Genomic DNA, 138575 nt, shown 5'->3' with positions numbered 1-138575 from the left:
GTCTAGCGTGTAAGGGTTGCCGTGCCGTGCCAGCACAGTGAACGGCCCGATGAAGCGCGGAGCAAGCTTGCTTGCTCCGAAGTCCGAAACTGCATGTTTAGGCAGGTTTTGAGTAGCTAACAAAACTAATGAACCAACTTTGAATTCATTTGTGTTGCCTCTGCCCACATTGTCTGCGTTCAGCTTCTGTTGATCAACAGAAGCTGCTATTGCATCTTGGACAAACCGAATCACGGCTTGTCTTTTGGTAAGAAAGTTGATTGTATCTGAGCTGAAGTCATTCAGCTCGCTCTCCGCTCGAGGCCCGGCCTCTGCGTGGTTCTTCGCGGTGTCTGCGCCCTGCGCAGACCCGTGGTCTTTGTCCTTGTTGATGGGGGAGTCTGCGCCCTGCGCAGACTCATGTGGTTTATCCATTGTTGCAGCTGACACTGTGCAAGTGTCAGCGGTTTTCTGCGGCTGCTGTATTGCAGTCGCAGATCCTCCCCCACTTAAAGTGGGAACCATCACTCCGAGTAAATTCGGTAGACGTGGATGCCGCATGGCATTCACGTAGAACGGTGTATGCCCGGTCGAGGCATGCACTGAGTTGTTGTCTCTGCCATCGATAAGCATTCGCTCCAGTATTGGAACGAGTGAGCGTAGCTCTTCAAAATGTCGACGAGCACGCGATTCACGCGCTCGGTTTGGCCGTCCGTCTGCGGATGATCCGCAGTCGACATTGAAAGCTGGCTCCCAAGAAGTGTGATCACTTCTTGCCACAGGTGCGCTGTGAAGTGCTGGTCTCTGTCCGACACGATGTCGGTCGGCATGCCATGGTGTTTGAACACCATGTCGACGAACAGACGGACCGTCTGCTTCGCGGTCACTTCTGCCGGCACCGCAGTAAGATGTACCATCTTGCTGAAGCGATCGACGAAGACCACAACACCGGTATTCCCTCCGCTGTCCGGGGGAAGACCAAAGATGAAGTCCAAATACATGGACTTCCAACACTCCGACGGAGTCGGTAGTGATTGTAAAGGAGCCTGCGCGAATGGCGCAGGCTTTACGCGTTGGCATACCTCGCAAGCACGGATGTACTTGCGCACCCACTTGTACTGGTGGTGCCAGTAGAAGTCGCGCGTGAGAAGAACGTATGTCTTCTCACGTCGGAGATGTCCCGCAGTTGGGGCGTTGTGATATTCGTACATGATCCTGAGTCGCAGGTCATGGTCATTCGGCACGACAACGCGGTCCGCGTTGTCGTCGACTGCATTATAAAGCGGTATTCCGTCGTGCACTCGAAAACGGTGTGCACGCGCACGAAGGTGCTTGGGCAGCTTCTGACGAGCCTTGTCAGAAGGTGCTGTGCCATAGGCCAGCAAGCGTTTCGTGTCCGCGTCGTGCGCGTACGCGGCCTTCACGTCGTTCAGCAAAGACGATGTGGGTTTGCTCGATCGCATGGCGTCAATGGCATTGACGCCAGCAGCTTCTGCGTCGTCCGGCCGACGTGATAACGCGTCGGCCACTACATTCAATCTTCCGGGTATGTATTCGACCCGGAAGTTGTACTCCTCAAAGAATGAGAGCCATCTCGCCATTCTTTGTGATATGTGTGGTGACTTCACTGTAGTGCGCAGTGATGCATGGTCGGTGTAGGCCACAAACCGTCTACTTCCAAGCAAATACACTCGGAACTTTGCGAGTGCGTATTTCATGGCAAGGAGTTCCTTGTCATGCACCGGATAGTTGCGCTCAGCTGGCTTCAGCTGACGCGATTGGTAATAGACGACACGATCACGGCCCTCGTGATCGTGCTGCATCAGCGCACATCCATCGCGAAATGGATGCGTCACACACTACGTGAAATGGGCGATCTTGGTTAGCCACTGCCAAGATCGGCGCCTCAGTCAAGCCCCGCTTGACTGCATCGAATGCCTTTTGGCAATCAGTTGTCCGATTCCACACAGCTTCCTTCTTAAGAAGCTGTGACAGCGGGCGAATCTTGCCCGCGTAATCCTCCACGTACTTGCACAAGTACGTGGCCAACCCAAGGAACTGCATCAGTTCCTTGACACTTGAAGGCGTTGGCCATTCATTGATCACTCTGACCTTTTCCGGGTCAAGGCGAGCACCATTTTCCCTTACGAGACACCCGAGGACGGGTATCTCGCTTGCCCCGAAGATACACTTCTTCAGGTTCGCGTAGAGCTTATGCTTTCGCATAAGCTCAAGTAGCTTCCGGAGATGCACCCTGTGCATCTCTACGTCGGTCTTCCCGCCCACAGCTCGGCTGTGGATGAACACATCATCGAAGTAGCTCGGTGCGAAGTCGCGCACCGAGCGCAACAAGTGCGTCACGCACCTGTTGAAAGTCGCAGGGGCGTTCTTGAGCCCCTGTGGCATTACTAGCCATTCCCAGAGCATGCCGCTTGGCGTGCTCACTGCCGTGAGAGGGATATCGCTCTCACGCATTAGGATCTGATAGAATCCACCTCGCAAGTCGAGAGCACTGTAAACCGTGCTCCCGACCATCGAATCGATGATAGCATCTTTTCGCGGTATCGGCGTCTGCGCCGGTACCGTCGCATCGTTCAGCTTGTTATACGCATGAACGATGCGCCATCCGCCCTGTGGCCTTTTTACACTGAACGTCGGGGCACTGTGCGGGGACCTCGACTACCGCACTTGTCCTGCTTTGCGACGACTTTCAAAGAAGTCGTCGATCGCTTTCACTTGCTCTCGCGGCAGTGGCCACTGCCGCGTAGCACAGTACTTCGTGCCCGGCACGAGATCAATCTCGTGCTGAATGCCCTTATCCTGCGGAAGCTCCGCAGGAATCTCTTCCGGGGGTACGTCTTTGTACTCCCTCCATAATTCGTAATAGGGACTCGACTTCAGCGAGTCCCAACCTTGTTCCTCGAAGCGCTCTCGCTTCGTCTTCGCACTGAGAGTGTCTTCACTCTCAGTGGTACTTCCCATGAAGAGCTGTCTCAGCTCTTCGCTCTCACTCTCCGTTCTTTCGCTGTTCGAAAGAACGCAGACCTGCTCGATGCGTCCATCGTGCAAGTAGCGCGTGAAGCGCTTCCAGCTCATGGCTGGAAGCGAAGTCAACTCCGACGCCGTTGTCGGAGGACTAGCGAGTCCCATTTCGCGATACTGGAATCCCGTATCGGTGCGCGTCAAGACGCTTAGCGTCTCGACGTCCGGCGTCACCGCCTCAGTCTGCCCAGCAGACGGTTCTCGTAGCGTCTCGGTCCCGGACCGAGACTTGCGCAGCGTTCTCGGCATGCGCCGTCTTCTTGTTGTGCGGAGCCCGGCTCCGCACAGTTGTTCTTCTGGTCCAGGCCCGGCCGTGGACAGTTGTTCGCCGGCGGACCCTGTCCGCGGGCGCGCGGTATCAAGCCTGGCTTGATCGCATGGCGCTTCGTCGTGCAGCCCGGCTGCACGACAGCATGCAATTGCGTCAATGCGGTACGTTTGCAACCGTCCGCACTGTTTGCAGCGTCAACTCCCGGAGTTGACACGCCTTCGTCACCTCGACGCCATTCATTGGCGGAGCCGCTCATGACCGAGGGTGCGTCGGCTCCCGGAGCCGACGCGTCGTTGTCGACCTGACCTCTTCGGGTCAGGGACTGTGCCTTACACGCTTGAATGTGGGTGTTGGTTCCCGGAACCAACACATCCTTTTCTTCCGACGTCGGCAGCATTGCCGACGTGGGTTTCACTTGTGCGCGCCCTCGCGCACTCCCTGGGCATTCCGGGACAGCAGCATTAAGCGCTGTCTCGACTGGTAAGCCACGCCCACCTGCTGGTGCGTGCGCTGCGGTAACAGGGCCATCGCTCTCTGTTCCGCTGTCGCGGCCGAAGCGCACGCTCGTGCGCTTCTTCCAGTCAATTACCGGATCATGCCGTGGCTTGCACGGCATGCCCATTACCACGTCGAATTTATCGTCCAGGTCCAGGACGATAAAGTGTTCGACAAACACCCGTTGATTGTACGAGAAGCGCACATTCACGACGCGCTTCTCGGTCTTCGCGATGACACCCATTGCCAGTCGTACTTCCAGAAGACTTCGAGGTACATTTACCTCCTCGAAGTCAAGTCTCGGCAGGCTCCGTAGTCGAACAAAGTTGTTCGACGCGCCTGAATCTACCAAAGCTCGAAGAGAGTCACTCACTCTCTTCGAGTAAACCTTCAAGATGACTAGGTTCGGCCTGTCATCTAGCTTCTTGCAGCGAGAGCTAGTCTCACTGGGGGCTGCAGTCCTCAGTGTCGCGTGCTCGATGCCGGCACGCGTGACTGCATTACCAGTAGGGCGCCCCGCGCCTACTGGATGTTCGCGTTTTTTTGCTGGTCCGCGGCGATGCCTAGCATCGCCACGACGGCCACCTCCATGGGGCATGGGAGCTGTGCACTCCCTGGCAAAGTGACCGATCATGCATTATCTCCCTGTTGCTGGTAATCAGCAGTCGTTGCGTTCGAGAGGTCCATTGGTTCTGGACCTCCCGTCCTCGCCTCCGGGCGCGGTTGCGGCCTCGGTACGTTTACATGGAATTTAGCCTGCCGCAGGCTAAACTCTTCTTGCATGGCAAGAGTGATTGCAGCTTCGAGAGTACTCGGGTACTCTCGGAAGAGATAGGTCTTCACAGGCCCATCTCTAAGCCCCTTCATGAACGTGACGACGTTAGTCGCCTCGTCAATTGGATCTGTCACGATATTTGATCATGCACGCTGCGCGTAAGCACGGACGTCATGCTTACCCTGCTGTAGGGCGAGGAATTCCGCCCTCGACCGGAACTCGTTCTGCGGGGGCTCAAACGCTTGTCTGAACTTCTCTTTGAATATCTGGTACGTGCTAAAGCACGTAGGATCAGAGATGCGGCGTCCATACGCCCAACACCTTTCACGTCCGCCAAGGCATGGCATGGAGAAAACGACCTTCGACAGCGGGTCGACGATGCGTCGAGCCGCTATGGCTGTGTCGAATTCGACAAGCCACCGGAGGAGAGGCTCGCCCTCTCTTCCCACGTAATTGCTCACGCTCAATTTCAATGATCGAGCACGCGGTGTCGTCCCTGGCGACGCCGTCACTGAGGAAGCAGCATCACGCTGCTCCTTCATGATGAATCCTAGAGCAACACCATGTTGCTCCGTCGGCGATAGCGTACGCAGCATCGTAGCTAAAGCCGCTTCTCCAATGACTGTTGACAGTCGTTGGAGGGCTTCCCACTCTGGGTCAGACAGGTGGGGGCAGTCAGCGCGTGCAACATGCGTTGCAGGCGTGTTGGAGCTCTCCATGGGCACCTCCGTGCTCATGTGGTTCTCGGCTCCGCGTTCGTACACCGCGTACGAACGTCAAGCAGTCGGTCGTTGGACGAACTACAAAGTGCTACCAGGTGTAGTGGGTCTAACTTGACTCACTACTTTAGCTTACACGTAGCGCTACGTGTATGAGGAAGCGTAAGTACTTAGTAATAACTTGCGTTAATTATACTTGAGTCCACAAGTATAATATAAATCAAATAAAGACTCAAGTGACTTAGGTTAGGTAAAATGAGAACTGTATTGTTTGTAAATTGATCTGCCTCCTAAATCTGCTAAAACTGTTTATCATCTATGTAATGGGTTTGACAGCGGCTGGCTGTCAGAGCTTCGCCAGTATGCACGTCTCTAATTGGTAGAAAGATGCTGCTTTCTACCAATAGGATCTTTGGGTAGGTGTGGACCACTCATTGTGGTGGCCCACTTCAATGTATCCATTGGTGTGACTTACACCAAGGTGAGGAAGTATCTAAAACTTTTAACAGATATTTTATCTGTTAAAATCACAAGTGGCTTGTAGCCACTTGTGCGTGTAACCCCGTTACACCTACGCATGGGTCAGAGCCTCTGAAAGCTGAAAGACAGGTACAATAACTTTGGAGATGGTTCAGACCAACTTTGTGGGAGAATTATATCAGGACTACCGTTTAATTCTGAGCGTTTTGGTGTTCTACCTTGTCAGCCTTAACTGTAGGCCGTCAGTTTCGAAGTGAGGGGGACTGCAGTGGCGGTGCCACGCGTCCTCCTCCTCCTCTTACATCCCTCGGCAGGTTGTGTGTGGTGCACACAAGTAAGTGACCTGTACTTTTCCTATTGGCTAATTTAAGAATATATTTAGACCCAATTAGAGTGCATCATATCTTCCTATCATAACGACATCATAACACTCCCACTAAAAGTTCTGGCACATCTCAGATCGCATCTTGTGTTCACCACACGGATTTCCATCCTTTCTTAAGACGGCTGTTAGCCGATCGTTTGTTTACCTAAGATTAGTTAATTTACTTGATTTCTTAGGTCACATGGCATTACAGCTTCCTCTTTCATGCTTTTATTTACAGATTTCCCGAATTTACTAGGACGGCTGGGATCTGCATCGTAACTTACCCATTAGAAATAAATTTCTAATACTTTTCTCACAGAGCCAGAAAAACATATTTTTGGCTCATATGATCGTTCACTATATGACAATATTTCGGCATATCACAAGATGTGATTACAGCCAAAACATACGTCAATTCTGAAAATTATAATTCTGAAACCCCACTTTTCATATGACTTCCTTGATTTCTTATGACTTCTGTCTATTACTTAATTGCTTCTGGGGCTCGCATTGGCCTCCTTGTTGGCCTTTCGAGCTCTCCACTCTCCTCACTTTCAATTTTGCTTTAAGGTTTCGGTTCGACTTTGCGCCTATGGCCGCAATTAAACCTTCGGGGGCTAGGACAAACATGGTTAAAAAGCCCAGGAGCAATCCTGTGGCACCACCATCCAGAGGCCGAGGCGCGCGCGTGGCACAGTTCCTATTCGCCGCATAACCTCGGCTGCGGTCAACGGTGGCTCTGGCTGTGCTTGGACCAATTCATATTGGTTCGTCCTAGTCTAGTCTTTAACCAAAAACTTTAGCATTTGAGAGTCTTAATAATACGATAACGTTGCGTCTTATTGTTTAGTCTTATCGCATAAGTCTTTGTCCTTTACTTGTCCTTGGCTCAAAAGTATCTTTGCACTTCAACTTGAAGCCGGCTGGCTTGAACTTGACCACATGGTGGATCTTAAAGACATACTAGCGAAAGATCGCAGACCCAATGGTTTCTCACAATCAAGTGATACCAAAAAGATCGCAAGTCACGAGTTACCCATGCTATGTTGCCGTGGTAAGGGTAGGCTTAGGTCCTTAACCCCCATGAGGTTCCTCAGCTTCTCAAATTGAGTTTGAGGCAGTGCCTTGGTGAGGGCATCTGCAACCATATCATTTGTACTGCAGTATGTTACTACTATTCTTCCATCGTCATGTACTTCTCTCGCATAAAGCCCTTTAATATCAATATGTTTTGTGGAAGCATGGTTAGCTGGGTCCTTTATTATACTAATTGCTCCTTTATTGTCACACCAGCATACTATCGGTTGTTTTTGCTTAAAGCCCAGTTCCTCCAGTAGGTACCACAACCATTCGCTCTCTTTTATTCCCTCACTTGCTGCTATTAATTCAGCTTGTGTTGTGTGGAGACTGACTGTATCTTGCCTCGAACTTTTCCATGTAATACAGGCATCGGCCATAATACTCACATACCCAGTCACTGACTTTCGATTCTCATTAGCATTCGCGAAGCTCGCGTCTGTGTATAGCTCATATAATACTTCTTTACTTTTTCCGTCGAATATGAGACCATACGTCGACGTTCCTTTCAGATACTTTAGTACTCTCTGTGCTGCCCTGTAGTGAGTTTTGTTATAAAAGGACAGGAACTTACTTAGTTCTCTGACTGCGTTTGCAATATCAGGGCGCGTACCACGGACTAGATACATCAAAGACCCCACAAGTCCCCTATAATCAAATGGCTGAGCTGCTATTTGCTCTGGACTCATACTAAATTCCTTGTCGAGGACTATACTTTTGGCTTGAGGTGTTGGCTCTGCTACACTCTCAGTCATATTAAACTTCTGTAGTAAGTCCATAATATACTTGTGTTGGGACATACTGAGAATTTTGTTTTTCCTATCTCTTTTTATCTCCATTTTGAGGAGGTAGTGGATCTCGCCTAGATCTTTCATAGTAAATCGTGAGGCAAGTTTGGCTTTCACCTTATTCATAAGTATCATATTACTTGCAGCGATAGTAATATCATCTACGTATACGCATATGAGTACTATGTGTTTCTCTCCTTTTACATCCCACTTTTGCCGGTACAAACAGTACTCCTTTTTGCACCGGGAAAACCCTAATTGAAGTAAGAACTTATTGAGAAGCGCATACCAGATGCGTGGTGCCTGTTTGAGTCCATAAAGGCTCTTCTTTAGCTTACACACTGTTGAAGCGTTCCCATGCCGAAATCCGTGAGGTTGTTGCATAAATATATCCTCAAATAAGGTCCCATTGAGGAATGCAGTAGACACATCCATTTGATAGACATACAAGTCCTGTATAGTTGCTATGGCTAAGAACAATCTCAGCGACTCATACTGAGCCACTGGAGAGAAGATCTCATCATAGTCAATCCCATATATTTGTGTATTACCTCTGACGACAAGTCGTGCCTTAAAACGATCAATTGTACCGTCAGGGTTGTATTTTACGTCAAAAACCCAATGACAGCCGAGTACCTTTCGGCCTTTAGGTAGCGGGACGAGCTCCCAAGTTCCATTTTTAACTAGTGCCCGGTACTCAACTAATAATGCCTCCTCCCACTGTTTGGCATGAGGTCCCTGCCTTGCCTCTTTGAGTGATCTCGGAATTGGTATTAGTTTAATGCTCCGCGTGACCGTGTTAATTGCCACCACGTAGTCTTTTAGCCGAGAATTAGCCGTCCGTTTCGACGAGGCCGTGAAATTGGGGGTACGCCTTCATTAGCCCCCACATCTCCCACTGTCTTCGTACTCATTGAGGGCAATGGCGACTCCTCTGTTCGTCTGTGCTTTGTTGGAGCGTGTGCACTCGCATCCCGTGTCCTCTTACCTAACCCACACACCTCGTTAATGGTTTCTTGACTGACCTCAACGGTTCCCGGTGGAAACGACTTGGCGATTAGGCCTGCAGTAGATGTGACGTCAAACCTGACGTCTCGGGCTATGAAGTATTTATTCTCTTTCACATCAAGGAGTCGGTATCCTTTGTAGTTGTCAGAGAGCCCGAGTAGTTTACACTCGACTGCTCTATCGCTAAGCTTTTGGTTAGCTCGTTTAGATTTTGGAATATGAGCGTAGCAGGTACTACCCCATATTCTCAAGCTTAACCCACTAGGCTTTTTCCCATATAGCGCTTCATACGGTGTTTTACCCTTTAATCTGACTGTTGGTACTCGATGGACTACGGAGGTCATATACATCAACGCCTCTGGCCACCACTTTGCAGCCATACCAGATCCTACCAAGGCACACCTAACGTTACCCATAACGGTCTGATGTGCTCGTTCGGCTGAGCCATTTTCTTCTTGGGATTCAACATTTGACTGTTGGAATATCAGGCCCTTCTTAGTACAGTACTTTTTCACAACTGTATTGAGAAATTCTGTACCACCATCCGTCCTTATCCTTTTGACGGTATATGGAAGTTGCTTTTCTAGTTGTGTAATGAGAGTTGTTAATTACGCTCCCACCTCCTTTAGTGATTTCATCACAAAATACCATTTATAGGCAGTGGCGTCGTCCACAACGGCCAGGGCATACTTAAAACCTGCTGTGCCATATAAACCAAGGGGTTTTATCTTTCCTAATGAGTCCATATGAAGTGTATGCAGTGGTTCAGTTGCTTTTGCCCCTATCATGTTTCGGTATGACATCCGACGAGATTTAGCCAGTGCACATGTGCGACAAAAGAAGGCTATCTTTGCCATGTCATTTCGTTCGAGATAGGGCGCACCGTCAATTACTGCACTGGACAAGATGCTCATCAACCGGTCCTTTCCAACATGACCTAGTCGCAAGTGCCATTCTTTCATTGCGTTATGAATGAACTTGGGATTAATACTTTTAGCCGATAGTACTTTAGTACTATCTCCCATTCTTTTACTGGGGAGGTAGTACACCTCGTCTATTGCTACTGCAGCAAATACGAACCGTTTATTCTTATCCAGAAAATATAGGTACTCCCCGCTCTTATCCTGAATGTGCCAATATCCCTGCGTTGCAAGGTAATATGCACTTAACAAATTGCTACTACACTCCTTATCAAAGGCAACATTCTTTATTGAGATATCACTGTAATACCCTTTTGGTTTGAGTATATTAAATCTCACCGTGCCTTGTAGCGTACTCAATGAGGTGCCCCGGTTTCCATACTCAAATGTGTGAGGTTGGCCTCGTCCAAGACTACTGAACCAGTGTCGACTTGGGCTTACGGCGTGTCCTGCGCCAGTATCGACAACCCACAGATCATCAGTTACCTCTAATTCCTTTAACATAGATAAGTACCTTCCATAATGCTTCCTTACCTCAGCATCGATGTCCATTGGGTTGAACACCTTGTCCTCGGTTTCTTCGCCTTCACTCACCGGAACATTCTCTTCAAACGCAAATTCGTCGGCGTCCTCAATCGCCTTTGCCAGTTGTTGGTCGTAGGCGTGGGCTTCCGCCGTCGTCATCTCCGAGCCCTTTTCGCTGGCTGCTTTCTTCTTTGGAGTGGGTCCCCTCTTCACCGCCATCAAACGTTTCTTCTTCGCACTCGGAGCAGCCCGGATGTTCGAGCGGAACAACGCTCCACCCGGTCTCTTCGGATCGCGATCTTTCGCCATAATCAGGCAGTCCTTCTTACGATGACCGTCCTCAAAGCAGTAGAAGCAGCTGCCAGGCTCAGCACTCGTCGCTTCAACTTGGTTGCGCTTCTTCCCCGTGAATTTCTTCACCACATTGATCATGACGGGACGCTTCTTTTCCGTGAGCATGTTGATTTCCTTCTTGGAGCGATCACCAAAGACGCGTCGCAAGCTTATTTCGACATTTTCGATGGAAAACCATTCCGCCGTCATGCTGATGGAGCTTCCCCAAAACTCGCTGGGCAGCTGAGCCAGCACCTCCATGCACAGCCAGTGTTCCGTCACAATCTCCTTGCCAACCAATCCCGTCATCTTCCGGTTCATGTCGTTGCGGAGCTGCTTCAACTGGGCGAATAGGGTCCCCAAGTCACTCCAGTTCGAGTCGATAATCCGATCCCACTTTCGGCGTAGCTCGATTACACCTCCAGCGTCCCCAACCCCATACGTCTTCTCCAGCAGCTTCCAGATGTCGCAGGGCCTCATCCTGGACACCGGGTTTGGAAGTCCCGAGAGGAACATGTTGGTTACCGATTGGTTGAGCAGGTTCAGCATGGCCGAGTTAGCCCTAGTCCAATGCTGGCGGCGCCAACGCAACTCCTTTGCCTCCTCCCTTGTGGTGGCTTGACCGACCGTAATGATCGGTTCTTCGGGATGTCCATCCAGGAAGTCGACCATCAACACAGAGGCGGGGCTTTCGTCCTTTTCCAAAAGCCCGCGCTCGTAGATTTGGTCCTGTTCCTTAATGTAGGTAAGGAACTTGTCCTTCCACATGGTGTACTCCCCCTCCTTGTTCCCCATGAACTTCTCCAGCCCAAGAGTTGGAGCGCCCCCATTGCGACCAGAGCTCATAGTGCGTGGAGATTGAGCACGTATCTGAAATGTCAGCCTTAGCTGTAGGCCGTCAGTTTCGAAGTGAGGGTGACTGCAGTGGCGGTGCCACGCGTCCTCCTCCTCCTCTTACATCCCTCGGCAGGTTGTGTGTGGTGCACACAAGTAGGTGACCTGTACTTTTCCTATTGGCTAATTTAATAATATATTTAGACCCAATTAGAGTGCATCATATCTTCCTATCATAACGACATCATAACATACCTCCTCATTTCCCTCCTGAGTTGCTGGCCAAGATGTCAATGGCGTACTGGAAAGAAAATGTGAGCGGCTATTCCAACTATCCATGCGGTGTTCAGTCAGCTTTCCCGTTTCTTCTTGCATCAATTATTCACCATGAGCCGTATCTTCGTGACACACTGTGCTCTCAACACCCCATTTTTACTGCACGCGTGTTTTCAGCAAACCGACTGCTTGATCAACAGCGTGGTGCTGTTACTTTAGCGATTGGTACATCACCAGTATGTGGGCTGAAGGCGACTGGAATTCCGGCACACCTTGCTGTTGCTAAGCAAGTAAACGATTTGCGAGACGAAGTTGCGAGCCTGAACTCCGAGATTGATGACCTCAAGAATGTAAAGTTAGAGAAGTTATTGGATGAAGTAGCTGAGAAGGTTTGCATTGCGTTGCGGCAGCATTTTGTCATTAAAGGGGTGTCGCCTGTTTCATTTAGCAATCTCGATCAAAGAATCAACGAACTTCGAGCCTCCATTATTAATGGGTTTCGTACAGATCAGCAAGAGAATCGCAGTATCCCATCCAGCGCATCGGTTGAATATCAACCAGAGCGGCGAACTTGGTCGTGGGAGGATGGAAAAATCTGTCATGCTGTTCCAAACGGATGGGAATTTCCAGCAAGAGCAAACGTAAAAACAGTATGGAATCTTTGGCTTTGTCGGCGACAAAGATACCCAGATTCGTCCGTATAGGCTATTAAACAAGCAGCACGATATTATGTCGGCGCATCGAATGATGCATTCAAGAGTTAGTAAAGTAATGAAGTACATGGAGCAACTCGCTGCAGAAGTTTTCGTACTGCCTCCGGGAATTACCAGTATTTCTGCTCTACATATCCCGACGGCTGACACAGTTTTTGACGTCGAGTTTGCAGCGATGCTGTCAAACCTATATGCAACTAGACCAAAGAGAGCAGAGGAGTTGTCGTGTGGTACGATATACAATCGGCTTTGCCGGTACCGAAAAAATAGCAGGGTACCCAGTATATTTCTAGTTACTATCTACCAATCAGGTAGCGTGACGCATCACGATATCAGTCAGACGTATCACAAACGCCGTCATTATACACGTTGCGAACAAATTACAATTAACTCGGCACTGTGCTTGTTAATCAAGGTATATACCACGAGGCTTGATATCCTCCCCTGTTGAGTTGCGACCTGAACTATGTGGTGAGCACGATAACCCCCAAGACTATAGACGCAAACAGAATATAGGCGATCGTGTCAAGTACAAGAAACCTCCCAATCTCCCGTATCGCCTCGATCACATCGAGTTTGCTCAGCTTGACGGGGTCGCCGGCCACAGCAACGCGAGCTCGGTTGATGTCGTCCTGCGTGACCTTGACATGGTTCTTCTTCAACATACCCGAAACTTTCGCAACTTCAGGGGTTTTGGCCAATCTCTCGATTGACTCCAGGTTCTTGCTCAATTTTTCGATGAAATTCGGATTGTTCTCCACCAAAGTGTCCAGCTTTTTGGCAAAGGGTATTCGCCCCACCTCCGCGACCAAGTCGGCATTCTTTCCGGAACGACCGAACTTGCTGCTGAGACCAGTACTCTTCCACAAGCGTTTGATTTTCGAGGCAACTGGCTCAGTTACTGAGAGGTTATCTCCCTAGGGTTAGGTGTAGCTGTACTTGAATGCACTATAGAATGGGGACGGCGTCCCTCCCTGCAGGCAGCTCTTCGGTGATAGCAAAAAATAGTCCATATCGTAAATTGTGTTTGGGGTGCCACGGAACCACCAGGGTTGCAAGTTGAGCTCGAAGAGGACGGTAACGCAACGCTAGATCGCTGTCGCGAGGCAAGGCCTGCCGACACGACCCGCGCATACGCGCCTAAGGAAGCTGTTTCTAATTTTCTAGAGCCTGCACTGTCGTATAATTTTAAGTTCTCAAGGCAGAAAAAAAATCAACAAAAGCAATGACATACCGAGCTCATTACGACGCTACCGTAAATATTTCTCTGCCCTCAGTATGCACTCAAAAGCTAAGACCCACGCTACCCGATGATCTGGATCCCGAATGGCTGAACTAGCTGGAGCAACAGAGTCACAGATTAGAAGGTTGGGGCGCTAGAATGCTGGCGCTGTGGAGGGATATTACCTGGCGGATTTGCCTCGGGACGCCATGCGCTCCCTTGCTGGGGTTCCCCCGGACCGCCGCTCATTCTTTTTAGATCGAGCTGCTCTTACACCTCATGATAGTCTGCAACGCGAAGCGTTTCCATTTAACTACATGACAACATAGGTAAAACAGTCAACACCGCACATATCAACTGGAGGATTTTTGGAATTGCTGCTGTACCTCTGGGTAGTCGTCCTACAAGATGATGTGCTGCTGCGTGAAGTGCATCCATCCCATAAGCTGTGGGCAAATCCTCCGTTTAACACGAACGCGAGCAATCCGTCTGTGCTGTCGAAGCACACCGAATACAGAGCAAGCTTACACTCAATGCGCTGAGCGACAGTCTCAAAGGCAATTCCTAGTTCACATTTAAAACCAATTTCAAAACCAGTTAGTTGTTCAATCCATGCTCAGCCCCCCTCCCCCTTGTTGTACGTACAGATTTGATTGCCGCTCTTTAGCACTGGCGCTGGCCCTGCTGCTCTGTTTCACCGCGCCGCCCTTCAGGCCATCACCCCCTCCGGCGTCGGCGCAGTCGTCGTCGGCGCGCTAGTCGTAGCAGCGCAGGCCCCTGCTGCTATGCTTCGCCGCGCCGCCCTTTAGGCCATCACTCTCTCTGGCGCCGGCGCGGTCGAGGTCTGCGCGCTGGTCGTGGCAGCGCTGGTCCCGCTGCTCTGCTCCGCCGCGCCACCCTTCAGGTTATCACTCCCTCGGGCGCCGGCGCGGTCGACGTCCGTGTGGTGCACCGCCCAGTGCGCTGGTGCCGCTGCGTTCTGTCAAATGGATTTTGTTTAAATGTTTGTTGTGCAAATGTGTTTTTTGTGTATTGAGTACGTGGATATGTGCTGTTATCCGGAAGTCCAAACTTCAGATAGTTGACATATCAGAGTGACGGGCGAGGGACGGGGTGGGGACGAGGTGGGGACCGCGTCTCCCTAAAATTTCCGATAATGAGGACATAAAGCCCCTGTCCTCACTCTCGATTAAGCCGCTCATACTGTCGTCGTTTAGGGACGACAACCCTCCGCGCTTGCCGTCATTTTTGCCCAAGAGGGGGCGGAGGCTGTTTGTCTGGGGGATTTCCTCAGCAGCAGCGGCAGCATTGACATTGACGAGAAGTATAGCCAGAAACAGAAGTAGTAGGTGGGTTGCTTGCATAGTTTCTTCTCGTTGGCTGTAGAGAGTTTTCCACTCTGTGGATGTGGACCCGATTCCGAAATGGACTTTACAGGATAGCGGCACGTCGGCAAAGGAAACTGCACGAGATTACGATTTGCCCACCGGGTTTAATGCACGGTGATATACGGTCTGGTCTCCGTAAACTTCAAAGGCGTGTCAGCGCTATGCATTTAGGGATTTCATAACTCGAAGTTGTGAGTTGACGTGAGATCAGAAGCTGCATGCCTAGCGATGGAGCCTGTGCGATGCATTATTCTACGTTGTCAACGCTGAAAGATCGGTAGAACTGGTTTGGTCGCTCAGTTCTCATTTAGATGTTTGCAGCAACAGCATTGACATTGACGAGAAGTATAGCCAGAAACAGAAGTAGTAGGTGGGTTGCTTGCATAGTTTCTTCTCGTTGGCTGTAGAGAGTTTTCCACTCTGTGGATGTGGACCCGATTCCGAAATGGACTTTACAGGATAGCGGCACGTCGGCAAAGGAAACTGCACGAGATTACGATTTGCCCACCGGGTTTAATGCACGGTGATATACGGTCTGGTCTCCGTAAACTTCAAAGGCGTGTCAGCGCTATGCATTTAGGGATTTCATAACTCGAAGTTGTGAGTTGACGTGAGATCAGAAGCTGCATGCCTAGCGATGGAGCCTGTGCGATGCATTATTCTACGTTGTCAACGCTGAAAGATCGGTAGAACTGGTTTGGTCGCTCAGTTCTCATTTAGATGTTTGCCAGCCGGTCAGATGTATCTGACAGTGTATTCGTAGGGGACTGGCTTCTGGTCACCCAGTACTGTACATGTATCGAGGGTTGGTCCAAGCACAGCAGGAAATTTTTCCATAACGCACAATGTGGATACAAATTAAAACGCTTAAGCATTGCGAAACGTAAAATGTGAATACTGTTCTCAACGACAGGACGATCTGAAGTAGGATGTGGCATAACGCAAAGCTGGATGGCTGCTACACCATGTGTACCCCATTAGATGAGTTGCCCAGCGACCATGCAGTGAATAGCTATGTATGCTCGTTTGCCCAGTATATATTGGCAGGTTGCATTGGACGCGAATTGAACACCTTGTCGCACTATGCAATGCGAAGCGGGCTGTTCATATTGTTGGAGCTATAATAGACATCTCCTTTCTGTACCCTGAAGCTTGTTATTTTTTTACGAGCAACGACTGCGAGCTCTCATTTCTCTACAAACCAATAGCCTACGTTAGCGTTTGTCTTCCTAACGCAACCGAATCAGGTATCAGAATCATGCGATAAATTCGTGGCTCGTTTTGGAAGATATAGCAGTCTGGCAACTTGTTTGCGAACTAGTGTACTTAGTGTTCGCACAAACACTGGCTGTATAGCAAACGCTAACGTTTGCAAACTGTCTGTTAGTGTATAGCGAAAAAACAGCAACATGTTAATGGAGTTAGGCGACTTTATTGTAAAGCTAGTGAAGGATATTGAACATGTTGGTGGCGTTAAACAATTTAATGATCCATTTCTGCTGCGCTTTATACGTGGTTGTGTAGAATATTTTCCTTGGGAACGGATTTCGATTGACGAAGTAATGACCTCGAGCAACAAATTCGTAGCTGATTTAGAGGTGATGAGTTGGTGCAAACGGACAGACACGTGTAGTGTGTGGTAAATTTTACAAACATGTCTACGGAGTAGTAGATACGTTTTTGATATTTACACTAATTGTACTCTGTAGACATGTTTGTGAAATTTATCATGCACTTACATGTACTTACTGAAAGCTCCAACACGCTAACAAACAGTGAAACGCTGCCGTTTGTTATACAGCTGCAAACACTATTGCACGCCGTTGTTGTTACATAGTTTGTAAGCGTTTAAACGTCGCCGACAAGCTCAAGTGCGTGAATAGTGCTTCTTGGTTTCGGCACCCAAACGTCTATCTCAACTAACTTCATAGGTGACGATCCAGGAGAAGACCAGCATCAGCCACTAAAATTCTCCAAGTGTTCTGCGAGGAGTACAGTATTGTTTTGCAAAGTAACAAGCCAGCCGTGCCAGCAGAAGAATTCTTCCCTCTTCGAAATTTGGATGAAAGTGACGTCTATCATTGCAGTACTTATAGTAATTAGTCTGGCTCAGACTAAAATTAAACATCGATTTTTTTTTTCAAACAACAAATTAGTCTGTCTTCAAAAGGGACAGACTAATTTTGAACATAGACTAATTTTGAATTCCGAGAGAGTCTGCTGGTGGTAAAGATTTATGTAGTTAAGACTGTCGCTTTCAGTGTTCTAGGTAGACATCAAACGATGGCTTCGTCGAGGATATGAATTCCTGCCCGCTTTATGCGGCATCTAGCTTCACTTTCGTCTTCGTTGATCGGCTCTTGTTCATCTGTTGTCTCTCGCCTCCCTCCTTCATTTTGCCTGCAACCTCTAGTGGGTACTTCTGGATGATCTATTGTAAGTTTGTTGCTGACCACGTTCCGTCAACACCAAGCGATAAGCCACGTCGCGTCATAGCGTTGCGTGCTTAATTCATGGAAATGGACGAGCCCAGGTCAGACAGACTAATTATGAATATTTGAGCCCAGACTAAATATGAACATTGATTTCTGTAGCACATGAATTAGTCTGGACCCGACTAATTTTGAAGACAGACTAACTTTACATGTAATTACTGTAGGCACTGTACTGAATTACCTATTGTACTAGCTGTATCCTGGCATCCAGATATCTGCGATACACAGCAGCAAACAATTTCCTTCTGTCTTTAAATCATAGTGCTACAAATCTTTATACGCCGATACGTTCCATCTCCGGGATTCGGGAAACACTACGACAAAAGAGAACCTGGGCCGCCACTTCGATATCCAGACGAGCTTTCTTCTCACGCATCAGCTGGCCGTAATTGGTGAAGGCCTCTTGGAACGGTGTGGACACGGCGCTTATACAGAGATACTTCTTGGCAAGTCGGGCAAGCGACGGGAACAATCGCTGGTACCGACTCCACCACTCAAGCGGGTCGTGCTCGGACTCATCCGTGGCGGGCAGAGATGGCGAGTCCAGATACTGCTGCACTTGGGTCTTGAGCTTGTCGAGCTCCGTAGCTGGTTCATCCAATGGGAAGAATTCGTGTAGAAGAGCAGCGGTCTTCTTGTTGGTGAGCGAAGCACTAGCTGCTGACGTGGACGAACCCTTACCATTCTGGTCCTGCTTCTTGTGCTCGTCGCTTTGGTCTTCTTCTGGTACCGGGTCATGTTGGCCGTGGCCATCGTCCCCACCGTCGTCCTTGTCACTCACACCAAGCAGCAAATACAATGACTCCACGAGTCCCTCCTTCTCCGACGGAGGAAGAAACGGCAATGACTTGAAGCGTGGGTCTAGGAGACACGATAAATACGGGGACGATGGAGCTTGGCCTGACGAGCAAAGATCCATGTTAAGGTTGGTGACGATTGTATGCCTCACGGTCGCGACCAGCGGGTCTGTCACCCACGTTCCAGCATCAGCCAAATGCTTTTTCAACGAGTGCAGAAGCGGATACACGATCGACAAGCCGGGATACGCAAGCGGGGACACATGAACCAGTCCCTCAATAGGTTCTAGTAGCCGCGCGAGCTGCTTCAGAGATGCCCACTCCTCAGGAGATAGTTCACAGCACACAAAACGGAGTTGCATCGGCCTGCGAGCTGGGTTCGTATCACTTTCCAACCCTGTTTTATAATGCAGCAGCATCAGCTCCAACTGCACAATTCGACACATCATTTGAGTCGTCGAGTTCCAGCGGTCGTCGAAATCGCAGATTACGGGCAGCGCCTCGCCAGTAGTGCCATTCGACGCGGAAGCTGGGGGTGCGGTAGCACCATTCTGGGAAGCAGACGTTCCATCTTCTGCTGTCACATCCGAGTTTTGGCCCTCCTTAACACCGTCCAATTCATCACCCATGGTACTGTTACCTCCCTCAGCAATACTCACACTAACTCCATCCGCCGTGGCCGCGATAGACGCTGTTTGAGCTGACGCTGCAGAGGCGGCAGAGGCTTCCTCGCCCATGCTACGCTGCAGAGCGAGGAAAATCTGGTATTCGGACGGGTTCTGGATGAAATAGGACACGTAGTTGCGGCAACGACGCGTAAGGTCTGCACACTCGCTCAAACCGCTGGACACTGCTCCCTCAAGCTCCTCCACAAAGCATCTTACAACTGCCAATCCGGGGTACTCGCTGTGAATTGCGTTTGCTTCAGCCTGTGCCTCCGCTTGAGCTTCGGCGGCTGTCCGAGGACTGTCTGTATCGTTTTCTTGTACGTTGTTAGTGGTAGGTGTATGCGGACGCATGGTGAGGGCTGCGACCTTAGACGATGGGATATCCCACTTGTCCATGACATCTCGCAGCAGCGCTATCGTGTTCACGCGTTCATCCAGCGGCAGCACGTACACCTCCAGCACACAGTCCCGGCGTCGGAAGCCGCGCGAGATCCAGTGGCCGCTCACCGTGAGCACATTCTGCCCGAACGCAGACGTCCAATTATTCAGCGACAGGCTCAGCACCTCCACGTCCGCCATGACCTCCTTCAGGATCTCTCGCTGCGAGTAGTACAGGTTGGCCAGCGCTAGCTTGATCGTGTCTTCGGACGGCAGCTTCGGCAACGAGCCGCCCATGCCGCCGCCGCCAAAGCCGAGCGCCCCGCCGTAGCCAAAGTTGAGGCCAGGCGTGGGCCACTCCGTGGAGCCTCCGAACAGCAGCATGCCCAGCTCCGCCCCCATGTGGGACACGTCCAGCGGCTCGTACTGCGCGATCAGGTACTTGAGCAGCCGGTGCGTGAGGATCTTCTGGTTGGCCGCGTTGTTCACGGCGCTCCCACTTGCACTGTTGCCGCTGATGCTGGAGCTGTGTCGCCGGCCACGCAGCAGCCCGCCGGCCGCCGTCGGCCCGGCCCCGGCCAGCGTGGAATAGTCGAAGAAGCGCTGGTCCAGGTCGATGGCCGCGTCGTTCAGCTCGAACCCCGCCGGGAACTGCAGCGCGCCCGACGTGGCCGCCCCGGCCGCGGGGCCGGCCAGCGTCACGAAGCCGGCCGGGTCGAACTCCGCGGCCAGCGCCGAGCTGGCCGCGGCCCCCAAGGCGGCGGCCTGGTCGGCCGGGTCCACGACGAGCTTCCTCCGCTTGGAGGCCGCGGCGCCGCCGCTGGCCGCGCGCCGGCGGGCCGTGCGCAGCTCCAGCAGCTGGTGCCTCTGCTTCCCGCCGAGCGGCTCGCCCGGGGACAGGCTGCCCAGCACGCCGGCCGTGTCCGGGGCCAAGAGCAGGCCGGCCGAGGCGGCGGCCACGGCCCCGCCCGCGGGCGACGCGAGGCTCTGCAGCTGCTGCTGCAGCGCGCGGCGCTGCAGGCCGCGCGGGTACTCGTAGTCGGCCGCGCACTTGCCGGGCGCGTACTTGTGGTGCTTCTTGCGCAGGTGGCGGTTCATGGTGCTCGTGCCGCCCGAGTAGGCGAAGCGCGTGGTCTGCGCGGGGCACAGCGTGCACACCACGAACTTGCCGCTGGCGTCCTTGACGAAGTAGTCCCAGATGAAGCTGGGCAGCACCATGGCCGGCTCGGCCTTGTCGCGGCCGCCGCGCCCGCGCCGCCGGCCGAGCCCCGCGGCCACGTCCTCCACGTGGTGCGGCCCGGCCTGCGCGGCGTCGTCGGCCGGCGACTTGGCCTCCTCGCCTTCGTCCACCACGGCGCCCGGTTCAAGGACCGGCATGAGCTCCATGTTGACCGCCTTTGGCTTGGAACTGTATGGCCGCGCGGTTCGCGGACCGCACGCAGGCCAACCCTGGCGATGAGGGCCGGCCATTGGGTGAAATGATGAAACTGCGAACCGGATTGGTGGAAAAGAGATCGTGCTGTCATTGCGGTACACAATGAAAGCCAACGTTAATTAAAGAAAAGTATCTTCTGAAAATGTACTGTAGAGCTCAAATTGAAATGTACTCACACCAATGTACTGTGGACTGTGTACTGCGTCCAAAAAGGGGCCGCGCACCCATGTGTGTTGACTCGAAAATTGTGAAAAACTTCTTATGGAGACAATTTGTTGGCGGCTCACTACTATTGCAGTTTTGTTGCTGAGGTTTAAGCTTAAAGAGCTTGATATCCACTATTTTGCTTCTGAACATAATGTTATATGCTTTCAGAAAACGCGAAGCTGTATTAAAGACAGATGACTACAGAGTGCAGAGCGCAATTTTCGCAGCTGAGCTCACGAGGCTCGACCGGAGCTATTTTGACTCTGACAAAAGGTGCGGAAGGTACGAGACACCGAGGGATACATGTACCACCACAAGCACAGCAAGCGTGCTATATGCAGCTTATTTGAGTAGACCGTCTATAGCATCGAAAGCTTGCAAGTCGCTGCGTAAGTCGGGATCATCGACCGCAGCAGCCCGAAGTTGCTTGAGTTTTGTCCTTAGAGCTTAACTTCATTTTTCTTCGGCATAACCGACACTTGTGCAACCTGAGGGCTCTTTGCCAGCCTTTCGATCAACTCCGGGTCCTTGGCAAAACTCGGATCTTTCTCCACGGCAGTTTCCAGCTTTTTCACAATGGGCATGTTCTCCACAGCCGCTATCATGTCGTCGGTCTTGCGCGCTTATTGGGAAAACCTTTGTTCTTCCTGAAAAAAAAAACTTTGAGTCTCGGCAATTGAGGAAATGAATCCTCTCATCTCGTTCTCCGCCTCCATTGCGCCATCGGTATTATCACTTGTGACATCGACGTGCTGCCCGTGAGTAAGCGTTATGGCCTGGAGATGCATGTGCTATACAGGGTACGTCGACGTTGCACTCTCAATACAATCGTGATGCTGACGTAGAGTAAACGTCACGATATAGTGTGACGAGTACAGCACAGTGAAGGGTATGGCAGTAAGACGTGTTGTTGTACTATAGCGCAGTAACAAGTACTCCCGTCGATAGATGAACTAACTACATTTCATGTATTACGTATCGAGGATTGGGGTGATGATGCAAGACAGCACGTAATGGAGCAGTAGGGAGCGCGGTGGCCGATTGAAGCTGGAGAGCTGACAGACGAAGGAGCAGTGAACGCTGCTTCTGTTGCTGGGATGGACGCTAGGACGGGGCCGGTCGTTAGCTGGCCGCTCTTTCCTGTAAGTGTGCGTGTCGTCTTGACGTGCCTAGAAGAATGAAACAGAGGACAACATGTTGGCCATGGGCTCCGCAGGCGTTTGGTTACCCGCATTGCGCCGGATGCGGCTCAGCGCCCGCAGAAGGCATACAGATGATCCGGTTTTACAACGCGGCGACGATTCGTCGCCGACGAATAAGCCGATTCTGGCTCATCCGCTAGTCGCCGCCGCGTCTGAAATTGCCCTTGGAGGAGCCCGTGCGTCGCTCATATAAATCATCGGCTCCTCCCTCAAAATATTGCGGGCGCGTCGCACGCAGCGACTTTCGTTTGCGCCCCACGCGCGTCAGTCAGCGAGGGCGGAAGTGCAAGCGAGTAGAGGCCACTGACGCGGGGCGGATCTCAGCGCCATGGAGCTGGAAGCAGTCCGCGCGCGTGGCGAGGGTGCAAGAAGAAGTCGCCGAGAGGCGGAGGGCTCTCGTGGCGCGCCTCGGCCTGTCCTCGCCTGGTGCGCCTTACGACCCACAAAAGGCTTCCAAAGCTTCGAATCGATCCCGTGAGTCACCTTTCGCCAGTTTGCAGCGAGTGGGACGGAGCCTTTGGGTCGCGCGGCCGAGCAACGCCACCTCATTCGCACCCTCACTTGCATCCAACGCGGCCCGCGTGGCGGAGCCCGTGAGCACGCGTGACCTGGTCCGGACGCTCGGTCGATCGTTCTCCGGGCTTTTGCATTGATCCTAGGCCGGGTAACACTGAGAGCGGTGGAAGTTCGCCATGATGGCACGGAGCCCGTGGTGACGTGAGGTGAAACAGTTGTTGATGTTGAACTCCCCATTTGCGCGGGGTATGCGTATATTTCGTTCATCTAACGTGCAGCGCGTTTGCTATCGGATATTATGGTACACTGCGTCACTCAAAGGACGACGCCACGAGTGGACATGGAGGACATGCAGCAGCCGGCTCTAGCAGTCGGCGCTGTCCATGCAGTCCAGCGGCAGCCGTGCGAAGGCGCGACCGGCCTCCGTGAGCTCGACGCTGCTGCTGCTGCCGTGGCTGAGCATGGTCATGGCCGCGGCGGCGGCCTCGTCGTCGGTGGCGGCGACCGAGCTACGACTGTTGCTGCGGCTGCGGCTGGACGGCGAGCGACCGGTCTTGGCCCGCTCCAGCGCGCGCTCCTGGCGGATGCGCTGGGCGTCCTCGCGCGAGATGGCCGACCAGTTGATGGCGTGCTTCTTGGACTTCATGAGGCGGTAGGGCCACACGATGCCGAGGCGCCGGCAGTTGCGCTTGATGGTGACGGTGGCCACGCCGAGCTGCTGCGCGGCCTCGCGCTGGGACATATGGAAGTACTTGGCCATCTCCTCGGTGGTGAAGTCGAAGACGACGCGGCTCTTGCGGGCCTTCTTGGAGGGGCTGGCCGCGGGCTGCGCGCGCCTTGGCGGCGCTCGTGGTGGGCGAGGCCAGGTGCGACGGCGACGCTGCGGCCGAGGCGGGCGCCGCGAAGGTGTGGATGGCCATGGGCGGCGGCGGCTGGAAGCGGAAGGCCGCCGGGCCGCAGTGCAGCGGGTGCGCGACGCTAAAGGTGCTGGGCGCCGCAGACAGAGGCACGCTGCTCATCATGTTGGGCAGATCGGGCGGAGGCGGCGGACTGGGCGGTGCTCGGCGAATTCGCGAATGACTCGTTCCGACCGCCGCGCATTTCGGCGGCCTCGGCCGGCCGAGTCCAGGCGCGCAGGCGGGGGCGAGCCGCGCTCCGGACGCATGGACTCCTCACTGATTAGCGCTGACACGAGCGGCGCTGGCGCCAACCGGCCACCGCGCGGAGCGGATACTTTTCTCGCTTCCGCGCCATCGCCTGTCTCGCGCGAAATCTTAGTCCGCAGACAAGGCCTCGCTGCGACTTGCCGGGCGCGTGCGGCCAGCGCGGCCCAGGCCGCCCGCGTTCTGGCGACAAATGAGCGGCACTTGACCCCTTGGAGGTTGGAATAAGAACGCCCGGATCGCTTGAACACGCACTTTTGCAGAGACCGGCCTACACCCCGAAACGCTGGCCCCACATGGCTGCGGCGGACCTTGCAAAGGCCAGCCCGCCAGCGGGTCTGAAGTAGGTGCCGATGACTCGGATACGCCGCCGCCCAAGCAGACAGACCGCCAGGCAGTGGGTACCGGGCTCACTCCGCGCCGCGACACATGGTTTGGCCGCTCGCGCGCAGCGTGGCTCGGCTGGCCGAGGTGGCCGCCGCGCGGCTCGATCTGGCCTCACGGGTGCTGCGACCGCTTCAACTTGCCGAGCTGCAGCCGAGCCGCTCGCTGTCGCTGCCGCCAGCTTGCCGGGCCTGCCTGCGTTCGTGTCTCTCGGCCGCAAACTCTGGGATACCCCAGTGGAGACCCACAATTTGGCTGCGTACAGCACCCTCTCGTGTCTCTCGTCTTCGCCGAAGCCGCGGCCGTTTCGGACGGCACGGGCGTCGCACGGTCGCGATCGGATAAGAGGGATGAGGTGCCACTGCAGTCGCCGCGGAGGACTATCCACTTCAAGGTCGGGTCAATAACCGGCAGCGTCGGGCTTTCGCGGCTGGTCGACGGGCGCGCGGATTCTCGCTGTCACCCTGTGGCCCTGGCGCGGGGATCAGAGGAAATCTGGTTTGGTCGCGTTGCTGCGGTTTCACCGTCACCGCTGGCGCCGGAGCCGCCAGCATGCGCCTGACAGGCAAAGGAACTGCAGTCTCGACTTCGCGGTTCAGCGCGCGCGGGAGCTCCGCTGCTTTTTGCAGCCCGGCAGCGCCTCGGTGTGTCTTACGCTTTCTGCCACCCGTGCGTAACTCCGCGGCGCGGCGAACCCCCAAAACAGATAGGGTGGGGCGAGTCTTGTGCTGGCATCTCTGCCAGGAAGAAGTGGGAAGTTTCTTGATCATTTGTTAGCCATGCGCCCAAGGTGAAAAATCGTTCGCGCTCGTAACTCTGCTGAACCCACCATGATTCGAGGTGATATGTACTTTGTGCCTGGTCTAGTAGCGCCACTACGTTCCTAGCATCCCGCTGGCCGTCCTAGCAGTCTAAGCTATCGACGAGAAATGTCCTCAAGTTGCGGATCTGCTTCACCACGAGCTCAACAATCCTGCATGAGGTTGCATGGGCGAAGGTGGCTCAGAACCATTCATGGCGAATCTCCGATGATACAGTCGTTAGATACGCCGTTGGCAGTGGATGCAATGCAAGAAGGTCATAAGGATCAGGCGCTACGAGGCAACCACAAGCAAATGGTTCATGTATAAGTGGCCGCCTTTCATATCGACAGCTAGTGGTCCCAGCACTTGTTTACCTTTGCGCAAGCTCTTACTAAACAAGGGATATCCACAGATATTAGCAGGCTGATGCTCGAAGGGAATGGCGCGCAACAGTACAAATGCGCTGGGTTCTTTCTCTGTCGGTGTGTGCAGCACTGTATTAATACATGTGCATGGTCCGCCCCACCGAATCCGAACATTGATCAAAATGGCACGGGCAATCATGCTGGACCGAATGAGCGGAGACAACCCGATGGGAATAAATGAACGGCTTGCTCGCTTCGTTGGCACACGCTGCTCGATTGAACATAGCTCTGGTATCACATGACCGGGACTTGACACTTCCTGAATAAGCTTTTCGGCGGCTGAAGTCCAGACATCTTCTGTCCACTCGTCCGAGACGCAGCGATGAGAGCAGCGTGCCGTGTGTCCCCTTCCAGCCAATTGGAGTGTCGCGTGCCTTACAGAGCTGCTTATCGCTTTCTCCATTGGCCATGTAGCGATGCAGTGTCAACTCGAAGCGTCCAGTTAATGCGTGGCTGTGTTGATAGTCACTTGATTAGTAGGTCCGACGGCGTCGGAGATTCACGTGCGTTCAGTGTTTTATGCTACATGTAGATTGTTGCGTTCTCTCTAACTTAGGTAGTGGCCAGCGCCTTAACTGATGCAGGAGTCCAGCTTTGTGGAGCTCGTCTCTAAATGGCATGGCTGAGTCGATTTAATTGATAAATCAAGCTGGGACAAAATAGCAGAAACACACGAGGGTGGCACACAAATTATCGGTATGCCACACAGATTTGTATGGCAACTCGACAGTGGCGAGGGATACAGACAACGACGGATAAATCCGGACTCACTGAATGACATCCTCCATACTATAGGGCAATCTCCGCTCCCGACACAAAAATCCGGAGAGTAAAAATTCTGCGACTGGATTGGTTGATAAACTAACCTATGGTGCAGAAAACGAAGTTGAAACCGTATGGAAAAGCAAAAAAAAAATCCGTCTTTTGAGACAGTTACCTTAGAGTACCTAGGAATTGTTTTTTTGATGCTGCGAATTATCGCCTTTGTTGGTATGGCGTTCCACAGAGCAATAGTGACATGAATAGCACGAAGGCGTTTTTCTTTTGACGTGCCTCCAGTAGCTTTAACACTATTTCTTAGCTTCGCTTTTTAGTGGCCCCATGACACCAGCACTAAGCGGTTGGCACAACGGTGAGCTGTTCGGTGGCAACCTCACACCTGGATATGCGTCATGCTGACCTCCCACACCTCGGCGCTGCTCGCTCGCTCTCTCTCCCCCCCCCAGCATGCTCCAGATGCCCCCACCACGTCCCCAAGACGGAGGCGCTTCTGCTGGTCCGTGCTCTAGTCCTACACGGGAACTGGGTGGCTCATGAGCATGGCCTTCCTGAACCCGGGGAACCTCGAGGCGGACCTGCAGAGCGGCACCTACACGCGCTACCAGCTGCTTTACTTGGTTCTAGTCAGCACGTCCTTGGGAGGGTGCTGGCCGCCCGCCTGGGGGCCACCACCGGCCGCCACTTGGCCCAGTTGTGCCGCTCCGTACCCTGTAGCCGTCACGTGCTCGACTCGCTTCATTGCGCAACTGACCTCAAATTACTGTGTCGGCAAAGGAGTTTAGCTTCACACCACTCATTATCTTTAACTTTCTGATTGGCTCTAAAATAATTCATTTAAGTATTTCATTGGATAAAAATGGGGTTAGATTTTGTATGGGGATCGAATGGGGATCTGTCTCACCCGGATTATAGTGTCGCCCGGATTTATCCGTCGTTGTCTGTAGGCCACGATGTTCACCCGTCCCGCCGCCAATTCTACGCCACTGCCGCCGACTTTCACTCACTTTAAGTGAGTGAGTGTCGGCGATTCGAAAGTAAGTCACTTTCGAATCGCCGGCGGACGTCAAGGACCACCCTCGGCGGCCTCGGGCGCGGCGTGCCACGGCTGGAGCGCGGTTGACTCCGCGGTGTCCGCTTCCGGCATGGAGGACTCGAACCCAGACTCGGACACACGCAATATTAGCGAATAGCTATCAAAAATACAACATTACTTACTTACTTTACTTATTAATAATAAACAAGGCTTGAAGCTTCTGTTAGAGCATCTCCACCGACCTACATATCTCCCGGCCACCCGGTATCCAGGCTCTCGATAGCGTACGTCCGCTATATTTAGCGGCCCTTCATTTCCGGCAGAGCGTTTGTGGCATTCCTGGGTTACCATAATGTGGCAGCTCTCGACAGCGATTTTTTTTGTTTAATGTCTTGGCTGTACATGTTTCATGCCTTACATGCTGTTGAGGTTGGTGCTTTTAACATGCCGTGGGTATTAAAATGGTGGAGACAAAGGACAGAGGCTTTATGTGCTTGTCGTTGAGAGCAATGCATACTTACTTTCCTTTTATTGTGATGTACTGAGGCTTTATGCGCTTGTCGTGGATGCTATTGAAATCGTACACTATCGACAGAGGCTGTGTGTTGCTTGTCGGCAGATCTTAGTTTTAGTTCAGCGACAGAGGCTTCTTGGATTTGTTTAATTTTTTGTTCTTCTTGGTTTGCTTGTCACGCTAGTTATCGGCAACGGCATCATATATTATAGTATTTTGTATTTGGTTTGCTTGCCGTTCATATTCATGTGAAATGTTATTTTGACAGAGGCATTGTGTAGCATGTCATGTAGTTCGCCAATTCATTTTCCTGAGTGTAGTGCTGAGATCAGAGGCTTCGTGTATGCGAGCTTGTCGTTCATTTTCAGGTAGCGGCAGTATAGATGGACAGGGGCATTGAGTAGCATGTCCACAACTATATTCGTGCTAAAGGCCTGTGACTTGCGGTGTCGTGCAAGTCTCTCGCGGGCGTGTTTTCATGGAAGCTCTCTTCGGTAGCTTTCACATGAAAAAGTGGATGCAGCGATATTATATCTCGCTAATACATGAGTACGAAAGGTTTGCCTTCCTTGTCAGGCGGTCTTACAGCTCATAGGAGCTCAGCCTGGGGCTGGCACAGCATGCTGCGCGTTTGGCGCGGAGGCCAGGGGACTTTCTATTGGTTCGTATGCATAGCGTGGCAGACGTCCTGCTCAACGTAGCGCAGCAGCACGGTGGCTGGCGCGGTGGACAACGTGGCCTCATAGCTCGGCAGTAGCCGGCTAGCAAGGTATGTGTGTGACTCGTGCGGAGCTGCAGCTCAGTGGCTGGCGCAAGGGGGGGCAGCATGGCCAAGTAGAGCAGCATGGCCTCGTGGCTGAAGTGAGTTGACACGTGGCAGCTTCGCGCGGGTCCTACTGTCAGCGAGCTGGCCGCGCGCCAGCCGTGGCACGCCGCGCCCCCCCACGCCCGAGTTCATGTCCTCCGTGCCGGGCGTGGGCGCCGCCGAGCCACCCGCGCGCACGCCGCGCCCCCATGTCCGAGTCCAGTATGGATACCCACAATGCGCGCAGACCGCCAAAAAGCACAAGGGGCAGTACCGAGTACCAATGGCGCGCGTAGCCAACCGTTTAACATCTCAAATGATTGGCCATCACCATAGGTGTACTGTAGTACAGTAGATGTGTGCCGACGGTGAGGACATAAATTTACAACATTCGGAACTTGCTGCGATGGAGCATCAATTGACATCTCGCGCGGTATCCGCGTGGAGCCAGGTAGGGACGCAATTGGAAGTGTCAACTGGACGCTTCGTCTTGATGTTTTCTTGTCCATTTACCAATGACGAAAGCTGCAGAAAGCACCACCGAGCGCACTGCGGTCTAATTGGCTAGAGGGTGCCGCGAGGCATGCGCGCGCGTTGCAGTATGAGTTCGGACAAGTTTATTCAGACCTTGTGTCAACCTTCATTATGGCGCGGCACATGTACCCCAGCACGCGTGCCATCAAAACAAGAGCACCACTTGCTCGGTACCTTCCGTCCATCGTGATGTCTCTGCTCATTCAGTCCAGCCTAGGGCGGACCATGCCCGTGTGCAGATCATTTGATGCAGTCATTTTTTTCATAGCCAGTAGGTGTCGTTCGCTGGTCAAGCGCGATTGGAATAACGAGCTAGCTACACACCATGTATGTAGATGCACATCTTCAGCTTGTGGTTTGTAACACAATGTAGTATTCAAATTCCGGACATCGTTCATCCGGCATATTATAACAGGCGATGGTGGGGAGCCCACCATTCTTATGCGAGGCAGCGGGGTACATCATGGTGATGTACCCCGCTGCCTCGTATACATGTACCGTACACGTAGTTCTAGTTTAAGGCGGCAGCAAAGCGACATGCACTGCAATAGGACAAGAGCGCTTTGATGGACAACGGGATCTTGAGAGAGAGAGAGAGAGAGATGTACGCCCTGGTTGTTTTTGCATTCAGAGCCAGACATTGGGCTAACGCGAGCCCGTAATCCAGGTGAGCGTACTGGGAATGGAACGAGTCGCCACGAAGTGAGATGAGGACCGGTCTTTTGTCATGGGCCGCGCTCTTGGGATACCAGCTCTGTGATGAGTCCTCTTGCGATCGACCTGGCCCCGACAAAAGATTTGCCATCCTAGCTAGCTAATGTGCACAGAGCATCCAATGCGCGTGGGTATCACTACTTATAATTTGTGGGCAGCGATTCGAGGACACTTCTACAGAAGAGCGCGGATCTAAAACCAGCTAACTCAGATGCCAGCACAAGACTCGCCCCACCCTATCTGTTTTGGGGGTTCGCCGCGCCGCGGAGTTACGCACGGGTGGCAGAAAGCGTAAGACACACGGAGGCGCTGCCGGGCTGCAACAAGCAGCGGAGCTCCCGCGCGCGCTGAACCGCGAAGTCGAGACTGCAGTTCCTTTGCCTGTCAGGCGCATGCTGGCGGCTCCGGCGCCAGCGGTGACGGTGAAACCGCAGCAACGCGACCAAACCAGATTTCCTCTGATCCCCGCGCCAGGGCCACAGGGTGACAGCGAGAATCCGCGCGCCCGTCGACCAGCCGCGAAAGCCCGACGCTGCCGGTTATTGACCCGACCTTGAAGTGGATAGTCCTCCGCGGCGACTGCAGTGGCACCTCATCCCTCTTATCCGATCGCGACCGTGCGACGCCCGTGCCGTCCGAAACGGCCGCGGCTTCGGCGAAGACGAGAGACACGAGAGGGTGCTGTACGCAGCCAAATTGTGGGTCTCCACTGGGGTATCCCAGAGTTTGCGGCCGAGAGACACGAACGCAGGCAGGCCCGGCAAGCTGGCGGCAGCGACAGCGAGCGGCTCGGCTGCAGCTCGGCAAGTTGAAGCGGTCGCAGCACCCGTGAGGCCAGATCGAGCCGCGCGGCGGCCACCTCGGCCAGCCGAGCCACGCTGCGCGCGAGCGGCCAAACCATGTGTCGCGGCGCGGAGTGAGCCCGGTACCCACTGCCTGGCGGTCTGTCTGCTTGGGCGGCGGCGTATCCGAGTCATCGGCACCTACTTCAGACCCGCTGGCGGGCTGGCCTTTGCAAGGTCCGCCGCAGCCATGTGGGGCCAGCGTTTCGGGGTGTAGGCCGGTCTCTGCAAAAGTGCGTGTTCAAGCGATCCGGGCGTTCTTATTCCAACCTCCAAGGGGTCAAGTGCCGCTCATTTGTCGCCAGAACGCGGCGGCCTGGGCCGCGCTGGGCCGCACGCGCCCGGCAAGTCGCAGCGAGGCCTTGTCTGCGGACTAAGATTTCGCGCGAGACAGGCGATGGCGCGGAAGCGAGAAAAGTATCCGCTCCGCGCGGTGGCCGGTTGGCGCCAGCGCCGCTCGTGTCAGCGCTAATCAGTGAGGAGTCCATGCGTCCGGAGCGCGGCTCGCCCCCGCCTGCGCGCCTGGACTCGGCCGGCCGAGGCCGCCGAAATGCGCGGCGGTCGGAACGAGTCATTCGCGAATTCGCCGAGCACCGCCCAGTCCGCCGCCTCCGCCCGATCTGCCCAACATGATGAGCAGCGTGCCTCTGTCTGCGGCGCCCAGCACCTTTAGCGTCGCGCACCCGCTGCACTGCGGCCCGGCGGCCTTCCGCTTCCAGCCGCCGCCGCCCATGGCCATCCACACCTTCGCGGCGCCCGCCTCGGCCGCAGCGTCGCCGTCGCACCTGGCCTCGCCCACCACGAGCGCCGCCAAGGCGCGCGCGCAGCCCGCGGCCAGCCCCTCCAAGAAGGCCCGCAAGAGCCGCGTCGTCTTCGACTTCACCACCGAGGAGATGGCCAAGTACTTCCATATGTCCCAGCGCGAGGCCGCGCAGCAGCTCGGCGTGGCCACCGTCACCATCAAGCGCAACTGCCGGCGCCTCGGCATCGTGTGGCCCTACCGCCTCATGAAGTCCAAGAAGCACGCCATCAACTGGTCGGCCATCTCGCGCGAGGACGCCCAGCGCATCCGCCAGGAGCGCGCGCTGGAGCGGGCCAAGACCGGTCGCTCGCCGTCCAGCCGCAGCCGCAGCAACAGTCGTAGCTCGGTCGCCGCCACCGACGACGAGGCCGCCGCCGCGGCCATGACCATGCTCAGCCACGGCAGCAGCAGCAGCGTCGAGCTCACGGAGGCCGGTCGCGCCTTCGCACGGCTGCCGCTGGACTGCATGGACAGCGCCGACTGCTAGAGCCGGCTGCTGCATGTCCTCCATGTCCACTCGTGGCGTCGTCCTTTGAGTGACGCAGTGTACCATAATATCCGATAGCAAACGCGCTGCACGTTAGATGAACGAAATATACGCATACCCCGCGCAAATGGGGGAGTTCAACATCAACAACTGTTTCACCTCACGTCACCACGGGCTCCGTGCCATCATGGCGAACTTCCACCGCTCTCAGTGTTACCCGGCCTAGGATCAATGCAAAAGCCCGGAGAACGATCGACCGAGCGTCCGGACCAGGTCACGCGTGCTCACGGGCTCCGCCACGCGGGCCGCGTTGGATGCAAGTGAGGGTGCGAATGAGGTGGCGTTGCTCGGCCGCGCGACCCAAAGGCTCCGTCCCACTCGCTGCAAACTGGCGAAAGGTGACTCACGGGATCGATTCGAAGCTTTGGAAGCCTTTTGTGGGTCGTAAGGCGCACCAGGCGAGGACAGGCCGAGGCGCGCCACGAGAGAGCCCTCCGCCTCTCGGCGACTTCTTCTTGCACCCTCGCCACGCGCGCGGACTGCTTCCAGCTCCATGGCGCTGAGATCCGCCCCGCGTCAGTGGCCTCTACTCGCTTGCACTTCCGCCCTCGCTGACTGACGCGCGTGGGGCGCAAACGAAAGTCGCTGCGTGCGACGCGCCCGCAATATTTTGAGGGAGGAGCCGATGATTTATATGAGCGACGCACGGGCTCCTCCAAGGGCAATTTCAGACGCGGCGGCGACTAGCGGATGAGCCAGGATCGGCTTATTCGTCGGCGACGAATCGTCGCCGCGTTGTAAAACCGGATCATCTGTATGCCTTCTGCGGGCGCTGAGCCGCATCCGGCGCAATGCGGGTAACCAAACGCCTGAGGAGCCCATGGCCAACATGTTGCCCTCTGTTTCATTCTTCTAGGCACGTCAAGACGACACGCACACTTACAGGAAAGAGCGGCCAGCTAACGACCGGCCCCGTCCTAGCGTCCATCCCAGCAACAGAAGCAGCGTTCACTGCTCCTTCGTCTGTCAGCTCTCCGGCTTCAATCGGCCACCGCGCTCCCTACTGCTCCATTACGTGCTTGATGCGCGCGACCCACTCATCGTAGTGCGCCTCCGTCACGGCCTGCAGCAGGATCCTACAGCAGGAAGTTCAACAGCAAAACAACCGAAAGTCAAGTCGCAGCGTTAGCACTCGCGATACTAACGAAAGAGCACCGAACAATAGATAGATTGACCCGTACCTGAGCTGTCTCCGCTTGTTGCCCTGGATGAAGACCTGGTACAGTCGGTCCAGAACAGCAGCACTGTCCTCCTCCGACTGACGCTCCTCGACAGACTTGAGCGGCAGCTTCGCCTGCAGATCCTCGACACACCACACCACGCGCTCGTACTCGCCACGTACAAGGTTATCCCACACGAGAGACGCTAGTTGCTCATCAATGCTATGCTTGGCGTCGCTGCCATCCTCGGACGGCGGTGGGTGAGAGTACGACGAATCGTCGAACTTCGGGTGCTCCCAGTCGCGCGCGACTCGTACCACGTGCTGTGCGAGCACCCATTCTTCTTGGTCAACACACTCCTTCAGCAGCTCAGCAGCGCTCTCCATTCGCAGAGGCAACGATGAACCTGAAGCTGTTGAGCACTCCTCTAAGATAAGTAAGAAATTAGCAGCCGTCCGCAGCTCGGATCGCTGCTGGCAAATCGCGAGTAGATCCATCGGGTCTCCTGCTGCAGGGAACAGCACCTTCAGTCGAGACGGCTCGCTCTTACGGGCTACGTGAGCTACAATCTCGCAGTATTCCGCGATATCAACCTCTGGCTGCTGCTCTCCGCCTCCGGGACGCAGCAACTGAATAGCTGTGTGTAATTTTTCCTCAGGGCACCGCTTTCCAAAGCACGCTTCAAGCATGGAGTGAAGGAAAAGCTCCTGTGTAGGTGTAGACAACGCGAACTGTTTGCGAACACCATCCAGCACCAAACGCGCCCACGGAAGCTGTTCGTTTTGTACGAGAAAGCACAAGAGCGTGTGGAAAATAGGCTGCACACGAGCAAACACGTCGTAGCAAGGGAGAAGCACACCGGAAGGCACATACACATCCTGTGAAACGCCCACCAGCAGTCCAAATGCTTGCTCAGCCCCAAGCACCTTAACATCGAAGTCGAAGCGCAACATGCCATCCTTCGCAGAAGGGTCATCAACCGACGTCACGCACCCACGCAGGTTGGTATAGCCGTCCTTGAGGGGCATTCTACCAGTACCTACGCCGACGCCAGTTCCATTGGATAGGAAGCCGTCCAACGCAATTCCGTACTCGCTAATAACTTGCTCGTACAACTCTGCGGTGGCAGGTGCTGTGCCAAATTCAATCTCGTACGTCTTCGCTCGCAAGGGGTCATGACAAGCCAAGAAGGTCTCCAGTCGACGACTATCCTGCTCGAAAGCCTTAGTGTGCGTCATGTAGACACCGTCCAACAACGGTAGCCATACCTTCATTCCTTCAGGACCGTACAAGCCGTAAATGAGTCGACACGGAGCTGGCCAAGAAGCACACGCCTGCGGTGTCACGAATAGTCTAGCCATAGTACTCACGTTGGAGCACAATAATCGCTGCGACCGATTCTCTGGATCCCAAATAATCACGTCACCTGCACTGTCCAGGAACGCAAACCGCGGCAGCACTTCTTCTGGTGTATACTGGTCGGGTACCTCGCCGCCCACGAGCATGTTCACGAAACTCGATAGCCAGCCTTCATCATCCTGCTCGTGTTCGCGCTCTGCCTGGTACTTCCGCTGTTGTTGTTCTCTCAGTTTTTCATCCTGAATGTGTAAGAATCGCGGGAGCACCGCAAAGTCCAAAATGCTGTTTCGTCGACACGTTCCAACGGGCTGAGACTCCATCACTCGTGACGGCAGATTGACTTGACGCTTAAGCTGAATTTCCATCCTGAGATCGTTTTGCTTGATGGTGCCCCCGTGTTTTATGTCAAAACACCACAGCTCACTCCTCGATACGCAAAACAGGTTCTTCTCCGCATTGTCGCTATCCATGATGAAGAAACAGTCGTCGGCGTCATCTCCGATGGTACGTCCGCCTAATACCGCTGTTCCTCGGCTGCGTGCTGCATTTTCGCCTTCACGTGCGAACACTAACCGTTCTAAAATGGACTCCTCATCCAGATGATTTCTAGGGTATGCCTGCAAATGCAGCGACTGGTGCTTTTCGCTAAATCGCGTAAAGTTCACCACAATAACATCTTCACCCACCCACAGTAATGAATATACGAACATGTCCTGCTCATCGTTGACGTTGCCAAACATTCGCCACTTTCCTGTCACAACATTCAGCAAGCAAAAGCCTTTCTGCCCAGCGACCGCCATGTGATTCCCGCTAGCGCTCAACGCCACAAGGCGGAGAGGACAGCATTTTTCGAATTCAGTTGGCACACTCCAGTTAACGCAAGAGGTCAAAGCACATGGATCATCAAGCGAGGGGGCAGCCACCAAGCGAACACTCTTGCTTTCCAGCAATGCCAAATGAGACGACTTCCCCCCAGAGAGGGGCACCGTTTTAGCGAAATCGAATTCTGCAAAAGCCATCGACGACCTCTTCCGCATCTTGACGAGCTCACGATGAGCATGCAGCTCCCTCAGCTTCTTCTGCTTAGCGAGGTAAATCTTCTGTGCAAGTACTGCGTTCCCATACTCGGTAATTACATTCAGGAAGTGGTTCGGGTTCCACACCGGAAACAGCGCAAACAACAATTTCACGTACTTGTGCTTTGCAACACGAGTCGACGTGCCCTGGATTGCCTCCCACCCGTCAAACTTTGCGCGCCGCTCGAACTCCATGAGAGGGGGGCGCTCCTCCAGATCACAGTCTCCACGCAGCGCCTGCATACGCAGCGCGTATTCGCGAATGCACAAGCTTTCATCTTCCAACATATGAATCCCGTGCGCATCCATAAACTCGGAAGCAGACAGCGCTTCGACGACCAGGGGAAACACCATATCCCACTTCAGACGCATGAACGTAAGCACCACTTCTTCATTGTCCGGAAGTTCCTTAATCACGCTCACAATCTGCTCGAAAGGCAGATTGACCACCTTCAAGTCGTCGTTGATACCCACAAGCAAGTCGCCGCCATGAATCTGGCCGCAAGCTTCGGCAGGGCCCACACCGCCATCACGTGCTCGCTTCGTGAAGCTCTTGTCGCTTCGAACCCAGGCACCGCAGCGACCGGGGGCGCCCGAGAGCGACAGACACAGGCCATCTTCCCCCTTCTGCACTCTCGCCTCCACCGTCTCGAACAAGTTCGCAGCCTCGGTTAGCTCCACATCATTCTCCTCCTCTACCTCTCTCAAGATTTCGTCCTCCGGCAGCTGGACGAGTTGAGTTGACTGCTCTCCGCGAGGCACCACAATCAGCGAGTTGCTCTCGTGCGTCCACAACAGCGCGTGCACACCGAACGCGCACACCTCCTTGATGTTGTGCTCGTCGATTTTCTCGGGCCGCTCCTGGTTGTGCTGCGGCAAGCTCGACATCAGTCGACACCCGTCGGTGGAGAACAGCGAGAACCCGCGCAGCTCGTAGCCCACGACGATGCTCCGGCCGTCGTGTGACCACGCCAGCGAGGTGACGGACCCGACATCTTCGGGCGTGTACCCCCACGCCACGAGGCTCAGCTCGCGAATGGGCTCGAGCGCGAGCGCCGACTGCGTCAGCGTCTCCTTGGCATTGCCATCTGTAACATTTTTTGCCTTTCCAGTCGGACCCGCTGTTTTCATTGACAACCGAAACAGCGAGACAGCGCCGTCCGACCACCCGAGCGCAAGCCTGGACCCGCTAGCGTCCAACTTGGTCGTGGTACAGCGACCATTATTGCCCGGCGCCGACGTAGCGGCATCGCCGTCCCTCTCCGTGTTGACCAGCGACAGCAGCTGGTCGATGCTCTTCTGCGCGGGGGACAGCAGCATGATGAAGCACTTGCCGCCTTCGAAGCTGGCCACGAGGTACAGCGACGCGATCTTGGCCGGCAGGTCGGCCGAGGCGCAGGTCAGGTCGTAGCAGCTCGGCGGCTCGGCGTCCTCGGGCACGGCCAGGTGCGTGCGCACGTCGATCTTCCAGATCTTGGTGGCGTCGTCGCCGGCGCTGAACCAGGACGACGAGGACGAGGAGGAGCCACCGCCGCCGTCGCCGTCCGCCGACGCGGCCACTTCCACGACGCTGATCATGCCGCTGGCCATGCCCACGAACAGGTACTTGCTGCCGGCCACGGCGCTCATGCAGGCGGCCGTGTCATCGTAATCCGTCTGCGACGCGCCCTGGTTGAGCGGGTAATCCTCCACGAACCTGGCGGCAAGTTGAAGTCCCCTGCCAGTTGCCGTTGCCGTTGCCGTTGCCGTTGCCGTTGCCTCCTGCTCCGGCTCGTTGAAGGACGGCTGGTCCAGCATGGCGTTGGCGTCGGCCGCAGGGTCCTCCTCTGCCGCGCCACTGTCGTGTGTCTCAGCGCGCTGCAGCAACGTGCTCAGCCCGTCGAAGGCGTAGAACTCGACGGATTGCGAATCCTGCTCCACGACGGCCAGGCGGTCCCCGGAGACCCACGCGGCCCACAGCTGTCGCGACGCGCCCTCTCGCAGGCGTCCGTCGGCGTCCTCCTGAGCGTCCTCCTGAGCGTCCTCCGCCTGCTGCTCGACCCACTGGCCGCCGCGACGGCAGCGCGCCAGCAGACGCCGCCCCGTGCCCGCCAGCCCCGGCGACGCGCTCCACAGCGCCACGCGCGACGACGTCACGCGCGCAAACACGCGCTGCGACGGGTGCATGGCCGCCGCCACGGCCTCCAGCCGCTCGCGTGCGCGCGCCACCGCGTAGGTGCGCGGAGGCCCGCTGCAGAAGAACATGGCGCCGCTCTGCTCTGCCTTGCTACACGTGGATCAAATGCCTGCACAAAGTGACGTCGGCGGCGGGTCGGTGATGGAACAGGGACGTTCGGTGGCTCGACTGCTGCCACCGACGGTAGCTGTGCATTTTGACCAATCACGGCGTGTAGGTTCGCATGATTGGTGGAAAGTAAAGCTCCGGTGGTGAGCGGCAGGCATTGCATACTTGGACCAAGACAAGCCGGATGCTGGGGCTCAGAGGACGCGTGCAGGCGGCCAAGCGGCCGCTGGGGCTCGCGCGCGCGTGGCTGTCGTCCAGCGCGGACGGCGCCGGCTCGGAGGCGGAGCAGGCCATGCACGCGGCGCTGCAGACGCGGCTGGAGGCCGTGCACGTCAAGGTCACGGACGTGTCGGGCGGCTGCGGCTCCATGTTCGACATCGAGGTGGCGTCGGCGCAGTTCGCGGGCCAGTCGCGTGTCAAGCAGCACCGCATGGTCAACGAGGTGGGCACCCATTGGCCGTTAATCGTCACGTGCTATTAATAACAGAGCTGTTGCTGTTGATGCTGCTGCTGCTGCTGCAGATTCTCAAGGAGGAGATCAAGGACATGCACGGACTCACCATCCGCACCATGACGCCCGAGCAGTTCCAGAGCAAGTAGACGCCCCGTAACTGGCTCAAATATATAGACACGAGTCAAGCGATTGATGCACGTGCAGGAGTGAGTGACGTCAAGGGGAGAGGAGGGACGTCGCCCCTCCCCAGTCTATGAGCTGGCGGCGTACTTGGCGATGCCCGCCTCGTTGATGATGCAGATGTGGTCCAGGTCGCGGAAGACCTCGTTGTAGTCGAGGCAGTAGCCGATGACGAACTTGTCGGGGATGTTGAAGCCCACGAAGTCGGCCTGGAAGCCGCAGCTCTCCGGGTTGCGCTTCTCCAGCAGGCTGGCCACGCGCACGGACGCGGGCGCGTACTCGCGCAGCATGGGCACGAGCTTGGCCATGGTCTTGCCCGTGTCGATGATGTCCTCGACCAGCAGCAGGTTCTTGCCCCGGAACTTGGCCAGGTCGGCGCCCGAGACTTGCACGTCGCCCGTGCTCTTGGTGCCCGCGTAGCTCTTGACGCGGATGAAGTCGAAGGTGAAGGGCACGTAGTCGCACTGGTTGTACTTGTGGAAGAGCCGCAGCTTGTCCACGAGCGAGTGGAAGAAGGCGCTGCCGCCCTTGAGCACGCACAGCAGGTGCACCGTCTCGCCCTCGTAGGCGTAGCGGATGTCCTGCGCCAGCTTCTCCACGCGGTCCTCGACCAGGCCCTTGGGGATGAGCACGGACTCGACCGAGTCCAGGTAGTGGTGCGGTATGAGGAACTGCGCCTTGTCGTACGTGGCGTCGTCCTCCAGGTAGACCACGCGCTTGGGGTCGTGGGCGGCCTGCATGGCAGCAAGTTAGCTGGGGTTACGTAGAGCAGAGCAGAGGTTGCGGTGGGGGGTCCTACCGCCATAGTGCTGCTGCTGAGTCCTAGTAAAGCTGGTCTATTGACTTGTGAGCCACTGGTCTGCATGGGTGTCTGAGCAAAAACGTGATGGAATGTACATATTTAACCTATGATCTGGAATGCGATTTAAGACGGTTTTAACCACTGCGACGCGCGGATACCCTCACCCTGTAATTTCTCTGAGCCCCGCCAAGCAACCCCCGCACCTCTCATGTCTGTCGCCCTCGTCGATTCGAAGTTCCCCAAAATCAAGTCCACGCCGAATCAAGTGGCGGCGTTCTACTTCAGACCGCTCCTGACCGAGGACGGTGACCCGACAGGCCTGCAAGGCGTGCGGCAAGACACGCAAGCATATGCCCAAAACGGGCTACACGAACCTTGTGTCGCTCGTGCGGTCCGACCACCCCAGGCTCGAGGCCGAAACGGGCACTTTGGTGACCTGGGTGCGCCAGAAGCCGTCTAACCGCTATGCGTGGTAGCTCCAAATCATAAAGGGAAATCTCCCGTTTTCCTTCGTCGAGATGGAGACGACGATACGGTAATAAGATTTTTTTCTATAGTTATGCAAATTTTGTCTAATTTTGTGTATATTTTTGAAAGGTACAAATCTGCCACTGGAGAATGTGACGAAGGCCGTCGAGAAGAACATCGGCAGAGCTGATATTGTTCACAAAGGTAAACGATGGGTTCTGGGACATGACGACTGTCGACGCGTCTAGAGCGCAAGATGCACCTTGCTTTAACTGATAGTTTACATATTTGGTGAGCAAGCTCACGTTATCTATTTCTTGTAATGCGGTAATGCCTAGCGCTACTTATTGATGCTTATCTACGAAATAGGTATAAATGATAACGATACAAAGATTGCTACTCATGCCCTCAGTCATAGCGATATACTCAGCTTCAGTGCTTGTTTGGGCGCTGATGCCCTGCTTGCGAGAGCAGTAGGAAATCACGTTACCGTCGAGGAAGGCGATGTAGCCTTGGAGTCGTCGGGTCGTTCGCGTAGTCGGAGTCGGTAAACACAGTAATCGAGACACTGTTTGCAAGAGATAGCGCAGCACTCGTTGACCTTCTTGGTACTGAGCCGCTGTATACCATAACAGGAACTTCCCGAGGTGGCGCCCTGCATGGGCGTGAGCCACACACCAGGTACTACAAGCCTCCAGCGAGATCACGATATAGTAGATCTACAGCACTGGAAGGCAGCTCCTTAGCTTTGGACTCGCTCGTTGGTTGCGATGTCCAGCAGCCGTATGAGTTGGCAAGGCCGAACTTCTTTAGTAGCTTGTCAATGTGGGGATCACTGGGCGTAAACAAATCGGTTACGCTCGCGGTCAATAGTAATCTCTATGCCCAGTAGATACTTCGCCTCGTCCAGCTTGCCATCGTGAACTTCGCTTCAAGCCGGACAACAACCTGATCGCACAACGCTGGTGGTCCCACCAGGAGGAGGTCGTCCACATACACCGTCAGCAGCATCTGCACCTCCTCGCAGTTGCGCATTGCGTTGAATCCATAGACGCTGTCAAGCCTCTTGAACCCCCAGCTGACGTGTGGGGTACTGTCGGTGCTTGGTTAAGCCCCTAAAGAGACGAGCTGGCATATCATAACGCTGCCTGGTGTTCCTTCATCAGACCCGCTAGATATCTCCATGAAGATCAGTTCCTCCAACCACCAGTAGAGAAACACAGTCTTAACATCGTACTGGCGAATATTCCATCTGCACTTTAATGCATACAGAATCACCGTTCGTATGATCTCGAAACAGATCACCGGCACGTAAGTCTCTGCGTAAACATCGCCTTCTTGCTGCCGGAAGCCGTGGATCACAAGACGGGCTACGAACCGCCTTATTCGACCATGCGCGTCGCGCTTGACCGTGTACTCCCACCTGTTCGTGATCGCACACTGTTCTTTTGCCTTTGCTTTCGCGACCAGCTTCTAGGTGCCGTGCTCACTTAGCGACGCCAGCTCTTCTTCCTTTGTGGTTTTCCACTTCATCCTCTGGTCGCTTTTCTTTGCTTGTTTGTACCGGAATCACTTCTGTCGAGTTTATGACGGACCCCACAACGTACTCCCGAAGATGGGCTGACTGCTTTCTCACTCGGCGAGTACTAGCCTCACGACGTGGTGTAACAGCAGGCATCTCCTTTGGAGGCTCGCAGTTTCCATCAAGGTCGCCTTGACCAACTCGCCGTTTGCTCCGGCTGGAGGACTGAGCAGTGTGCTCATCATTTCTCCACGTCTCACTGTACGGAACTGCGACTGGCTGTAGTGCTGGAGGATCCCGCACGCTTGTTCTCCCACTTGCTCATGGAGGGCGACCAAGTCAGGCTTAGTACTGGTCGGCTTTGGTTGCACAGGCGTCTCGGTGGATCTCCGGCTTCGGGGAAGATCCGCTCTTCGAGTGAGGTCACAATTTGGCGCAATCGGAATTTCGGTAGGTAGATCATAGGCTCCATGTTTTTAGGCGTTCAGCAGCAACTGTGGAACGTAAGCCTGGGCCACAGTGAAGCGCTCACGACAGAATACATTTCCACTTCGTCTCTGTAGCACACACACCAGTCTTCAAGTTCAGCAGTTTCTAGCACTTCGTGTTTGTTGAGTACCCCAGCAGCACGGCAAGTTCAACACGGATGCCAAGCTTGTCGCAGGTGGAAGTCTACTCTGCTGGTACATGTGCTTACACCACACAACCCCAGGTTCGCAGGCCCCGCAGCGAAGGCTTGGCGTTACATATCGCTTCGTGCGGAGATTTTCCCTGCCGCACATTCGTCGCAGCATGCACAGTGTATCCACAATGTGCAGCGCTGCCTCCCCGTGGCGTACAATACAGTACAAGGATAATCCCCCTTGCTCTCCACTACACTGGTCCGTTCTCCTCGGGGAATAGCCGTTGGTGTTTGGCACTGTGATTCCGAGCCGCCCACCGAAGCGAAGTAGCTGCTCGCTCAGAAACTCGCCACCTTGATCCGAGTGGAGGGTGACTACGATGAACCGGGTGTTAAGCCGCAGTATGAGATTCTCCAGTCTGGGAGCCGCATCGCGACGCTTGTTTTGAAGGAGGTAGAACCACTTGTAGCGTGTGTCCTTATCCGCCATGAGCCGGAGCGTTGTCTCGCCTGTGATCGTACCGAACACAGGTCTACAGAGAGCTTCTCAGGTGAGTTTCGACGTCGTTCGGGGCCCCGCTTGTAATGCATGAGCTTAAATTTCTCTGATAAACTCGGTACGCAGCAAGCGACTTCAGATTCACGTTAACACCAAAATCCACCTTACTTGGTGTAATCTCACGGATCATTTCATATTGACGTGGCCCAACCTGTTATGCGGCAGCCCCACTGCGTTCTTGCGCGCTTCAGCGGCAGCAACAAGCCGGAGAGATCTCTTCATTCGTAGTCGATAGAGCTTGTCAAACGATCAAAGCGCAGTTTGATAGAATCCTTAGTCAACCAGGCTGCTGAAATGCACCGTAAAGCTACAGGATTGCATGTAACCAAGGCTCATCAGGTTCATATGGGTATGGGGGAATACAGAACGTCGCCATGTCGACGAGGCTCCCTCTGACCCATCAGCTCGTTCATCTCACGCATTGTAACACTGACTCAGATATCCAGTGTTTCAGCGCATCTTCAATTTGCCGGAGTTACCACGCTGCACGTGGAGAACACGATAGATCGCCGCAGAGATTGACTTGAGAGCCACGGTCGAGCAGTCACTGTATTCATCGGGCGCTAATGCACGAGATGCACTGTCTTCGTGATTGCCAAGCACCATACTCACTATTCTCCTCGCGTGTCCGCCGACGATGGTGCTGGAGATGGCGGAAACGACAGTGAGTGCTGCGCCGATGCACAATCTGCAGACGCAGGCGGCTTTGACTCATGTTCAACTACTTGTTGTTTCTCAGCACGCTCCCCCAACACAGCACACATTTCATCAAGCGAGAATTCCAATTCAGGCTCGTCACATTGGTTAGCAGCACAACGTTCATCGCTGCAACGATCCCGGTGTTGCTTCGGAACCATAACCACACTACCAGAGAATGACTGCATGGGCTGTTTGCCTTGCTTATTGTTGCTGGAGCCGTGTTGCGCAGCACCACTGCATTCTTTGTCGCCCTTCCAGTGTCTGAGCTCTTCACACAACTTGCAGCGAGAGTTCTTCTTCTTTGCGGCCAAGCTGGAGGACTTCAAGCTTGAGGACGAAGCATTAGATGGTAAGAGCGCGCGGTTGCCATCGTATTTGCCGCCATGTAGCTTTGGCTTCTTGCCCTAGTTTTTCCGCCGTGTTGGATGGAGCTGACCTACTGAGGTTTACACTATTGAGGCCACGTCCCCCACCCGACGGTCCCTCATGCTGTTCCCGAGCACGGGCTCTCATCTCGGCGTTCACCATCCCTGCACGCGAGGCGTAGATCGTGAACACATCGGACTACATGCCGCGGCGAGTCACATCACCTTAATCTTGGGGTACGCCTTCATTGTGTTCGTCAGCATGAGACGCGCGACGCGGCAGTCGGCGATCGGGTCGTTGTTTTTCGACTAAATTGCGCTGCATGCGCAAGAGATCGCTGATATACTGTTAAACCTTTTCTTGGGCTGGAGCTTGCATACAAATTGCTAACACCATGTCGGTGTTCACGCCAGCGCCGCGACCGAAGTCTTGGTTGACGCGCTCCCACTGCAAGATCGGGTCAGCTTTGAACACGATGTCTTGTTAGCGAACCGGAGCCTCGCTAGATATTTCAGAAACAGGCAGTCCGCAGACGCACGTCCCTGCAGTTCTTTTGAGCGGGCGCCATCGCAGCGTCGTACGCTTCTTTTTTTTGCCTTGTACGAGCTGCTCCAGGCAAGACATGCCTAAGCCGGCTATGACCCGCATCCCCCACACTGGGGACTCGGACGGCTGAGAGAGCTTTTTGCCCACTTCGAACTTAGTGAGTGAGGACATTGCTGGTGGGTCCAGACCACCAAGGCTCGCAGCAGCTGCACGGTCAGAGTCAGGTCCGACGCTGAGCACTTGACCGTAGATCAAAGAGCGCACAGTCGGCACCGACAGCACGCGCTCATGACCCTAGTAGGTGTCTGGCTCCAAGGGTCGCCCAGAAGGAAATTTCGATACAGTTAGGAATGGGCGTTTGATAATCGCGGGACTGGTCAATGGCGAGAAAATCTCCGTCGTCGACATGGCAGCACTGCTTGTCTGAATGGATGTCGAGGTTGTTGTCGACGTAGGGTTTGGGTTCGTAACCGGAGAGGTGGTCGGCGCGTTCGACCTTGGCGTCTACATGGTGCTCACCAAACTTGCGTTGTGGTCGTACAGGTGGCGAGGGCTGAGGAACACTTCGTTACACCAGTGGTTGTAAGGCGCAGCTGTCACACTAACCCATGCGAAGACCCGAAGCTTGAGGGCGCAGTGGCGGGCACCCGTCGAACACTTCAGAGGAAGATTGGAAGTTGAAAAGTGATTGATTGAATCGTTAGTTTGGCGTCGGCTCATTGCCGCCGCACAACCAGTAGTTCTTGGCAACCTGGACACGCAAACAAGTATCCAGGTCCCATCCTAAAGTCTATCAATCTCAGATCCTAATTCTATCCTGATCTGCCAATGAGAATCTACTAATCCAAAACGTAGCTTGATCCAAATATGCGACTCGCGTCCCATAATCAAAAGTTCGGCTCGAAAACTTGATTCTTGCACATCTCAAGGATTTTTAGCCAGTGAGATCGCATGAAACTCCATGTTTATGCGTCCCATAATCATGATTATTCTTGATATTGACCAGTAGGATAGCATGTAACGAATATAAACCATGCAATGTTTTATTACGCTATACAGCGTAAACAGAAAGGTATGCATTAGCAATTGACGTGGGAGTCCTCTGCCATCTCATTGGCAGACGGACGTCCACGTCAAATGACCTCCCTTCCAAGAATCTCATTGGCAGACGGACGTCCACGTCACATGACCTCCCTTCCAAGAAGACCCCGCTATTTCGAAGCTGGCTTTGTCTTCTTCTTGGTTTCCCAGTACTTGTCAATGAGACCTGGAATCTGATTCAGGTTCTCTACTGGTTCCCACGTTGCTTCTTCGCGTGATTCACCAAGCCACCAAATCCGGTATTGGAGTTTCTTCTTTTTGTTACGATGACCAATGACTTCGCGCACAAGTTGACCTTCCGTACCGTCCTTCAAAATCACTTTGTTCATACTTTGGCTCCGTGATTCATCACTGCGATATGGCTTGAGCAATGAGGTGTAAAATACGGGATGCAACTTGAGACCCTTTGATAACTCCAGCTCGTATGAGTCACGATGAATTTGTTTCACAACCGAATAAGGTCCAATAAACCGCGGTGCGAGCTTTTTTGACTGTGCGAAGCCTTTATGACGAATGTCCAAGTTTCGTCCATCTAGGAGTACCATATCTCCAGGTTTGAAGTCTTGAGCAAGCCTGTTCTTGTCGTAGTAAGACTTCATACGAGTTTGTGCTTCACTCATTGCATCTTGTGCCATCTTCAAAATTGCATCTTGCTTGAGCAGAAAGTCTTGCGCCGATTTGTGCAACTGTTCAAATTCCGGGTCCCTAGCCACATCATCTGGCATATAGGGCACATAACCCAGACCAGCCTCAAACGGCGACATACCGATTGAGGAATGAACACGTCTATTGTACGCGAGTTCAGCGAGATGCAAATATTCATCCCAGTCATTTTGGAATGGGTTCACCACACCCCGAAGATAGTCTTCAATAAACCGATTAGTACGTTCGGTCTGACCATCAGTCTGTGGGCGAAGGCAGACGACAGATTGTGGGTCGTCTCCAAAATCTTGATCACTTCATGCCAGAACATGGACGTAAATTTGGAGTCTCTGTCAGAATCGATCGATTTCGGCACGCCATGGTCTTTCACATAATTGACCATGAATAGTGCAGCAGTCTCTTCTGCTGTCGCATTCGTATTGGTTGCGATGAACTTCGCACGCTTCGTCAACCGGTCCACAATAACCATAATGGCGTCTTTTCCGGTTTCCGTGCTCGGCAGTGCAATCATAAAGTCCATCGACACATCAACCCATCTACCTCCTGGAATCTCCAAAGGCTGTAGTAGTCCGGGCGGCTTCGTTTGGCGTGCCTTATTCCGCTGACAACGTTCACACGTGTTGACATAGCGTTGAATGTATTTCGACATCTTGGGCCAGTAATACTTTTTCTGGACACCCAAGTATGTCTTAAAGTATCCGGGGTGACGTGCCGTGACCACATCGTGGTTTTCACAAATAACACGGTTCTTCAGATCTTCATTATCCGGAATTACCAGTCGAGCATTTTCATCATCTCTCGTTTGGAAAAATAACAATCCATTCTTCACAGAGTAGCGTGGTACCTCTTTACCACTAGAAATACTCTGCAACAACTCCTGAACTCTCCGGTCGGTAGAGTACAGTTGTTTGGCCGAGTGCATCACAGTCCCACTTGGCATTTGGATACTAGTAACAATTTCACGGTTTCGAGCAGCTTCGACGAGATCACTGAGACTAACCTGAGCGGCTTTATGCTCAAAGAGTGGGTTTCGGGACATTGCATCCGACACTTGGTTACTTTCTCCTGGAATCCACTTGAACTGTGGTTGGAATTCAGCTAGCTCGTTAAATCAGCGCGCAACACGACGATTGGTTGTCTTTTGCGTCAATATAGTCTCGATGCTCTTGTGGTCTGTCTCCACGGTAAATGGGCGATCGAGAAGGTAAACTCTCCACACACGAAGGGCATGCATGATAGCCAGTAACTCCTGCTCACGAACAGGTTAGTTGAGTTCCGCTGGTTTCATTTTGCGTCCTGTGTATGCAATCGGATGCTCCAACCCTCCCTCGTTTTGAAACAAGACCCCCCTATGGCAAAATTCGAGGCATCCATACGAATACCGAACGGTTTGTCGAAATCAGGAAGTTGTAGTACAGGAGGGTTGGAGAGACGGCGTTTGAGTTCATGGAAGCATTCCAACTGATGCTCAGACAAGTGTAACATTTCCTTTGGGCGTAAACCCTTAGTACTTTCGTGCAGTGGGCCTGCAAATTGTGCGAAGTCGGCGCAAAAACGCGAGACGTAGACCGTCGTACCTAAGAAGCTTTCCATTTGTTTCTTGGTACGTGGAATCGGCCAGTCGCGGATTACGCGCACTTTGTCAGGGTCCATTCGAACACCATGACGACCCACAAAGTCACCGAGACAGGGGATTTCTTCGACGCAGAACTGACACTTCGACAATTTTACGTACAATTGCTGTTCTTGACACCGTTGAAGCACTCTGTCCAACGCGTCGACATGCACCTGCACGTCCTTGTCTTGCGTAAAAACGTAGATGTCGTCAAAATAGATGCGCATCACATAGCGCAAGTCACTGAACACTCGCTGTAACAGCCTGTTAAATGTGCCCGGACTACCGCTCAAACCCATCGGGGTTACAAGATACTCAAACAGCCCATCGGGCGTCGAAAAAGCAGTAAATGGAATATCAGCTTCACGAAGTTTAACCTGATAGTATCCCCACAAGAGGTCCATGCAGGAGAACCAGTAACTACCGCCCATCGCATCAAATGTGTCCTCCTTTCTCGGCATCGGTATCGCTGGCAAAATGGTGGCACTATTGAGTTGACGATAATCGTGCACAATGTGCCAACCCACGGGCTTCTTGACGCAGAACGTCGGAGCGCTGAATGCAGAGGTGCTAGGTCGAATAATACCTGCCTGCGCCATCTCTTTCGTCCAATCCTGGATCACCGTTCGCTGCTCCGGGCTTTGGCGCCATTGTTTCACCGAAATCGGTTGTGTTCCCGGCTGAAGTTGAATTTCGTGTTCAATCCCTTCGCGGACAGGGGGTGTGGTACTTGGCAGCTCAGTGCGAAACACAGTATCGCGATACTTGAGCAAGACTTCATCTGCGGGGTTGTTCACCAGTGCCTCCCATCCTTGTTGTTTAAAACGCTCAACCTTTTCTGAGTCGTGTGGATTGACAACAAACACAGCTTCGATATCCTTCTCTTTGCGGAGTTCCTTCAGAAATTGCTTCGTTGTGATCAGTTTCGTTTCACCGAACGCACCCTTGTGACCATGCCGACGGTAGTAATGGAAGATTTCGCGGTTCTGGTTTGCGTTCTTGAAACGACGGCCTCCGATTATACGCGTTCGAGGTCTGTTAGGTACCACCAATTGAAGAGCCTGGGGTTCCTCAGTCCTTGTACACGGGCGCAATAGTAAACGTTCCCAATCGATGTCCGGGTTATTCTCCCGAAGCCACTTCATTCTGAGAAGCACATCCTTATCCTCCGGGACAGGCATGACCGTAAACGTTTCACATGTCACCGGGAAATCCGGAATCTGCAACATCATTTCGACGGTACGTCTCGGTCTTTGCACTGTTTGGTTGTATCCTAGACGAACTGTCATCATGTCGTCAGGATGCTCCTTGATGTCCAGCTGAAGTCGTACAGCTAGATCTTCAGTGACACCGTTGAGGCTGCTTCCATTGTCGACGAATATTGAGACGTCAGTCGCTGCCTCCTCCTGATTGTAGGCTAAAGCTTTCACTTCCAAAATGGCGTAGAATGATCCGCCAACATAGTGATTGCTTTCTTTGGTGGACTTGCATTGCGGCTTGATATGACCGACTTGTCCACAATTATGACAAGTGGCTGACTTTCGCCAATCCTCTTTTGGTCCACTCTTCGGTGACAGCTTTCGCTCCGGCGGCTTGCTTGTATTGTTAGCCGCTGGTTTCACTGATGATGCCGCTTTCGAAGAAGGCTGGTGATTCGCCGTGGTCTTTGCCGAGAGTCCTCCATAGTGAGCAAACTCGAAATTCGTTGCAATCTCAATTACTTCATGCAAGAATCTTGGACTGAACTCCTTCACCTTTTTCGCTGTCTCCGGCCGAAATCCGTTCTGAAAGTAAAACCGCTTCTCCATCTCCGAAATCTCCAACTCGGATTGAGACATCAGATCCTGAAACGATGACACATATTCATGGATGGTCCCGTGTTGTTTCAGCTGAAACAACCGCTCACGTAGATTGTATTCAAAGTCTTTGGGACGAAAGCGTTCACGTAGCTTCGCCTGAAACAATTACCATGTTTTGGGAACTCCTGCCGCTTCACAATCTGACGAAAAAGCGCGATACCAGTTTAGCACAGATTTACCTAAACTGCTGGATATCATGGTCACAAAATCGGACGTATCGGCCTCCATCAATCCGCGCTTGTTAGCGTAATATTCCTCCATGGCAAAGATCCATAATTCCAAATCTTCACCGAATTTCCCTTCATACATGGGAGGATCCTTCTTCCGTCGTTCACCTTGCGATACCAGTAAGTGTTCAAAACGGTTATTGGCTTGCTGCATTTGCATCTGAAATTGCGTTTGCATCTGCGTCTGATACATTTGCTGCTGTTGCGTTAACCAGATCATTAACTGTTGCATTGACATTGCGTCAGGTGCAACGTTTGCCGTTTCGGCGGGTGGGACTTCGTGGCGAGCTTCCTGCGGCGTTGCCGCCTCCGTTTGAGCCGTCCGTGGCACTTGGCGTTGCCGCGGGTTAGGCGATTCACTCTCAGCTGCCCTACTCCTTGTCATAGTCATTAGGGGTAGGACAGATGGACTTTTCGGTGAGTGATCCGTAAAATACGGCGAAATAAAACGGAAAAGGAATTAAAAGTTCAAAAAGTGTTTTACAACTTAGTGTTGCTGCGGTTTCTGGCGAATAAGGCTGTTAAGCTTCGCAGCAAGGTTGTCTTGGCACTCCAAAAGGTTCATAAACGCCAGGTTAAGTTGGCGATCAACCTGGGCCTCGATGCTCTCGTCCTTGATCCAGAAAGTCTCTTTGCGAAACTTGCCCAAAACCCGCTTAGCCGTTTTGACCTGGCGGAGGAGGTCCACTTGAAGTTTAGCGAAACTCTCCGCCTCGGCTGGCGAGAAGAAAAGACTGGTGTCAATCGCCGTAACAGGTGGAGGAGCAGGAGTGGACGTCGATGATACTTTGACGTCACTCGCTTTCTGATGCTTCCTCTTACTGCTTTGGTTGTGACCCTTCTTGTAGCGGGCCATAGACCGACTCCAAAGATCGAAAAAGAGGCAAGGGACTACCACCGGGTAACCAAGGACCGTTATACTTCTACAAAGTTCCGCTTTCGCAGACACAATGCAGGCGCCCTGGTGCTAAACCGGCTTCTAGTGAAAGCCCAGCACACAGCGAAGGTTAGGTATTATCCGATCTAGGCGGAGGCAAAGCCCCTACGTGGTATTTCCACCGGCCACACGGAGTGATAATGTACCCACGTCTTCGAAGTGTGCTCCTCAAAAGATGCACGTTCGCAACCTAGAGCTTCCCACGATGTGGCTGGCTCCAATAGTCACAGGTATAACCCGCTTCCCACGATGTGGCCACGAGTAAACCTTTCTTGAACTTGAACCGAAGCTTGATACGGCAAGTGCTACTATGTCACACAAACCCATGCGAAGACCCGAAGCTTGAGGGCGCAGTGGCGGGCACCCGTCGAACACTTGAGAGGAAGAGTGGAAGTTGAAAAGTGATTGATTGAATCGTTAGTTTGGCGTCGGCTCATTGCCGCCGCACAACCAGTAGTTCTTGGCAACCTGGACACGCAAACAAGTATCCAGGTCCCATCCTAAAGTCTATCAATCTCAGATCCTAATTCTATCCTGATCTGCCAATGAGAATCTACTAATCCAAAACGTAGCTTGATCCAAATATGCGACTCGCGTCCCATAATCAAAAGTTCGGCTCGAAAACTTGATTCTTGCACATCTCAAGGATTTTTAGCCAGTGAGATCGCATGAAACTCCATGTTTATGCGTCCCATAATCATGATTATTCTTGATATTGACCAGTAGGATAGCATGTAACGAATATAAACCATGCAATGTTTTATTACGCTGTACAGCGTAAACAGAAAGGTATGCATTAGCAATTGACGTGGGAGTCCTCTGCCATCTCATTGGCAGACGGACGTCCACGTCACAGCAGCCCAGTGCGCACAGCGCAAGCTGCCTGTCTGCCTACCCTCGCAACTCATGCAATGTATTAGAACATTATGTATTGCTATGTGTGCTTAAAGGCACACGAAACTTACAGCTTACCAGTGAAGGCAGCGTCCCCCACGTGTCTCAGCAACGGCAGCGTCCGTTGCACCTCCACCCATCTTCACCAGTGCGTAGCCACTGCAGTCGAACCGGAGACCGGAGTAGTGTCCGTGGGTAGGCTGCTGTCCGGTGTGTTGGTGCTAGAAGTCGCCGAGAACAGCGGCAACGCTGAACTGATCTTCGCAGTGCAGAGCGTTGGGTCGTCACCCAAGATCCTGGACATAGCGGGTGAAACGCACCTGCTGCTTGCTCTCAGTGCTCCACAACCAGAGATTCCAGCACCTGACAACAGAACGGAAAGACAGCACGCGACCGAGGCGATGTTTGCTGCGGCTGCGAGAGGTCGCTGCCTCTCTCTGCCCCGCGCAGCAGTGGTCGCCAACCGCCAGTCGCAGCAGCAGCATCAGTAGCAGTAGTAGCTCAGCTGAGGCAACATCTACATGAATCGCGCCCAAGGCGTCAGGAAAGACTATTCGCGATTGATGGTGCCACACCGGGTACATTTCCAAATGGATACCCAATTTCTATTTGAAATAGATTCCTTTAAATCAGTAAAACACTTCCAGTCTTGTCTTATTAACTTTGTGATTTCTTTGTTAGCCCCACTAAAGTTAATGGACCTGGTAGTGTTTGTAAGGTCGGCTCTGTCGAATACGCGGTATGCGCACAACGCGGCTTAATGTGACAGCGAAACTAGGTCGTCTGCGACTTAGCTGGGAACACCTGTGATAAGAAGTGTTGTGTCTGGCATATGCAGTGTTTGCCATGTCAAGAGGGAAATCGTAAGCTTTGTATGTTGCTACGGGGTTTCGTGAAACTCATGTGAATATGATACTTAACTGCTTGCTTTTGCACTGTAGGCCATGGCGTCATCGGTGATAAAGTTATACAGACTAGAATGTGAAATCGGGACCACAGATACATCCGAATTTAGAAAGGAATTATGCGTGACAGGCACAACTTAATGTGTTTATATTGATTCTTATAACCGATACAAAGGTATTCGCTGTTATCCGCCTCGTTATCATGCACTGTGCTCGTCTCTGTTCTTTCCGAAGTTGTTATACTTAGGACAATCGATGGGCCAACGAGAACTCACAACGCCTGATAATATTTAGATAAAGAGCTATAGCTACCATTGGTAAGAAAAAAAAACTGAAGTGTGCAAGATTGCTGGTATCTGTAATCGGGTAGGCAATATCCTCCTTTGTTCGCCTTGTGCTTTTTTTTGCATGCGAGCAACTTCGGCATCGACGTCGCCAAGGTTTGCAAAATGCGCGAGATCGATACCGGGGTTGGTTGACATGCTTCCCTTCTTCAGCGAAGCAGTGTCTGACGTAGGCGCGTTAACGCCATGGGGGTCGGCGACTTCATGAGCACTCGTAAGCATACTCCCGCTCGTCACAGATTCTGTGGTGGAAGATAAGAGCAGCTTTCTTGATTAAGGTTTTGCACCACAGGTCTTGCGATCAGGTCATGAATTGGCAGCATTCGCCCTTATATAGCTTGGGGTTTGAGAATCGCACTAGCGTGACTATTTGCCTACGAGAGGGTAGGCCCGGTGAAGCGGCATCAGTATCTCAGATGATTCCCGTCATGAAATGGCCCCCGAACAATATACCGAGGGGGTATCTCCGGTCCCGACCGGACGCCGTCCTATAGGAAAATCCAGGCAAATCCAGGCGAGCCGACGCAGCTGATATACTTGATTTTGCAATTCGACGAGGTTTTATATAAATAGGTTTTTGTTTTTTGCATGCCATTTGCGAGCACAGCACAACACGGCCAAGACGTCACCCCTACGCTGCTGGGGATCAAATGCTTGGTATCGCGCAGCAGCACTCGAAGGCAGCAGTGCAAGGACATTTAGAAGTACGGGCTCAACTCGCAGGCGGGGTAGCCGCGAGCCTCGAGTCGCGTTGAGTCGAGTCAGAGTCTCAGCAGCTGATGGATGCCCCGTGCTACAGCGGTATCTGCAGTACGTCCTGGCGGTGGTGCTGGTCTTCTAGAAGAAGAACCGTGGGACCAGTGGAGCTTGGTGGCGCCATTTGCCGGCAGCCTCTCGCTGTTGCTAGTCAGCTTCAGTGTGCGAGGCCGACATCAAGGAGATCGCTCGCACCGGAGTGCTTAACAGTGGGTGCTTGCCTGTAGGCCACTGGATCATCCGAGAAGTACACCCGCCAACGTTCACGGACCTGGCTTGGACTGCGTCACTGTAACCGAGGGCTGGTTGTACACCGACCTGACGCGGCGCCGACGGACGCTTTCTTGCCACCAAGACGGCACTTCAACTAGCACGCGAGGCCACGAGAGTCCGAGTTCACGAACGTGTAGCCCACATAGCTGAACGTGAGCCTAATTCAAACAGAAAATTAACTCAATCGAATTCATATCAACTCGATCTATATAATGCAAGCAGACTACTGCGGTGTCATGTCTTCGTGGAGCCTTTGGTGGAGCAGAGCACGATACAGATCTGGCTTCGTCGCATTAAACCCGCTGCGGGTCCAGGTCGCCAGGTCATCTTCAATCTGTGTGGGCTGGTGGCTCGCAATTAAAGTTGAAATCCTGTCCATGTAGTACAAGAGATATATGCCGCAGTCAAGAGAATTCGACTGCTGCGGTTTTGTGTTGAACTCGCTAGTTATAGCTTCAAATGTTGCATCGGAATCGCCTGTCTTATCAGCCACATAGCGAGCAAAGAACCACTTGAATACTGCGAACACGTAGTCAGAACTGTGTGCTCCCTTTAACGAATCGACGTGATACAGTTTCCCCTGCTGCCAGCTTGACGTGTGCTCCGCAATGAGAAAACTCCAATGGTTTATGCCACAAATAGGAACTAGAACGTACTGATACGCAGACCAATCAAACATGCTCATCGACGACTTGATCAGAGCCTTTTTCTTTGACGGAGATCGAGCAGTATACGCCAGTTCAACTTGAGCGAACAGAGCGGTACCAACAGCACAAACGATGCCGGGCTTGTTTTCCATGTATCTGTAGATGAAGTAGTCGATGGCGTTACCAGTAGTTGCGTGTTGTTCAGAAGGCTGTCTGAATCGTCCGTGAAAACATGCAGAGTGTAGTTTGTCTGTGGGTCAGTATACACAACAAGAGGGACGTAGCTGGGGTAACGAGCCCTGAAAAAGCGTCGCGTTTTGTCACTTTGCACAGGTTTTGCAGCAATGGCTGCTGCGACTCCACCCTTGAGTATACTCTGACCCCTGACTTCGACAACGTCCACCATTTCCACGTCACTATCACTGCTGCTTCCCTTAGTTTTATCACGCTCACTTTTACTGACACCATTCGCTCCATCACCAATGCTTTCTTCACCGTCACTGCTTTCTCCACTACCGCCACCCAACGCACTGTCACCGTTCTTTTCACTCTCACGATCATCTCCACTGTTACTACCATCACTGTCATCAAAGTAGCGCACACGCGTGGATATATTGGTCATCAGGGCGGGTTCCGGTGTCAGCTTGGTGTCCAGATTTGGTCTTGGAGCGGGCTTGATACTCAGCACATTATCGTTAGCAGACTTACCCAGGTCATGATCGTTTTCTGCAGAAAGAACGCCATCATTGTACCCATCACCTTCTCCTACTAGATCACCGCTGGCACGCATTAATAGCTGCTCTGCAATCTCAGATACCCCCCCCCCCCCCACGCTCTGCGATCGTTTCGGTTTCTGCACCATCGGTAGACTTGTCAGTTTCCAAAGCCCTATTCAATTCTCGTGTCCCATTAACGCTGGAAGCGGCATCTTCCTCCATCGCAACCACATCGACGCCAGCACCGCCCCGATCTTTACCGTCCCCGCCTTCACTAGCTCTGTCCGCCACGCGCTTCGCATTGCGCTGCATGAACCGCGTGACCCAGTTCCGCCGATTGCTAGACTTTCTCGATTCGAATTCATCATGTCTGCTACAGAAGTCGAAAACTTCCGATTCGCGTACAGTCCTAGATGCGACTAAAAAAACTCCAATACTTCCCACTCAAATGGTGTGATCTTGCGTTTGCGGCCACCTCCTTTCTCCCGCATGCGATCACCAGGATCCTGAATCGTGTCTAACACGTTCCAGTACTTGTTCTTCCACCCAATCAGCGTCGGCTTCTTAATCGGTTGTTTGTCGCCAAGTTCTTTGCCGCGCGCCCTGAAGACCATTCTGGGTGGTCCCGCCATATCTTCAGCTTCGCGATGATGTCCCGGACAGACGTCTGTACCCCCATTTGCCTCCAAGCCCCCAATCTTGTTCCTGGCGAAAACTGGGCCGCTTGATTTCTGAACTGGCTTCTAGAATAATCTGACCAGTCAGGCTAATCTGTACAAGTGGTTACACAAAATAGACTGACCGGTCAGGCTATTGTAAAATAATCTGACCAGTCAGACTAATCTGTATAAGTAGTTACACAAAATAGACTGACCGGTCAGGCTATTGCTATCTGGGACCTGTGCATACTAAACACCGTGTGCAACGTGCGTGTATTGGTTTACAGTTCCTGTGGTATTGAGTAAGTCTGCAGTGTTGTGCTAAACGCCCAGTATGCACCCCGGCGGGTCTGTTCTTATCTGCCGCAGCCGTTCATACTCATACCAGATACCACTATCATCTTGTCAATTCAGGTAGTCTCTTCGTAAAGGCGTTCAATGACATGCCAGACTTGCTGCGTTCTAGCTCGAGCTTCTCTGCAGCGTTTTCACGGGTAATGCTATCACTAGCGGCTATAGCTGAGACTGCGTCATAATATCGCTTTCGACGTAGGTAGAATCTTGATTCGGTGAGGTTCTGCCGTCATTTAGTGCCTAGGCGCTTGTCGGCTTCAGCTATTGACATCTGACCTCCTATCCCGTCAGTATACTCTCGCCACAAATCTACCACAGTTCGCACAGATCTGCTCAATTTCACAGGTGTACTGCTAGTTTCGCCACAGCGCGCCACACTGCTAGACGGTTGAATATTAGTACAGATCTAAATATCCGAAGTATCACGACCCTCAATATCTTCCCAACGAACAACAAGTCGTTTTTTAGAGGTCTCTGATCGAGCCAACTCCAGCCGCCAATGCATCAATTTTTCCGCTCAATGCTTCAAAGTTTTCTTTCAGCACCGCTGCTAGCTGAGGTAAGAGATTCCAGAGTATGAAATTCAGGTGTAACCATTGAAGATGTTGTTGTTGTCACTTCCTTCCGAAACGAAGCATACTCCACTGAGCTGAACAGGGGATGTTTCCACAAGCGATGGTTCGGATACTTTTCTTGTAAGCTAACAGAGTCCTGCAGAAAAATAACCCGCATATGTCTGAGCATCTTGAGGAAAGCACCGGCGGCAATTTCAGTTTTGTCACTGGCAGCAATCAACTCCTCCGACTTTTCGACATCAGGAAACACAAGGCACTGTAGCTCATTGCTGGGAACGACACATGCACAGTGCAGCCAATACGATCCACCTTTCGTAGGGAACCCCGCCAAAGATCGCATTGCCTTTTTAGGCAACGACGTCAAGTAGCAGCCCTCCATGCGAGTTGCGTTCCATCTGCCAAGGCGGCGAGTCTGCTCTTCACTTGCTCCGTAAGTCTCGGCTAGCTTTGCCCCCGACCCACGATTTGCATGCGTCCAAACAGTTGAATCGATACCACAGGTGTCAAAGGCTCGTTTAATTCGATTCAGTTGTGTGTTGTACGGCATATCTTTAGTTGTGTTAGATCCATTAATTAGACGTATGTCATACCACTTTTTCCGACACAACACATCTGGAAAGGGCTCCAAATCGATCTGCCACCTCCAAAACGATGACATGCCACAGCATTAAGAGGGCATTTCAATTCCGTTTTGCATCGCAGTGCTGCACCATACTCGATCCTGCCGTGATGATTCGTCTTGCCACGATTCATTAGAATAACTAGAGGCGTGCACAGCTGAGGCTCTTCGTCCGGTAGCTCCAAACTTAACATGTCAGGTAGCTCGATAAACCGTCGCGTTTCTCCTCTCGCTAGCAACGAATGGCCAAGCAAAAATCTGCTCTGTCGCGAAGGGCATCTCCATCATTGTCCGACATCCAAAAGTCACTTAATTGATTCATATCCTCCACGTTGTAGCCGTCCAAAATGGTTGCCAGACCCCGATCTACATACCTCGTGCGCTTTCGCTCTGTTTCGTTCCGCTTTAAGGTGTCAAATAAATCATGATACGCTTTACCACGCGGGTGAGGATGTGAGTTAGTTTTCAAAGACTGCTGCAGTTTGTACATATCGATCACAGCTTTGGCATACGCTTCAATACTCGCTATGCCCAGTGGCAGCCCTTGACCATTTTCTCCTTCTTCCGTTTATTCCCACGAGGAATAATATATGTTTTGAGGAAAGTCACTAGCTTGCCTTCGTAAACCAAACAACCATCATCATAGTTTTTCATTACACACCATTGCTTGAACCCAGCTTGCTTAGGCGCATACTGCTTCGTTGTGTTTGACGGGCGCGATGCTGCATGCTCCAGCACAATGTCAGAAACAACATTCGTAATTTCCTGCGCGTTGGACACCGAGACTCGAATATGAGCATCCATGAGGTTGACTTGCTTGTTGCGCGTTGTTGGCGTCGAGCGAAAGTGGAGGGGGGGAGACAGTTGGAAGGGGGGAGAAAATGGGAAGGGGGGGATTTTGTTTGACAGGAGGGACTATCATTTGAACACGACGCCGATGCAAATACAGAGGGTATTTTGCACGGCTACGCTCAAATTCCTCACAGATCATTGGCCTGGTCGCCGGACTTGTCGGGAGATACCACACTGTAACTCATGCTTACGTGAAAGTCTGCATCTTTCTACAAAGTACAGTAGTAGTATGAAGTACTGTACAGCACGTGTGCACGTGCATCTAGCGTACTGTGAAGGCATGGCAGTTCTGCCATCTTCCCGCTCTAAGCTGGATGAGTAGACCAGGGATTTGATGGGATCAGCGCTTCACAATAAGCAGAATCCTGCGGGAATCGCTCCATCGGTATCAATTAGAAACTTGTTTTAGACGCAAGGATAAAGCGATACACTGCTCGGCATCCCTAGCACGCATTCCTCCAAATAAGCACCAGTGACTAGATACATATGTATACTGTATCCGCACGTACAAGGCAAATCGTGGCGGACCGCAGGAGAATAATCAGTGCGTAGACGCATGGATCTGATGATCGCTCATTGTTCGTGCCTTGCTAGTATAATAGCATTCGGGCAAAGTGAGCTGGATAGTCCACGCCTTGGCCCGAGCATTGGGCTGTGCTCAACACCAGTCGCTCATTAGCCAACTAACCAAGTAAGTACTAAGCGCGCCAATGAATGTGCTTTATATTGCTATCGCCTGGGTAGGTCTTTTGTCCTCCACCCAAGCCGAAGAGCTGGCCTGCGACAGCGTAGTCCCGCTTCCGGAGACGAAGGCCTCGACCACTGAATACTCGCTTGCCCTGACGTTTAAGCCCCAGCTTAGTATCAGCAGTGGCTGCCATCCATACCCGGCCGTTGACGCTAACGGCAACACCAACGCAGGCCTCTCCCTATTCAGCTTCAAAGGTTGTAAAGGGTCTCCTCTGGGCTCCCAAATATACGGCCGCGCGACAGCTTACGAAGACTCGTACGCTATCATGTACGCCTGGTATTTCCCGAGAGACCGCAAGGGCACTTTTGGCCACCGCCACGGCTGGGAGCACGCTATCGTGTGGATCGAGAGAACGGGCTCCGATAAGGCGAATATATCCTCCGTATCGGCATCGGTCTCTGACGGCAAGTATTTCACGATAACTCCTCCGGATGCCGACATGGTGGAAGTCACCAGCGTTAAGTTCCAGTACAAGGCGAAGACCTTCAGCCACTACGTGAACGTCACGACGAAGGCCGGCGACTTCCAAAATTTAGTCCTCTGGGACGACATGCCATCCGCAGCGCGCACGGCCCTGAACCTCAACGACTTTGGCAGCACCACGGTGCCTTTCAAAGAGGATACGTTTCTTGACAACCTGAAGGACGCCTACCCGTGGTAGCTGGGGGAGTTGTTGAAATGACAACGAAGACTTCGATAAATTTATAAACACATCTATTGGTTCCGAAATCGAAAGCATTTTTGGTACATGAGAATGTTGTAGTGGGGGTATTTTTAAATTCTACACTTCGGAGTTATAAGTGCTCCTGTCTTCATACGGATAACGCTAGCAGCTCCCCAGACCCCACGGTCAAATGACCCCGCAAGGGCAACAGCGCACAGTACGTGAAGGCTAATGTATGGTAAACCTTCGTTGGAAAGAGCATCACAGCGATCAGAGAACCTCAAACAGGCCCTAACAATACCCATACGGTGCACTACCCGATTCGAGAGGCGTCGCGAAGACCTCCACGTACTACAATCCAGCAGCCTCAGAATTGATACAACCTCACCGCAGAAAGTCTGCCATTTTGGAAACGCGAAAAGAAACACAAGTCAACGCAAATAAGATCCGCTCTTTTGTATCGAGTGGACTCGAACGCCTTCGCATATAACAGATTGGCCATCGCAGGCAGATCAGCTGACTTCAATATTCACTCCACCTTCACTCCAAGCAGCAACATGAGCTCCGCGGCACACGCCGCCTCTTCCTCCACATCTGCATCTGCTGCACACGCGAGCTTCGCGGAAGACGCGGCACTGATGAGCAGCAGCGACAGCGATCACGCCCTCGACTACGACCGCGAAGCGTCTGCACCTGGGAATGACAAGAGCGACGGCTACAGCAGCGATGGAGACGCGTCTACAGCGAGCGCGTCAGAAGCTGAGCGTTCCAGCCGCAGACGTCGCCGACAGCGCATCCACTTCGGCGTGGAGCAGCTGCAGGCGGTCTACCACCTCCCGCTCAAGATGGTGAGGCTGGCATGGTCGCTGAGTCGACGTTGGGCGGTGTTAGACACCCCCCGGAACTGCATGTTGTCGCGTCCCTTCTGTCTACTGCTCTGTCCCCCCCCCCCCCCCCCCCCCCCATGCCAGTTAATTGTGCCGGTGTTGACCCCGAGTTGTTCCAGGCGGCAGAACGACTCGGCATTTGCGAGGCCGCGCTCAAGCGCATCTGCAGACGCAACCACATCCGCAAGTGGCCGTACCGGCAGCTGTCGTCCGTGCGCCGACGCATCGCCGAGCTCAAAGACCAGCGAGTCGCTCTCTTCACCTCTCTGGTCGGAGGAGGGCGAATGTCTGACCATCACACCGACGCTGCTGCTGCTTCGCCAGAACAGCTCGATGTCAGACTGCGACAACTGGAAGACGAACAGGCCAACATCGTCCGCTCGGCCCACCGCCCGAAGAAGAGCAGCAACGGTCGTCAAAGCACCGCGACTTCATGGCTGCAGCGACCGGTGCCGGGCGAGGCGCTGACGATTCTGCTGCATGACTACGACAGGGCGGCCCAGCAACCTGCGCCGCTGGACTTGCGTCGGATCGACCGCGACTTCCCGCTGCTGTTGTTGGCCAACGTGTGCGAATCCGTTCGAGCCCTGCACTCCACATAACCAACTCTGTTTCCAAAAGCCACGCAAGACACGAAAGAAAGCGCTTCAACTAGGTATTTAATATCTAACGGTTAGTAACACGACAATCCTTATTGTCGTCCGCGTCTTGTGAGTCCACTGCAAATCTTGGTCGCACTTCTAGGTCACGGATTGTATCAAAAACTTGTACTTGCAACTAGCAATTCTCAGGTGGTCGTTACGTAGAAAAAGGTAACCTCACTGAGAAACGCAGGGAGCAATTCGCTAGAACTAAGTGTTTGTCCGACCCGGATTGAACCGCCATCCCGGACATCCGGACGAGCCAAACAAGCTTGTACTGGGATTTTTAACATGGACGGTTTTTGAAGCATGACACCGTCGTTATTTGTCGACCGAGGCCACTGTGGCCCACAGAATGACCTCGCGCTTCTTGTCGTTCTAGCATACTACATTTCACATCAAACAAGCTTGTCTAGCGATGTATGGGTCCCGGTTAATATTGCCACCAAATCCATCCTTCTCTGCATCACCAACAAAATAGTACCATAATTAGTACCGTCGACGCTAGGATCCAAGTCTGAAAAGCAACAGCAACGCACCATGAAACTACACCTTCTCAACTTCATAATGAGTGCGAGTCGGCTGAAGTTGGGTGAGTATTGACACCAGGAGCGTTCCTAGCCTGCCAAGACTTTGCTTCGGATATTTCTTATCGATAGGTGTCGTTAATGCTGCAAGATATTCTGTTGATACATGGATATAGGATGGTCAATTACGAACATAACAAAATTCTCTGATACTATACGGGGATTTGAATTTGTCCTGAAGGGTTAAAAAAATCTCTGGTAGTGTCACGATATTCTCGTGGAATCTCGCGAGCTGATCGAAATACCACACAAGGCTTGTTACTGTAAATATTGCAGTAGCGTCAAGATGGTGCGGTTTCAGCAACATTAGCCGCAGTCAGCCGAAGGGTCGGTGCTCTTTACGAGCAACCAGCGCAGTGAACCCATCGAGACCTAGGAATGCATGTAAAAACAGAGTTAGAGTATGGAGCAGTGAATGAGCGGCAGGCTCATTCCAGAATCAACAGAGAATAAAGTCAACCTGCTCTGGCCAAGTAAGGTGGGCTCTCATCTTGGTGATCTCGAGAGCAAATCTCGGACACCTTAGCAGCAATCATCGGAGTGCTTTCAAGACGTGAGCTCGGGCATCTCTACAAACAACAACAAACGACTTCCTCTGTTCAAGTGCTACCATACACTCTTCCAGCTCACTAATAGTGAGTTGGAAAAGTACGACAGGTAGTGAAAGGGTTAAAATAATCAAACCTGACAAAGTGATTGCTGCATCCAGATGTTTTGCTGTATGATTCACGAATTGAGCCAATGGTGTGCTCGTATTTTGATTATTGATAGGCTACCACATTTGCCCCAAGAGCGTGTTTTTACTAGCGGCTTACATGTATTAATAAAGCGTTCTATAGCCATGTTATATACATGTATCTCAATAACAACGCCGAATTCCTCAAATCTGCTCCCAAAATCTATGGGCGAAGATTACCCTTATATCTAACTGTCGTGTACTCTCTGGTCCACGATAATATGCACGAATCACTTCTACGGTTAATAACAGTCGGTTATACATGTAGTTTCGCCGGTAAGACGAATAGAACGACAAATGATGCACCAACGAGAAGCTGCAGCTCATGGTTGCTTTTGTGAGCACATAACACATGTGTTTCTTTATTTTAAGAGCGCTTATCCCCGTTTTTTTTTCGCAATAGCCAAGATTTTTAGCGACAGTAGATCGGGAAATTACCATGGAATCGTTTCAACACAGGCTTTGCTGTGGATCCCAAGTTAGCGCTCTCAGGTGCGATTTATGAGAGCTAAAGGCACGCATAAATATGATTTTTTTTACATGAACTGACCCGCGTGAAAATTTCATTCAGATGTTATACAGTATAGACGAAATTAGCAAACCATATCTCATGATTTGAACTTGTGTAAGTTACATAAACCCTGATCGTACGGTATGGCCATCTCCCATGTGTAAAATGACCCCTCTCTGCACATACGTGTTTTGGACAGTACAAATACGACGGATAGGTACATCGTTGGCAGCGGCTGGTGGTTGTTTACCGCAAGCTCCAACCTGAGCGCTAATTTATAATCGCCGATTTCACGCCATTGTAGTTTGCGGTGCTGGCTATTACGAAGTCGTTACGTCGATCTGAAGTGTTAGTACAGGTAGTCGGAAAGATCTATTGTGCCTTGCATGATTTCTGTCTAAACAACGACGTAATTCGTTTGTTTTAGCAAATCATGGCGATAAGCCCATAATTGAGTTAGGAGGCTAACTCGTCGATTTAAGATAGAATAGCTGCTAAGACAACGAGTTAACGTTGAGTTATGCCTACTTTCGTTGAATGGCTGGAGTAAATCCGACAATATTACGGTCCTGACATTCTAACTCGCTCGCTTCATCTGATTGTTTTGCAGTCGATCATGATATCGATTGACATGCGCTGGCGATCTATCGTACTAACCTACCTCTACGATATTGATCTAACGGTTGTGGCTTCAGTGATGGGAGTGTCAACGCGGTCCATCTCTCGCTGGGGCTATCTGTTCCGTCGGCGTGGTAACGTCATTCCAAACGCTCGAATCGAACGGAAGACGCGCTGGCCTCCAGATACTATCAAGTTTGTGAAGGTCTTCGTCGAAGAACATCCCTGTTTTTATATCGAGGAGCTGCAAGCAGCTTTAAAGCCAGCGTTTCCTGCACTACCAAACATTTCTACTGCTACTATATGCCGTGCGCGGAAATTCGACCTTGGTTTAACGCGCAAGGTCCTGACGAAGAGAGCGAGAGAAAGTGTCCCCGCCGAAATCGATGCTTACTACAAGAAGTTCTATTCTTGCAGCCATTCTTGCAGCGACAACCGATCTATTCTTGCAGTGGCAACCGGTCTATTCTTGTTCTGCGTTGTGCTTGGGACTGGCGGTTGGTTAGCTTATTTTTAACTTAGAGTTAGGCTGCGATATATGATCATCGCAAATGATTTGCTCGTTGGTTTAGAGCCCTTAATCGCATGCCAAAGTTCGTGCAAAGCACAATAAGTACATTTTGTACTACAGTCTTTTGCCTGAATAAAGAACACCTTATATATATTCAAAGCCCAAGATCATCGGACTATACAGGCAAAATGCTTGAGCCTCGAAACAGCGTGAATAAGGAACTAAATTAATTAAGAATGAAGCTGATGTGGATCAGCCTTACACTAAGCAGACTGGTGTCGATGTCCTCGGTATTGGCGGGCGCCAACAAGATGTTGATTGGGCGGAATTCGTTGTGCAGATACCGATCTAATTACAAGGCGGACCAGCTCCAGCAAGTCTCCAACCCTTCTTGTAGCAGTGCAAGTGGCTACAACTTCAGTAACATCAGAAACAGAAGGTTATCAGCTTCTACCTGTTCTTTATTCAGGCAAAAGACTGTATTCCTGTTCCGACTCCAGGATTTGAAATTGCAAATCCTAAATCAAAGGACAATAGTGAGCGCAAGTATAACGCTAGCGAAAGGGTCAAACAGGACCACGAACGAGCAACAAAGTGTCGTTTCTGTACACTCGGAAAATCTTTCCGATCCTGTCAGTACAGTACAGTATAGTACAGTACTGGTACAGTACAGTACAGTACACGTAATGACTGTCCACTGTCACTTGGCATCTCGCGAGTCTTGATCCCACGCAAACACATGGCCTCATTTACCGCTCATGAGTGGCTGCAGTGTAAGCATGCTGTCCATAAACACACCAACAACGATTAATGGTCGAAGGCTTCGGCAAACCAGGAGGTGCGTGAGCATCTCTCGATTTGGTGTTGGCGGCTGTGCCCCTTTTGCTCCCTGTCAGCACGCCGTAATCAACAATGCCTCAAGTTTGCGACCGTAAAGACCCGTACGCTGCTACTCAATAGGTGTCATTTCCCGATTCGCTTTCGTCTTCGCTCATGACTAAGTCGTATCTTCAGCCCCCGAACGCAGCTCTACTGAGGGACGATGCGATCAGCTGTGTCGTCCTACGTTCCAGATCGTCCGATTCCCATTTCCTCGCGGAGGGCCCCTGTCCTTCTGGCCAAGTGTGGCTCCCGTCCACACTCCCCAGAACGGCAGTTGCAAGTGAAATTGCCGAGGATCGTTCACTGAACATTTACGACCACGACCTCGTTGGATCTCACGGCGACACTGGTTTGTCGTTAAGCAAGATAGGAGGAAAGCGGCGCAAGACAGGGAGCCTTTCGTTCTCCCGTGTTGAACGCGATCGAGATGAGGTGCACATTATTGTGAAGCGGGGCAAGATGGCCCTTGTCGGGGGAGAAGTCAAGACCGCGATTGAGGACGCGATCGCGGAGGAGAAACGTCAGCGAGAGCTTCGAAGGTTGAGGCAGATTCGATACCGAAAGAATAAAGACCGGAAGGCGCAGAGCCTGGAGAAAGAAACCCAGCAGCTTGAGCGCGAGGTGCTGAAACTCGAACAACGTCTCCGAACTATTTCTTCAGCCATCCCAGAACGGCAGACTGCGTGGAATGTAGTAGTCCATTACTTCAACCTGTTCAGGGATGGCTACAGAGAAAACTCGCGTTGGTTGACAACGTCGGCTGTGGATTCAAGCGCCTACAATGAGTTTCTGCAAACGAAAATGGCCTCGGACGTGGTGCACCAGTACGGCCGTGGACCAGAATCGCTGCTGAAACATTGGAAACGGAATTCTCTCTGGTTTAACGACGTTAAGTACCGGCTGGTTTGCTTAGAACAGGACACTGATGACTCGCTGGTTGCGACGACTACGACAAGCTTCATTATGACCGAAACTACATTGCTGAAAGTTTTTCCACACCTCTGCAACACCCGCGAACCAAACGAAAATCCACACATAGCAGCGAAACTGTTGGGGAAGAGGATCACAGTGCGTGGCACGACCCGTTTTGTGTGGGATTGTGTGTTTGGTTGGGTGACGCATCTTGTAGAGGAGGCGGACTTGTTGACACCTTTGCTCTCAATTCTGGAAAACCTTGAAGACGTGTCTACGGTCTTTGATGGATCCCTTATTCAGCCTAACTTCCAATCTACGACTTCGGAGTCAAGCATGTATTAACTAAGCTATGCTAATAAAGCACGGAGAAGCTCATTAAGTAAGTTCTGTTTCTAAGGTGCACAGATTTTCTGTTTCTGCTAGTGCCTCTTGTGTTGGCGTGATCTAGGTCGTCTGCGACTTGGCTGGGAACACCGGTGTTGTAAAAGGTTGCTGCCGGCGTTGGTACAGTTTTTTTTTGCCGTGACATAGGAGCTATCTACAGTATTCTGACCGCGCGAATCATCGTGACCATGTATTTTCTAAACCTCTTGCTAAGTCGTAGGATTTTATTTTTATCTTGACAAACATATCACAGAGTCACTTCACTGCGCAGCGCTGAACCAACCTGTAACGACGGTGGTTGTCGACAACACCATGTAAGATAAACCCGAGCACCAGAACTCCGCAGTGACAAACCTTTATTTCCTTCACGTTCCGAAGTTTCTGTAGCTGCAGCATCGACTATCACAGCCAGCCTGGTATCGTAGTAGGTAGGCTTGGTGCACTTGCCCCCTCCTCCCCCCCCTTGCGTGGCAGCAATCAACCTTGCGACGGTCATCCTTGCTGAATAGTCTCGGCCCTTGTTGTATCCATAGTCGTCATCCTTGCGGTCCTTGTCCTTGCCGTAAGCGTAGTGCTAGGACCTGCTGATGTTGGCGTCTCCAAGACAGCGACGGTAGTAGGCGAGCGCTGTTTGTACAGGTGGCGCTTCTTCCGGTCGCGGCCATGATCGTGGTCGTGGTGACGAAGGTGGTGTCCGTAGTTTTCCTGGCCGTCCTTGAAGCCGAGGTGGCGTCGCGGAGAGAGACCCGCAGGAGCGGCGCGGGCGTCGGAAACGTGCAGGATTGACGCAGCGACGCATAGCCTGAGCACGGCGAGGACCTTGGCGTGCATGTTGCGGGCGGAGATCAGCTATCAACTGATCGCTTGGTTCGGTACAAGACCTGCATTTGCGTGGCGCCGTGCGCCTTGACCTGCAGCCCCAGCTTGCTTTCACCGCGTGTGAGGAAGGCCACGGACCCGGCGTCGCTCTTCGTGAGCAGCTCGTCCGTGACGGGGCGAACTTGGTGTACTGTAGACCGACATGACCGCAGCTCGCTGGATGGTGATGTAAGATGTTCCGCCAAACTTCCTGCCGAGATCGTTGAAGTTGCTGGTCGACATCATTCAGGCTTATGTGGCGCGAACGTTGCGCCAAGTCGAGTATCGGTGTTCCCAGTATCAATAATATTGTAGGGAATCCAGTGTGAGTGTTCCAATATATATAGTTCTTTAATCGCAATACCCCCCCCCCCCCCCCCCCCCTCTTGAATGTGCTAAGCAACATCCAAGTTGTACTTATCGCGCGAGTGTCAAAAACTCAAGCAACACGCATTTGAGATGCCTTGCGTTTCATTGGCTTAGACCTGTGTGTTGAGGTTGCACTTGGCTGTCTGATCGACTGGATCCCTACCGCGGAGGCAGACGGCCTGCACGTGCTGGCACGTGCCACCGGAGGTCTGTGGTTGAAGATGGGAAGATCTCGCAACCTGATTGACTGGACTATCTCTGATACTGGAATGTGATTGGACGACAACTTCAATTTGGGTGCCTATGATTTGCATGTGTTGAGTCAACCGTTTTGAGACGCCGCCGTGACTAGGCGGATCAGTCTTACGACTGGCAACTTCGTTTGGACCGCAGCCGAGATCGTTTGGACCACATCTACAAGCCTCACCTACTAGGGAACATTGCATACAGTAGGGACTGCTAGCAGGCAACACACTAACCTAAATCGAGCTCACTTTCGGATTTCCTTCCAACTACTCACTCGACTACCAAGCCTCATTCGCACACTCTCAATTGGTTGTGAGCCCAAGCTACGCGGACACCGTCAAGCTCGTGGAAGAGAACTACTACCACTGGGAGTTCAACTTGCGAATGAAGCTCTCGCGCAAGGGACTGCTGCCCCACATCATCAAGGCAGACTTCGACCCAGTGAGCAACCGCACCACGGATGCATGGAAGACCGACGAGCTGAAAACCCTTGGGGTGATCAGCCTGTCTACATCCGTGAGACCTCTGGAACCGACTCCTCGTCACCAAGAAGCTGAATAACTTCCTAGACGATTGGTGAGCCTCTCGACGAGACATGCCAACTCGTGCTGCTGCTCGGCAGTTTGACCGACGAATACCGGATGATCAGTACCGTGCTCGAGAACACGCCGAACATGACGCTCTCGTACGCAATCCAAGCGCTCGCTGGTGTTGAAGCCTCGGATGAATCGTCATCGGCTCAAGAGAAGGCGTTTGCCACGAAGAAGAAGGAAAATCTCAAGCATCGGTTCAACGGCAAGTGCTTCTACTGCAAGAAGACTGGCCACAAGGAATTCGAGTGCCGCAAGAAGAAGGTCGACAACGAACGTGGGCAAGTCGCGCAAGCTGCGTCCGACTTCGCGTATACAGCAATGGGTGCGATGGACAAGTCGGAGTGGCTCGTGGACTCCGGCGCCAGCTCGCACACGACCAGCGTCCGGGACAAGTTCGTGTCCATGAAGGAGCTGAAGACGCCAGTCGGCATCACGATCGCGGATGACACGAAGATCGACGCAGTTGCAAAGGGCACCGTCGGAATGAAGCTGATGGACGAAACGTCTGTCACGCTGTCGGATGTGCTATGCATCCCTAAAGTTGATGGAAGCCTCATCTCGGTTGCGAAGCTGGCCGAGAAGGACGTCGTCGCGCAGTTCAGAAAGGACAAGTGTGTCTTTCGCTATGGCGATGCTACCGTCATGAAGGCCAAGCGTTTTGGAAACGTCTACAAGTTGAAGGCAGTGGGAGGGGGTGGGGGGGGCGAGGTGTGTCGTGCGGCGACGGCATCTCGTAAGGATCCATGGGCCGTTGTGCACGCCCGTCTCGGCCACATCCCGTTCAAACGTTACGAACAGCTGTTGACCATGGCAGACGGAGTGCCTTGCGTTTCGGATGGTGTCACAAGTGGTGCCGTCTGCGCAGCTGCATGGGCAAGATGAGAGCGGACGACTATCCGCGACACCCGGAGAAGCTCGTCAAGAGTGCATGCGTACTGGATCTGGTGCACACGGACGTGATGGATCCGATGCAGACCAAGACACCCGGTGGGTGTACGTAAGCGGTAACCTTCATCGATGACTACTCACGTCACGTGACCGTCTACTTCATGAAGGCCAAATCGGAAGTGCTGTCGAAGTTCAAGATCTTCAAGGCAGCAATGGAGAACGCAACAGGCAAGACGATCAAGCGCCTACGTTCTGGCAATGGCGGCGAGTACACGGGCAAGCAGTTCAAGGCCTACCTCGACCGCAGTGGTATCAAGCATGAAAAGACGGTGCCATACACGCCTCAGCAGAATGGACTGGCTGAGCGCATGAACCGAAGTTTGGTGGAGATGGCGCGCTGTATGCTCTACCACGAAGCCATCGAGAAAAAGAGGTCGGCCGAAGCCGTAAACACGGCTGCGTGGATCATCAACCGGCTCCCCAACTCGGTGAACGTCAAGACGCCCAATGAAATTATGCGTGGAACCAAGCCGCAGCTCAAGAACATGAAAGTATTTGGTTCAGTTGGCTACGCGCACATTCCCGACGAGAAGCGTCGCAAGTTGGATGCTAAGGCCTTCAAGTGTCGATTCGTGGGCTACGAGGATGGTGTCAAGGGATACCGAGTTCTCAACGTGGCGACGGGAAAGGTACAAATCGTGCGCACCGTGAAGTTCGTGGAAACAACAAGTCTTGGATGACATGGTGAGCTGGATGACAATGAAGTCAAGGTGAAGCAGCCCAGCCATGGTGGGTATCAACCGGAAGAGTCAGGAAAGTCGTGCCAATGGATTCTGAAGTTGGGGACGTTATCCCACTTCAACGTGACATGGGCGTAAACGATGCGATCGTGCCATACGGATCGACACATCATATGATTACCCGATCGCGTGCTCGCCACATTGACGAGACAACGGATCCTGAAGAGGCAGGAGCTCGCAAGAAGCAAGTCGCGGCGCCCTCGACTACTGGCACGAAGCGCCAGAAGATGATTCAAGGCAGAGTTCAGGTTAGCGAGGACCAACTCGCAATTGAAGGTGGCCAAGCAATGGCTGCAACGAAAGAGGTCCCGACGTCATATGAAGAAGCTATGGCTAGTGCGCACCAAGTGGAATGGTAGAGGGCTATGCAGAGCGAGTTGAAGTCGCTCGTGGCCAACAAAACATGGAAGCTGGTGCCGAGACCAGCTCATCAACGACCGATCGGCTGTCGTTGGGTATTCGCATTGAAACACAACGAGAAGGGACAAGTCATTCGTCACAAGGCCCGTCTCGTAGCCAAGGGTTACTCGCAACGTCACGGCGTGGACTACGAAGAGACGTACGCCCCGGTGGCTTACCTGAACTCGATTCGCGCCAAACTGGCGAAATGCGTCGCAGATGGATACGACATCGAGCAATGCGACGTCGACACCGCGTTCCTGTACGGCAAGCTGGAAGAAGAGATCTGCATGGACTTGCCAGAGGGACTCCGAGACCTCTTGACACTTGCCGAAGAAGACGGTGAAGAGGACGTCGTTTGTATGTTGCTGCAAAGTTTGTACGGACTCAAGCAGGCGTCACGAGTATGGAACGAAACGATTGACGCGCACCTCAAGGTGATGGGATTCAAGCCTGCTGACGCCGACCCGTGTGTGTACACAAGAGGGGATGGAGACGACCACTGCATTGTGTGCCTCTACGTGGACGACATGCTGATCGCATCGCGGGACAATGCGGTGATTACATCGGTGAAGGCTGGAATCACGGCGACGTTTCGAATCAAGGACCTCTGGCGCGCACGGAATTGAGATCGGCTACAACATGGATCACAAGACACTGAGGATCTCTCAACAAGCGTACACCGAGTCGATTATCAAGAAGTTTGGGCAAGAGAACGCGCGCAGTGCACATCGCCTATGGAAACTGGAGTTCATCTGACCAAGACCGACGAATCGCAGGCGGAAGAAGATAAGACCAAGATGAAGTCGAAGCCCTGCCGATCGCTGGTGGGCAGCGTGATGTACCTGGCATGTGGAACACGACCTGACATTTCGGTCGCGGTTGCCAAGTTGAGTCGTTTCCTGGAGAACCCTGGCCAGAAGCACTGGGACGCCGGAATCAAGGTAGTGCACTACCTACTGAAGACCAAGGACGTGGGAATCACCTACGACGGGTTACGTGGAACCGAGCTCGTCACCTACTCCGATGCGGACTGGGCCGGCAGCCGCGACGACCATCGTTCCGTAAGCGGGACAGTGTTAATGATGTGCGGTGCTCATGTGGTGTGGCGTTCGACGTATCAGAAGACTGTCGCGTTAAGTTCTACAGAGGCCGAGTATGGCGCTGAGCGAATGCGTGAAGGAGTGCGTCTGGATGCGCCGTCTATTGAAGGACATTGGCACTGAACAAGTGGTGGCTACGGTGATCTACGAAGACAACCAAGGCGCGATGGCACTGGCGAAGAATGTTGGATACCAAGCTCGCACGAAGCACATCGACATACGCTACCACTTCATTCGCGAGAAGGTGGTGAGCAACGAAATCGAGGTGGAGTATGTCGAGACCAAGAACCAGCTCGCTGACTTCATGACGAAGGGTCTATCGTCGAAGACGCTCTGCTACTTGATGATGTGTAGCAACGTTGGACCCAAGCTCGAGACATCGAATTGAGTGGGGGTGTTGAGGTTGCACTTCGCTGTCTGATCGACTGGATCCCTACCGCGGAGGCAGACGGCCTGCACGTGCTGGCACGTGCCACCGGGGTCTGTGGTTGAAGATGGGAAGATCTCGCAACCTGATTGGCTGGACTATCTCTGATACTGGAGTGTGATTGGACGACAACTTCAATTTGGGTGCCTATGATTTGCATGTGTTGAGTCAACCGTTTTGAGACACCGCCGTGACTAGGCGGATCAGTCTTACGACTGGCAACTTCGTTTGGACCGCAGCCGAGATCGTTTGGACCACATCTACAAGCCTCACCTACTAGGGAACATTGCATACAGTAGGGACTGCTAGCTGGCAACACACTAACCTAAACGAAACCTAACTTTCGGATTTCCTTCCAACTACTCACTCGACTACCAAGCCTCATTCGCACACTCTCAATTCTGTGTGCCGTATATCGACGCCATGAGTCACGCGATAGTTGTGGGGATGGCAGCATCCTATCCAAGTATTTTTTTTTCACGCCATCACTGTTAGTCAATTGATTCGGAGGTACTTCAATAATGACGTGAGATCAATACCTTGATAGGCACTGAGGATCTAAGTCTATTGCGGCATGAGCATTCGTATGTTTTCCACCTCTGCAAAAGCGTGAGCAGCAACTCGAGCCTCATTCCCAAAAACGACCGATTCAATCCAACCGGCGATGAATCCGCTCGTCCTCGCCGTCTTCACTGCAAGTTTTCTCGCTTTTGTCGTAGCCGATGAAATAGAGTTCGACAATGTGACCCCGTTCCCTGAAATCAAAGCCTCCACAGAGGAGTATGCAGTTGCGCTGAAGTTCAAGCCCCAACTCTACGTCGCCGCGGTTGTTTACCCTATCCAGCCGTGGATGCTAGTGGCAACAGAGTGGAGCGATTTGGCACCGCTAAAAGGTGTTTGAACGCCCAAAACAAGTGTAACGCTACGTATTTTATGTGTAAGACTGTCAGCCGCATATGTAGGAAGTCACCCTGATAAAAATAGCGAAACTCCCACACAAAAGTATAATCACCACTGAAATGTATGAATAGCTTTCACGTAGACTACATTTCCGCTCAAATTGTAAGTACAGCTAGGAGTTTGCGAGTTACAAGCGAGGGCGAGAGAGATGGAGAATATGTCATCGGATTCCGACAGCGCCGACGAAACTGATACCTCTCATAGGCCAAGGTGGTCCAGGATTTGGAGATCCGCTACGGTTGCCCTGGAGGAGTTTTGTGATTCGCTACCGGCACACAGCATAGGAAAAAGCGACGCACCTAATTGTACAATCAACCATTTATTAGCCCGAGACTATTCCCTAGCAGCTTCAGTACTCAAGATGAGAGTCCAGCTAGCTACGTGTCGGTCACGACGATACCGATCCCAAGATGACGACAACTCTGAGTCTGAAGAGATCGGCAATTCCACCTGTCCGTGCAGATACAAGTTCAAGATGTGCCTTTCGTCTGGGGCATGCGAAGTTTTCTAGCAGCACACCCATGCTGAAGCCAACAATGGGTCCGCTAGCCCACCTCTAAAAAAGGTGACAACTGAAATGAATTATATTGTGCAACAACTTAGTTCTGGCATTAAAACAACTACTGCTCGGCTTTTCGCTGTGATTTGTACTATGGTTTTTGAGGAAGATATGATGGGACCTGCGCCGAAGAACCAACAAGTGATCGACTTCGTGAAAAACTGGAGACGAAAACACCATATGAATCCTATGGCTCCGATGATAGAGATTTGCAATGATCATTTATACGACACCCTGGACATCACCTCTATGCAAGATCTAGACGTGGTTATTTTGTGTGACTCCCAACCGGATGGATGTCCGAGGAGCACTCGCGTGGTCTCACTCCTTGGTGATGGTTCAGAAGCATTTCCATTTCGCGTCGGTATGACTTGTCTCAGGTAAATCCGGGGATACCTGGATGTGCAAAGCCGAAGCGACTGCACGACCATGCTGCATGTGGATAGCACTCATAGTATGGTAATTCACAGCTACTCCGTGTTTGCATATGGATATTCAGATCAAAGCTGTCACTTTTTGCCACTCGCGTACTACTGTACGTCACCGAAGCGCAAATTTGATATCGGCTGGTGAATTCGCTACATCAAACGCGTATGTCAAGAGACTTGTGGAACACGTTTTAACCCACAGTTTGTAATGATGGATGCCGACAAGGCCCAATTCAATGCCAGCCTCACAGAACTTCCGCATACTACTGTTTTAATGTGCTGGTTTCACGTCACGAAACATGAATGGAAATATGCAGCTCAATTTCGGGTATCTTACGAAGATACTCGTATTGTTTTTGAGGGTCTATCTGACATGCACTATGCGCCACAGGAAAAGGCTGAAGCAATCAAGGATGGAGTCTTAGAAAACTGGAGAAGATTTCCTAATGGATCTGCTGTGTGGAAGCTGGCAGATCATGTGATAACACAGTGGATTGAGACACGTCGATTTGCAAAGTGGTAGGCATTTCGAACGCCGAGAGGATATGCCACGACCAATAACCCTCTTGAACAGTACCACCGGAGGCTGAAAATGGAGTGTCCTGAAGGCCCTCAATCCCCGGACAATCTGATTAAAAGTTTGAACAGCGCACGACTTGCATTTTTGAGTCTAGAAATTTCTTTTTGCAACTTTTCGACTGCATCCGAACGTTTGATGCTGTTGTATCGCCTGTTATGCAAACGCGGCTGTATTGAAGTCGAGCTTTTACCACGCATTTCTACTTTATCTGCGGATTTGTACCGAGTGTTCCAGCGGCGACCGGAGCTAACAGCAACTGAAAAAAAGTCTGTAAAGCAATCTATTAAGTCGGTTAATGCTAGGCGCAAGTTGCTAGAGGGTGTGCCCGCTGGCGGGTGGATTGTGGACACCCGCTCCAAGGCGTGCCCCTGTTTGTACTTTGAAAAGAACGGAGCTTGCTGTCATCTAGTAGCGCCTGCATCCGTGGCGGTAATTACATGCCAGGGGTTGCCGACAATTTGTGCTTCCACACCACCAGGTGATGCGCCGTACGTATGATTCCGATGAAGAGGAAAAACAAGATACAGCGGACGATGTGGTCGAAAACAGTCTTGTGGTGGAATCAGACACGGAGACACTAGCGCTTTCGGATACAAACCCTACCGAATCTATTGCAGAAACGCGATCGGAGGATTTAGGAGCATGATACGCAACATGAACAGGAACATACACGACCACTGGGGCGAACACCGAAGACGATTCCCGTATCTCAAACTCCCGAAGCCACACAAGTGAGAGCTCGGATAACAGCCGTGATGTTGTCCGAGATCGGCTACCGGATTCCAGGCTTGATTTGCAGCCTCTCTCTACCAGACTACCAAGTCCTGGCACTTTGCAATCTGGACTACGCCTATCCCGCTGCCCGCGGAAACCGACCAAGTGAGCGCTCGAATCCCGGCTCCAGAATGGCAAGCGTCCGAGGAAATAAGGTGCACACCCCGTGTCTTAGTACATTCTTTTCATTACTCGATGAATACCTATCGCAAATACATACGGTGTCTTCTGTTGTTTGTGGAAAATGGGGATTTGTTAGCAGCGGTTGCTAGAAATCCATACGCTCACGTCAGTATGGACACCAACGTAAAAGCCGCTCTCCATTCCTGGCTGGTCAAAGGATGCGACCTCATTCGGACAAAAGGTGTACGTGTTGGAGTGCACGAAAGCTCCTCGTGCAGTTACCAGTGTGAGACGCAGCTTCGCTGTGGACGAAACAATTTGGTGGTCACCGTTCACCACTGCGGTAGTTGTGATAATGCGGCGATTGATGTCCGCTCGGTGCTGACGGATTTGGCGTCCAGGAGCATCACGATTAAGCATTTGCTCCGAGATGGACGAGACTGCGGCGGCGTCCACTGTGCAGCGCGTGACCCTACGCGCTTGCGCTCACGAGCGGAGCCGCTCCCGATCCGTTGACCCTGGACTTAAGCTTCTTCCAGGACAAGGTTCTCACGGGCTTCGTCCCGGACGCCAAGCGTGGCGAGGTTGCAGGCACCATCACCAACGCCAACGATGTCTTGGGTGACTCGGAAGTCGTCGTGGGCTTCTCCAACGCCGATGCCCCGTACTGTGTCAAAGTGCACGCTGGCGCCAAGACCTCCACCTTGCCGAAGATGAAGTCCGGCACCTACAAGGCCATCGTGTACAAGAAACTGTTGGCTGTCGGCATGACCAGTGTTACGGTCGCTGAGGGTGCGTCCGCCCCGGAGACTTTCGAAGCCACGTCAGCTGAACACCAAGCCCATTTGGCTCATTGGCGAGTGGGATGGCACGCTCGACGGCTTGCTGAATGCTGACAAAATCCACAATATGCACCCGAGCGACTTGCGTTTGGCTGCGTGGGGACCGATCACTTGCGCGGCCGGATCGGACGACAACAGCATGTTCCCCATGACCCAAGTCCGTGCTGCCAAGGACGACATCATGGTCACTTTTGACCTGACGGATGCCCAGGCTGGTGAGAGCTGGACGCTGAAGATCGGTATCACGCTGGCCCAGGTCAATGCTCGCACTACCAGACCGATGGCTTGGTCGTTCATGCTCAAGACCGCTGATTTGGTTTCGACCCTGCTGGCGCCTTTCTGCAGTGCTAACGCAGAGCTAGAGACTGTCAAGATCACCCACCCATAGAGATCCAGTGCCGATGAAGTCGTTCCGCGTGGTGATGGACCCCAAGATGGACGTGCTGTTCATGTCAAAGGACTCGTGCCTAGATGGAATGAACCCCATCCGCGGTGGCATCCCTGTTGTGTTCCCCAACTTCAGCGGCGCCCCCGGCTTCCCGAACCACGGCTTCGCTCGCATCACCAACTGGAGCGTCAAGGTGAACGACTTCCAGACCGCGACTCCGGAATCCGTGGCTGTGAAGACGCGCGGTATCACCCGCGGTGTGACAATGGGCAACTACAAGTTGTACGAGTACGCGATCCCGTCGTCCGCTCTTGTGGCGGGCTCCAACACCATCACGCTCTCGATTGCCAGCGGCTCTCCCGACCTGGCTCAAAAGTATCTGTCGCCGTCCGTCGTCTTCGACGCCCTGGAGCTAAGCAAAACTAAACTTTCATCTCCAGCTATCATACTGTGAGCGGATAGATCTCATGTTGAAAGTTTTCAATCAAATTGTTGTGTACCGTTCAATACAAAAGCCTCTTCACCCCTTAGCAGCGTAGCATTCGATCTATCTGGCTCGGTGCGTTCATGCCCACGACACAGATCGCCGTCAGAAGACGCCTCGGGGACACGCAAGCTCCGAGGATCGCCGAAATGTACGCAAACCACGTGTCATAAGCCAAAGTCTGGCCTAGAAACATAGCTTGCAACGCGAGTGCAGCGCAGTCCTTGGGTGAACAACCAGTCCTGGGAATATTCATGTAGATTGCGTCGTCACAGTCCGCAGTGGTGCCGAAATTGGTGCGCACCGGTCCAGGACAGAAGCATGTGACGGTGACCCCCGTGCCTCGCAGCTCGTAGTCAAGTCCCTGGCTGAACGACAACTTCACTACTAGATATGTGTTTCAGTGGACGAACTCCATTGTGGAGTGTCTCCGCCTGAAATAGTGGCGTTGCTATATTAATGTTTGCGTGGATAGTCCCTTTCTATTTTAACGTGTGGACGGTTGTGGCATTGGTGGTGTTCCCACAAACACAAGTGGTGTAACTCGACTGTTCAGTGGCGAAACCCCCCTCGTGGCAACACCAACAAAGGTCTGAGCCCGAAACGCTGGGCCTGGCCCCCTCGATACAATTCGGCCGTCCACTCTACCAAGAGATCGCAAGTGTACGGTCGGATGATATAGTACAACGGTACCTGAGCCATCACGTATTCTTGGTATTTACCGAAGGACACAGCGTATTTCCCTTGTACTGGAGCCACCGTCACGGTTGGGAGAACGCTAATGTCTGGCTCGCCCGCCTCTCCGAGAGTGCTACGATATCTGCGGTATCTGTATCTGGGGTGTTCGGGGCCTACTCGACGGACACTCCGCCCGCGCTTGGATCGCTCGACGGATCCAGCATCAAGCTCATGTACACGTCTCCCGGGCTGTTTCAAGGTTTAGTCATGTGGGACGATATGACGGAGGCAGTTCGCTTGGCGCTCGAGACGACGGACTTCAACAATTTCATAACGACGACGGTGAGTGGTTTCTCTGACTCGGCCAGCGTTGACGTCCCACAATGATCGATACCAACTTCCTCCCAAACCTCGCGATTGTCCTGCAGTCGAACTTCCATCACAAAACGTTTCTAGGAATTGTTCCCAATTTTTTTTACCGTCACTTGAGTGCAATACCGGAGAATTCAGGAGTGTCGATTACGAAAATTGTTATATTTTCCTCATCTGTTCGTCAATCGAAGATTTACTCGACACAGATGGTGCCTTCAATGTAATCTACCGCTGGACCGGACTGCGCATATTCAAGTATGCACCCTGTAGGTGCAATGGGTAACAGTCTATTTGTATGAGTAGCTAGATTCCTACATGTCCTGGCAGTGCTGAAGGTTATCTCGCTTCCTTAGCAGGCTCCAAACAAAAATGAATCATTCTCACATTTACTCTCAAGTCCACAAGTCTCCTCCACTCTCCACCCTCAACTACTTCCTCTACTCTACCAAGCTCACCAACCTTCGCCTCTCCTCACTCCGACAAGTTGCACTCGGCCGGCTGAGCTCCGAGGAGTGCAACAAAAATATTACTTCGAAGTACTTTGTAGCAGTGCATCACATGAAAATAACTCAATTGCTGTTTACTTTTAGTTTATATGATAGTTGTAGATTGACATCTACGCTATTGATCGCTATTAGAGACCAGGATAAGTTAGAGCCCTATCAAACACTGTGCTGTATCTTTGACCCCCCCCCATCAGGGATCTCCCAATATATATTGAATATGGGTTGTCGGCAAGGCGAGCCATACAATCTATATTGAAGCTGTAATGGGGTTACATGGAATAGTGACCCTGGCACTATTCAGGGATGGCTACAAAAGGTCACTCCCCTGAGTAGTGACACAATAGTGTTGAGAGCCAACCGATACATTTTATATAGGATAAACTATAGGGAACTTCGGATTTGTATGCAGGCCAAATCTGTCCTAACCTATAAATACACTCATTCTTAGATTTACCGTACTTCTGATCAAGCAGTCTCCTTAGGCCGGGGACACGTGAACTGCCGTCCACTGAGAGTTTGTATACTCTCGTCAGCACACTTCCTCTGTGCAAGGTGCTCATGTGGCCCCGTCACAGTAGCAATACCAATAGCATGCTCAAGCAATTGCAATACACATATCTTATTGTATCCTATACGTTGAAGTAGTCTTGGCGGCGTTATTCCGTGTCTCTGGTAGAGAAGCCATTCCACGGGAGAGCTCACCAGATTGATCCGAATGCGAGACCTCGTTGTATGTCGCTTTCTCATTTTGGAATCATCGCTGTCAAGCCCAAATTTTTTCTTACAGGCTCGGTCCAGACTCTCCAAGTTCTTCGATCTCAGTCTTCTTTGCTTTCGGCTATCACGTAATCGCGGCATTCGCCCGTGTAGAAGCCATGACTATCCAGTGAACGCTCAGGCTTTCAACACCAAAGTTGGAGTCGAAGGTTGTTCATTCTCTCATATTCAGGGAACCCTACGTCACCGGCCAGACCTGCAACGTCTGCAACAACTTTGTTAAACAATCAAAGAAGACCGACTACACAATTCTACTAAACCATTTTTCTACCAAACTCCGTTGTTGCGAAGACGTCGTCCGTACCTGCCTTCGCGAAAACTGTGCTGATTCAATGGCGACGTTGAATGCCTCAAGGCTGATGCGGAAATCGAACACAGAAAACGACCAGTGTTTCTGCGACGAAATGGGTGTGTGTAAGTTGAAGCCGGCACCGATGCATGATCTACGATGGAGCGGCGTTCACTGGATGTTGAAACGATACATGGAACTCCATTCTAACTTGTGCCTGTTCAAGTGTAACGGCGATGTCGACAGAGACATCCCGAGTAACGCTCCCGAAGACGATGCACGGCGATTCCCGATAGCCGAGGATTTGCCGACTGCCGTTGAACACCTCGTCATCATGGACTTACTAGGTGGTATGGAAGTGCAACCCAGCGCTTTCGAAGCAAAGGCTTGATTTTGCTTCAGGCTCGCGACATTTTCGATGAAATTCTTGACGATTTCCGGATCTCGACTATCGTCTTAAGCTGATGCACATATCACGGAGTCCTGCGATTTCGAAGCTGCTGCTGTGAGAAAAATAAAGGGACCGGAATTAAACCTCTCCGTGGACGAAGCCTGAGCAGTGCAACACTTACTTAATATTCCGGAAGATCATACCCAGGCAGCCGCCACAAAACGGAAACGCGGTAGAACTCAGCAAACACGTGCAGTATCGTCTAAAAAGAAATACAACAAGTCTCCGATAAGAAGATCAAAGATTTCACTAGCAAATACATCATCCGCTCCCATTGCTACGAGCGACTTGACGGAGCCAGCATCTGAGACGGAACACAAGCCTCGGAGTACCCCTCATGAATTCAAAACCGCGATCGGGAGATATCGAGAAAGGGGCAAAAGTCAAAGTACATCGACTTGGCGTGTCTCCCGGCCACCTCAGTTGAGGTAGAGAGGCCTTTTCCTTCGAGGAAGTGCATGCTGCGTTACTTGCGAAAGAGAATGATCCCAGAAAGGTTGGAAGCGATGCCCTTTTTGATGATGAACTCGGATATCGTGATGAATGAAGCTACAGCGAAAGCAGTACAAATCGTTAAAGAGCAACGCGTAAACGACAACGAGGAGAGTGATGACAGGTAGTCTCGGATGGGGAGAGGAGGGGTCAATAAATTGCTGTTCGCTCCGCTTCTTCCTGTATCGTCGTTGCTTTTCGCGAACGCTGCTGTCGATGAAGTGTTCTGCCGAGTTCCAGGAGATCTCTGACAGCTGTGTATTTTTTTAGAGCCTGGAGTTGTAGCGGGCCTTCTTTGACTCACTAGTACGAGTTACACTTGCGCTACGTGTGTGTGGAAGCGTCAGTTTAATTTGAATTAATTATACTCGAGTCCACGAGTATAATATAAATCTAATAAAAAAAAACATATATTGTGAAACCGGTGATTTTGTCAATCCGTATAGGTCTGTAAATCAGGGCTGTGAGCAAAACCGATGCATGGTAATTTGTACTGAATAGGAAATTAATGTGGGTACTAAACGGAGTAAGTCGGCTTAAATAGGAGTTGGGAACTGGGCTCTAAAGCCATCTTGTTAGAACAGAGTGGTGAGGGAGAGAGACGGCGGAGACACGATGTATGCCGCAGAATTTCGATGGAGAGCTGTGGTGCTGCACTACGGGTATGGTGTGCCATGCAAGCGTGTCGGCCACATATTCGGCATCCGCTCGCGTACGGTACTTCGATGGTGTCAGCAGTTCACACGTGACGGCCACGTGGTGGCAGGTAAACGATTAAAGAAGTCGAGACAGCCCCATCACGTCCAGCGATTCGTTGCAGACAATGTGGAGGTCCACCCATGCTTTTACACGGAAGAGTTGCAGACTGCGCTTCGTCAGAGGTTTGTAGCTGGTTCCAGCGGCTTTAGCGCGTCAGCTTTGTTGCGTTTACTCAAGTTCGATTTGGGGCTCTCCAGGAAAGGGCTGGAGTGCAGGGCTCGTTAGGCTGTCCCTCGCGAGAACGGGGACTTCCTGGCGAAGATGAAGTGCTGGTACAAGTACCGAAGCAGCTCGTCTTCGCAATCCCCAAGCCGAGCGAGGGAGCAATGCTGTAAAACCGAGTAAAAACATTCGAAAAAGTTACTGTGTCTCTTGTTTTCCTAGTCCTCGTGGTGGTCTACGTCTTCGATGTCTTCCTCGGGTTCCGGTGGCGGGACAAACGCTGAGAAGATTCCGCTGCGTTGTGGATTGGCAGACCGAGTATGGCGCGTAGGCCCTGAACGTTAAACGTAAGTTGTAGCTCGGTCGATTCGTTGATGCGGTCAGGAATAGTTTGGAACACGGCCTCGTCACGGTCCGCGGGAGGGTTGGCAGCTTCCACGGCATGTTGCATCTGCCGAAACGTTGCACTCTCGGGAACAGCAACGGTAGTCCCTGCTGGCTGACGCGCTTGGGTCATCTCCCAGTGTGTACGAGCGATGACCCCAACTTGAACGTCGGGCCGCTCTGCAAGGAACTCGTCGATGTCTTCCGCAGCCTGTTGAATACGATTACGTGTTGCACGTCGCCGCGTTGTGTCGCCTACCTGATTTTACCTGACAGCAAATGAGAATAACTGCTTGGAGCTATTCTCATTTGCTGTCAGGTAAAATCAAGCAGAGCGGCCCTGTGTCTTTGCGACGCAGCTGGAAGTTGGATCGGACCGTGGCCACAACAGCAGTCCAATTTGACTCCGTTAAAGCCACCCAGCCCTGCTGAGTGGCGCCTTGACTTGGCTTAGCGTAGAGATTAGTATCAGGGCGCAACGTTCTAATATCGAAGGCAGCTAGTGCGGCTACGATGCGCTCTTCCGCTCTCGCGTAGAGGTCATCAAAGCTGCCCTCTGGGTCGAAGCGAAACTCCGCGTCCTCGACACGGACGCTGGTTCTGCTCGTCCTGTTGATTCCTCCTATTTTGACTGATATCTTGGCTAGTGTTTGCATAGCCGCTTGCTCGGTGGATTCATTTGTGCGGACTTCCTCAGAATGCCGAGGTTGGAGCTGACATTTAAACCTACTTAGAGACCAAATCGATTCCGACTCTAAAATAGCTTTGACGCGATGCTGCATCAGGCCGATTATAATTAGGGGTACCCAATTCTAAATAAGGGATGGGCCAAAATAAATAAGGGTTCCCGTCTCTGAATAAGGCACTAAATCAGCCGATTTACTATCCGATTAGACATTCTGAGTGCTGTTTGCAGTAACTAATTAGAGTAAAATGAGAACTGTATTCAATCTAAATTGATCGTCCTCCAAAATGTAATATCATCTATAAAAGTGATTGCCAGCGGCTGGCTGGCAGTTCCCAGTCAATATGCATGTTACTGATTGGTAGAAAAATGTTGCTTTCTACAAATAGGATTTGTGGGTATGTGTGGACCACTTATAGTGGTGGCACATTCAATGTAGGCATTGGTGTACCTTACACCAAGGTGAGGAATCATATAAACGTCTAACAGACACCTATACGTTAGAACTACAAGTGGCCTGTAGGCACTTGTGCGTGTAACCCCGTTACATAGGAGCTGCAGGTCTGCGCATCATGGTCCTCGCTCTGTGAGAAGCTGCGGACCAGGCGAACTATGAGTATCGCCAGTGCTCACGCTTCCTCACCTGCAAGGAAGGTGCGAGCTGCACGAGTACATCCAAGATATAAGCGTACTCACAGCCTCGCCGGTTGGAAACCCCCTGCCCGAACACATCAACGTGACCGTGTTCATAGACGGTCTGGACCTGCCCGCACGCAACTGTTCCGGGTGCAAGCAAGCACTATGGAGGTGGTGATACTGATCGCCCTTCAGGAATACAATCCCAAACCGACTCGTACCCCCACCACAGTATAACATAGCAACCCGGGTGGTGCGTCAAATGGTAGTTCCGGCAATGTCGTAAGCATCAATGATGTCAGTAACCCCCCATAAACACCAACACGGAAACTCTCGGCTTACGCTGAAAGTCACATAGAATGACGATCGTCTGCCCTTTGAGCGAGTATCCGCGTTTGCTGAGCATCTCACGGTTGTCGAACGACACTTCACCAAGAAGAACTAAAGTACTGTGGCACCAGTTCACGTGAGCAAGTTCGACTACATATAAAAAAAACGTCCAGCTCTTTGATGTGAATTGCTCGCTGCTCGAGCACTTTTCTCGTCGGTCCAGCGTAATGGATTAGTCTCTAGACTGATGAAGATGCGGTGTAGCGGGATCCGCAAAATCTGCGAGATCGCTGGATCCAACTTTCCAACTGTGGCCAGACACCGACTAACAGAGGGCCCCCCTCGATGATCCGTGATCTGTGCTGAACTTCTCGCCTTGTGTACCCGTTGGCAGGGCCGGATCTGAGCTCATCTGGTGTCTTCCGAAGATTCCAAGTGGTGGAGAAGGAAGCATGTCTTGGCGAGACGCGGGGATCCGGGTGGAGCAGTGTGGAAATCCTCACTCTGCTCACGGTAGATACTCCAGATCCAATATTGTGCGTTCGATTCAAAACTTCCGAGAGCGATTGGTTGAATTGATTCAGCGAAACCGATCTGCCAATCGCCCACCTATCATAAGGTATGATACTTATGCGTGATTAGAGGCTTTCCTCTTGCAAGCTGGGAGTTGCAGCTGTGCGGTTCCGGAATTGCATCATGGTGGCCACGCCACGGAGGTCGCCACACCAGCTCAGTCTTACGCGTGTCTCGCCGTACCCGTTGCGAAGCCGCACCCCTACACCAAGCAGCACTCCGTCGACCTCGCAGCCCACAGTGGCGCCACGCACATCTCCATCGCAAACAGACACCCGTAGTCAAGGAGCACGACCACTACAGATGACTGCAGCAGCGCTTCGACAGCAGCGTCTCCAGAGCTACGAGCTCCGGCAGCACCCGTTACAGCTTCGCCTGCACGAGCCGTTGGTCTGTTGTCAGCGCCTGCAGGTGCACCAGCAACATTGTCAGTGTACACGTCGCTGCCAAGACCAGGGGGCGCACTTGAAGCGGTAACAGAACTAGACCAAACGAGTGGCTAATGCTCCACATTGAGGTCTTGGAGATTTCGGTGCCGTGAGCTCGTCTGAAGGCGTCCTGAGCTTCATCTAAGTAGGAGCGTGGATGGTGCTGGTAGTAATTAAACAGCCAGATGCATTGCTGGCTCATGTACTTCCTCTCTCGGGTGGTCCGAGCACGCTGGAACACTCCGGTCTCGTAGGAGGTTTGCAGCCAGTTGCCGGTCGTGTGCTCGGTCTTATTAAAGACGTGGGCGAGATGGCTTCTGGTATAGCCGAGATTGAGGCAGTGGTAGACAGTACTGGGGTGCGCGTGCTGCCCCGTTACCGCTTCCTCCATCTTGAGTTGACTGCTGAGTGCGCACTCGGGCGCTTTTGTCGAATATTGGCCAATTAGCGACTAGGTTTGATTCGCCGCCCGATTTCGTGACCAGAGCCAAACCGCACCCGTTTGGTAATTTTGGACAGAATTGACAATACTACCCGCAGGAGGTGAGAGAAGGTGACCGCGGTCCAAGACGAAGGTTTCCGGGAAAGGGGCAGCAGCTCAGACCGGAGTCGGGTCGGGTCGCCAGATTGGTCGGGCGCCGGTGTCTGACACCCCGATGCAGTGGCTCAGGGTCGGGGACTCCGATCTAGGACCCCGATCCAGCAGACCCGGGATCGGGGATTTCCCGATCCGCGACCACGGTCCAGAAATCATGAATCGGGTTGAAGGCCAGAGGCACGACAGACGTGGGGTTAGGCATGGAACCGAAGCTTAGCAAGCTTCAAGGTAGTCAGTCGACAGCATAGGATAGGTTAAGGCTCAGTCCCGAATTTTGATTGTAGCACGCAACTGGATCTTCTTTCCTTCTGTCTCAATGACCACCAAGCGTCGGCAGAGGCGTAAGGAAAACCCGGCTTCCTGGCACTTGGTGGATTCGGGTACTCACCCACTCAGACCCGTGCCCAAAACGAGGGAAACGTTAAAGGATACCGTCGTAAGCGCGTCACGATAACCGCGTGCCCGGCGAACAAACGTGCTGGCACGATAATTGCCGCACACCAAACGCGTTGGGGATATACTGACGCCCGCGTTGGGGATATACTGACGCCCGCGTTGAGGATATACTGACGCGAACCAAGGGAAGACTACCTCGTCCAGGAAACGATAACCGCGCACGCCCTAAGGACGCAACGTCAACAAGGAACACTTTTGGCGCTTCAGCGTGATCGTCTGCCCAAGCCACGCCTGAGATACGGTACTTAAGAACCGGGGAAAAGTGCCCAACGCGACCGCAATTAGGACGCGTTGGGTTTGTGTGAAGACTACTTTGGGCAAAATTGCGAAGGCGCTACTCCACAGAGGCGGTCGAGAACGTCCGCTATTGCTATTTACCAGCATTTTAAGCTTGTGGATGTAGTTTACTGCTATGCGTGTGTACGGCTATTGCCGTTTGGCATCTCCAGTCGTAAGAGGTCGAGTCATTGCCGAGACTATCGAGAAATGAGAGAATTTATGCCATTCTGAATCAGCTCGCCTATATTTAGTAACCCTAAGCTCCGATTTACGGAGTAATTTCTTGTCAATATATGCAAAAATGACTTCACCACTATTGCCTATAAAAACGTTCGCTTAGGAAAGGAGTTCGCTTAGGAAATGAGCAGTACGGATCCAGGAATAAGACCAGATCCACCTGAGTCTGGATTCAGACATAACCTGGATCCAAATCCACCTAACCTTTGCATCTAGCCTTCCCATGTCCCGCTTTGCTTTCAGGAGCCCCTGAATGTTATATCCACCTATTTATGTACTTCTTTGCGCTCTCCGCAGCCCAGATGCATGTCTTGTAAGAATCTGCTGTCACATCTTGGATCTGGATCCATCTCCGTTAGTATTACGGTTTTATGACGTGGTCAGGATCCCTCACTCGCTCATTTCCCAAATCCTCGAGGACCACTTCACCACAAAGATGACATGCTCATGAGATGGACACGCATGAACGCATATTGAACCTCGTCAAGGTTAACCAACGGGTGATCAGCGTAGAAGTCGCATAGCAACTGCCAGTGAGCAGCTGTAAATTTTCGGACAGCGCTTGAATCAGCCCGATGATAAGTCCCCGCACACGTTAATCCAGTTTCTACCGACTACCCTGTTTTGTAGTGGACACTCGAATACCGGCACAGTGTACCAGGCAAAAAAAAAACCTGTGCCTTTTTCGGTTACTGGTATGCATACCGAATGAGGGTCGGTTTGGAATATTATGAGCATCTAGCCTACTCGACGTGTCGTCCGAGTTGATCTAGCACGGGTTCTTGCTCTCATGGACACTTTTTGTCGGGCTTTGAAGGCGTGCAACCAGGACCACGACCCTCCAAAACCCTCCACATCATACTCATCTGTTACTGTCTAGGCCTCTAGCGTCAGCGTTAGACTCAAAATGGGCACTCCCTCCTGTCTGAAGTAGTTGACCCACTTTACGGGCTCCAGCTCTGCCTCCAGTGGCAGCTTCGTGCCGATTTCGGTGGGGCGCTTTCTTCTTGCTGCTGCCATTCTTGGCAGCACACTGGAAAATAGTGTGCTCTTGATTCGTACCCGCTTCAGCACCAGTTTACGTCTAGACTAATAAGCAAATTCGTAAGGTTAGGATAGTACTCATGAATACCTAGCCTTGCTAACGTCCTTGCACTTCTCTACAGCTCGGATAACAGTAAGCTTTTCGCTTGCCGAGAAGGACGTGCGTCACTTCTTGCGGCGAGGCGAGCGCGCCCTCCGTCTGACTTTCGTTCTGCACCCCCTACGTCTATCGCTCCCTAGCGCTGTGTCATGGTGGACAACGACGGCTCCTCTGTGCGTGTGGCCGTGCGCGTGGCCGCGCATCCGGCCGCTCATGGAGCGCGAGAAGGTGGAGAGCTGCGCCGAGTGCGTGTCGCTCCAGCATCTTTGCTCGCCGGGGACATCGCCGAACGAGTGGAAATCAGAATCACAATACTTGTACCAAACCGGTAAATTTGTATCTAAATGATTATAGCGGAATTTCTATGCCGAGGTGACAGCTGCCTCTAAATACTGCAATTTCATTGGCCGCTCTTATATGCAGTTGTCCACTACAGCCAGGGAAGTCGGTAATCGTCTTTATAGACTTACTGTAGATTCGGGCAAGCTCTTGACAACGCAGTAGAATCCACAGATGCAGTGAAAAACGGTACGTGGGTGCGCATGCTGTCTCATAACAGCTTCTTCCATCTTGCTAGCTTTGATCTAAAGCACAACATATATGCATATTCATACAGTGAGAATCCATATCATACCACCAGCTGCACCGCACTGGTAGCTTTGAACTTGATTCAGCAGCGCGTCGAACGTCCACGCAGCTAGACGACGTGCGTACCTTGGCCAACAGGCAGTGCTTGAAAAAAGTATTATAGTAAATAGTAGTGATATTGGTGTATGAAAATTATTTACTATTGCTACTTTCCGTGCGGGGTAATAATGATATGTCGACGCATTTAACATTACTTGAATTTGACTATACAAAAATTGGATTGAGTGGTTACGAAAAAGTATGCATACAAGTATAATAATATGAGACTCAGCTTCGATACTACCCACATTTTCTCCAATCAGCGCACGCTGTTGATTTGGTCCAACTCAGCAAAAACGGTAGGAAATCACATTATTAAGTAATGATTTCTAGTCATCGCTGCTAGTTGATAATGATTTCGTTGTCATGGAATTTTGCGGCCTAAGACCATCGCGCAATAAATGAGTGTTCGAATACCAGCAAGAACCCCAATTCTGCTTCTTAAAACTATTGCGGGACCTGGGTACAGGCACAACGCGACATGTACGAAGACCGATCAGATAGCGTGAAGGGACTATCGCGCAATACAGGTGATACACCAGCTGTATTATAAATAAATGGAGATTGTGTTCGTTCTAACCACTCGCTTACGTACAAAAGCCGTAAAACAGGAAACGCCCTCACCCTCGCATCACGCTATGCTTACTGTACAAGTACGGACAAGCTACAGCAGGGGTCACGTACGCTGTAGTGTACGCAGTTAATCTACCACAGTAGTAGCTGAGTTTGTATCAGCATTGATAGTAAAACTGTCTTCAAGGGTTCGCTTGCTATAGTGTACTCGGCACAATCTGGGCACTACAATGAATCTGCTGAAATGCCTGCAAGTTTTGGTCATGCATGAGTGGACTCGTGTTGACCTTCTCGCCATCTTTGTTCCGCGCGCTACCGCTCAGTGCCTAAAGCATTCCCGCTCCAAATCCAAAGATTGGTCCTGTGGCAATTCTTGATGCCACCTGTCATTGAAACCCTGGCTTATGCTCGAGGTAACTCAATTAAGTAGTGCTCACGCGACTGTGAGTACGTACGGTTTCGCCAAGTGCACTACAGCCAAATCCTCATTCTTCTTACTAAGATCAACCCCCTGCGTACGATCGTTGCTCACTTCACAGTTTACTCCTGACTCCTCAAGCTCCAAGACCAGCCACTGCCATGAGTCTCCACTACATCGTGCTGTTGGCTACCACCTATATCGCCACAAGTGCCACGTCGTCAGTGGCAATGAACGCAGACATTCCCGGTGTCGCCGCTACCACCCAGATCGTTGCTTCCCCCAAAAGATTGCTGAGGACTGACACCACGGACACTGACGACGATGAGAGAGCGCTTAGGACGAACCTCCCTGTCGTCGAGAAGCTGAAGAACATATTCGAGAATGTCTAAATTGAGTGTGCGAATGAGGCTTGGTAGTCGAGGGAGTAGTTGGAAGGAAATCCGAAAGTGAGCTCGATTTAAGTTAGTGTGTTTGCCAGCTAGCAGTCCCTAGTGTATGCAATGTTCCCTAGTAGGTGAGGCTTGTAGATGTGGTCCAAACGATCTCGGCTGCGGTCCAAACGAAGTTGCCAGTCGTAAGACTGATCCGCCTAGTCACGGCGGCGTCTCAAAACGGTTGACTCAACACATGCAAATCATAGGCACCCAAATTGAAGTTGTCGTCCAATCACACTCCAGTATCAGAGATAGTCCAGCCAATCAGGTTGCGAGATCTTCCCATCTTCAACCACAGACCTCCCGTGGCACGTGCTAGATACGCGCAGGCCGTCTGCCTCGCGGTAGGGATCCAGTCGATCAGACAGCAAAGTGCAACCTCAACACCCGCACTCAATTCGATGTCTAGAGCTTGGGTCCAACGTTGCTATACATTATCAAGTAGCAGAGTGTCTTCGACGATAGACCCTTGGTCATGAAATCAGCGAGCTGGTACTTGGTCTCGACATACTCCACCTCGATTTCGTTGCTCACCACCTTCTCGCGAATGAAGTGGTAGCGTATGTCGATGTGCTTCGTGCGAGCTTGGTATCCAACATTCTTCGCCAGTGCCATCGCGCCTTGGTTGTCTTCGTAGATCACCGTAGCCCCCACTTGTTCAGTGTCAATGTCCTTCAATAGACGGCACATCCAGACGCACTCCTTCACGCATTCGCTCAGCGCCATACTCGGCCTCTGTAGAACTTACCGCGACAGTCTTCTGATACGTCGAACGCCACACCACATGAGCACCGCACATCATTAACACTGTCCCGCTTACGGAACGACGGTCGTCGCGGCTGCCGGCCCAGTCCGCATCCGAGTAGGCGACGAGCTCGGTTCCACATAACCCATCGTACGTGATGCCCACGTCCTTGGTCTTCAATAGGTAGCGCACTACCTTGATTCCGGCGTCCCAGTGCTTCTGGCCAGGGTTCTCCAGGAAACGACTCAACTTGGCAACCGCGACCGAAATGTCAGGTCGTGTTCCACATGCCAGGTACATCACGCTGCCCACCAGCGATCGGCAGGGCTTCGACTTCATCTTGGTCTTATCTTCTTCCGCCTGCGATTCGTCGGTCTTGGTCAGATGAACTCCAGTTTCCATAGGCGATGTGCACTGCGCGCGTTCTCTTGCCCAAACTTCTTGATAATCGACTCGGTGTACGCTTGTTGAGAGATCCTCAGTGTCTTGTGATCCATGTTGTAGCCGATCTCAATTCCGTGCGCGCCAGAGGTCCTTGATTCGAAACGTCGCCGTGATTCCAGCCTTCACCGATGTAATCACCGCATTGTCCCGCGATGCGATCAGCATGTCGTCCACGTAGAGACACACAATGCAGTGATCGTCTCCATCCCCTCTTGTGTACACACACGGGTCGGCATCAGCAGGCTTGAATCCCTTCACCTTGAGGTGCGCGTCAATCGTTTCGTTCCATACTCGTGACGCCTGCTTGAGTCCGTACAAACTTTGCACCAACATACAAACGACGTCCTCTTCACCATCTTCTTCGGCAAGTGTCAAGAGATCTCGGAGTCCCTCTGGCAAGTCCATGTAGATTTCTTCTTCCAGCTTGCCGTACAGGAACGCGGTGTCGACGTCGCATTGCTCGATGTCGTATCCATCTGCGACGCTCTTCGCCAGTTTGCCGCGAATCGAGTTCAGGTAAGCCACCGGGGCGTACGTCTCTTCGTAATCCACGCCGTGACGTTGCGAGTAACCCTTGGCTACGAGACGGGCCTTGTGACGCATGACTTGTCCCTTCTCGTTGTGTTTCAATGCGAATACCCAACGACAGCCGATCGGTCGTTGATGAGCTGGGCTTGGCACCAACTTCCATGTTTTGTTGGCCACGAGCGACTTCAACTCGCTCTGCATAGCCTTCTTCCATTCCACGTGGTCCGCACTCGCCATAGCTTCTTCATATGATGTCGGGACTTCTTCCGTTGCAGTCATTGCTTGCCCATCTTCAATTGCATGTTGGTCCTCGTTAACCTGAACTCTGCCTTGAATCATTTTTTGGCGCTTCGTGCCAGTAGTCGAGGGCGCCACGACTTGCTTCTTGCGAGCGCCTGCCTCTTCAGGATCCGTTGTCTCGTCAATGTGGCGAGCACGCGATCGGGTAATCATATGATGTGTCGATCCGTATGGCACGATCGCATCGTTTACGCCCATGTCACGTTGAAGTGGGATAACGTCCCCAACTTCAGAATCCATTGGCACGACTTTCCTGACTCTTCCGGTTGATACCCACCATGGCTGGGCTGCTTCACCTTGACTTCATTGTCATCCAGCTCACCATGTCATCCAAGACTTGTTGTTTCCACGAACTTCACGGTGCGCACGATTTGTACCTTTCCCGTCGCCACGTTGAGAACTCGGTATCCCTTGACACCATCCTCGTAGCCCACGAATCGACACTTGAAGGCCTTAGCATCCAACTTGCGACGCTTCTCGTCGGGAATGTGCGCGTAGCCAACTGAACCAAATACTTTCATGTTCTTGAGCTGCGGCTTGGTTCCACGCATAATTTCATTGGGCGTCTTGACGTTCACCGAGTTGGGGAGCCGGTTGATGATCCACGCAGCCGTGTTTACGGCTTCGGCCGACCTCTTTTCTCGATGGCTTCGTGGTAGAGCATACAGCGCGCCATCTCCACCAAACTTCGGTTCATGCGCTCAGCCAGTCCATTCTGCTGAGGCGTGTATGGCACCGTCTTTTCATGCTTGATACCACTGCGGTCGAGGTAGGCCTTGAACTGCTTGCCCGTGTACTCGCCGCCATTGCCAGAACGTAGGCGCTTGATCGTCTTGCCTGTTGCGTTCTCCATTGCTGCCTTGAAGATCTTGAACTTCGACAGCACTTCCGATTTGGCCTTCATGAAGTAGACGGTCACGTGACGTGAGTAGTCATCGATGAAGGTTACCGCTTACGTACACCCACCGGGTGTCTTGGTCTGCATCGGATCCATCACGTCCGTGTGCACCAGATCCAGTACGCATGCACTCTTGACGAGCTTCTCCGGGTGTCGCGGATAGTCGTCCGCTCTCATCTTGCCCATGCAGCAGACTGCGCAGACGGCACTGTAGTGGGTCTAACTTGACTCACTACTTTAGCTTACACGTTGCGCAACGTGTATGAGGAAGCGTAAGTACTTAGTAATTACTTAGGTTAATTATATTTGAATACACAAATATAAGTTAAGTAAGATAGGATTCCAAGTGACTTAGATTAGGTAAAATGAGAACTGTATCGTTTGTAAATTGATCTTCCTCTAAAATCTGCTAAAAACTGTTTATCATCTATGAAAGGTATTGACAGCGGCTGGCTGTCAGAGCCCCATCAATATGCACGTCTCTAATCGGTAGAAAGATGCTGCTTTCTACCAATAGGATCTTTGTGTGTGTGGACCACTCATTGTGGTGGTCCACTTCAATGTATCAATTGGTGTGTCTTACACCAAGGTGAGGAAGTATCCAAAACATTTAACAGATAACCTATCTGGTAAATTCACAAGTGGCTTGCAGCCACTTGTACGTGTAACCCCGTTACACCATCCCCCCTTAAGGTTAGACGCGCGGGGTCTCCGCACGTCAATCTTCGGAATTGACCATTCGTCAATTCTCCGCGTTTGGAGAAGAAATCCGCGCTCATTCAACGATGAGCGCGCCTCAGAAGAAGTCCGCAAAGTCGATGGGGAGTCATCTCTCCATCGACGACTACTTCGAACGCCAGAAGGAGAAGTACGGCGACGTCGTCGACTTCGACGACGACGATGAAGACATGGAGGGCGAGGAGGACTCGCCCTCAAAGCGTAAAGACTCAGTGTCGAGCGAATCGCTCGACCCTCACGCCAAGAACGTTCGCCCGCGTGAAGGGGACGAATCGGACGCTTCGAGTTCGAAGCGTTCGCGTACTGAGAGCGATACCCCACTCGCTTCCGCTGGGGCTCTAAGTACTCCGATTGCTGCACCTGCAGCGCGTGATGTCAAAGCTCAAGGCTCTCCGCGCGCTGCGGGCGCAGCGCGCGATCCATGGATGCCGTCCGCGTCCGAGATCACGGACCGGTATGGGAACTCGGTACCTCCGAATGAGGTGCCGCTGTACGTATGCAGCGCCATCAAAGATGACGCTGTGGCTGCCGAGCTGCACTTTGATGCGGAAACGCATCAAAGGCGCGATTACTACATCGGACGCTTCCATGAGCTCCGATGGTTCCAAAGCAAGAAGACATCTTCTCACAGCAAAGTGCCCGAGTGGCAGGCACTTTGTCAAAGTTGGAATGCTTTTGTTGAAAGCTTCAACAAGAAGCCGGATGCTTATCGTGAACGGATTAAGCAAGCGCGTGATCGCATCGAGACGTACTCGAAGCGTGGAAAGTTGGAGCAGCTCCACGTTGCTGCTGAGGAGGCAAATGTGCCGTGCGCTGTGCCCGAGGGCTTTCAGTGCACGAAGTGCTTCCCAGGCGCGGCCCGCTTGAGCGACCGCGACCTGAACGGGTACACGTCGTTTCGTGTGCCCGAGAGTCTCAAAGAACTCCGTGCTAAGTTCTTATCACGTGAGGGTTCGGGCGCTAGCGATGATCGCAGCGCTCGTATTACTTCCGCTGTGCCAGCGCGTACTGCTCTTCGTACGCCCTCACCATTTCTGGAACGTCCTCCAGCAAGACGTTCCGCGGCTCTCATGTATCTCGATGGGGAGGAAATCCTCTCCAACGAATACGAAAACGAGCCCCTTGAGGGTTCGTTTTCGGGATACTATGGTCAAAAACCCGCTCAACAATCCAGCGGGTTGAGCCGCGGGCATCACGGATCGGCGGTGGCGGGGGTGGGAACACGCCCCGGGTATGATCAGCCCCGGACTGATCAGTTCGCGCCTCTCCACGACCGGGTGACCGCCGTGGAGCGTCTGCAGGGCGCTGAGTTCGCCGCCCTGAAACAGGAGCTGGCGAACCAGAAGGCCCAAGTCGCGGCGGTCTCACAGACCGCCTCGAATATCCAGGTCGAGCTGGGGACCCAGATGAAGGGGTTGCTCCAGCGCGTCCGCGCGCTGGAGGAGAGGCTGCTCGTTGCCGAGGCCAAGGCTTCCGCTTCTGCCTCGGCTCCTGCCGAGGCTTCGGGTCAGCCGAGCTAGATGGCTCGTGCTGCAGGTATGGCTTCAGCCGTCCGGCGTAAAAGGTCGGATGGAGGCGCATGCTGGACGGTATATCTAGCGTGTATGCGTTGCCGTGCCGTGCCAACACAGTGGACGGCCCGATGAAGCGCGGAGCAAGCTTGCTAGCTCCGAAATTCGAAACTGCATGTTTATGCAGGTTTTGTGTAGCTAACAAAACCAATGAACTAACTTTGAATTCATTTGTGTTGCCTCTGCCCACATTGTCTGCGTTCAGCTTCTGTTGATCAACAGAAACTGCTATTGTGTCTTGGACAAACCGAATTACGGCTTGTCTTTTGGTGATGAAATTGATAGCATCCGAGCTGAAGTCATTCAGCTCGTTCTCCGCTAGAGGCCCTGCCTCTGCGTGGTTCTTTGCGGTGTCTGCGCCCTGCGCAGACCCGTGGTCGTTGTCCTTGTCGGTGGAGGAGTCTGCGCAGGGCGCAGACTCATGTGGTTTGTTCATTGTTGCAGCTGACACTGTGCAAGTGTCAGCGGTTTTCTGCGGCTGCTGTATTGCAGTCGTAGATCCTCCCCCACTTAAAGTGGGAGCCATCACTCCGAGTAAACTCGGTAGACGTGGATGTCGCATAGCATTCACGTAGAACGGTGTATGCCCGGTCGAGGCATGCACTGAGTTATTGATGGCAAACTCTGCCATCGATAAGCACTCGCTCCAGTATTGGAACGAGTGAGCGTAGCTCTTCAGAATGTCGACGATCACGCGATTCACGCGCTCGGTTTCGCCGTCCGTCTGCGGGTGGTCCGCAGTCGACATTGAAAGCTGGCTCCCAAGAAGTGTAAACACTTCTTGCCACAGGTGCGCTGTGAAGCGCGGGTCTCTGTCCGACACGATGTCGGACGGCATGCCATGGTGTTTGAACACCATGTCGACGAACAGACGGGCCGTTTGTTTCGGTCACTTCTGCCGGCACTGCAGCAAGATGTACCATCTTGCTGAAGCGGTCGACGAAGACCACAACACCAGTATTCCCTCCGTTGTCCGGGGGAAGACCAAAGATGAAGTCCAAAGACATGGACTTCCAACACTCCGGCGGAGTCGGTAGTGATTGCAGTGGAGCCTGCGCGAATGGCGCAGGCTTTACGCGTTGGCATACCTCGCAAGCACGAATGTACTTGCACACCCACTTATACTGGTGGTGCCAGTAGAAGTCGCGCGTGAGAAGGACGTATGTCTTCTCACGTCCGAGATGTCCCGCAGTCGGGGCATCATGATATTCGTATATGATCCTGAGTCGCAGATCATGGTCATTCGGTACGACAACGCGATCCGCATTGTCGTCGACTGCGTTGTAAAGAAGCCGTCCGTCGTGCACACGAAAGCGGTGTGTACGCGCTCGAAGGGGTTTGGGCAACTTCTGATGAGCTTTGTCAGAAGGTGCTGTGCCATAGGCCAGCAAGAGTTTCGCGTCCGCGTCGTGCGCGTACGCGGCCTTCACATCATCCAACAGAGACGACGTGGGCGTGCTCGTTCGCATGGCGTCAGTGGCATTGACGTCAGCAGTTTCTGCATAATCCGGCCGACGTGATAACGTGTCGGCCACCACATTCAATCTTCTGGGTTTGTATTTGGCCAGGAAGTTATATTCTGCAATGAATGAGAGCCATCTCGCCATTCTTTGTGAAATGTGTGGCGACTTCACTGCGGTGCGCAGTGATGCATGGTCGGTGTAGACCACAAATGGTCTACTTCCAAGTAAATACACTCGGAACTTTGCGAGTGCGTACTTCATGGCAAGGAGTTCCTTGTCATGCACCGGATAGTTGCGCTCAGCTGGCTTCAGCTGACGCGATTGGTAGTAGACGACACGATCACGGCCCTCGTGATCGTGCTGCATCAACGCGCATCCGATTGCGAAATCGGATGCCTCACACACTACGTGAAATGGGCGATCTTGGTCAGCCACTGCCAAGATCGGCGCCTCAGTCAAGCCCCGCTTGACTGCATCGAATGCCTTTTGGCAATCGGGTGTCCAATTCCACGCAGCTTCTTTCTTAAGAAGCTGTGACAGCGGGCGGATCTTGCCCGCATAATCCTCCACGTACTTGCACAAGTACGTGGCCAAGCCAAGGAACTGCCTCAGTTCCTTGACACTTGAAGGCATTGGCCATTCATTTATCACTCTGACCTTTTCCGGGTCAGGGCGAACGCCATTCTTTCCGACGAGACACCCGAGGACGGGTCTCTCACTCGCCCCGAAGATACACTTCTTCAGGTTCGCGTAGAACTTATGCTTTCGCATAAGCTCAAGTAGCTTTCGGAGATGCACCCTGTGCATCTCTACGTCGGTCTTCCCGTCCACAGCCCGGCTGTGGATGAATACATCATCGAAATAGCTCGGCGCGAAATCGGGCAACGAGCGCAACAAGTGCGTTACGCACCTGTTGAAAGTCGCAGGGGCGTTCTTAAGCCCCTGTGGCATTACCAACCATTCCCAGAGCATGCCGCTTGGCGTGCTCACTGCCGTGAGAGGGATATCGCTCTCACGCATTAGGATTTGATAGAATCCATCTCGCAAGTCGAGAGCACTGTAAACGGTGCTCCCGGCCATCGAATCGATGATAACATCTTTTCGCGGTATCGGCGTCTGCGCCGGTACCGTCGCATCGTTCAGCTTGTTATACGCATGAACGATGCGCCATCCGCCCTGTGGCTTTTTGACACAGAACGTCGGAGCACTGTGCGGGGACTTTGATTCCCGCACTTGTCCTGCTTTGCGACGACTTTCAAAGAAGTCGTCGATCGCTTTTACTTGTTCTCGCGGCAGTGGCCACTGCCGCGTAACACAGTACTTCGTGCCCGGCACGAGATCAATCTCGTGCTGAATGCCTTTATCCTGCGGAAGCTCCGCAGGAATGTCTTCCGGGAGTACGTCTTTGTTCTCCCTCAGTAATTCGTAATAGGGACTCGACTTCAGCGAGTCCCAACCTTGTTCCTCGAAGCGCTCTCGCTTCGTCTTCGCACTGAGAGTGTCTTCACTCTCAGTGGTACTTCCCATGAAGAGCTGTCTCAGCTCTTCGCTCTCGCTCTTCGTTCTTTCGCTGTCCGAAAGAACTCAGACCTGCTCGATGCGTCCATCGTGCAAGTCGCGCGTGAAGCGCTTCCAGCTCATGGCGAAGTCAACTCCGACGCCCGTCGTCGGAGGATTAGCGAGTCCCATCCCACGATACTGGAATCCAGTATCGGTGCGCGTCAAAACGCTTAGCGTCTCGACATCCGGCGTCACCGCCGCAGTCTGCCCAGCAGACTGCTCTTGTTGCGTCTCGGTCCCGGACCGAGACTTGCGCAGCGTTTTCCGCTTGCGCCGTCTTCTTGTTGTGCGGAGCCCGGCTCCGCACAGTTGTTCTTCTTGTCCAGGCCCGGCCGTGGACAGTCGTTCGCCGGCGGACCCTGTCCGCGGGCGCGCGGTATCAAGCCCGGCTTGACCGCATTTTCCTTCGTGCAGCCCGGCTGCACGGTAATGTGTCCCTTCGCCGGCAGACCCTGTCTGCGGGCGCGCGATATCAAGCCCGGCTTGATCGCATGGCGCTTCGTCGTGCAGCCCGGCTGCACGACAGCTTGCCAATTGCGTCAGTGCGGTACGTTTGCAACCGTCCGCACTGTTTGCAGCGTCAACTCCCGGAGTTGACACGCCTTCGTCACCTCGACGCCATTCATTGGCGGAGCCCCTCATGACCGAGGGTGCGTCGACTCCCGGAGCCGACGCGCCGTTGTCGACCTGACCTCTTCTGGTCAGGGACTGTCCCTTACACGCTTGAATGTGGGTGTTGGTTCCCGGAACCAGCACATCTTTTTCTTCCGACGTCGGCAGCATTGCCGACGTGGGTCTCACTTGTGCGCGCCCTCGCGAACTTCTTGGGCACTCCGGGACAGCAGCATAAGCGCTGTCTCGACTGGTGAGCCGCGCGCACCTGTTGGTGCGTGCGCCGCGGTAACAGGGCCATCGCTCTCTGTTTCGCTGTCGCGGCCGAAGCGCACGAGCGTGCGCTTCTTCCAGTCTATCACCGGATCATGCCGTGCAAGCCACGGCATGCCCATTACTACGTCGAACTTATCGTCCATGTCCAGGACGATAAAGTGTTCGACAAACACTCGTTGTTTGTACGAGAAGCGCACGTTCACGACGCGCTTCTCGGTCTTCACGATGGCACCTGTTGCCAGTCGTACCTCCAGAAGACTTCGAGGTGTATCTACCTCCTCGAAGTCAAGACTCGGCAGTCTTCGTAGTCGAACAAAGTTGTTCGACGCGCCTGAATCTACCAAAGCTCGAAGAGAGTCACTCGCTCTCTTCGAGTAAACCTTCAAGATGACTAGGTTCGGCCTGTCATCTTGTTTCTTGCAGTGAGAGCTGGTCTCACTGGGGGCTGCAGTCCTCGGTGTCGCGTGCCCGATGTCGGCACGCGCGACTGCATTACCAGTAGGGCGCCCCGCGCCTACTGGTTGTTCGCGGTTTTGTTATTGGTCCACGGCGATGCCTAGCATCGCCACGACGGCCACCTCCAGGGGGCATGGGAGCTGTGCACTCCCGTGCAAAGTGACCGATCCTTCCGCAACGGAAGCATCGCACGTTACCTCCCTGCTGCTGGTAACCAGCAGTTGTTGCATTCGAGAGGTCCATTGGTTCTGGACCTCCCGGCCTCGCTACCGGGCGCGGTTGCGGCCTCGGCACGTTCACATGGAGTTTAGCCTGCCGCAGGCTAAACTCTTCTTGCATGGCAAGAGTGATCGCAGCTTCGAGAGTACTCGGGTACTCTCGGAAGAGATAGGTCTTCACAGGCCCATCTCTAAGCCCCTTCATGAACGTGACGACCTTGGTCGCCTCGTCAATCGGGTTAGTCACGATATTTGATACCAAATATCGTGCGCGCTGCGCGTAAGCATGGACGTCATGCTTACCCTGCTGAAGGTCGAGGAACTCCGCCCTCGACCGGAACTCGTTTTGCGGGGGCTCAAACGCTTGTTTGAGCTCCTCTTTGAACACTTCGTACGTGCTGAAGCACGTAGGATCGGAGAGTCGGCGTCCATACGCCCAACTCCTTGTTCGTCCGCCAAGGCAGGACATGGCGAACGCGACCTTCGACAGCGGGTCGACGATGCGTCGAGCCGCTATGGCTGTGTCGAGTTCGACAAGCCATCGGAGGAGAGGCTCGCCCTCTCTTCCCACATAATCGCTCACTCTCAGTTTCAACGACTGAGCACGCGGTGTCGTCCCTGACGACGCCGTCACTGAGGAAGCAGTGTCACGCTGCTCCTTCATGATGAACCCCAGAGCAACACCATGCTGCTCCGTCGGCGATAGCGTACGCAGCATCGTAGCTATCGCCGCTTCTCCAATGACTGTTGACAGTCGTTGGAGGGCTTCCCACTCTGGGTCAGACAGGTGGGGGCAGTCAGCGCGTGCAACATGCGTTGCAGGCGTGTTGGAGCTCTCCATGGGCGCCTCCGTGCTCATGGGGTTCTCGGTTCCGCGTTCGTACACAGCGTACGAACGTCAAGCAGTCGGTCGTTGGATGAACTACAAAGTGCTACCAGGTGTAGTGGGTCTAACTTGACTCACTACTTTAGCTTACACGTTGCGCAACGTGTATGAGGAAGCGTAAGTACTTAGTAATTACTTAGGTTAATTATATTTGAATACACAAATATAAGTTAAATAAGAAAGGATTCCAAGTGACTTAGATTAGGTAAAATGAGAACTGTATCGTTTGTAAATTGATCTTCCTCTAAAATCTGCTAAAAACTGTTTATCATCTATGAAAGGTATTGACAGCGGCTGGCTGTCAGAGCCCCATCAATATGCACGTCTCTAATCGGTAGAAAGATGCTGCTTTCTACCAATAGAATCTTTGTGTGTGTGGACCACTCATTGTGGTGGTCCACTTCAATGTATCAATTGGTGTGTCTTACACCAAGGTGAGGAAGTATCCAAAACATTTAACAGATAACCTATCTGGTAAATTCACAAGTGGCTTGCAGTCACTTGTACGTGTAACCCCGTTACAGGCACCACTTGTGACACCATCCGAAACGCAAGGCACTCCGTCTGCCATGGTCAACAGCTGTTCGTAACGTTTGAACGGGATGTGGCCGAGACGGGCGTGCACAACGGCCCATGGATCCTTACGAGATGCCGTCGCCGCACGACACACCTCGCCCCCACTGTCTTCAACTTGTAGACGTTTCCAAAACGCTTGGCCTTCATGACGGTAGCATCGCCATAGCGAAAGACACACTTGTCCTTGCTGAACTGCGCGACGACGTCCTTCTCGGCCAGCTTCGCAACCGAGATGAGGCTTCCATCAACTTCAGGGATGTATAGCACATCCGACAGCGTGACAGACGTTCCGTCCATCAGGTTCATTCCGACGGTGCCCTTTGCAACTGCGTCGATCTTCGTGCCATCCGCGATCGTGATGCGGACTGGCGTCTTCAGCTCCTTCATGGATACGAACTTGTCCCGGACGCTGGTCATGTGCGAGCTGGCACCGGAGTCCACGAGCCACTCCGACTTGTCCATCGCACCCGTTGCCGTAAACGCGAAGTCGAACGCAGCTTGCACGACTTGCCCACGTTCGTTGTCCACCTTCTTCTTGCGGCACTCGAATTCCTTGTGGCCAGTCTTCTTGCAGTAGAAGCACTTGCCGTTGAACCGATGCTTGAGATTTTCCTTCTTCTTCGTGGCAAACGCCTTCTCTTGAGCCGATGACGATTCATCCGAGGCTTCAACACCAGCGAGCGCTTGGATTGCGTACGAGAGCGTCATGTTCGGCGTGTTCTCGAGCATGGTACTGATCATCCGGTATTCGTCGGTCAAACTGCCGAGCAGCAGCACGAGTTGGCGTGTCTCGTCGAGAGGCTCACCAATCGTCTCCATGTGGAGCACGATTTCCTTGAAGCAAAAGGAAGTTGGACTACGAGCTGTAAAGCTTGAAACACTTAAAGACGGCTTCGGGCCGAGATTGCAAAACCAAAAGTAAGATTGATTGAGTGAGTTTTAGCTTCTAGCCTGCCTACTATGCTCTCTTGTTGGCAAAAAGAAAAGCAAACATCTGTGGGAATCGAACCCACGACCTTCGAGTCAAAGACCCGGTACTAACCCACTAAGCAATACAGACTTGTGCAAAGTCATGGACACCCTACTCCTACATATGCAAATACTATGCACCCACCCGCGCATCCACGCAGCTTGAACATCCAGACGCGCTCCCACGCGCTCGTCCTCATGCACACGCAGCCTGCGCGTCTCATCTTGAGCATTGGACGCCGCCACAAAGCCTCGCACACGCGCACACACACACGCACGCACACGCACGCACACGCACGCACACACACGCACACGCACGCACACGCACACGCACGCACACAATGGCGCGCCAAGTGTGAAGCCACGCGCACGCATCACCCTTTAACACTCTCCCTTGATGCGCTGTGCCTGGCGTCTTAGTCGTCCATGCCGAGTCCAACGATAAACTGGCGGTGCTTGGGTCGTGCCAGCGCCTTGGTAAACCCGTCCGCGACCATCTCGTCTGTCGGCTTGTACTCAAGCACGATGATCTTGTCTTCCACCTTCTCGCGCAAGAAGTGATACTTCAGGTGGATGTGCTTCGTACGTGAGTGGTAAGCTGGGTTCTTGGCCAGCGCAATGCATCCTTGGTTGTCCTGGAATATTGTAGTAGCACCCACACACTCAGCCCCCACGTCCTTTAGTAGCTGACGCAGCCATACTGCCTCTTGGGTGGCATTGTATAAGGCCATATACTCTGCCTCCGTGCTCGATGTTGCCACTGTCGGTTGCCGCTTTGACTTCCACGAAATCGCACTCCCATTCAGGAAAACACGTAGCCTGTAGTCGAGCGCCGAGTGTCCAGATCGCCTGCCCAGTTCGCATCCGCGTAGCCGAACAACTCTCCCTTGGTCCGGCCGTTGAACACAAGCCCCAAGTCTTGAGTCGTCTTCAAATACTTTAAAATCCTTTTTGCGGCCACCCAATGAGACTTGTTGTAGTACTCGCAAAACTTGGCCACTTCACCCACAGCTTGAGCAATGTCCGGACGGGTGCAAGTTGCGAGGTACATTAAAGCCCCACCAACTCGCGGTACGGGTACTTAGGCGCGAAAACTTCGTCCTCCGAGGGTTTCACCAGTTTCGAGTTGCTATCCGCTGGTGTGTGCACTGCCTTGCAGTTTTCTACACCGAACTTTTCTGCGAGTCGCTGAATATACGCTCGTTGGTTCATGATAATGACCTTGCTCTCACGGTCGCGGTGGATCTCGATGCCGAGACAGTACTTTAGCTCACCGAGCTCCTTAATGCTGAACTCACGCTTCAGCGCCTCCTTAATCCCAGTAATATCTGCTTTCGTCTTGCTGAAGATCATGAGGTCGTCCACATAGACGACAATAATGCTGAACTTTGAGCCAGAACGCCGAACGTACACACACGGATCCGCCGCCGATCGACAAAAGCCTTGGCTTTCCAAGTGCTTATTCAGCTTGCTGTTCCATTGACGCGCCGCTTGCTTCGTGCCGTAAAGTGCTTGCATCAGCAAACACTTCTTAGTCGGGTTGCTTTGGTCCTCGAAACCATCTGGCTGGTCCATATAGAGTTCCTCGTCCACGTCACCGTATAGAAACGCGGTGTCAACATCCACGTTTTCAGCCTCCATGTCTTCCTCTGCAGCAATTGCCACAACCATGTTGATGGACTCCTTGCGTGCTACAGGAGCGAACGTCTCCGTGTAGTCAACTCCTGGGCGTTGTGTGAAGCCCTTTGCCACCAAACGAGCCTTGAACTTGATAATTTTCCCGCTCGGGTCTCGCTTGATGCGGAAAACCCACTTGCACCCGATTGCCTTTTGTCTGATGGCATATCCACCAAAGTCCAGGTGCGGTGATCCTCAAGCGACTTCATCTCGCTTTCCATGGCACGCAGCCACTCGTCCTTGTACTTGCTGCGCATAACTTCGTCGTATGAAACAGCACGCTCGCCGTCGTCGTCTTCAGTAAGTAGACAGTAGAGGGAATCGAACTCACCCTCAAAATCGTCCAAGTTGAACTCACCACGTCGAGTCCCGGGGTACTCGTCCTGGTAGCGCACAACTCCACGCCTTTTGCGTGCCGGACGCACCATCCACTCCTCCTCGCCATCTCTCCCCGGAGTGCTAGAGCCACGCGTCGGCACAGAGTCAGTCGGCCCGCTGTGATTATCAGGTTCCCGGCGTGGGTGAGTTGGGGTGTGCGGAAACCTTCCTCAACGCTGGGTTCTTCCGTGCGCTCCTCTTCTTCGTCGTTGCCGATGATATCGATCACCTCCTGGCTGCCCTCCTTACGCGCCGTAGCGAGTGGGGCTTCAGCAAACGTCACACTCCTTGAAATCACGATTGATCCGTTAGTTGGATCCAGCAGTCGATATGCTTTGTGCTGTTTGGCGTAGCCGAGGAAAACGCACTTGATACCCGAGTCATCCAGCTTTTTGCGTTTTTGCTTGGTCACATGGGCATAGCACTCGGTCCCAAAACGCGCATGTGCTCCAGACGTGGCTCCCTTTTGTAAACCAGTTGGAACGGACTTGAGTGTGGGTTTGAAGTGTTAGGCAACACGTTCCGAATGTCTGCTGCAGTCATCATAGCCTCACACCAGTACGACTTGTCAATCCCGCTCTCTTTCAGCATGCAGCGTGTCATTTCGACCAGAGTACGATTCATTCGCTCTGCCATACCGTTTTGCTGCGGGTTGTATGGTACCGTAAACTCCTGCTTGACCATCTTGTCGTCGCAAAGAGTCTCCATTGCTGCGTTGCAATACTCACCACCATTATCACTGCGTAACACCTTAACCTTGATGCCCGCGCTTGTTTCTGCCTCTTTGAGAAATTTCTTGAACGCCTCACACACTTCGCTCTTCTTGCGCAGTGGATAGATCGTCACAAAACGGCTTTTCATCAAAATAAAGCTCACAATATACTTGTAGCCCGACTTGGATGCGGGGGTGACAGGCCCCAACACATCAGAGCACACGGTGGTGTCATTGCGTGCACTCTCCCTGGCTTCGAGCTCCTTCTCGGTTGAACTGAATGGCTTGCGTGCTTGTTTCGCAGTCGCGCATACACCACACACGGTTCCAGGTGCAACTTGCGCACCACTGAGTTTTCCGTCCTTAACCATGGAGTTCAACGTGCTGAAAGACACGTGACCGAGTCGCCGATGCCATAGACCAACGTCGTTTTCAGCCACATGACACTCCTCACCACCATCAGTGTTGAGGTACATCAGCTTGCCTTGCTTCCTACCCGTCGCCACAACTTGGCTGCCGCGTTTCACAACGCACCGCTCGCTGTCCATAGTCATGGTCATACCGCGTGCCGTTGCAGCCGTCAGAGAGAACAGGTTCTTGTTTAAGTCTTCAACATGCAACGTGTTTTCCAGCCGCGCGTTTATCCACGAACTTCCAGTCCAGACACGCAAAACAACTGTTCCAAAGCCGAGAATCTTCAAGTTCGCACTGTTCTTTGCGCTCGATATGCTGCGCGCAGTCTTTATAGCCGAGTACTCGTGAAAGGCGTCGCGTGTCTTGCACATGTGTGCCGAAGCACCACTATCCATCACCCAGCTCTCGCTCGCAAAGCGTCGGTCGCGTTAAACGCAACGTTTGACTGGTCTTGGATACTATCATCGGGACTTGCCCTAGAACGGCAATCCCTCGCGTAATGGCCCATCTTGCCACAGTGGAAACACGCTCCGGAGAATCCCTTCTTGCGTCCCCCGCGTGTGTTCTTCTTCTTCTGTTGCTGCTTTCCATTGCCCTTACCGGCAAGAAGCGCGGTCGCCTCTTCGACGCGCGTCGAGTCCTTTTGACGCACTTCTTCCGCAATCAGCTTGCTCACGAGGTCTGCAAGCTTGAAATCGCTCACTGACATGCGAAATGCTTGAACCAGGCTCTCGTAGCTCGATGGTAGACTCCGCAACATCGTCGCACAGACGTCTTCTTCGCTTGGTTCACACCCCGCGTTCTTCATATCCATCACGAGCTTCTCTAACTCCGTTACGTGATTGCTGACGGAGGATGCTGTAAACTTGAACGCCGAGAACTTCTCTTTGAGCCACAGTCGGTTCGCCATGTCTTGAGTCTTGTGGAACGTTTTCAATGTGTCCCACGCTTCCTTCGCAGTCTTGGACGTCACCACGTGCATCAACTGCGAGTCGTTGAGGTTGAGCACAATCGCCGCGTGCGCTTGCTGCTCCTTCGCCGAGGCCACCTCGGCTTCTCCGCTGACCGCATCCCACAATCCCTTGGACATCAGGTACATCTTCATCTTGTAGCTCCACAGCGAGTAGTTCGAGCCGTCGAAAGGCTCGACTTTGAACTTGGTGTCGGTACTTGGGCTCATAACCAAAAGGAAGTTGGACTACGAGCTGTAGAGCTTGAAACACTTAAAGACGGCTTCGGGCCGAGATTGCAAAACCAAAAGTAAGATTGATTGAGTGAGTTTTAGCTTCTAGCCTGCCTACTATGCTCTCTTGTTGGCAAAAAGAAAAGCAAACATCTGTGGGAATCGAACCCACGACCTTCGAGTCAAAGACCCGGTACTAACCCACTAAGCAATACAGACTTGTGCAAAGTCATGGACACCCTACTCCTACATATGCAAATACTATGCACCCACCCGCGCATCCACGCAGCTTGAACATCCAGACGCGCTCCCACGCGCTCGTCCTCATGCACACGCAGCCTGCGCGTCTCATCTTGAGCATTGGACGCCGCCACAAAGCCTCGCACACGCGCGCACACACACGCACGCACACACAATGGCGCGCCAAGTGTGAAGCCACGCGCACGCATCACCCTTTAACAGAAAAGGCATACACTGTGCTTCAGTGCAAGGATAAGGTGAACATCCCTGATAACTATTTGTTAATAATGTTTTATTGATGACTCTGTTAGTGTGATGATCTAGATCAAATGGCTGAAGAAGAAAGTGGTCACTCTATCGGGCGTATCGAAGCGCTACTGGCAATGTTCCCAAGGCGGCCCCACCACGTAGCCGCCGCTCCAATGACCACCAAAAGGACGAGCGCTGCAGCGTCGTCGCCTTTGTCGTCCATGGCAACCACGCGATTATCTGCCTCTCCAATTTGATGCCTATCTCGGAATAAAATCCTCAAACAATTCCCACCCCCTTGGAGGTGGGAATTAATGGATTGTCGGGGAATAAACAGCCCGCCAATCAGAATCGTTTAATTTATTCCGAGACCCAGACACAGACGGAGAAACCAGGATCATAGGATCGTACTTATTCCGGGCACTAATCCGCTGCTTTGATATTTGTGGCGATATTCGAATCTATTAGAAATAACAGGTGTATTGCGATATAGCTTCGTCTACCTATCTGAATTTTTTTTTGCCCTGATAAAACACCTGTAATTGCATATACATCATTCTCTTGAATTTGTTGGCGTCTGACTTCCTTGTTGTATGAAAACTTTTGCGTTTCTTGTGCGTTTGTGCGCACACGAATTCGTTTTACACCTGGCGACTTTTCGATACAACCACTGTTATTCTGAGCCACAATCCAGAGTTCTCACGAATTTGTTGGCGTAAGATAGCTACTGTAATACATGAAACTCAATACCACCCCGTATTACAAACGCTGGACAAACACGAGCACTGCCTCGTCGAGCAGCATCAGATTAAACGCCACTGAATTGAGTAAGCCGTGCATGTGACGGCAGGAAGTCAAGGACGGACATCGACATGGCCACCTGCATAACCCCAACGAGGTTGCGATGTCGGCAATCTGCGCTGGTAGAAATGCAAATACAGCGTCTAGCACAACCACCCAGCAAAATCGTCACGACAGGTAAGACAAATTTGATTCATGCACTCCTGTCTACATATTGAGTAAGTTTGTTGCTAAACTGTGTGTCGCGACTCGATCTGCGACGATGTTACCGGATTTCATTCAGGGCACTAGACCATTTGAGTTGATCATTGCGCCTTTGACGGTTTGTTGGCGATGACATCGCTGATCGGAAGCTCTGCGATCACACCTTCAAGCATCTCGCGCGCTTGTTGAACGCTAGGTGTTGCTATAAAGGAACATCTAGGTATTTTGGCTTGCACCTCCATCATCATACATCGATAGTTTGATAAAAAAATTTCGCTTCTTACTGGAGGTGAGGTCCTGCCATTGCAAAAAGCGGTACGGACCAACTTGCCCAGATGGGTCGCCACAGCACCAGTGCTCCCAACCACACATTAACGACATGCTGGGAATATCAAATTCGGGTTGTGCTCGTGTAAATCTTTCGTTCACAAAAGAAAGATTTGTTGTAGCAGTGTGAGATCCGTGGCTAAGTCCTCTGGCGGAAATTCATCAGGTTCGACACTGCGTTCTAACTGACAAGGTAGACGATTTTGAACGGACTGAACAAGATCGAATATTCCGCAATCCGAAAGCGCCCGCGATACACTTGAGGTGACCTCTCGGGTTGACACAGAGTTTTGACTGCGCGACATTTCTGATTTTATTAGCTCTACCACGGTCGGCACTAACCCGCCAACAGACAGCGATAATAGCTGTAGTTGTTCCGTTTGCTTCTCCATCGCTACCAGCAAATGAACGTGCGGAGGAACCCCAGTGGGCCTCATTCGGTCCGATGCACGTGCTGTCCGACAAACCAGCCGTTGTTGCTACTGGGACACGAGCCTGGCGTTTTCGAAAAGGGCATTGCGGAACAAAGGGTGCAGTGCACTCAGTGTTGTGCGTAGATATTCACTGTGATAAACTAGAAACGCCATAATGAATCCTCCAATTCGTAATAAATGAGGTGGCAAATTGTTAAAGCACAAATGAATACTATCGCTATACCCAAGTCGGCATTTTCCAAATAAACGGCGCGCAAAGCATCAATGAAACCATCGCACAGGACACTTCTCTGGTTCTCGTAAAGCCACGCCACGTAGCGATATATTCCACGGGTGTACATCTTCACAGTCATCTCTCCGATGACATTGTCTTTCACCGTCTTCACCTGGCTAGCAAGCTCGTCAGCATCCTGCTCCGTCGCCACGTCGGCAAATAGCTTCAAAAATCGCACACCACTCCGGTTAAGTGCGATCACAAGATAGTCACACAAATTCTTGGTACATATCAGTTTTCTGCAACATTGATTATCAAACGCGTGGGCCTACTTTTTGTGATTATTGTGCGTTCCAATCGAAATTTCGGTGGTCGTCTGTGTGAATCGATCAGCCAATCGAGAAGCCAATGCAACATCCTGTTATACGGAATATTCTATCCGACAGTAACCATCACTCCTGCTGTACGAGCACTGTGGAATACGACAAGCTCGTCGATGCTCCGAACGCCGCTGAGCCTCCATACGGGCATTCATGCATCGCGAGACGGAGAGAGAAGTCCCTCTCTGCAATTAAGGCAGCTGCCAATGAGCAAATAAGCGAGTGCTGTCGTGGATCACACGGATGATTCTGCGAGTGCACCTTCACTACAACTTGCCCCACCCGATTCTGCAGTCACTACGGCGGCCGAAGGGTTCCGACAGCTACGCCTACAACCGCAGCGACTACGGCAGTCCCTGACGTTCTTTATCAGCTGCTTGTTCGGCCTATCGTGAAGGCGTCGACCAATCAACTTGATACGTCGGCTGAGACTCTTAGCACCGCTGTTTTCAGTGGGAATTCTTTGATGACATCATAAAGGCTGTGTGGACTTGTTTGAATATATGTGCCAGGTGCTGTCTTGAGTACCCGAGCTTGTAGTACGCAAACAAGCAATGGTACACCGTGTTAGTTGCCGTGTAGCAGCCTCCTCCATAGTCCTCTCCGCGCGGTGCGCACTTCAGCATAATGCGAGCACCCCATTGGTTATTATAGCTCAATTTTGACCACTCACAGCTACGCGTTGATTTACTGCCGATTCCAGCCTTTCTCCAAATCGCCCGTCTGTGGCAAATTTGGACGGAATTGACAATATCTATTGGTCAAAATAACGCTCATTACAACAACACAACAGAAGATATTCGCCGTTTTCGTCTCCACCTTCAGAAGGCGGAGACGGACACGGAAGCTGGAGATTGGGGTGCGATAGCTGAAATGGATGAAGCGTCCGCTCTCTCGCGCGCCACGTGTCGTGCATGCTGCAGTGCTCCTTGCAGGTGAATTCTACGGCACCCCCACAAGGGTGAAACCTAGATTCTGTCTGGGTAGGCAGCTGACTGTAGTACAGCGTTAAGCGAGAGCAATCTTCGTTGCGCGTTACTTCCAACGATGCTACGCGTTCTCACTGCGACAATCTCCATCTTCAGCTGCTCAGCGAACACATTCGAAGTACATACTGTACCATGACTCACGGTCCATTAGTCCTGGTTGTATACAGTCACGTCCTAATTCACGGTCTCATTTCTAATTGGATAGCCTATTGGCTTAGTAGCCATGGTTCCGTCCCGAAACCGAGCCCGGCGCACCTAAGAAGAGCTCGACAATCAAGCCCGTGAACGCTTGAAGCAGATTTTTGTCGAATGCTCCGATAGAGTTTGAACAACTGTGGAACGCTCTGGAGGACCCCATTCTTGCAATGCTTCATCGCTTGGGCTGCATCCACACAAAACAAGACGCAGACCAGGTTAGAAAGAGAATGCACATGCACATCAATTAGAACTAACGCTCAAGAGCTTACTCGTCGTGGTGGACATCTTGGACACTCCGTGACACGACGGGCACTTGACCGCCGACGCGCCATTCTTCACGATCAGGTGCTTCGCGCAGTGGCTGCAGCTCACCACGTTGGCGCCCCGCAAGCCGATGCCAGACAGGGACGGTCGACTCGCTCTCGACTCAACAGAGCGCACCGACGGCGTCGACGACCTCTTCTTCCCGCCGCTACACGCTGGCATCACTGACTGACTCGTCTTTTTCAATATGGGCACAATATCACGCACAAATTGACGTTGGTTCGACAGCGACAGTCGCCACAGGACCACTTCCAACCGTCGGGCGAGCGTCGGCAGCAGCAGCATGCCTGACACCGACTGCAGCACCGAGTACCGGTCGGCGTGATGTTTTTTTTTTGTGCCTTTTGGCACTCTTTCGAGGCGTACAGTCGATATTACTGCTGTAGGATAGTAACTGCGCAGTACCCTAACTAAATTCCTAAATTAGACTGAATACACCTTGAACGATTTTCATTGAATGTTCACCGTCGCATCTGTTTGTTACAAATCTAAATCGACCTACCAGACCTTGTATTATTAATTGTGGGCTACGCCGTACAGTGCGACCCCCCATTTTCGCGGAGGGTGGACCATAAAAGAAACGAGAGGGTAATAAACTATGCTATGGACATTAAAATGATTTGCTATTTGACTGTATTTCACTTAATCCGGGCCTTATAAATGAAGCCTGTGCGGCACCAGAAGTTGCGAATTGTTTCATCGAGATCTTTTTAAAGCCCTCAGAGCAACACTTCATTGCGGAGAAAAGATCCACAGTCATGTTGGCGCTAAGACAAAGTTAGTGTTTCTGAGTTAGTGTTAGCGTAGTGTACCAGGAGGGGTGACGCAACATTTGTATAACCCACAGAAATGTTTAATGAGGGCAGGGGTATGAAAAGGTCTATGCACCCGAGTTTAAGTCAATCTCGGAGAACGTGTCATCCCTCCCTTGATGCGGGGAAAACCTTTGAAAACGGAGATGTGCACGCCACTTGCGCAATCCAGTCCTATCCCAAAAGCTATCATCCGAGTGCCTCCGAATGTGCGGAGTATTATTTCTAACAGTTTATTAGAGGTCAGCAGCCGCGAAAACGGGGAGTCGCACTGTAATTGAATTTATGTTCCAATGAACCCGTGGTTTACGGTACATATAAAAATACGTTGTTATACAGTCTTTTGCCTGAATAAAGAACACCAGATGTATATTCAAAGTCCAAAGTGATCGGACTATACAGGCAAAATACTTGAGCCTCGAAAACAGCAAAAAACTAAATTATGTTAATTGAGAATGAAGCTGATATCAGCCTTACTAAGCAGACCGGTGTCGATGTCCTCGGTTTGCGGTCTGTGATTGGCGGAATCGTTGTAGATACCATCTAATTGGCGGAATCCCAAGTTCAACCCTTCTTGTAGCAGTGCAAGTGGCTACAACTTTAGTAACATCAGAAACAGAAGGTTATCAGCTTCTACCTGTTCTTTATTCAGGCAAAAGACTGTACTGTATTAGCTTGGTTGTTTCAATGGATTGCGGGGAGACTGGATGAAACGTCAACAAGGGCATGTGGTGTACCAGTAAACTTGTCGCATTACCCTAACCCGATCGCACTCGTCAGGTTGGTGCTTTCCGTCGTCATGCCCGGAGACCAGGAACTAACGACGCTCCACCTGTTGCACAGCATCCGTTCGCGCAGTCGAAGCAGCGTCTAGCTCCAGTGCAGAACCCACGACGACCGTTGTTAGCAGCGCCAGCTCGAGGCGCAAGCGCCTTCAGCAGCGAGTACGGCATTGACGCAACCACGACCAAAGTGTTTGCAACTTTCCTTAAAAGCGCTCCGGATGTTTTTGCAAATCAGGAATAGTATGGCTCTTTCTTTGAAATCGCCAAAACAAAAACGTACAGTAGCCTTAAATTAAAAATTGCATGAATCTGTCATTTGCGCCTTAGTTTGTATTAATAAAACTTGACCGGGAATGGTGTACTGCTACATGTATGGGCTGAATTGCACACGTCCAGGTGTGCCTGGACCAGCATACATCAGACTTGGTGCACCGAGGACTAGCTGTACGTCACAACAACACGAAAATGATACAAAACGTAGATGTGCTATCGAATACGGAGCACGTAGACACTGGGCACGTAGACACTGTTGGTTCCAATTTTTTTATACGCATACACTTTACAGTACCAGCATAGACCAGATGCTTGATGTCGTGCCATGATATCGGAACCGTACGATTGAATGCAGGGATGAATCAAATAGAGTCTACTGTTAAGCTCTGCTACAGCCCGGAACTTATCGTAAAAATCATCGTCCAGGTTGAATGCACCTACCATCTTATCTAGACTTCCATCACTGAGCAATTCGTCATTCGTCGGGCAGCCTCTCGCTCTACCCCGTGAACGCGGACGGCTCGCTGGCCCCTGTGTGCGACCACCACCGCTACGAAGGCGCGAGCCTGGTGATCCCGGACCGCTAGGGTGCACGATGGTCCTTCCCGCGCGAACTTTGATTGTATATAATAATATTTATGTATATTATACGTATCACACCGGTATGTCACAACATAGAAAATATGATAACATATGTAATTCATAAAGCGAGGGAACGTATACCGTTCAGTACTGTGTAACATATGGACGATCCACCACCCACATCTCAGTACTGTACTGGTTGTACTTATTTTAATAGAAATAAAATTTGACGACCATTTTGTTCCCCACGTGGTTGTGGTCATAACTCACAGTATATGGTTTCATGTTTCAGTCAATATACCTGCAGTTCTATTCGGTAAAATCAAAGGAAAGTCGGTTAGTGAAGAGTACCTTCCTGTATCCCTCGTTACTTTCTATTTTCTAATTCAGTACCTCCCAAACGGTTTGTCAAGACTATTCCGTTGTGTCCTCTCGGTCCCCACTTTTGTGCGGTCATCACAATCCCAGATGTCATTTCCGGTCCACGAACTCACTCACGGGCGATTCATTATACCTAGATTATACATGTAAAGTAATAGGTACGTGGTCACGTACGGGTTGGTGCAGCTCTCTCCCGGACCTCGTTTCATTCCAGCAAACTGCGCTCATTTCGCAATTTGGTGTGAGAGTACACATGACCCAAGTCCTCTGGGTCTCGGTTCTGGTTGCTGCTGCTGTCCTCGCCAACGCCGATGCATACTTCGTCGCAGACTCGAAGCTCTTGCTCCGTTCCGACCCGTCCGACATCTATTCCAAACGATTTCTGAGGTTCGACGATGAAGAGCGAGCAGGGGAGTCCACCATCATCGCCGAGAAGGCGAAAGCTCTGTTGGGGCCTTCCGTCTCGGCCGGAAAACTCTCGAAATGGCTCACAAACGGGAAGCCTGTCGAAGAGGTCTTCGTGCGGATAGGCTTGGGCACGAAGGTGTTGGACAACCCGCAAAGGCGATGTCTCTGATGGCGAGCCTTACCACGAAGTACGGCGACGAAGCGCTGATCCAAATAATCGAAGCGGCTAAGAAGGTCTCCCAGACGAAGGACGTGGCCACGAAGGTCGAGATGCAGCAGTTCCAGTACTGGGCCACGATTGGGAAACATCCCGACGACGTCTTCAACTTGTACGCGCTCAACAAGGCCGGAGACGACCTCCTCGCCAATCCACAGCTAGCCACGTGGTCCGCCTACCTCAAAGTCTTCAACGACAAGAACTCTAAGGAACAGACGACTTTGATCGCAGCTATGACCAAGAGCTACGGCGACGAAGGCGTGGTCAAGATCCTCGCAGCCGCGAAGAATGTCGCTGAGACGACCGAAACCGCCAAGATGCTCGAGTCCAAGCAGTTGCAGCGCTGGCTCCGGACGGACCCCGACGACGTCTTCAAACTACTGCGTCTCGACCAGGCGGGAGAGGAGATGTTCAACAGCGCGTCGTTGAACGCGTGGGGGGAAGTACGTGAGGGCCTACAACGCGAATAATCCGGAGAAGAAGACGAGCTTGATCGCCACAATGACCACGCACTACGGCGACGAAGGCGTCATTCGCCTGCTGGAGGCGGCCAAGAAGGTGCCGACCTCGGAAGCGATCGCCACGAGACTGCAGCGTGAGCAGCTCCAGTACTGGCTGAGCATACGCAAAGAGCCAGACGATGTGTTCAATTTGTTCCAGCTTAACAAGGCGAAGGACAAGCTCTTGGAAAGCCCTCAGTTCAGCGCTTGGGCCAAGTACTCGGACGACTTCTTCCAAGTACGGTGACATGGATAGCGCTGCCTTCCAGTCGATGCGCAATTACTACAGCGACGAAAGGTTGGCCAAGATGATCCTAGCCGCAGAGAAGAATCCAAGTATGAAGAAGATCGCACACTGGACAGAAGAAAGCTTGTTTAGGGGCTGGAGGGCAAAGCTTTCGCCAGGCAATGTTTTCATGGGCCTGAGGCTCGAACAAACGGGGACAAAGTGCTCGAGTCTCCGCTGTTCGCCTACTTTCAGAAGTACATGGTTCGTATAAGTGAAGGGATGCGCGATAAGGATAGTGCGATGATCTTGGCGATGACAACTGGCTTCGGCGACGAGGCTCTGGCATCGGTTCTCATCGCGGCGAAGAAGGTCCCGAGCACAGAAAAACTCGCTACCAAGTTGCAGGCCGACCAGATCCAGTTCTGGCTTGCCCAGAAAGAGACGCCTGAGCATCTCTTCAAAAAAGTTTTGTATCTGGACGACTCAGTCGACGACATCCTCACTAACCCGTTGCTTAACACTTGGGCCACTTATTTGGAAGCATTCAATGCGAAAAGGCCCCTCAAGGAAAGAGAGTCGATGATTGACCTCTTTAGAGCTACCTTTAGCGATCAGGATTTGACCACAATGCTCATCGCAGCAAAGGAAGTCGCGAGTACGAAGAAGGTGGCCACGGACTTGGAGACGGCGCTGCTCAACCAGTGGGTTCTAGACAAAGCGTCCCCGGCAGCCGTCTCCAAGTTTCTAACCGCAGGAGGAGTGGCGGATAGCACGAAGGCAAAGCTTCTCGAAACATACTCGGCCAAATTCAAGGAGACCTACGGTTAACTGAGGAGTGTCCATCCCATAGATAGCGAGGTGACCCTCCTATAGATAATGCTACTACGCAGTGCTTGCACTTGAATATCGGGTAGTTTTTTTGGGGTGAATGTTCCACATCGGGCAGGGCGACATCGCTTACCCAGGTAGTCACCCGCCCCAAATGCTTCCCGACAGAACCGATCGGCTTAGCTTCTGCGACGACATCGATGTTTTTTTCACGCCGTTATGCTTTCTTTGCCTAAACATTACATGTACAGTCAAACCTGTTTATATGAGGCCCCGTTGGTGACCATCTACAACAATGACTCATATAAAATTGACTCAGTTAAAAACAATTTTGTGGTGCACGTAAAGAAATCGCGCATAATTCGCTGCCGCACCGTAGTCTCCTGAACCAAAGCGGTCACGGTCTGTAAAGCTCTTCGTTCTCTATCAGTCTGCTCTCCGCATTGAAGCAGAAATGCAGACAGCTCCTTGCAATGTCTCAGAGCGATGGCAGGTTGAACTGTGGGTTCCTGGTCCTCCACCTCCTCCTGCTCGTCCTGCGAAACTGCATCACTTCCTGCTGCTTCGTCCACTATCACATCTGGGGTTGTTCATGCCAGGATTCTGCGTGAGCTTTAGGTGCACTTGGAGCTTTTGTTCTAGCGTCAGACAGGTGCGAGGAGACATTGCGAGGGGAAGGGGGGCTTGCGTTGGGCGTTGAGCAGTGGGGGCTTTGAAGAGTGTGTGGTCGTGAACAGTGTGAATCAAATAAACAGGTTAGACCTAATTTGGTCCTCCAAAATGTGACTCAGATACCTTGTATACATATAAACAGCGGTTATACAAAACTAAGTAAAATATTTGGTAGCAACAAAGCTTGCATCAAATATATGGCAAGGCTCAAATAGGGAGGATCATATAAACAGGTTTGACTGTACTAAACACGCAAGCTGCATGTACACCACGGTACAGGATGAACATGACCCGAGATTTCCAGGCAGGTTGGTCGTGCAGGTTTAAGACAAAAACACGAATTTATTTACGGTGTACGAAGCTGCTTCGCAGCATATCTCTTACTTAACTAATTATCAAACATGTGTAGAACAAGTTTGGTGTAAGCGGTGTTAGTATCCTGAGATTGTAATATCACTGATTGCAGGACGGCCCGATTCCAACCAGTGCTGGCGCGCATTCAACGACCACGCGCTCTGCAGGACGGATTCGCACGTCTTAAGCAGGTCGCTATAGCACGGTTCTGCCAACGTTGTCGTCGTTAGGCGTTAAACGATTGGCGACGACCTCGGCGTCCGAAGTTCCAGAACTCCCGGATCGTCTGGGCCATCTTCACAATGCAGGGCCCTGCAAAAGGGGATTTCGGCTAATTGTTGTCGGTTAAAGATCACGCGCGGGCTGCATCTGGGATACAATGTGTGATCTACCTTCGATCCAGTCTAGACCGCACACAATAGAAGCATGTTTGCTAAACCTCCACTCTGATTCAAAGTCAACGAATTCCTCTGGCCCATTACTCCACCTGGCATCCAGGAGTTAAGCACGGTGTCGCCGTTTTAGTCCAGGAACCAAACATGCGCCGAAGTTACCTTATGTTGCTTCTCGCCATTGTACATGTACTTGCAACATGTGGTGAGGTGTCGGCCAGCTGTGAATCAGAGCCTCTGATCAGTCGAAGCCTGTCCGTTCTGATGATACTGGGGCAAAATCCGACAACACCGGCAGGGTATTACGGAGCCACGAGCAAATTAGAGATGGCATTGGTGACGAAGAGAGAGTCCTTACCAGCACACTTAAAAAACGGATTGACTTGGATTCAAGCGGATACTTGAAGAGGGACGTCAAGAAATCCATCAAGAATAAGGAGTTTAAACTCGATTTCTACAAGAAGTGGGACAATCTCAACGTCAAATTATTAATAAACCCCTACACTTCCTCATGCACGTAGCGCACCGGGTAACCTCCAGTTGGGGTCATATATGGTACAGATCAGTTATAGGATCAGACAAACTTACTCTAGCATGATCAGGCAGTGATCAGGCAGCTCATCCAGGTAAACAAACGTGTATTAATTTCCTCGATTAGGTATACCTGCTTGCTATAGCACTTCCTCATTCAGCCCGCCAGGTTCCTCATCGGGCTCCGAAGTGCTGTCAGTTTGGCAGCTCGACTGCTGCAGGCTCCTCATCCTCAGCGTCATCAGCAATGTCATTTGGTATCTTTACCGGCACAGGTAGTTCGATTCGTTCGCGTGGTAGGCGGCGGGCGCACCCACGAGGGACGTCAGCTAGACGCTGTACATACTGTGCAGATAGCGTCTTAATGACACCCACAAAGCTCGCCATACTAGGGCGAGGCTTAGGAAAGTGACTATTGAGCTCCCTGTTAAACCTCTCAAGAGGATTATTCGTCCGCGCAATGAGCTCGTTGTTTAGGACGGCAACATTCCAGACACTCACGTCGTAATACTCCAGCCACGTTCGCTGAAAATACCCCCACAACCCCTCGCCACTTAGCTTTCGAATAGGATATCCCAGCCTCACCGCACCGCTGGCTGATATGAAGCTTCACCCACTTGATAGCTTGCTCTATCAAACTATGCTCAACGACAGTCAGCATGTCGACGACGCCACGTGTCATAGCGATGCAGCACTCCTCCTCAGGAATCAGAAACCTCTTCATAGCGCTTCTGAGCGCCTGCTTAATGTGAAATAGACACTCCAGCACAATTGCATTGGGAAATTGCGTCTGAATGGCTTCGATTAAAGCGCTTTCAAAGTCGCACACGACTTCGGCAGGCTCTAGTTGCTGATGTGTACCTTGCACTACAAAATGCACCATGTCCCAAAACGAATCGCCACTACTAGAAGTACTCAAAACGTAGTAAACAGGTACAAAACGTCCTGAAGCTCGGTCGTGTACCATGAAAACTACGCACTATTTGCACCCTGACGGTACACAGCGAAATGTACCGTCAACTAAATCGTAGTTCCATTGTAGCGTAGGAGGTTGATAAGGGAAGGGTGCGCCCAGTCGATCAGTCGTGTAGGTTTGCTGAGATTCTCGCTGTTCACATAATGAAAATGAAAGAACGAGACAGCTGCGTTCAACGCCAATGAAAGTGGTGGAATTTCAATCGCTCCATGTGCATCTCCACTGGAGTGTCTGCTTCTTGCTAGATAAACACGCCGAAGCACTTGGGTCTCAGATAACCCACGCACCACATGCTCATTATTCGCACCGTAAAATCCGTTGCGGAGGTCTTCCCAAATACGTCGCGCAAGAAGCGCAACCTGAGCAATTACCAGCATATCCTTCATTAGACCGGTGCCATCCACAACGCTACTACCAGCAGCATCAACCTAGCGACAAGTGTGAAGGCGTCCTGCCGTGTAGCGATGAAGAAAGCCATCGTGCCACGGCAGCCTTGGCGCCAATGAGAACTGTAACGGGGTTACACGTACAAGTGGCTACAAGCCACTTGTGAATTTAACAGATAAAATATCTGTTAAAAGTTTTAGATACTTCCTCACCTTGGTGTAAGACACACCAATGGATACATTGAAGTGGGCCACCACAATGAGTGGTCCACACCTACCCAAAGATCCTATTGGTAGAAAGCAGCATCTTTCTACCAATTAGAGACGTGCATATTAGCGGGGCTCTGACAGCCAGCCGCTGCCAACCCCTTTCATAGATGATAAACAGTTTTAGCAGATTTAGGAGGAAGATCAATTTACAAACAATACAGTTCTCATTTTACCTATTCTAAGTCACTTGGAGTCTTATCTGATTTAAATTATATTTGTGTATTCAAATATAATTAACCTAAGTAATTACTAAGTACTTACGCTTCCTCATACACGTTGCGCAACGTGTAAGCAAAAGTAGTGAGCCAAAGTAGGCCCACTACACCTGGTAACACTTTGTAGTCCGTCCAACGACCGACTACGTGACGTTCGTACGAGGTGTACGAACGCGGATCCGAGAACCCCATGAGCACGGAGGTGCCCATGGAGAGCTCCAATACGCCTGCAACGCATGTTGCACGCGCAGACTGCCCCCACCTGTCTGACCCAGAGTGGGAAGCCCTCCAACGACCGTCAACAGTCATTGGGGAGGCGGCGATAGCTACGATACTGCGTACGCTATCGCCGACAGAGCAACATGGTGTTGCTCTGGGGTTCATCATGAAGGAGCAGCGTGATACTGCTTCCTCAGTGACGGCGTCGTCAGCGACGACACCGCGTGCTCAACCATTAAAGTTGAGCGTAAGCAATTACGTGGGAAGAGAGGGCAAACCTCTCCTCCGGTGGCATGTTGAACTCGACATAGCCATAGCGGCTCGACGCATCGTCGACCCGCTGTCGAAGGTCGCATTCGCCACGTCCTGCCTTGGCGGACGTGCAAGGAGTTGGGCGTATGGGCGCCGACTCTCTCATCCTACGTGCTTCAGCACGTACGAAGTATTCAAAGAGGAGCACGGGCAAGCGTTTGAGACCCCGCAAAACGAGTTCCGGTCGAGGGCGGAGTTCCTCGACCTACGGCAGGGTAAGCATGACGTCCATGCTTACGCGCAGCGTGCACGGTACTTGGTCTCGAACATCGTGACCAACCCGATAGACGAGGCGACTAAGGTCGTCACGTTCATGAAGGGACTTAGAGATGGGCCCGTGAAGACCTATCTCTTCCGAGAGTACCCGAGTACTCTCGAAGCTCCGATTACTCTCGCAATGCAAGAAGCGTTTAGCCTGCGGCAGGTTAAACCCCATGCGAACGTACCGAAGCCACAACCGCGCCCAGTAGTGAGGACGGGAGGTCCAGAACCAATGGACCTCTCGAACGCAACAACTGCTGGTTACCACCAGGAGGGAGGTAACGTGCGATGCTTCCGTTGCGGAAGGATCGGTCACTTTTCACGGGAGTGCACAGCTCCCATGCCCCCTGGAGATGGCCGTCGTGGCGATGCTAGGCATCGCCGCGGACCAACAAAAAACGCGAACATCCAGTAGGCGCGGGGTGCCCTACTGGTAATGCAGTCACGCGTGCCGACATCGGGCACGCGACACTGAGGACTGCAGCCCCCAGTGAGACTAGCTCTCGCTGCAAGAAACAAGATGACAGGCCGAACCTAGTCATCTTGAAGGTAACGTCGAAGAGAGCGAGCGACTCTCTTCGAGCTTTGGCAGATTCAGGCGCGTCGAACAACTTTGTTCGACTACGAAGCCTGCCGAGACTTGACTTCGAGGAGGTAAATGCACCTCGAAGTCTTCTGGAGGTACGACTGGCAACAGGTGCCATCGTGAAGACCGAGAAGCGCGTCGTGAACGTGCGCTTCTCGTACAAACAACGAGTGTTTGTCGAACACTTTATCTTCCTGGACCTGGACGATAAGTTCGACGTGGTAATGGGCATACCGTGACTTGCCCAGCATGATCCGGTAATAGACTGGAAGAAGCGCACGCTCATGCGCTTCGGTCGCAACAGCGGAATAGAGAGCGATGGGCCTGTTACCGCAGCACACGCACCAGTAGGTGCGCGCGGCTCACCAGTCGAGACAGCGCTTAATGCTGTCCCGGAGCGCCCAGGGAGTGCGCGAGGGTCTTACACTCTTACAGCCTAATAGTCGGTTTGACTTGATTTTACTATAGTCACGATTTGGGATCTCACAGAAGCGCTCTAATAATCGATTTTTCTTATAACCGTCGCCACTGTAGCCGGTGGTCTCTGTAACTAATATTAACCAACCACATTTCATTCAATCAGAGCCGCCTTCGCTTCGCGCGGCAACCAAGCGTTGTTTTGGCCAATCATAAGTCCGGGTTAGCGTGACAGGAATACGTTACGAACATCCTTGCTCGTTTTAGTGGTCTAGGATTTGTGAAAGACGCTGAAAAAGACCTGCTACCAAAAGCACTCGCGTTTCTGTACTTTATCGGGTGGGTCGCATAATAGAAGCTGTTTGTGTAAGGTCGACACAAATAAGGACCACCCCCTTCCCGACTCAAAACCGAATGTATTAACCGAAGCCTGTACAATACAAGGCGATATGAGATGTTTTCGGTAGTTACCACGTATCCGTGCCGGGCATATGGCAGGTCAGATCTCGCTTATCTTGATTAAAGTATGCAGGCAATACTGGTCCACACAGAGAACACCGGATACAGTGGCGCTGGTTATAAGAGAAAATCGACTATTAGAGCGCTTCTGTGAGATCCCAAATCGTGACTGTAGTAAAATCAAGTCGAACCGGATATTAGGCTGAAAGAGGGTAAGAGAGCTCCCCCGCCAAACCAAAACTACACAATGTACGGGGACTGGGGGATACGTGGGTCATTTTTAAACACGATCAGGAGTACAACAATGGTTGCGCCAGCACCTCACTATCTACGAAAAGAACAAACTCCGTCGCGTGGAACGCTGTTTCGGAGGCGACACGTAGACAACTAGGATTGTGTCAGCAAGCATAAGCGCTAGGCTGGAGCGCGACAGTGAACCAACTAGAAAACCGGAGCTTGGAGATCTAGAACTGCTCATATCTAGATTAAATTTATTGGGTCCGTTGAGCGCGCCGAGCTACGCTGCTGTTGGAGATGTTGTTGGACACAATTGAGCAGTCTTCAAGTGACAGCGAACGCGCGGTGACGCACTACAAGTGGCGCAAAAGCTCCAGATCTACATGTTTGCCCACGGATTGCGGGACAGCGTACAGAACGTTGTCGACACCACCAGGAGAATGACAATCACCTCTAAGTGCCCGACTCTTACTTCCTTGTGGAATAGTAGTTTGTGTGTTAAATGATAGGTTGTTTCTATGGGAAATAGTAGTTTGTATGCTGAATGATAGGTTTTCTAATTTGATTTAAATTATACTGTGGATTCAAGTATAATTAATTCAAATTATTGGGGATCGAGATCTTGTACGGACTCTTCATCTTGCGGGAGAAGGATTCACATTCACTGTCCATCTGTGGTTCTCCTTTCGGAGGTGGAGGTCCGTTTTGGGATCATCGTTCGGAGCCATCGTCCCGTTTAGGGACTTCAGCGCGCGCAGCAGTCTTGTGTGCTATCTCGACTTTCTAGAGGAGGGGGGGGGTTCTGCACGTAGGTGTTGTGTTGGCTGGTCATAATCGGTTGCTAGTCATCGTCCATGTGGCTCTAGTGCCGGGTGAATACTGGCTGCATGGTTGTCTTGGTCGTACTTGGTGGCGTCTGTAGCGTAGTTGGGGCAGGATGCCCCTGAGGCGAGGCCGATGAAACCTTGATCGCCTAGGGGGTTGTGTATAGCGTAGCTCAGGAAAATACTGGGAGTCAACAGAAGAAGAATAAAATCCAAAGTGCCGCAAAGCAAACCCTGAATTCTGATCACTCATCCTTGTTTGGCGTGAGTACCTTGCGTAATCCCTGTCGGCTCGTTTATCTTCGACGGAACGGCACTTCACCGGAGTTGTAATTGTAGCTTTTGAAGAAGCGCTGAGGTGCACGTCTATTCCAGAACGCGTCCTCGATGCTGAAGCCAACCCAGAATTTCAGATCACCCGAACCCAGAATATCACGAATTCAGGATCCAGGTTTTCACTTCGACTCTGGGTGAAACTTGGAACTCAGAAGGCACCTTACTCAAGTGCTCTCTTAGTCCGATAACCAACAAATACAGAGTATACAACACTACAACTAGCCGTCACTTATTCTTTTGGACCCTCGGACGGTGGGTCACTCACACACGAGGCTCACTCGAGTCTGAAATCCAGGCGCCTAGCTCGCCTGAATACTCGCCAACACGCGCACCATGTACTGGGCCTACTTTGGCTCACTACTTTTGCTTACACGTTGCGCTACGTGTATGAGGAAACGTAGAAGTTTATTAATAATTTGAATTAATTATACTTGAGTCCACAAGTATAATATAAATCAAATAAAAAACCCAAGTAGCTAGTTTAAGATAAAATGAGAACTGTATTGTTTGTAATTGATCTTCCTCCTAAATCTGCTAAAACTGGTTATCATCTATGAAAGGGGTTGGCAGCGGCTGGCTGTCAGAACCCCGCTAATATGCACGTCTCTAATTGGTAGAAAGATGCTGCTTTCTACCAATAGGATCTTTGGGTATGTGTGGACCACTCATTGTGGTGGCCCACTTCAATGTATCCATTGGTGTGACTTACACCAAGGTGAGGAAGTATCTAAAACCTTTAACAGATATTTATCTGTTAAGCCATAAGTGACAAATGTCATGCACAAGTGACAGTTGTCACTTGTGACCGTTGTCATGCACAAGTGACTGTTGTCACTTGTGACCGTTATCGTGCACAAGTGACTGTTGTCACTTGTGTGTGTAACCCCGTTACACCATCCCCCCGTTAAGCTTAGACGTGTCGGTCTCGACACGTCAATTAATATTGACTGCTTGTCAATTGATTGTGTTGGGGAGATCCGTGCTCATCCGCAATGAGCACGACCAAGTTGAAGACTGCCATTGCATCAGAGGGTAAGCTCTCAGTTGCTGAGTACCATGCGCGGTAGCGCGAGGTGCGCCGCTACCATGGGAACAGACAACACAGTGTCCGTGTATGATTCTTCGATGTCGACCGCGCCTGTGCGTCGACATCTCTAAGCGAATTTCTGTTGCTTACCGTGATCGGGTAAGCAAGCGCCAAAGCACTTCGAGTCCTTCTCGAAGTGAGGCAAGTATTAGCAACTCCACGCTGTTGCGGTGGAGGCTGGTGTCCGTGCGCCGTGCGCACTGTCCGTCCAGGTGGCGGTGCATATTAGCAACCGCGACCACAACAGGTATACTATATGTATACCTGAGAGCTTCAATGATCTCCGTGCTAATTATCTAGCACGCGAGTCGTCAGGCGTTGTAGATTACTACAGCGCTCGCACTACCTTCTTGCTGGTAGTGCGTGTTGGGTTTCGTACTCCTTCACCATGTCCGGAACGTCTTCCATAAGGACGTTCCGTGGTTCCCACGTGTCGTGTTGGGGAGGGAAACCTCTCCAACGAATGCGAAAACAATCCGGACCTCGGATTGTTTTCCTATGACCAACAATTCGCTGGACGATCCAGCGAATTTCTCCGCGTGCGTCTCGCAGCGGTGGCGGAGGTGGTGGAAACACGCTCCGATGGTCAACGCCGTGTTGACCTTCATCTCGTGTTGCTCCACGACCAAGTGACGGTCGTGGAGTACTTTCAGAGCGCGGCGGTTGCCGCTCTGTCCCTTTGTGTCCCGGCTCTGGCGGTCTCCCAGACCGCCTTGAACGTGCCGGTCGGGCTGTAGGCCCGACTGTATTAACTGCTCCAGCGCGACTATGCGCTGGAGAGGAGGGTTTCCCCTGTCGACTCTGTCTCTTCGGGTCAGACGAGCCACTTGGCTCGTGCTCGAGGTATGGCTTTAACCGCCCGACATAAAATGTCGGGTGGAGCCGCACGCTAGACGGTATGTCTAGCGTATATGCGTTACCGTGGCGTGCCATCACCGTGAACGGCCGATGAAGCGCGGAGCAAGCTTTCTTGCTCCGAAATCCGAAACTGCATGTTTAGGCAGGTTTTGAGTAGATAACAAAACCAATGAATCCACGTTGAATTCATTTGTGTTGCCCCTGCCAAAATTATCGGCGTTCAGCTTCTGTTTATCCACAGAAGCTGCAATCGTGTCATGGACAAACCGAATTACGGCTTGTCTTTTATTGATAAAGTCAATCGCATCCGAGCTGAACGAGTTCAGCTCGCTCTCCGCTAGAGGCCCGACCTCTGCGTGGTTCGTGGCGGTGTCTGCGCCCTGCGCAGACCCGTGGTCCTTGTTCCTTGTGGAGTCTGTGCTCTGCACAGACTCGTTTTCCTTGTTCTGGGAGTCAGCGCACTGCGCTGACCCTTGGTTCTTCCTGCCAAGGTCTGCGCGGGGCGCAGACCTGGTTATCTTGTTCGTTGTTGTCGCTGCTGGCACTGTGCAGGTATCAGAGGCTTTCTGCGGCTGCTGTGTTACAGTCGTATGTCCTCCCCCACTTAACGTGGGAGCCACCACTCCGAGTAAACTCGGTAAACGTGGATGCCGCATGGCATTCACATAAATGGTGTATGCCCGGTCGAGGCATGCACCGAGCTGTTGATGACGAATTCCGCCATCGACAAACACTTGCTCCAGTATTGGAACGAGTGAGCGTAGCTCTTCAACATATCGACGAGCACGCGATTCACGCGCTCGGTTTGACCGTCCGTCTGCGGGTGATCTGCAGTCGACATGGAAAGCTGGCTCCCAAGAAGTGTAAACACTTCTTGCCACAGGTGCGCTGTGAAGCGCGGGTCTCTGTCCGACACGATTTCGGTCAGCATGCCACCATGTCAACGAATAGACGGGCCGTCTGCTTCGCAGTCACTTCTGCCGGCACCGCAGCAAGATGTACCATCTTGCTGAAGCGGTCGCCGAAGACCACCACACCGGTATTCCCTCCGCTGTCCGGGGGAAGACCAAAGATGAAGTCCAATGACATGGACTTCCAACACTCCGACGGAGTCGGTAGTGATTGTAACGGAGCCTGCGCGAACGGCGCAGACGTTACGCGTTGGCATACCTCGCAAGCACGGATGTACTTGCGCACCCACTTATACTGGTGGTGCCAGTAGAAGTCGCGCGTGAGAAGGACGTATGTCTTCTCACGTCCGAGATGTCCCGCAGTCGGGGCATCATGATATTCGTACATGATCCTGAGTCGCAGGTCATGGTCGTTCGGCACGACAACGCGATCGGCGTTGTCGTCGACTGCATTGTAAAGCAGTAATCCGTCGTGCACACGAAAGCGGTGTGCACGCGCTCGAAGGTGCTTGGGCAACTTCTGACGGGACTTGTCAGAAGGCGCTGCGCCATAGGCCAGCAAGAGCTTCGCGTCCGCGTCGTGCGCGTACGCGACCTTCACATCATCCAACAGGGACGATGTGGGTTTGCTCGATCGCATGGCGTCAATGGCATTGACGTCAGCAGCTTCTGCGTAGTCCGGCCGACGTGATAACGCGTCGGCCACCACATTCAACCTTCCGGGTTTGTATTCGACCCGGAAGTTATACTCCGCAAAGAATTAGAGCCATCTCGCCATTCTTTGTGATATGTGTGGCGACTTCACTGCGGTACGCAGTGAAGCATGGTCGGTGTAGACCACAAATGGTCTACTTCCAAGCAAATACACTCGGAACTTTGCGAGTGCGTACTTCATGGCAAGGAGTTCCTTGTCATGTACCGGATAATTGCGCTCAGCTGCCTTCAGCTGACGCGATTGGTAGTAGACGACACGATCACGGCCCTCGTGATCGTGTTGCATCAACGCGCATCCGATCGCGAAATCGGATGCGTCACACACTACGTGAAATGGGCGATCTTGGTCAGCCACTGCCAAGATCGGCGCCTCAGTCAAGCCCCACTTGACTGCATCGAATGCCTTTTGGCAATCGGCTGTCCAATTCCACACAGCTTCCTTCTTAAGAAGCTGTGACAGCGAGTGGATCTTGCCCGCATAGTCCTCCACGTACTTGCACAAGTACGTGGCCAAGCCAAGGAACTGCCTCAGTTCCTTGACACTTGAAGGCGTTGGCCATTCGTTAATCACTCTGACCTTTTCCGGGTCAGGGCGAACACCATTCTTCCCTACGAGACACCCGAGGACGGGTATCTCGCTCGCCCCGAAGATACACTTCTTCAGGTTTGCGTAGAGCTTATGCTTTCGCATAAGCTCGAGTAGCTTCCGGAGATGCATCCTGTGCATCTCTACGTCGGTCTTCCCGTTCACAGCCCGGCTGTGGATGAATACATCATCGAAGTAGCTCGGTGCGAAGTCGCGCACCGAGCGCAACAAGTGCGTCACGCACCTGTTGAAAGTCGCAGGGGCGTTCTTAAGCCCCTGTGGCATTACTAGCCATTCCCAGAGCATGCCGCTTGGCGTGCTCACTGCCGTGAGAGGGATGTCGCTCTCACGCATTAGGATCTGATAGAACCCATCTCGCAAGTCGAGAGCACTGTAAACGGTGCTCCGGCCATCGAATCGATGATAACATCTTTTCGCGGTATCGGCGTCTGCGCCGGTACTGTCGCATCGTTCAGCTTGTTATATGCATGAACGATGCGCCATCCCCTCTGTGGGGTTTTGACACAGAACGTCGGAGCACTGTGCGGGGACTTTGATTCCCGCACTTGTCCTGCTTTGCGACGACTTTCAAAGAAGTCGTCGATCGCTTTTACTTGCTCTCGCGGCAGTGGCCACTGCCGCGTGACACAGTACTTCGTGCCCGGCACGAGATCAATCTCGTGCTGAATGCCCTTATCCTGCGGAAGCTCCGCAGGAATCTCTTCCGGGAGTACGTCTTTGTACTCCCTCAACAATTCGTAATAGGGACTCGACTTCAGCGAGTCCCAACCTTGTTCCTCGACGCGCTCCCGCTTCGTCTTCGCACTGAGAGTGTCTTCACTCTCAGTGGTACTTCCCATGAAGAGCTGCCTCAGCTCTTCGCTCTCGCTCGCCGTTCTTTCGCTGTCCGAAAGAACGCAGACTTGCTCGATGGGTCCATCGTGCAAGTCGCGCGTGAAGCACTTCCAGCTCATGTCTGGAAGCGAAGTCAACTCCGACGCCGTCGTCGGAGGATTAACGAGCTCCATTTCACGAAACTGGAATCCAGTATCGGTGCGCGTCAAGACGCTCAGCGTCTCGACATCCGGCGTCACCCCCTCAGTCTGCCCAGTAGACTGCTCTTGTTGCGTCTCGGTCCCGGACCGAGACTTGCGCAGCGTTCTCCGCTTGCGCCGTCTTCTTGTTGTGCGGAGCCCGGCTCCGCACAGTTGTTCTTCTGGTCCAGGCCCGGCCGTGTGCAGTTGTTCGCCGGCGGACCCTGTCCGCGGGCGCGCGGTATCAAGCCCGGCTTGACCGCATTTTCCTTCGTGCAACTCGGCTGCACCGAAGTGTGTTCCATCGTCGACAGACCCTGTCTGCGGGCACGCGATATCAAGCCCGGCTTGATCGCATGGCGCTTCGTCGTGCAGCCCGGCTGCACGACAGCACGCAAATTGCGTCAGTGCGGTACGTTTGCAACCGTCCGCACGGTTTGTAGCATCAACTCCCGGGGTTGACACGCCTTCGTCACCTCGACGACCTTCATTGGCGGAGCCCTTCATGATCGAGGGTGCGTCGGCTCCCGGAGCCGACGCGTCGTTGTCGACCTGACCTCTTCGAGTCAGGGACTGTTCCTTATACGCTTGAGCGTGGGTATTGGTTCCCGGAACCAGTACATCTTTTCTTCTGCCGTCGGCAGCATTGCCGACGTTGGTTTCACTTGTGCGCGCCCTCGCGCACTTCTTGGGCATTCTGGGACAGCATTAAGCGCTGTCTCGATTGGTGAGCCGCGCGCACCTGCTGGTGCGTGTGCTGCGGTAACAGGGCCATCGCTCTCTATTCCGCTGTCACGGCCGAAGCGCATGAGCGTGCGCTTCTTCCAGTCTATTACCGGATCATGCTGGGCAAGTCACGGTATGCCCATTACCACGTCGAACTTATCGTCCAGGTCCAGGAAGATAAAGTGTTCGACAAACACTCGTTGTTTGTACGAGAAGCGCACGTTCACGACGCGCTTCTCGGTCTTCACGATGGCACCTGTTGCCAGTCGTACCTCCAGAAGACTTCGAGGTGCATTTACCTCCTCGAAGTCAAGTCTCGGCAGGCTTCGTAGTCGAACAAAGTTGTTCGACGCGCCTGAATCTGCCAAAGCTCGAAGAGAGTCGCTCGCTCTCTTCGACGTTACCTTCAAGATGACTAGGTTCGGCCTGTCATCTTGTTTCTTGCAGCGAGAGCTAGTCTCACTGGGGGCTGCAGTCCTCAGTGTCGCGTGCCCGATGTCGGCACGCGTGACTGCATTACCAGTAGGGCACCCCGCGCCTACTGGATGTTCGCGTTTTTTGTTGGTCCGCGGCGATGCCTAGCATCGCCACGACGGCCATCTCCAGGGGGCATGGGAGCTGTGCACTCCCGTGAAAAGTGACCGATCCTTCCGCAACGGAAGCATCGCACGTTACCTCCCTCCTGGTGGTAACCAGCAGTTGTTGCGTTCGAGAGGTCCATTGGTTCCGGACCTCCCGTCCTCACTACTGGGCGCGGTTGTGGCCTCGGTACGTTCGCATGGGGTTTAACCTGCCGCAGGCTAAACGCTTCTTGCATTCCGAGAGTAATCGGAGCTTCGAGAGTACTCGGGTACTCTCGGAAGAGATAGGTCTTCACGGGCCCATCTCTAAGTCCCTTCATGAACGTGACGACCTTAGTCGCCTCGTCTATCGGGTTGGTCACGATGTTCGAGACCAAGTACCGTGCACGCTGCGCGTAAGCATGGACGTCATGCTTACCCTGCCGTAGGTCGAGGAACTCCGCCCTCGACCGGAACTCGTTTTGCGGGGTCTCAAACGCTTGCCCGTGCTCCTCTTTGAATACTTCGTACGTGCTGAAGCACGTAGGATGAGAGAGTCGGCGCCCATACGCCCAACTCCTTGCACGTCCACCAAGGCAGGACGTGGCGAATGCGACCTTCGACAGCGGGTCGACGATGCGTCGAGCCGCTATGGCTATGTCGAGTTCAACATGCCACCGGAGGAGAGGTTTGCCCTCTCTTCCCACGTAATTGCTTACGCTCAACTTTAATGGTTGAGCACGCGGTGTCGTCGCTGACGACGCCGTCACTGAGGAAGCAGTATCACGCTGCTCCTTCATGATGAACCCCAGAGCAACACCATGTTGCTCTGTCGGCGATAGCGTACGCAGTATCGTAGCTATCGCCGCCTCCCCAATGACTGTTGACGGTCGTTGGAGGGCTTCCCACTCTGGGTCAGACAGGTGGGGGCAGTCTGCGCGTGCAACATGCGTTGCAGGCGTATTGGAGCTCTCCATGGGCACCTCCGTGCTCATGGGGTTCTCGGATCCGCGTTCGTACACCTCGTACGAACGTCACGTAGTCGGTCGTTGGACGGACTACAAAGTGCTACCAGGTGTAGTGGGTCTAACTTGACTCACTACTTTTGCTTACAAGTTGCGCTACGTGTATGAGGAAGCGTAAGTACTTAGTAATAACTTGAGTTAATTATACTTGAGTACACAAGTATACTATAAATCAAGACTCCAAGTGACTTAGATTAGGTAAAATGAGAACTGTATTGTTTGTAAATTGATCTTCTTTCTAAAATCTGCTAAAACTGTTTATCATCTATGAAAGGGGTTGGCAGCGGCTGGCTGTCAGAGCTCCGCTAATATGCATGTCTCTGATTGGTAGAAAGATGCTGCTTTCTACCAATAGGATCTTTGGGTAGGTGTGGACCACTCATTGTGGTGGCCCACTTCAATGTATCCATTGGTGTGACTTACACCACGGTGAGGAAGTATCTAAAACTTTTAACAGATATTTTATCTGTTAAATTCACAAGTGGCTTGTAGCCACTTGTACGTGTAACCCCGTTACAGTTCTCATTGGCGCCAAGGCTGCCGTGGCACGATGGCTTTCTTCATCGCTACACGGCAGGACGCCTTCACACTTGTCGCTAGGTTGATGCTGCTGGTAGTAGCGTTGTGGATGGCACCGGTCTAATGAAGGATATGCTGGTAATTGCTCAGGTTGCGCTTCTTGCGCGACGTATTTGGGAAGACCTCCGCAACGGATTTTACGGTGCGAATAATGAGCATGTGGTGCGTGGGTAACATATATTTATCTGTTAAACCATAAGTGACAAATGTCATGCACAAGTGACAGTTGTCACTTGCGACCGTTGTCATGCACAAGTGACTGTTGTCACTTGTGTGTGTGTAACTCCGTTACACACCACCCTCAATTAAGAGGGCAAATACAATCACTATCAGTTAACCTTCCCGGCACACGCAGCAGTCAATACAATATCCTGGAGGCGACTACTTAGCACTCCAGAACACAATCGGGAACATGAAATGGGCTACCACGAGCACGGCAAGAGACCCAACTAGGGTATGAAATAGATGGATCACCTCAGGAAGCACAAGGCGTCTCTGGTCACCACCTAACTGGACTTAGAGTAGGTGGAGCTCACACAGACGACTCGTCCTTGTAGTCGATGTGCCCTCAATGTCCCGCGGTGGTAGTCTCGGGTCCTCCGGATTTCCGTCGGCAGGCTTGGCTGAAGTCACTTGCGCGTTACAGGGAAAATTGAACTCTGTTTTGGTTATCGACTACACTATCACTTCTCTCTTCTGCACTCTTCTTCGGGCAAATGTCTTCGGTTCACTATGTTTCGGGTCGAATATCTTGGCTTCAGTACACCTTGGGCTCTGAGGTCCTGACTAGTGACGACTTGGTCGTCGCACCTTCGTCGTGGGTTAACAAATGACTTGGTTTCACGATGCAGTGAGTCTGTTGTCTTGGTTACAGTATAGTGTGAGCACTCGCTCGAAAAAGTCGAGTCGACAGGTCTTAGTGGATACTCGACTGTTCTTCAAGCCACACATTACTTGATTGCAAACTGGCCTCAAACTGGCTCCAAACTTGCCTTGCATTCACACTCAGGATTCCACTTGCTATCTTGGGTGATTCTTGGAATCTTGGCGTAACTTGGTGAATCTTGGATGTCGGCTTGGGAGATACTTGGGTTTAGTATAGGGCGTCTGGATTCACGGTCTAATTCCAGGATTCCATCTTGAAATCCTGGGTCACTTGTCTTCACACAAGTGAATCTTGGGTTTCCGTGGTGCACTCTTGGTGCAAACCCTTCTTCATCACAGACTAGCGTGTATCTCCACAAACATCAACTTGTACGGCTTCCAGCGCGTGGTCATGGTGGTGGTAGTGGGTGTTTCTTGGTACTTGATCCAGTTTGTCGCTCTGGACCACAGCAAGACGAGGTGTACTCTGGGATACATTCTCCAGAGACACTTTCCGCCAGCATTTAGGCACTCGTCGTAAGGGAAAGTCCGGTGGCTGGACTCAATGCACTGTTGAATTCTGGGTGTGCACGCCCAGGATTTCACATTTCCAGCCGGTTGGGCCCATCTGCGGTCAGGCGCAGGATTCCTTCCACAAGAACACGACCCATCCCTGTCACCACTCATGTCACACGGGTACGGCCGCGCCGCATCCTCTCTCTCCACCAATCACAACTCAATATAGACTTCAAGTCAAACCAGTGACGGTTCGTCGTCAGCGAAAATCTAGGGCCGCTGTGTGCCCCCCCCCTCCTGGTCCAAGTCCATCATAGAGGAAAATACTCCGAAATGGTGAACCATGGCCAGGCCACTATCACACAAGGCGCGCCACAGTGTAGAGCTCGACGCGGTCGTTGCACTCTATCACCTTCCAGGATTTCAATCACTTCTGCACCCTCTCCCCAACGGTTGGTCGTCAGAACCCATCTTCAAGGTACTTTTCCCGAAAGCACAAAATCACTCGCGCGATGCGAGGTCACATCGCCATTTTACAGCTCATCAACATGACCGAGCGCTCCCCTGCAGCGATGCCAGCGCTCGGCGCGGCGCCTTCGGCTGACGCGGCAGCTCCGGCGCAGCAGCGCGAGAGCAGCGCATCTGCGGCCATCTCCAACACTCCAACCGTCGACGGCAACACTCCAGCGGGCGACATGGCGCCCGGCAACTCTTCAGAGGGCGGTTCGGCGCCCAGCGACACCTCGGCGCGCGCTCCACCGGCGCAACAGTCGACTTCTTCGGATGGCCAAGACGCGCAGCCCGATCACGAGGCTGGCAAAGGCGGAGAAGGCGATTCGGCGGGCGCTAGCAGCGCGAGCCCCGCTCAAGGACGTCCAGCCTCCAGCGCGCAAGAAACAGCCGAGGAGGTGGCAGCTGACATTACAGCTGGCGCGCGATAATCGCACGGTCGCCTGCGTACGACGTTCCGCGCCACGCGACCATCGACGACATCCACCGGCTCCTCTACAGTGGTCTGCTCAAGTACGAGGAGGTCCACCAGCCCGCGTTCCTACAACCTGAGCTGCCGCCCCATTGGAAGCTCCCCTCGCCACCGGGTCCAGAGGGCCACGCGTATCTCGTGGGTGTACCAGCTTCCATCAGCAACGTTCGCAATGGAGCTTACACCATGGACGGTTATGGCGGGACCACGACTCTGGTTGGCTTCGAGGACTTCTCTGATGACGATCTCGTGGAATTGAAACAGCTCTGGGGCGCGGACACTAGCAATGGTATGCTTCGTGCGCGGCGTGTCGCGCTTTCTGCGTACGATCTGGACGGAGTCCTGAATTCCATTGGCTCTCGTCGTGAATTCGCTTCCATTCTCAGGCACTTCAATAGCTCGCGGCCGGCCGAGCGCGTGTTCAAGACAACTGGATTCCTGCGTCGTGTCCTTGGTAGCCATCGCCGACTCCGCACGCAAGTCGAAGCCCAAGGGTCGTCTGCCATCCAGGATGCCATCGCTGCTCAAAGCAAGTGCGAGGAACTCCAGCGCGAGTGGAAGTTCACATGTGACTAATGGCACCGCGAGCTTGACGAGGCTCTGAGCAAGACGGCGGACCTTGAAACCCAGCACCAGATAGAGCTCCAGACTCAGAAGGCCAAATACCAAGACGAGATTGATACCCTGGAAACTGAGCGAGCTTGGCTGGAGGCCAGGCTCGAGGACGCAGAAACACAAGCGCGAATCCTGAAATCACGGCTCGAAAATGCCACGCTGGACCCCTGGAAGTTTTCCGACTTCCTGCAAGAACACACAGACTTCTCGGGAAATTGGGAGCGTCTCCATGATTTGTTCAAGCTCTGCATCAAGGACTACAAGCTTCCTGAATCCTGGGACACAGTCATCAGTGTCACCGTGATGGGCAAGCGCAAGGATCCAGTACCTCCGTATCCAGAACAAAGCTAACGACTACCTCCGTCTGCTGGGCCACGGACACCGAAGCGCCCAGACATCCTGGATCTCACCGGTTCCGAAAGCAAGCCCAAAGGGAAAGCGAACTCCAGCGGCGAGGCGAATTCTGGAACCAAAACACAAGAATCCAAGAAACGGTAAAGCTCCAGGAAGGCACAAGCGTCGGAGTCATCCCAGGATTACAAGCGTCACCAGGTGCAGGGTCGCCCCACGGATCACAAGCCTGGCATAGACTCAGTTCGACGTGCCGGCGAGAAAACCACCGTCTCAAAAGAGGCTGCGCGCATGATGCTTCCTGGGGGCGTCGTCTGGAAAGAGGTTCGCCCTGACGTTCGTCAAACCATACTCGCAGGGATCAAGTACGATGCAGCCATGGATTGGGTCGGCAGCGATCGCGCTGCACATGGACATTTCCGGCAGCCACAACTGGTCAAGATGCCGGTGATCATGATGTAGTGGCGGTGTCTGGATTCGACACCCTGGGCCAAGTACGTGCCTGAGGCATACTACGCAATGGCTGACGAGCGCTTGGACCGACATCTAGAACGAAACGAAGTCCTAGCACTACGATGCTGCGTACGCTATCGCCGACAGAGTAACATGGTGTTGCTCTGGGGTTCATCATGAAGGAGCAGCGCGATGCTGCTTCTTGCCCCTCCGAGTCTTCGGCAGTGGTATCACGAAGTCCATAGACACTATCTGGAAAGGCCGTTCCGCCAGCACGTTGTCAGGGGATCATCCTTTTCTCCTGACAACGTGCTGGCGGAACGGCCTTTCCCGATAGTGTCCTGTGGGCGGCTCGGTGATCTCCTCGTGTACGACGACGAAGATGCTGATTCCTCGGAAGATGATCTCGAGAATGACCCTGACTACCAGCCTCCAGCGGACAGCAGTCCGCTCAGCAGCAGCAGCAGCTCTGAGGAAGATGGCGAAGGCGAGGAAGATCAAGGCGACGCAGAGGGTGAGTCGAATATGGGTGACGAACCGCCGGCTCCAAAACCCATGTCTCCGGTCAAGCGCACTCGTTCCGCCGACGACAACTCCACTGCTGTTCCCAACAAGCCCGTGAAACGCCAGCACCAGGATGCCTCCTCAGGACGAATTTCTTCGACTTCATATTCGTCATTCTGGACATCAGGTTCCCAGCTGTTCTGGGGCATTAACGCAGCGTCGAAATCGTCGTCCTCGTCCACATCAATCTCCACGGTCGGTCGTTTTGGGAACAGAGCCCTCGGCTTCAGCCGACTCACGTGGACCCATGGGTTCACACGATATCCTGTATCCTTCACCTTGAGCTTCACACGGAAATTGTCGTGGATCTCTAGGATTCGAAAAGGGTCATGCCACATATGGGCCAGCTTGCGACTGAGACCCGGTTGCACTTTGGGTATGTATAACCAGACTGCATCCCCGGCCTCGAATCCTGATCTCAGACGGTCTGACAATTCTTGCCACTTCCTGGTTTGCTCAGCAGAACGCGCACGTTTGGCCTTCTTCTGGAGGTCTTCCGCACAGGCCTGCGCATAACTGTAGTCACGCTGCAATTTCCTGCGCCACTCATACGCTGTGCGCTCTTGAGTGCTGGATGGCTTGGGTCCCAACATTGCCGACACAGTGCCGTGTGCGTCCCCACCATGTACTAAGAAGAAAGGAGTATCCAGACGCGTGGCGTCGAAGGACGTGTTCAAGGCGAACATCAGGCGTTCTGCGTGGTCGTCCCAGTCTCTTAGGTCCGCTTCGGCGATGTACGCTCGGATGCTGCGCACCACAGTCTGCACAGACCGTTCTTGTTGCGCATTCGCCTGGGGACGGTACGCCAAAGTCGCCCGCTGCTTGCTACTCAGAAGTTCACGGAAGCGTGTGAACACTTCGCTCATGAATCTTGGATCTTGGTCGTGTCGCAGCATCGAACTAGCTCCAAACCTCCCGAATACCTGCTCTTCATACGCTTCCGCCACGTCTTGCGCCGTCGTAGAACTCATTGGCTTACACATGACGAATCCTGAGAAAGCATCCTGGAACAAGAGCAAGAACGTATTTCTGCGGTCCGACTTCGGTAGATGCGTCACAAAATCCATGGACACGACTTCCAGGGGGCGCCTAGGCTCAATATTTCCTGGGGATGGTCCATGATTAGGTGGACGCCCTTTGCCTCTGGCACAATCCACACACTCCTTGACGAAGACCTCCACATCGGCGTACATGCCGGACCAGTAGAACTCAGAACGCAGTTTCTCATACGTCCTTGTAATACCTTGGTGGCCACCTTGGAAGTCCTCGTGCGCGTAGTGCAGGATATCAGGCAGTAAAGCCCTTGGCACAACGAGCCTGAGTTCGTCGATCATGTCCCTGGGACGATCCCTGGTAGAGCGACTTAAGCGATACAGGATCTCTCAGGAATCCAGAACGAAATCATTAACTTTTGCAAGCTTCCGGTATTGAGCGTGTGACAGCTCTCTCACGTCGCCCTTCAGGAATTTCTTGAGCTGCATCAGGTAAGTGTCCTTGTCCTGATGCACCTTGATTCGTCGCCAACGTTCCTCTTGAAATTCTAGAGGCCCCATTGCCTCACCCGAATCGCCCGCTTCCTGGGTTTGCGCCCGGGTTATTACTGCGAACACCTTGGCCGCCGTCGACAGCGGAGCAGACTCTGGACCCGGATCACCCTGGATTTCAGCTCTCTGGGCGTTGCCACACTGGGTCCCAGCACAGACGATTTCCTTCAGTTTCTGCAGCTTCTCGTGGATCTTAGATACCAGCTGCAAGTGTACTCGTTCATCAGCGTCCTCAACCTTCCAGGATTCGCCAAGCGCGAGAGTCTTCGACGTAAGATAGCCGGCTGCCTGGTTGAATTCACGTTTCACATGAACCAACCTTACTGACTTGAACCTTGTCTTCAACACCTCGTGCTCAGCTAGCTTCCTCTGCAGGGTAGGCTGATTACAGTTGATCAGACCTTGCGCTTGTTGAATCGCGATCCTGGCGTCACCAACGACCACAATATGCAGGATGCCGTGCTCGAGTGCCAGAGTGAGTCCCTTCAGAAGTCCGTGATATTCTGCATCATTCACGGTCACATTATCCAGAATGAATCCTCGCGCATCCAGTATTTCCCATCCAGGAACTTGCCACAGGATACATCCGCAACTTCCCTGGCGCGTAGACGTCTTCGCGGCCCCATCCAAACTCAGGATATGACCTTCGTAGTCTGCTTCCAGCATCTCCAAACTGATGGGTACTGGTGGTTTGACACGCCCCTTGGCCGGGATCAGGTTTTCAGCGACTTCATCCAGATGCTCTCGGGGTGTGATCCCTGCGCCCAGGATTGCAGCCAACCCATCCTCGTCAAGTTGCACTCTACGTATCTCCAGGTTCCAATAAGACAAATTGAGGCCCCGCTTGGCCGTTCGACCGTCGGCTGACTGCGGCGTGAGTAGCCACTTCAGCACAGAGTACCGAGTGTACACCATGATCTTAGGGCTGGGTTCAACCAGAGTGCGAAATAATTCCACGACTCTCAGGATGACAACCACTTCCTTTTCAGCGATGTGATACCTCAGTTCGGCATCGTTCAGGACACGACCGGATCGGACGGGATGCACGATCCCCTCGTACTCCTGGCCTAGCACCGCAGAGGTCGCCCACTGGTTTGCGTGCGGAATGATCGCAAACGGCTTGGAACGGTCAGGATGCCCGAGCAGCGGAGTCGAGACGATCTTGCGTTTCAGGATTTCGAACGCTTCCTTGGCTCTGGACAAGTCTCGCCTGGATTTCACCTGTTCTTCCGTCAACTCATACAGGACGGCAGCGATTACGGGGAGGTCTTCGATGAACTTGTTGTAATAATTCAGACTTCCAAGGAAGCTCTGCACCCCCTTGACTGTCGACGGGAAAGGTAAATCCTGGACTCCCTTGGCAATCTCGGGTGTCGCCCGAATTCCTTCGGCACTAATTTCGTGCGAAAGGTACGGGATGGACAACTTTCCAAATTCGCTCTTAGGAAGGCTCACGGAGATATTCCAGTAGCGCAAGCAGAAGAGCAGGGCGTTCAAATTCAGGCACAACTGCTCCAAGGTGGGCGCACCGTGGGCAATGTCGTCGATATACGAGCTTCGACCAAGTACTGG

The 138575-nt window shown here is 52.5% G+C and overlaps 14 protein-coding genes across 14 annotated transcripts; 9 read left to right on the top strand and 5 right to left on the bottom strand.

The window, feature by feature from the left end:
* Positions 1 to 17981: 17981 nt before the first annotated feature.
* Positions 17982 to 20936, bottom strand: IUM83_03811 (zinc finger bed domain-containing protein 1-like; the record flags this gene model as incomplete). Its single annotated transcript, XM_067927843.1, has 3 exons — positions 17982 to 19283; positions 19389 to 19470; positions 19561 to 20936. The coding sequence occupies 3 exons, from the start codon at positions 20934 to 20936 to the stop codon at positions 17982 to 17984; spliced, it is 2760 nt and encodes a 919-aa protein (XP_067795146.1).
* Positions 20937 to 23274: 2338 nt separating this feature from the next.
* IUM83_03810 (Winged helix-turn-helix DNA-binding domain) lies at positions 23275 to 23670 on the bottom strand (the record flags this gene model as incomplete). The annotated part of the gene is made up of 1 exon (XM_067927842.1): positions 23275 to 23670. One exon carries the CDS (start codon positions 23668 to 23670, stop codon positions 23275 to 23277), a length of 396 nt encoding a protein of 131 aa, XP_067795571.1.
* A 77-nt stretch (positions 23671 to 23747) lies between these two features.
* On the top strand, positions 23748 to 23990 carry IUM83_03809 (RxLR effector candidate protein; the record flags this gene model as incomplete). The annotated part of the gene is made up of 1 exon (XM_067927841.1): positions 23748 to 23990. One exon carries the CDS (start codon positions 23748 to 23750, stop codon positions 23988 to 23990), a length of 243 nt encoding a protein of 80 aa, XP_067795335.1.
* Positions 23991 to 31536: 7546 nt separating this feature from the next.
* On the top strand, positions 31537 to 32196 carry IUM83_03808 (Winged helix-turn-helix DNA-binding domain; the record flags this gene model as incomplete). Its single annotated transcript, XM_067927840.1, has 1 exon — positions 31537 to 32196. The coding sequence occupies one exon, from the start codon at positions 31537 to 31539 to the stop codon at positions 32194 to 32196; it is 660 nt and encodes a 219-aa protein (XP_067795336.1).
* Positions 32197 to 33256: 1060 nt separating this feature from the next.
* IUM83_03807 (WD40 repeat protein) lies at positions 33257 to 38095 on the bottom strand (the record flags this gene model as incomplete). The annotated part of the gene is made up of 3 exons (XM_067927839.1): positions 33257 to 33332; positions 33438 to 35057; positions 35802 to 38095. The coding sequence occupies 3 exons, from the start codon at positions 38093 to 38095 to the stop codon at positions 33257 to 33259; spliced, it is 3990 nt and encodes a 1329-aa protein (XP_067795425.1).
* Positions 38096 to 38319: 224 nt separating this feature from the next.
* Positions 38320 to 38735, top strand: IUM83_03806 (bolA-like protein 3; the record flags this gene model as incomplete). Its single annotated transcript, XM_067927838.1, has 2 exons — positions 38320 to 38577; positions 38658 to 38735. 2 exons carry the CDS (start codon positions 38320 to 38322, stop codon positions 38733 to 38735), a joined length of 336 nt encoding a protein of 111 aa, XP_067795346.1.
* A 105-nt stretch (positions 38736 to 38840) lies between these two features.
* Positions 38841 to 39574, bottom strand: IUM83_03805 (Hypoxanthine phosphoribosyltransferase; the record flags this gene model as incomplete). The annotated part of the gene is made up of 2 exons (XM_067927837.1): positions 38841 to 39503; positions 39569 to 39574. 2 exons carry the CDS (start codon positions 39572 to 39574, stop codon positions 38841 to 38843), a joined length of 669 nt encoding a protein of 222 aa, XP_067795338.1.
* A 20747-nt stretch (positions 39575 to 60321) lies between these two features.
* Positions 60322 to 61253, top strand: IUM83_03804 (RWP-RK domain; the record flags this gene model as incomplete). Its single annotated transcript, XM_067927836.1, has 2 exons — positions 60322 to 60612; positions 60771 to 61253. 2 exons carry the CDS (start codon positions 60322 to 60324, stop codon positions 61251 to 61253), a joined length of 774 nt encoding a protein of 257 aa, XP_067795348.1.
* A 14808-nt stretch (positions 61254 to 76061) lies between these two features.
* IUM83_03803 (rhamnogalacturonate lyase A) lies at positions 76062 to 76773 on the top strand (the record flags this gene model as incomplete). Its single annotated transcript, XM_067927835.1, has 2 exons — positions 76062 to 76304; positions 76372 to 76773. The coding sequence occupies 2 exons, from the start codon at positions 76062 to 76064 to the stop codon at positions 76771 to 76773; spliced, it is 645 nt and encodes a 214-aa protein (XP_067795512.1).
* Positions 76774 to 76807: 34 nt separating this feature from the next.
* Positions 76808 to 77227, top strand: IUM83_03802 (putative aldose 1-epimerase; the record flags this gene model as incomplete). Its single annotated transcript, XM_067927834.1, has 1 exon — positions 76808 to 77227. One exon carries the CDS (start codon positions 76808 to 76810, stop codon positions 77225 to 77227), a length of 420 nt encoding a protein of 139 aa, XP_067795345.1.
* Positions 77228 to 110420: 33193 nt separating this feature from the next.
* IUM83_03801 (putative Mitochondrial Carrier (MC) Family) lies at positions 110421 to 110857 on the bottom strand (the record flags this gene model as incomplete). Its single annotated transcript, XM_067927833.1, has 2 exons — positions 110421 to 110432; positions 110504 to 110857. The coding sequence occupies 2 exons, from the start codon at positions 110855 to 110857 to the stop codon at positions 110421 to 110423; spliced, it is 366 nt and encodes a 121-aa protein (XP_067795410.1).
* A 22209-nt stretch (positions 110858 to 133066) lies between these two features.
* IUM83_03800 (uncharacterized protein) lies at positions 133067 to 133435 on the top strand (the record flags this gene model as incomplete). Its single annotated transcript, XM_067927832.1, has 1 exon — positions 133067 to 133435. The coding sequence occupies one exon, from the start codon at positions 133067 to 133069 to the stop codon at positions 133433 to 133435; it is 369 nt and encodes a 122-aa protein (XP_067795337.1).
* Positions 133436 to 133509: 74 nt separating this feature from the next.
* IUM83_03799 (uncharacterized protein) lies at positions 133510 to 134052 on the top strand (the record flags this gene model as incomplete). Its single annotated transcript, XM_067927831.1, has 1 exon — positions 133510 to 134052. One exon carries the CDS (start codon positions 133510 to 133512, stop codon positions 134050 to 134052), a length of 543 nt encoding a protein of 180 aa, XP_067795299.1.
* A 24-nt stretch (positions 134053 to 134076) lies between these two features.
* IUM83_03798 (uncharacterized protein) lies at positions 134077 to 134442 on the top strand (the record flags this gene model as incomplete). Its single annotated transcript, XM_067927830.1, has 1 exon — positions 134077 to 134442. The coding sequence occupies one exon, from the start codon at positions 134077 to 134079 to the stop codon at positions 134440 to 134442; it is 366 nt and encodes a 121-aa protein (XP_067795300.1).
* Positions 134443 to 138575: the final 4133 nt, after the last annotated feature.

This window comes from Phytophthora cinnamomi (genome assembly GCF_018691715.1).
Source record: "Phytophthora cinnamomi strain GKB4 chromosome Unknown Contig21, whole genome shotgun sequence".
Lineage (NCBI taxonomy): Eukaryota > Oomycota > Peronosporomycetes > Peronosporales > Peronosporaceae > Phytophthora > Phytophthora cinnamomi.
The sequence above is the reverse complement of the archived record's forward strand: the minus strand, read 5'-3'. Positions and strand labels throughout refer to the sequence as shown.